This window comes from Copidosoma floridanum, unplaced genomic scaffold, assembly GCF_036245765.1.
Source record: "Copidosoma floridanum isolate Cflo_tuat_1 unplaced genomic scaffold, Cflo_Japanese_pri ptg000013l, whole genome shotgun sequence".
NCBI classification, from domain to species: domain Eukaryota; kingdom Metazoa; phylum Arthropoda; class Insecta; order Hymenoptera; family Encyrtidae; genus Copidosoma; species Copidosoma floridanum.
In genome coordinates, this window is record NW_028321890.1 from 17,174,358 (window position 1) to 17,288,660 (window position 114,303).

Below are 114,303 nucleotides of genomic sequence, written 5' to 3' on the forward strand. Positions count from 1 at the left end.
TTTTTTGAAAAGAGTAAGTCTTGAAAACTATTATTTATAACTAGTAGTTATGAGATTTTACTACTTTGAAAGAAGTAATTTTGAGAAATAACTCTTTTTATCCATGGTTGTTTAGTATTAAGTCTTTAGAAATACATGCAATTGTTACATTAACACTGATCATGCGTATGATTTCAGTTAGATAGATTTTAATTTAATGTCAAGATATGAATAAATAAATTATTATCATAAAATTTTCTTGTAATCAACAAAATATACAATATTACACTAAAAATATACAAAAATTACGGAGTATTTCATTATATTTTCAGTTTACTTGATTTCAGTTATGTTTGCTTAGTTATTTTTTAAAGGTTAAAAAAATTCAATAACATTATTAAGTTATGTTTTTTGTATGTTGTAAACATGTCTGATTTCAATATATTTCAAATATTAAGCAATTGAGTATTCAAAAAATCCTCCAAGCCAACTGTGGGATCAATTTCAATCAGTTATACAGGAAATAATATGTCATTAGTCACGTAAAAATCAATCTTCCAAGGTAGAAGAAAAAGAAAAACTAGGTACTGTAATGAAGGCACTTTGCGCGATCTAAATAATTGATACTACTTTCATACTGGCTTGTACATGTTTAAATATTGTATAAATCTTTGGATTAACCACATGACCTTTGGTGGCGAAAAAAGTTTTGCTTATATTTTTTCGCTTTAACGTACATGAGAAAATCCACAAAAAATATCCCGTTTTAGTACCCCATTTTAGTGCCCGACAAGATGGGGAAGCGATGGGTTATAGGGATGGAAACAGGGAAGAACGTTACCCCAAGGCGACCCATGCAAAAATAGGCTCTGTGGGCGTCTTGAATAGGTGCAAAATTCGGGGGAAAAATTGTGTGGCTTAGGGGTGGAAAAGAGTGATAGAAGGGGTTTAATGGAAAAAAGGAAGGGTAAGGGTTATGACATAGTTGGGGACTGGGGGTTCGGCCCTCGACACTACGGTGGTAGGGGGTGCTTGTTAAAATCAACTTTAGTGATGTACGGGTGGAAAAAAAAAATTCATAATATTTATTACCTTCGTCCCACTTTATTGCATTCAATTTTTTAATGATTTATTTTGAATGTCTAATTTTTTAAAATGTCGATCTTACAAAATTAACACAATCTCAATAAATTAACTAACTAAATAAGAGCAAAAGAATGAGGGATCCATGGTGTTAAACTCAATCCAGATGGCACCAGGACGTGCCAGTCCTGATTTATGAACGAGTTCATGGATGTATTAGTGTATCTGTGAGCCTCCGTATGTGTGTGTCGTGTGTACGATTGTCAGGTCACTTAATTTGGTATCACGGTGACTACAACTGTGCACACTCACACTCATAAAATTCACACGGATACACTAATACATCTATGAATCAGGGCTTGCGGGTCCTGACGCCCTCTGGATTAAGCTTTACTACATACATCCTTCATTGGATAAAATCCAGTTTTTTTAGTGGTGATGGGTAATTGAATGCAAATATGTAAGCCGTGTGGTGTCAAAATTGGTCGACAGATTCGTGAGATGTTAACGACTATGCATACACCTACATTAACCTACGCACACCCACAATTTTTTTAAATATTGTGTACATGCATTTTTTATAGAAAACTGTATAATTTCGAGTTTTTAACATTAATCATTTTTAAAAAAACAATCAACTGACTGTATGCTAATATGTATCTAAAATTTTTATTATGATCCAAATTCAACATATCTATTGGATAAATCCTAAAATATGTCGCTGTATAAATACGCATGCAAACCTACATATCTAATTTTAAAAAATGTTCTCTATGTACCTTTTTCGTAAGCAATTTCATGATATTTCTGAAATACATTTGAAATAAAAAAAAACTGTTGAAATCACAATAACATTACGTTCTCTTTTTTTTCATGTTTCCTAGAATAGTTACGGAGAGAAAAATCAATACTGTTTTCGCACGTATGCTTTTAAATATTACGCATTCAAATTAAAGCTTTACGAAATGACTGTGTAAAGGCACTATTTTTTTTAATAGTCCACTAGTTCTTTAAAGTTTGGAATTATTAATAAAAAATGAGTTCACATGCAGTGGCTTGAGTTCTTAGTAACAGAGTTAGTGTGGATAATTTTGTGTTAGCAGAATCAGACGAAAAAATGGATTTAAAGATATCAGATGACTGGCCCGAAAATAAATAATTTAAAACAATTAGTTTTTTGTTCAGCGTGCTCGGATTATGGTATGAGAGACCTTTACGCGAAAAATTGCCAGTGAGGTTTATTGTGTCATCTATACTAATAACTGGACAAATATATGCGGTAAGCAAATTTTTGTCGTTAATTTTAGTACATAACGTATTTGTAGAAAGTAAATATAAGGAATAAATAAAAATGTATCTTTAACGTTGGCTAAACGTAAAGCTAAAGCCACCATGATCTATGAGTGGTTTCACGCGGACGGTGAGATTTTTTAAACAAGTTATAGGTAAAGAGTTACATAAATCTGTAGACAAATAAAAGTAGCACGTCAATAAGATATTTTTTTTTTCTCTTGCATTAAACTAGTACGTCGCTTATGTTGGTTGCATTTTTTAAAACGAAATTAGAGGAATTCCTATACAAACGTTAGTAGTTTTTTCAATAAAAATCTAGTGATGATTCAAAGTAAAAATAAATGAAACTGGAATTAAAAGCTGAAATATAAGTTTTTGGAAAAAAAGTCAATTTTCCGAGATTGATTAAATTGAAATAAAAAGAAAGTGATGAATAATCAAGCATTAATAATTTAAAAAATGATTAATTATGTAACTGTACACCTACGAAAAACAGCATGTAATTTTGTATAATTTCATAAAAAAAATTTTTTGTGTAATATTCAGCGGTCTTTTGGATACATCAACTTGAAATATCTTAAAATCCCAAGAAAAATCAAAATAATAAATTTAAGTTATTTTTCAGAATCGATAAAATAGAAATAAAAATAACCCATCTATGAAATTAAAATTTTTTCCTTTTATGATAAATTAGCCTAAAGCTTCAGTTGTACTTCTTTAATTGTGTAAACATAAAGTCTAAATTTTTGGTCATGAGTTTGTTTTTTTTGATTTAAAGTATCTTTTTGAAACCTTTAATAAGGTACAAAACTACATTTTTATTCTTAAGCTATTTAAAATGTTATCAAACAAGGTAATAAGAATAATTAAATAGTTATGGGAAATCAAATTAGGACTTTTTAACCCTCAAAATAACAATGAAATCGTTTTTTGATCATCAAAAGTTATCACAATTTTAATAATGTATAAAAATAAAGTTTTTCAAAACATGAAAGTCTGATACATAATTGATTTTTTAAGGAAGTCTTAGTATACAGCTTACAGAAAATAAACAAAATATTGTAATTGGATGATTCAAAATGCAAAACTAATCCGTTTCAATGCTTTCTGTGGTAAATCTATACATCTAATACATAAAATCTGATATCAGTTTTTTATTCTTAAAAAAAAATTACTTTTCAACTAACCACTCGCAAATACGAGAGAAGGTTGAAGGTTGAAGGTTTTTATTTATGACCTTAGGGTAAAACCCCATCTGGCCTATCAGGATTGTACAAATGTTAACGAAAAGCATGATGCAGTAAAAAATCGCTCTCTCAACATATGATGCAGTCACTATAGGTGAAAATTAACAAATATATTTAAATACAAGTTCGGCAAATCAAACAAAGGTAAGGTCGAAAAAGCGGGTAATATAGACTAAACTGTAAAAATAAACAAGAAATAAAGTAATACTAAGTTCACAAGATATCGTATAAGCAGCTTACAGGTACCCACACGGTAACAGCGGTGCTAAGGCTAAGTCAGGTTTGAGAGGGGGGTAAATATTATCATATTCATATCGAGTTTGCCACGGAAAAGGGTATATGGTGAGGGAAGAGAAAAACATGATAACTATTAAACAGTAGGCAGACTCTCCTCCACGACTCGGACCTCCCAGTCGTGTATATCGAACTCCAACAGCCTATCAAAAAGCAAAGTCCTGAAAGCAGTGAGCGATAAATCAAAGGAAAAGGGCGCAAGCGAATTCAGCAGGTATGATGCCTGTACATGAAATGAATCTTTGAGTGCCTGTGTGCGCTGGTTCGGTATTTGACAGACAGAGAGAGAGAGAGAGAGACAACCATCGCCAAAAACAAGGAAAATTTGAAAATTGTTTCAAAACAACCGAAATAGTACATAACATCATCTAATTATTGTACATCAAATTTTTAGACTAAATGTTTCATACGGAAATTATAGATCTTCTAAAAATACACTTTATTAGATTTACTAATTTCAACTGTAGTGTTGTTAAAAAAAGTGTTTTTAGTATCAAAATCAACCATCCCGTTTCCATTAGGATTTTTTCAACTTAGAGTTCAAATTTATTTTACAAATTAGTATTCTTACGTGGGATTCTCGGTGCAGGAATAAATAGAAGCGTGACTTATTGTTACTTATGCTTTATTAGAATTACTTATATTTGAGGGAAGTTGTGCGTGTCTTCTCGTCTCGCGGACTTCGTCCTTACCCTCTCGCGTCTCTAGCTGATCTCCCCGTCCCACCTATCTTCTCTATTCCCCTACCTTTCAGGCCCAAGCCAGCAGCGGCGCACTCACGCATAGCTATTTGCTATCGTACGTAACAGTATCTTACTTACAGAATCCGAGACATTTTTTACTGAATTTTTATAAAAGATTTTAAGAAATAAAGTATTTTTATGGTAACACTGTTACCTAACAGAAATATTTATCAATTTTTTCAGTTACTAGGCACGATAAGCAACTGGGGAAAGAATTTCTTACTGTGGGCTGAGAATTTCGTTATTTTTTCGCATTTATCTTCAGTATTGTTATTATATTCCTGGGCCATACTTAACTCAAAGAAGGTATTTAGGACGACTAAACCGTGTTAAATAACTCATTGTCCTTCAAGAACTGATTTTAATTAGAGACAAACAATTTTTTAGGTGTACAAGCTGGCTAAAAAAGTGGAAATTTTTTGGTTATCACTAGATAATAAAAATGAAATAACTATCATGTATAAAAACGCAGATTTTGCATTAAACTTGATACAACGTTTGTCTTGTAATTAAATCTACCAAAAGCTACTGTCTACAATCCATTGAAATATGACCAACTGACATGAAATTTTCTTTTACAGATTTATTGGGAATAGGTATGATAACAAGTGTTCTGGCATCATTAATACCAGTATATTTAGATATGATAGTACAATTAAGTGAACCCTGGACAAGAATTTGCTTCATAAGAGTCAATTTTATTAATTAAAAACAACGTCCAATGGTGGTACTGTCAAATTTTGAATTTATTAAAAAACAAATCGACGTTTCGGCCGTTTGGACAACGTCCCGGCCCTCATCAGGTACAAAAATCTATGAGTAATAAAATTCTTTGCAATACAAATTTAAGTAAAATATAATAAACGCAAATTAAGTTACATGTATAACATACCTCTGACTCTTACGAAAGGGATGTAAAATCGTAATGTAGTCAGAGTTTCAAGCTAAGTTGCTTTTATACCCTGCACATACACAAATGACATAGTACACGCACGTAATACAATCGAATAAGAATCGCAAGCAGTTCCTTGAGACGCACATAAACAGTTCATGTTTTCTTAATACTATGAATGAAAGGGGTCCTCGAATCATGTATATAAAGTTATTCACCTTTCTTAATTGACATAACGAGAGACCTATAACAATCTTTCAATTTTTCTGTATCTTGTTGTCTGTTAATATTATTATTAAAGTAATGTATATTTAGCATTTCGGAAAAAAGGCGCTTTTTATAATTTTGTTCTATGTCTAAAATTTTAATATTATCAAAATTAAAATTATGTGTAAATTCAATGCTATGTTGTGATAGTACCGATGTATTCTTTTTTTTTCTCGATGTCTCTTTTGTGTTCTGTCATTCTTAACTTTACAGCACTCAATGTTTGACCAACATAACAGCAGTTGCAATTTGCACATGGTATGTGGTAAACAACATTTTTTTTATCGAGTGGCTCAGTTACATCTTTTCCAAGTGAAAAGATCGATTTTAATTTATTGTTTAAACTGTATATAAGACCAATGTGAAGCTTCTTACAATAATATTTAATATGACTATGCAAGTGGGGAATATACGGTAATGATAAGATTAATTTATAATTATTTTTATTTCTGTTGCTATTGTCAATCATATTCATGTTTTTCAAGGTATTTAATCTTTTATTCACAAATTTGTCAATAAATCTTCAAGGATAGTTGTTAGCTAATAAAAATTTATTAATCAATTTTAAATTATAATTATAAAATTGTGTGTCTGCTTATTTAATAGAAAAGTCTACTAGTGTGTAAATGATACCTATTTTATGTTGTATTGGATGGTGGGAAAGAAAATTCAAGTATCGGCCTGAGTGTGTGGGTTTTTGGTACCAATTAGTTAGTACTGTGTTATTTTTTTGAATAATAATCTCCAAATCTAAGAAACTGATGCTGTTGTTATTGTTACATGTCTCAACAGTGAATTGTAATTCAGGACAATAGCTATTAAAAATGTTTTTGGTATAGTAGATATATTTAGTAGGCATGCATATGAGGATATCATCCACATACCGTACGTACAATGGAACATCAAAACATAACTTATCTAAACATGAAATTTCAAGTAAACGCATTACGAGATCACACATTACTGGACTACAGGGACTGCCCATTGTTGAGCCGAAAACTTGTTTGTAAAATTTTTTGTTAAATTGAAAAAAAGTTGAATTCAAAACCAATGACGCTCCTGCGCAAAATTCATTTAAAGAAACATTGATCTTATTATTCAAGAATTTCCAAAAATGTTTTATTGCATTTGTGATTAAGGTTTCACTAGTATTAGTGAATAGACTAACTACATCTAGACTAATAAGAGTGTAACCAGGTGGAATGATAACTTCTTTTAATTTATTTTTTAATTCATAGCTATTTTTTATGTGTGATTTTGCCAGCGGAATATTCTTAATCAAAAAATCAGAAAGAAATTTAGAAAAACTATATGTGGGTGAATTCAATGTTGAGACAATGATACGGATAGGAAAGTCTTTTTTGTGTATTTTTATCAGTCCATAGCATTTAGATAAGTCTTTTTTATGAATATCTTTATCAAATTTACTTAATTCATCAAATTCATCAAAAACACCGTATTTATCCCACTTGCTTACAAAATTCTTAGTATCTTTTATTAATTGGTATAAAGGATTTTTCTCTATTTGTAAATAATATTTATCATCACTTAACAATTCTTCTACTTTATTAATGTAAGCTTCTTTTTCAATGACAACAGTGGCATTACCTTTGTCTGCTTTAGTAATTAAAATGTGTTCATTATTTTTAAGGAAGGCTCGTGTTCGCTTTAAATTGTCTTGGAGAACTCCATCATTTAAAGAAAGACGAGTAGATACATTATGTTTATTGTTATTGATAATGTTAAGAAGTTCCTTTCTAACAGTCTCAAATTCTCCAGAATATTTAAGTGAATGTTCAACATTCTTAAAAAGATGAAAATAATCAGATTTTTTAATATTAGAAACAAAATTAAATTTATCGCCTAATTCTAATATGCTTGATCCACAATCTGGCAGCGGTGTATTAGAAAGGTTACATAGCCAGTTTTCTTTTATTTCACTTGTGCCTTCATTGTTGACAATTTCAGGGCACCGAACCGGGCCAGGGTCACTGACACTTGTAGCTGGAAGTGTATCGTATACCCCTTCGCGCTCGGATTCTTCGTGTGACAAAAGGGCATCAAACTTTCTATCCAACTTACAACGATATTCGCGAAAAATGCTATTCAACTTTAATTCATAATAATCAATAAATAAATTTATTACAACAGATTCACAGCCATTACTTAAAATCTTATTTCGTATTAGTTGAATTTTATTTCTTAAATAATTAGTTTTTGTGTAAGAGTCCGAAATTTCATTATTCAAAATTGATTTATGTAATTTAGATATGGTTGATTTATGTTTTATGTTCGATCGGAAGTTAAAGAAGGTAATATATTTAAGCTTGTTAGTACTTTGTGTAATATGTTTTGGGAAAACGCCATAAGCCCTACATTTAATCAAAAATTTGCACTTCAACTCACTGCTCTTCAATTCCCTCTGAACACAACTAAGCTTATAAAAAATAAAACTTACATTTCTACCAAATGTATGTGCAGGGTATAAAAGCAACTTAGCTTGAAACTCTGACTACATTACGATTTTACATCCCTTTCGTAAGAGTCAGAGGTATGTTATACATGTAACTTAATTTGCGTTTATTATATTTTACTTAAATTTGTATTGCAAAGAATTTTATTACTCATAGATTTTTGTACCTGATGAGGGCCGGGACGTTGTCCAAACGGCCGAAACGTCGATTTGTTTTTTAATAAATTCAAAATTTGACAGTACCACCATTGGACGTTGTTTTTAATTATTTACCAACTGTCATTGGACGTTTTATTTGAATAGTCAATTTTATTGTTGATCCGAACAAAAATTATTTCTTACATTATTTTGCATGTCTGGCACTTATGACGCTAGCTGATTTTATCCCATTTTGTGTCATTTTCTCTTTCTTAATTTTTTTACTTCAAATTATTGGAATATTCAACAATATCAAGTGAGAAATTCAGAAATTTAAACAATAAGTGAAGGATTTCTTGTGCAACATGTCTTTTATAATATTCATCATAATAATGAATTTATTTTAGGTATCGTATACAAGTAGCCTCTGGAAAACATAAAGTCAATGAAAACAAAGCTTACAACATGCTTATTTCTTCTATCAAATTACACGAAACATGTATAAAGTTGAGTGCATACATAGTAAATTTAAATGCTTAACTAAATCAAATTTTCAGGGGAGGAGGAAAGTCCGAAATATTGACTGTCTAATTTAATTTTATAGTAAAATTATGAATGTTTATTCCAGTAACGTTGATTTTGATAACGACATCGCAGTGCAACGATTGTTTATTATTTCGACAGCCAAATAAAGAGCAGTAAAAATGCAAAGTCAAAGTGAACTGTCTCATTTTACTAAGCTATCGTTGTCGAAATCAACGTCACTGAGTAAAATATTCACAATTTTACTCCAAAATTAGAAAATGTTCAACTAAAACTAAGTGTCCAGATCACCTTTATTACAAATCTATTATGTTTAGTATTTTGTCTAAAAAACAATGCGTTATATTATTATTATTATTTATAAGTATAATTTACTACATTTATTAAAAAAAACAAAAAGTTTCACAGGGAGGATTGAAGAAATTGGCAACATCATTTTTGGTGCGACTATTGTCGGACTGTTGGTCATTTTAACTATAACACCGATTTGTGTAAGTTCATGTTTCATAAAAACTTAAACACCCTTTAATTGAATAATAAGTAGTTGAACTAATTTTGTAGATACTTGAAACTGAAGAAATTTTTGAAATAGCTAGACAAAGTTCATTTTTTATTGCATCATTAGGGGTTTTATTTATTATAAATTGGCCAGGGCAAATAATTGTAGACAACAACGATGATTTATGCTTAGCAACGTGAATATTTATTATTAATACAACTTCATTAGTCATGATATGCGACGATGATTAATAAAAAAATATGCTTCTTTAGTTATACATGCAAATGGTATGAATTCTCAGAAAAATCAAAAACTTTGCTAAAAATCATGAGGTACAGATGCATGCAGCCTCCTATTCTCACAGCTGGAACATTTCTTCCTTTGAACTACGAGACCTATAGTGTAGTAAGTATATCTTTAATATTTTTAATGTTACTTGCGTAGTTATTCTTCTATAAATTATGTTAATACACGTGACCAATATTTTATTTTTCAGATTATGAAAACGGCATTTTCTTGTATGACTTGTCTACGTTCCGTAAGGCAATAGTCCAGAGTAATACTTTTGGTTTAAAAGTGAAAATAACCTTAAGTTTCACAGTAGCTCAAAAAAAGTGTTTCCTGTTCTTATCTGTTAAACGCTTGAATTTAAATTTCAAATTGGAATGCATGCAAACTGATAAAATTATGTTATCGATAAGTCTGACTTGATACAAACTAGAAAATTTAATCACAACAAAGATTTATTCTGTGTAACCGATGAGCACCACTTTAAATTCCTGTTTAAAATTTAAATCTCAAAAGCATGTGCTTTTAACTATCTTTTGGTTTAACATAACTCCAGTTTACTCAGAAATAACTTAACCGATTATTTATGTATACATTCACCATATATTACCTTTTTTTCATGTACTGCACATATATGCATTCAACTATATGTGTATTTAAACTGCAAGTATATTTATTCTACTACAAATAAAAATTGTCTTTTTTGTATCCCGAATTAATCCTTTCATAAATACTTATCTGTACGTTTTATTTATAAAAAGTTATGAGCTAAGTTAGTCACTTGTAGTAGTCCTATATACTTGTTTTTTTTAATAATTTTTTAGTGTCTAGTGCATCCGTCACGTGACAAAAAAACGATTTTGGTAAGATGTTATGACATCCAACGATTGGTTTATGTTATCTAAACCCAGTAAGTAATGAGAGTTATTGGTCATACTAATTATTGATTGATTGATGATTAAGAAAATATTTATCAGCGTTTGAGCTCATAATTAATTGTAACTAAATTAATAAAGTATTCGAAGATATCAATTTGTTACAATTTTTTATGAAACTGTGACATATTTATTTGCCTCATGTTATCAACTAACGATTAAAAGTACTGATTTTACTTTTTTAAAGCACCAAATGCGATTGCCAAATTTATAAAACTCTCAAGATTTTGATTAATTATATTTGAACACATGAAAAACAAAATTTTTTAAAATTATTCACAGAGGCAAAGTCGGGTAAAGTATTGTAAGTATATATTCACGTATTCAGATTTGTACGAGTTTTCTTAAAAAATGGAACAACTTAAGAGCACTGCGTTACGTGGTAAGAGGGTGCTTATTTATTGACCAATAGCGTTACTAAAAAAAAAACGGAAGACTTTTGTTGTACATAGTAATTTTTGCTGTTCTAATCATAATTTGTACTATTCGAACCATAATTTTAACTTTCAAAACAATACTTCTTTTTACCAGCTTGCATTGAATTTGCTGTGCCGAATGGTAATTTTCACTAGAACTTCTATATAATTTTCATTATTTTTTTCTTTCAGTGTATCGTGTTATGTGGTTAAAGGTGCTTACTTATTAACTAACAATATTTTTAATCAAAATAAAGGAAGACAACTAGCATGCCACGTTATATGTTTATATGTGCTATGATTTATTAAATAACAATTTACTAAAAACGAGAAGATCTCAAGCACGCTGCATCATGATTTTGAAAGTACTAATAAATTACCAGTACTAATTTTATTTATTAAAAAAGAAAAACCTTAAGCACTGTGACATGCTACGTTATGGTGGTCAAACGATTATTTTAAAATTATTTCATTAATGAAAAAAGTAAGATCTAAATTGATAATTTATCTATAAATAAATGAATGATTATGAACTAACTGTCCTCGGGGAATGGATCATAGAAATTTGTTTTAGAAGGTTTGTGATCTTAGGGCACAGGGTTATTAGGCTACATTAAAAATAATAAAATAAAAAATTAACTGAGACAAAAATGTTAAAAAATGTAAAAATCAATATTTTTATAAAATCATATTACTATTATTAATACAATTTTGCTATCAAAACACAATTGTCTGAAGTTTTGAGGAATGGTAAAATTTTTTTGCTCCTTTTGCCTATAGTAAGAGAAAATAAATGATGGATTTTCACAATAGTCTACTTATTCTATATTTTTATACTTATTTTATTTAAGAATATTTATTGAAATGTGTTGTGCCCCTCCAATCGTTCTAGTTTATTTTTCGTGGTAATTTTTTACTCGCTCGAGTGAAATCAAGATCTTTCAAGTAGTTTGGTTGGCATTTTATTGTGCAGTATAATTATCTCGCATTGTTTTATATTTTATTGTTTCATCACTTATAATTTTATATCTTACTTTACTACGCGTGCCTCGAAAACTTTGTTCTTACCATGGGTCCCGTCATTAAATTTAAATGTTGAATACATTGCAGTTGTAAAACAGATTTTTTCTGCACAGAAACTGACGTTTATTTCTTTCTATAAGGCCTTCGCACAAACAAACCAACAAGTTCGATCATTTGTACAAAATCTTAATTTAAATTTTGAGATTGATTGGACTAAAAATCTTGATTAAGTCCCTAACTTTGACTTTGTGCACAAATCCTAAAAATTTCACCTTCTTTTTCCGCGATTTACATGTTAAAATTATGTCCATAAGAGTATCACCCCAATGAAACCCGTGTTCAATATTTTTTCCTAATAGTGCATGGTATTACAAGTAAAATAAGCGCTATCTCGGAGGTCTGCCTTAAAAAATTTTTTTCATCAAAACGGGGAGACAGAAACAAGAAATTTTTTGTGGATTTTCTTATATATAATATATACACATACACCGATATGGGATATATGCATTAGGCCACATTTTTTTTGTAGTAAACAATTGTTTTCCTACTATTGTTATGGAGTTTTCTATGAGGCGTTACACCTTTTGTTTTATAAAAATAAATGACACATAGAAAAAAAAAGTAATAATAATTAATCATTTCTAGAAAAGTTGAGAATAGAGACATCGATAAAGCTCATACGCATGTGTACTTATAAATATTGTACATGCAAATTGAAGCTCTATTAAACGAATGCACACACGCAATATTATTTTTTATTAGTTAGGTCTTATCAATTTAAGAGTTTCAATAAAAAATGAGTTACCATGAAGCGGCTTGATTTCTTTGTAAGTGTGTCAGAACAATTTTATGAAAACAACTGTAGAAGAAAAAATGGATTTGAGAACATTAAATGTTTTGTACAAACTCAAATACTTTAAAATAATAAAGTCTGTGGTGTCATAGGCCTTTATCCAAAAAATTGACGTTAGTATTTATTGTGTCATCGGCACTGATATCTGGACAAACATATATACTGTAAGCGAATTTTGTCGTTAATTTTAATACATAACTTACACGTAAAAAATGAATGTGATGATTAATTAAGACTGTAATATCTTAAAATAGAGGTGGTAAAATGTTATGTTATATAATATTTAAGGCCACCATCCTCTGAGTGTGGGTATACGCAGAAAGTGCCTTTTGATACACATTATGGGTAAGGAGTTACCTACACGTGTAGACAAATAGAAATATTCACCAAATATCATTGAACTGCAGCTAACACTATTAGGTGATATTTTACGATGAAATGTTAACAAAAAAGTATAAAGTTTTGAAAAAAATTTTTCGTTCTAATGGCACGAATGTAAATTGTAAGTAAACTTTTTATCTGGCATTAATGATGAGTCAGTTAAAAGTGCACAATTTAGTGTAAAACTTTGAAAATCCTAAGCTTTGAAAAGTACATCTTTTTAAAAATGTTTATGAGTAATTTTCCATAAGAACAGAACACCACAAACTGCTTTTTGTAAAAAAACTGACAACAATGCTTCTTTTAGTGTAAAATATCTAAACGGTACTAGTTGTTGTAACAAGTTTTAAACAGTACATGTCGTTGTAGTACGACCAAAATAAAAAAATTAGGCTAGTTAAAAAAATATAATCACTCTTTAAATTTATATGCAAGAGCTGTTCACAAAGGTAGTGCTATTTATTACAAACTCTTAATTTGAAAAATGCAGAAAAAATTTTCATCAAATTATGGATACATCAGCGCATCCACGGAAAATCTCCTGAGGACCGCAGCCAAGTCTACCGATGCCATCTTCACAAATACCCCAATTATTTCCACAGTAGTAGTGCCACCTAAAGACACAATGTGGGCATACAAAGACTTCAGGCAGGTTGGCCTGAATTCTAATGTTGCTTGTGATTCCTCCCTTTACTTCGTAACGTCGATTACCATCAGCGAGGTAAATGGGATGTGCATCAAAGCACTCCTCCGTCTCGATGTCTTTGGTCGAGTTGAGTGGGCATAGAGAAAATTCAAAGTATCCCAAGTGATTGGCGTTTAAGTCGACTGTGATAATGATCTGTTCCCCTGGGCTGTACCTGTGTCAAAGGTTTCATTTAAATGTTAGAAAATTACATAGAGTTTAAGTCATTTTTTTTAAACCCATCAAATAGAAGCTTGCGTTACAAAAAAATGCTGTTTGTCTTAAAAATATAACATTAGCTTTTAACATAACTTTACCATTTACAAAAATTTATAGTGTCTTTGAAAATCGTTTTTTTTTTGCTTAAAGAATTACATCTTTACGTTTGATCAATGCGTGACATTTTAATAACTTTTTAAAAGTAATTTAACTGAATCATACACTCATTTAATAAAATATTGGATTCAGTGGATGTGATTGAAATTATTACGGATGATAATCATAATGATGATAAATTAAATGTGAGCACTGAAACGGAGTTTCTGATCTTGAGTAAGATTAATAAGTAGAAATATAAATTCATAAAAAAACGTTTTTGCTTATCAGAACAAATAATTCTTCATAAACTCGGATACTTTGACATAACTTGGATCATTTTTAGCCATTTTTTTTAGATGTAGGATAAAAATATTTTTAATTAACATTTTAATGAGAAAAAATAATTGAACATATAAAGAATTTTATCACATAACTCTTACAAATTATATTTCAATGATTCTTGTTTGTTGACTATACCATTAAAAAAAAAAAAAAAAAAAAAAAAAAATGACAAAGCAAATGTTTATCGAAGAGATAAAACCATGTCAAATAGAAATACACCTTAACCTTTAATAAGTTTCATAAAAGTATTTGAGTAAATATCCTAAATTACAAATAGAGACACTCGGCTGAAACGTACACGTATTATACGTGCAATCTAGGATAGTTCTTATTTTACCTGTAATTGTGCAACTCACTATAAATATCTTTGACTTACCTACGAACAATTATTCCTCGACCGTATTTTCCACCATTTTCGTTGTCCCTTGGACGGGGTTTGGACCAATCGTCGCCACATGGTCCGCAATTTCCTTTATTTTGATTATGTAATATCTGGAAATTTTCGACGTTTTCAAGAATTCAAATTGAAGTACAAAATTGACTGTTAAAACGAAAGTTAAACGAACAAAGTACTAGCATAAAACTATTTTTCTGATGATAACATAAAAAGGTCAGCAGTTCCATCTCAAAAACCCTGATCAAGAGACTAATCCTATAAAAACAGTAAATATAATTCCTGAGCATCTATTAGTAAATTATTTTTATGAAAAAAATAACTAATTATAACTATGTGATACCTTTACATTTTATTTAATTCATTCAACCGGAAAGTAAAACCACATCATAATCAAAATGGCAAGATAAGCTGATTGGACTCGAGACCAGTCGTTGCGTCTTAGACACGCGCTTTGAAGTGCGTCAAAAAACCTTACTTAAGGGGGCTCCTACGACTACTGCTGAGGTCAAAGACAAACAAAAAATAAAGTTTTGTTTTTCAATAAACAAATGTGTCTGAAAATCATTATGATATTTTTAGTAACGTAAGAAGTGGAAAAAATGATATTTATGTGTGTAGTTTAACTTTGTACGAAAAATTAATTATTGTTTTGACCAGTCTAGTGCATACGAGGGTACAGTGGTACACCAGCTGTGTTGGTGTAGTATAGCGATGTAATATATAGGTATATGGTATATATATGTCGTGTTTGCATGCCTTTCTGCTATTACTCTCTACCTCTATAGTGTTTATTATCTGTATGTCATTAACATCATTTAATTGATAAACAATGGATGACGGTCCTTCTAATCCACCTAAAAAAAAAAGAATACCACGCACATAGAGTCTCAAGAGGATGGAGGAAAGGCAATGGCAATCTCAACTTTTTGAAAACTCGCGCGATTAGGTGAACAAGACGTCTGCTACCCACGTGACCTCCTGACCTCCCGGACACTATTTATTTATTTCCATCACAAATATCTCGCTAAAATGGTCCTTTATCCACAATTTTTAATACAGCATATTACAGAGGAAGACTTCATCTACAAAACGTATATATTCAGTCTGCTGGGACATTTAATTTAGGTTTATTATAAACGAAAACAAATTGTTTTTCACGCTGCCCCATAGGAACACGTGCTAATAGTTACAACTTTGAGCTCGGATTTCTCAAAATTTTGACCCATTCGAAGTATAATTTAGACCATCATTAAATTCAGTAGACTTTTATTTACAAGAAATAATATATCTCTGTTTGGGGACTTTCGTGAAGGAGCCCCCTTAACTATTTATCCCAAGTATCACATGTTGGTAAGAGTTTGGATACGTCTGCTAATCTAGATAATTGATTATTCGTTTTTATCGATCAGTTTTGGATAACACTAGTAATACTCATTAACGAGATGATTAAGATTTTTTTTGAAAATACCATTAATGATTTTTAATGCAAAAATAGCTTAAAGCAGTTTCTCAAAGATGTATCATCTCCTAATCGATTCACACTAGTTTTTTGATTCATAGTTTAAGTATCATCATTTTTAGGGTTTTATATAATGTAAAAATACTTAGTGTTACTGAGTATAATCACATGAATAAGCTAAGTTTGCCATGATACACATACTGTAATATGGTTAATTGAGAATTAATTTTTTTTTTATTTTATTCAAGCAATTTTAATCTCTAATCGAAATTATTTTGCTAGAGAATTGATATTGACTCGTTCGGTTTTGTTTTTAAAAACGTGACAAACAGTTGTGATAATGTGCGCAACTTGAGGCAAATTACTAAATATAGAGAAAAAATTTAAGTAAAAACAATGAGCCACTCAACTCACCGCAAAGCCACCACAGTAAAGTTCATTGTCGTTGTAATTTTCCGTAACGTTGAACCCTTTCCTCCAAGCAGATGATCTACTCACAGGGTCCATAAGTTTGCCGTGAGCATCAACTTGTAAACCGTAAAGAAAATTCATAAGAATACTCGCAATGATCATTTTTACAGTCATTGTTACAACCACCATTTAAATCACTTGGAAAGCTAAAAATCTATGTTTGTAGTTTTTTTTACTCTTTCTTATTAAACATATAACACGAGGGTTTTGTGAGCTACGAGCTTTGTGACCAACAACTTTAGATGTCCGTTGAACGTTTGTTTGCAATATTGGAACCAGTCGGTTTTTATATGATAAGGCTATAAATGATAAATCTTGATCGACAATGTTAATCCTGTCAGTCAACACATCGACGTTAGCTATTATCTCCATCAATGACAAATTATTATTGCGAATGAAAAAGATCAAGAATATATATATATATATATATATATATATATATATATATATATATACATACACAATAAAAAATGAATAAATAAAAAAATTAAAGTTGTTTAGAAACGATTCTTCTATTTTGGCTTGGTTGCTATTATCCTTATCATTATTTCTCGAGATTTGATTTTATAAAGTGAGAAGAAAAGAACAGTGTGTCAAAATGACTAATCACTTATAATTCTACTTGATGTACAATATTAACCATTTGGTGAGATGTATGTCTTAAGGTAATACTTGTTTATTTATTTTTCAGGGTTTTATGTATATGGACATATTTTCTCTGCATTTATTCACAAATAGATTGAAAATTACGTCCTATCAGTTAAACATTTTTATAGTTAACGTAGACAGTTTTAACAAATTCATGATTTTTAAAATTATTTTATTTACCAGCACTGCGATAAGACACATTATAAAACAACTAGTATACAATAATTATTATACTACACATCTTAGTTTTCTTTGTTTATTTTAAACATTTTGATAAGAATTTTTCGATAACGTATAGAATGACGGTCCTGTATTATAATGGGCTAACCAAAATAATTGCACTGATATCTTCAATTACGCAGTACACGATTTGAACTTGTTATCATGTGGGTACACAAATCTCGATCTTGAGTTTGTTATTTGTGTGAATCAAATAGGTAACAACGTTTTGGTTGCTTGATAAGTAAACTAATAAATACATAAAAAATGCACGCATGTGTGTAAATAAATTACATTAATAAAATTTTCACTTAAATCATTTCCCAAAATTTTATAGATTTTTTCATGAAAATTTAATAACTACAAGCTCAAGAGTATATTGTTTCATAAATCATATAATTGCTGTAAATACAATAATAAAATATGTAATCAGCAGTAAAAAAAAAACCATTAACTATGAACTATTTACGATGGCTATAGGTTGATTAAAAAATATTTTTTGTTCTATATTAAGGTATTTCTATTTATATTCATAACTTTTATTACACTTATTCATATGTACAACAATAAGACCTTCACAAAAATCCACATCTCTTATTATCTCGATCCTTTCAATAATTTATTACCTATTATTATAAATCCTACTTTCATTATTTTAGACAGTCTATAGTTATAAAACTAAATAAAAATAAAGTATACAGAAATAAAGCAGTGAACACTATGCTCTAGAACAACCAAATCATTTTTAACAAAAATCAAAAATAATGCTTTGAAATATCTCAAATAATTTAACGTATGGTTATGTCAGCACAGCTACGGAATACCTCCTGGTTACCGCAGCTGAGTTGATTAGAACCGTCGTCACAGAAGCCCCAATTATTTCCACAGTAGTAGTGCCACCTCAAGACGCAGTGTGGACATTTGAAGTTTTTAGGCAGGACAGCTCGAATCTTAATGTCATCTCGAACATTTTCCTTTACTTCGTAACGTCTATTACCATCAGCGAGGTAAATGGGATGTGCATCAAAGCACTCCTCGGTCTCGATGTCTTTGCTTGAGTTAAGAGGACACAGAGAAAATTCAAAGTATCCCAAGTGATTGGCGTTTAAATTAACTGTAATTTCAAATGGCTGACCACGGCGGTAACTGCAAAGAGAGTTATAATTTTATGGATCATGAGCCAAATTTATTTCTGTTCTAAAAAGTTTATAGTTTTTTTTTTCATTTATTTTTTTTTATTATTATTTTTTTTATTTATTTGAAAACGGTAATTTTATTTTTATGGTCACCTGAAAGTGAAAACTAACACTGAATAATTCCTTCTGCAGTAAATAGTTCAAATCTAATTACGGAGACCAATACATTTATAATAAATTTATTGGTCATGATAACAATGTACATTTACTTTTTTTTTAATTGCGTCGACGAAAAACTTTTTTATATTTTAAGAAAAGTTATAGAAATTGTACAAAGTGCATGTGTGATGATGTAATAATGATATTAACAAGTTATAGAGTAAACAAAGACTAAAACGTTTATTGAATTTTTAATTAGAGCGAGAAGTCTAAGTATAAGGTTGTACGATAATTTGTACACTATGTAACAATATGTACGTAGTAGCATGAAATCAAGTTATATTCTTTTATTTTATTATCAAAAAACAATTATTGATGCATCAATCAAGTACTAATAATTTATTTAGATTATGTAATAAAAATTTAGGTTGAAAACGTCTTGTATTAAAGTCTATTTTTTACAATCAATTTTTTTTCCTGTTAGTAACGTTTATTCGTCAAGGGTATTGGTTGTGGTGTTTCTTTATAACTGTATCCGTACTTTTTATCAATCACTTATTTATTAGATAATTATGAATCTTCTGTACTTATGTCTGTTAGTTTGTATTATTAATATCGATTATAGGCTGATCATGTTTTCTTGCATAAGCTTGAGCAACATCAGAGTATAGTGTTTTTTCATAAAAAGTTGATTTTCATGAACAAACTCATTCTGTAGTTTTCTTATTACGAAAAGGGTTAGATTTTTTTAAGGATCCAAAATAAGATTTATAATAATTTATACTCTACCACCATAAAATATAATATGTAAAGGTAGATAAAGTTTTGTATCAGATGTTTATTTACAATTAAGTGATATTATGCTAAATGTTCTTAGCGTTAAGGAATATTTTATGTGTCTAAAATAAAAAAAAGTAATATCATTAACAATAAAACATAGCTTAATTTTTAGGGGTCAAAAATCGGACTGTTTATCTGCTAAATTGTTTTTATTTATCCATTTTTAGCTTAAAATTATTAACTTAAAAATTGCAGAGTTGCAGAATTTTATCATTTTAACTATTTTCTTAGTAACTTGAACTTACCGACTAACGATCACTCCTTGGCCGTAGGTGCCACCATTTTCATTATCTCTTGGTCGAGGTTTGGACCAATCGTCACCACATGGTCCGCAGTTCCCCTTATTTTTTTCATACTGGACCTATAATATTCATTAATAAAATATAAAAAAATATTACTTCTGTTTATTCCATTAACTTAAATTCCGTTAACAGAACTACCATTAACTTCTGTTATTAGTAACAATAATTGTCAAAAGTTTGATAAAATGAATGATTCAAAGAGTACAAAAATAATGTACATAAGCAAATCGAAAAAAAGTATCCCATTTTTATCCCCCATTTTAATGAAAAAAAATTTTTTAAGGCACACCCTTGAATCCGGGCCCATTTTATTCGATGTCCTATAAGGAAAAAAATTTGGGACATGAATTTTCGTGGGGGCGACACTCTTTTTCCACGATTTACGTGTTAAAACAACACACGTTTACGATATCTGTAGATGTAATTTTAGCACGTGAATCGCTGAAAAAGGGAGTCTGTTGAAATCCGTTTTCAAAACAATTTCCTCATAATACACGGCACTACAAGTAAAATGAGCCCTGTTTCAAGCCCTTAAAAAAACAGTTTTGTTGTCACAATGGGTGAGAAAAATGGTATATTTTTTGTGGATTTGCTTATATCCATAATAGATAAGACATACAGAAGAATATAATAGGTTATATTTTTTATTTAGCTGAGGAAAAATATTAAGCACTTTATTATTCAATGAAACTGTGATATATAGTTTTGGATACGTTTTCATTTATTTGTATTAAGTGCCAAGAACGAAGTCGATTTATCATAAGTAAAAAAAAAAAAAAAACTTACCGCAAAGCCACCACAGAAAAGTTCGTTGTCACTGAAATTTTTCGTAACGTTGAACCCTTTTCTCCAAGCAGATGATCTACCCACTGGGTCCATAAGTTTCCCGTGAGCATTGACATTCCAAATATGCAAAATGTTTATAAGGATGCACGTAACAATTACTTTAAAAATCATAATTCAACGATATTTTTTACTATACAACGAAAAATATTTAGTTCTACTTTACTTGTCAAAAACTGTATAGCACGAGTTCGTCGCTTTCAAGAAGTGACAGATCGAAAGGATCGTGGAATATTTACTCACGAGACGGCTTTTATACGATAAAGCTCTCGTGTTTGCACTTTCAAAAAATATTATGATACTTGTCTTGCAGTAATCTTATCTGATTATGAAGTTAACCGATTAATTAACTCTGTATTGTTAATCAAAAAGATAATATTTAGAGTAAAATGTTATGTTAGCTCATTGCTTTTAATAATGATTATTTTGTTTTTGTTATTGGAAAAAACAATGGAAATTACGTGTCTTGACTTAATTTTTATTTTAAAATGTAAATTTTATGTCAATTTATTCGATTCCAGATGATGAAGCAAAAAATAAAAAAGTTGTTTCTGCATAGCCTAGTCTCTTTACCTAAACAAAGTAATACACCAGAGGTTGGAAAATATGTCGGATTGAAGTCTGGCTGTAACAGATTAGTCACTTAGTTCAACTGTTGTTTGATTCAATGTTATTTTACAGTAAAATGGTCACTGTACAATTTGTTGAAAGAGACACTCTACATGAAAATATGACTTGAATAAAGAAGTAAAGTTCAAGACTAATATTTTTTCAAAGTAAAAAAATATCTCCAAATTGTATGTTTAATTCACAATAAATAAAAAAGCCTAACAGTGGATAGTTAACATGATCCACAGAAATGTAGTTTATAGTATACTGCATTGGTTGAAAAAAAATTGATGTGCCGAGATTATAATCTTAGTTATTGTTAAAAAACTTTTAACATTTTCTATTATTTGTATAATCTTAAAAATCGACAATGCACAGTGACTGTGACACATGTATCGACATTGGTTTGAGAAGTTTATGACCACGAGGTCAATAGAAGGAATCACCTTGGCATATTGCGATCTTATATATTTAAGTAAACATCAATTTAATTGAGATTTGTTCAGGTGAAATTTTGGTTTATACCAATATTATTTTTTGTAAAGAAATTTGAAATATTTTTTTCTTTTAACCAATGTACACCAACAGCATTTGACCTAGCTGCTAGTTATTTGAAAATATTAGAAAATGAAGGTTGAATATTCGAAATATTGTTATTGCAATATGAATTTTATTCATACATTAAATTTGATAATTGACTATCTTTGGGCATAATTTAAAATAAATAACAAATAAACAAATGACTAATTTTTTTACTTATTATTATAAACATATAATTATAATAAAAACCATATATGATATTAGATTAAATATGACATTATTCTTTCGAGTAAGACAAGTACAGTGAAATATACAAAATAAACCTGTTTTTATGTTAGAAGGATACATCATTTCTTTATCTATACTCTATTTGATAGTTTACACGAATCAATTGACACACATGTCTAAGAAATGGCTGTAGTTTTTTATAAAATTTACCATACCTCTCAGTTTTAAGATGCGTTAATAATTTTTTTTTAACACCGAATATATATAATTTAACATAATTAAAAGTAAAACCTGTAATATATCAATGTAATAAGTGATTAGGTATATAATTAAAAACCTTAGAAATGATGAAATTATTAATTACTATTCGAATGTTCTGCACAACTATCATGATTGATACACATGTAAGCAACTGCCATGCACAATAATATCATGAAATACAAGAAACAAAAAACCATAAATTGTCAAGGCTGTAGTGGTATCTACTCTAATGGCTTAATTAGATCTTATTTGAAAATAATAACCTACTGAGATTTATTCTGTTATTAATTTATGATGGTGTTTGGATGTAAAATTTTCTAACTGACTAATAACAGATTTTCAAAATCCCACCAATTTTTGGAATTTCAACGAAACAAACAAAAAACTGTTAACTTAAACATATTTAATAATAGTTTATAAAAATTACAGTTATAGCCATAGTATAATCATTCAATATTTTTATAAGCGTCTATGTATTTTGATCATATTCATACAATAATGTTGTTTCAAATCATTTCGTTTTAATTTTTTGCTTTTGACTCTAACAGTATGAAACTTTTGGAAACTGTTAAAAATAATGTTATTTTTTATCTTATAAGCAATCATAGTAAAATTACAAGAAAACAAATCAAAATTTTGCTCAATTGAGGTTTTGCACTCAAACTAAAACTCTAGTACTTAATCTATTACTTTGATCTACTCTTATCATGTGGAAAAAAACATACCTGTTACTCTTTTAAATCAAGTTCGAGATCAATTATTTAAGATTCAGAAATAACTGTAATTACTTTTATGATTGATTTTTTATTCTAATCTACTTGTAAGTAATTTTAAAACTAGAAAAACTTGAAAATCTTTGTATATTACTAACAACATTTATATTGGTGGTCAAATACATGTGTAACAAAATTACAAAGATGCAATCGCTTAATAATATGACAATGTGGTACATGTAACCCATAATAAAAAAAATTGAAAGTAATTTTTTTTAATTTCCAAAAAATACATCGTTTATGACATACGTTGCATAAGATTTAAATTACACCATTAAAAAAAGCAAACAACTTTGATATGACTCATGAAAAAATTCTCCGTGAAACATTAGCTTATGTGTACACGATTGGGTTTCAAAAACTATGTTTCGGTGTCATTCGAAGTCTTGAAATTCCAACTATCAGGTACTGTATAAAGTTTGATTAAGAATTGTCAAAAAAATTCTCCATTTGATCCCCCTTCCAAGTATTTATGTTTTTTTCATCATTTCAAGCAGTTCTAAAGATCGCATGTGCAAAGTGATTTACGTATGATGAAACATTGAAAATAAAACGTTTATAACAGGAAATGTAGCAGCAAAAAGAACACGATAACAAGGTCGATCAAATAAAACATCTTGGAAATCCCGGATCTTTAAGTATACAATTCACTTCCAATCACACAGTTGAAACTTTAGTTTATGCAATGGTATTTTTTTAACGAAATTTATAAAATAATTTGAATTCTAGAAATATGCAGATGGCAGTTAACATCAAATAGGATTATTAACATATTTTACCTATTTTCTATGAATCTAAAAATGTAAGAAAATAATATTGCGTTTATTTTAATTTTTTGTTATTACGTAAACATTTTAATTAATATTTTGAATTCCATTATTAAAACGTGATCTAAAATTATTAAATTATAGTGTTTAACCAATGGTGTGAACATTCTATAAAGATAAAAATTTAACCATTACACACTTCACATTAAAAGTATTGCATCAGGATAATGGAAATAAATTAAAATGTACAGAATCAATTTTTTTTTCAAATTTCAATGTAATAACTTATCTTTTATTGACTCAACTAGCTGGATCGACTTACGCAATACTCATTGTACAGTAAATGTGTTGGTTGTAATAAGTAGTTGTAAAATACAACGATTTTATTCAATATGAGACATCGCTCGCACTACAAACACAATTGAAATTATCTATGATACATTTATGTTTTGTGCGTTAATTTTTCATTATGCCACACCAGCTATCCATTGTCCTAATTAAAAGATAAATTTTCGATGTATTGCTGTTGGTAATACGAATAAGCTCACAACATTTTTTTAATGTAAAAACTATTAGACACTGTACGCATTTTTTGCATAAAGATCATCATTTATGTGGATGTAAGTAACTGCTGAAAATGTAAACGCGACACAAAACAGGAGAAACGATAAACGATCGATTGCCGTCGCCAAGAGTATCCACTCCAACCGTTTGACATGATCCGATTGCAAAATAATACTCTGCCGATCACTGTTCATAGATTCATTCATTACTGCGTCTTGAATAGTCAGATCAGTCAATTCTCGGATTTCTAAGAGTTTTTGGAATTCCATCTTAAAAAAAGGTATTTACAACAATTCATTATGATTATCATAAGTATGTCATATAAATAATATTATAAATAAATAAACATAACTAAGCTATCTAGATCGATTAATTTTTTTACTTCAAGAAACGACAGGCATTTAAAATTTTATTAAAACAAAACACAGTGAACCTTAAAAATTATTAATTGTTTTAAAAATAGTGTTCGAAAGATCAAAATCAAAGTACAAAGTCTTCTATCATCGTTGATTACATATTTGTACATCAGTTATTGGGATTTTCTATACTTGCAAGTCTTACACTTTTCCTCAAAAGATCTTTTATAATATGTTATTTTTTTATTTTTTATATGAAAAAATGTTTTTGTATTTTCATGTTAAAAATGTAGCAAGAATTTAAAATCGTATTGTTAAAGTGCTTCCCCCAATTTTGAATATAAAGTGACCTTTAGTTATGCGTAACTAATGAAATCAGAACTCGACTCAATCAATCATTTCATTTGGTAGTGCTATACAATATCTTAAAAATTTTTGAAACATTAATGTTTGTAACTATACAATACATTTTTGCTATAATTTAATTACTCAAGATTTATATCCAAGCATAGGTGTGAATAAAAGTTTAAGTTTTAACATATCAGGTTTTATTTTTGTTTATAGTTTATTTTGCTATTTAAATTTTTCATTTGAAGTCCAATTTCTTCAATTTAACATTGTTGGTAAAATTTAACAATGTATTAAATATAATCTTGGGACATCATTGTAATAAAATCATCGTATAAAAATATTTTACAATAATTACCAAGTTTTTTTTTTTAATGTACAATTTTCTAAATGAATGAATATAAAAAGTGAGTAAGGGTCTCAATTTCCATGGCTCTTTAGATACCAAATTTATTTCTACTTGAATATTTAAACAACAATATGGATAAATATTTAAAATTATGTGCTTATTGACTGAAAGATATTTATTACGCTGATATTTCCATACGTTTATATTTATAGAATAAATATTTAAAAAGCAAATTTTTTTAATACAGAAAAATTAATGATTTTAAAATAAAGAAGGTACATTTGTTTTGTTAAAGTTGTTTGAAATAACTTTTTCTTGCATTCGATTGACTTTGGATTTTTATTTTTTTTTTAATTTCTTTATCTTCACCCATGCATGGATAATATAATTATGAGTCCCATAAAGCATATTTATTGTTTCTAGTTATTTTAGTGTGGTGTTATTAATAGGAAATTTCCGCATATACTAATTTGTCGATATCATCAGGTGTATTTAGTTTATTAATGAGATGAAATGTTACAATGAATAAATAAAATGACGAAATCAAAATTTTTTTCAAAAATTACAAAAAGTTTGAATTGCTTTGTTGAATTGAGAACGTTTTGTCATGATTTAAAACGAACAAATAATGTGTTACTAAATAGTATTAATGATGTGAGATAAATTATAATGAACGTTACTGAACTTTACAGAATATTTACTAAAAAGGTTGATAAAAAAAAATGTCTTTATATTATGTCTTGCATATTCTTAAATAATACTAACTTTCTACTCTGTTTTGAAAACAAATTTGTTTAAAAAGTAATTCTGAGCACTTACATGGAGTAAATTTAATTACATATTTATGTTTATTAAAAATATACCTCGTGGATAGCACTTTTAAGTCCTAGATATTTTCCGATTTTTCCGAGTAGTAATGACCTGACTCGCCGTGGCATCGATGCACCGTAGGAACTGGTAGATATATGAATAACAAATCCGCATATCAAGATTGAAACCGTCATTTGGTAAAGGCATCCACTGAAGAATTTGACTAAAGTATATTGAAAATCAGTAATGAGAGAAAAATAACTTTCCTCTGATCTTTCAAGTAACATAGAACTAAAAAAAAGGTTAATACAGAGAAATGGCACATCATGTACTAATTTTTGTTGAGGATGCTAATACCACGAATTCAAAGCTCGAAAAGTATTGTTATTTGGGTACGTCCTTTTTTTATTTAATAAAAACTATGAGGTGATCAAGTTATTTTAGCTTTGAATTTGCAATCAACATATTAAAAATATTTAATGCACGTAGTGCCGTTCTATCGTATTAACTTTTTTTTATATTTGTGTATGATTAAAGAGATTTTATTAAAAAAATGTTAATAATACCTATGAGAGGTATACTGCCAGGTTTAGCTGGAATACTGTATCCAAAGTACAACAAGAACAATATATCGATAAGTACAGCACAGATAATGTAAATGAGTTTCATCTCACTTTGTGGTTTCATCCAAAATGTAACTAAGACTAAAAATACTATTGCTAAAAAATATAAATATATTCAATTAATAAAGACAAGTTTCTTAGGAGTAAAATAATCTACTATTCTCAAGTCAATTTAATAAATACCGCTAACAATTTTAAATACGTTCAAATAAATTAATACAAAATTATCAACTGCGTGAAAAAAAAAAAATTAATTAAAAAAAATTAGTTTAGTCAAATAAGTATACTACTTTTATACTCAAACGTACGAAGGCACGCCAAAAAAGTTACGTGGTAAAATAAATATGAACTCCTGGTCAACTTGATCTCGTAGGATACAGCAGGATAGCTGACGGTATTAGAACAGCAGATATCAGGGTCTTTTGTCTGATGTGCCGATATATTTTTAACCACCCATTCTCCTGGAATGTAGTCCTCCATCTGTAATTTTTTTTTTTTTTTTTCTATAAATAAGTATAAATGTAAGGTGTGTTCCAGTAAGCAATAACGTGTAGACCAAGTTAAGAGTTATTGTGGGCTAGTTTTTTTCAAATATCATTAACGAAGCTCTCATAAACTTGTGAGCTAATGTACACATTATTAAAATTTTATAATCTTTGTCCAATTTAAGGAAAAATATCAGAATTTATTTGCAAAAACTGCATTTATTTATGACAAGCCAGAAGCCTGGATTAAATAATTTATTGTGCCAAAAGTAATTCACGGCAATGTTATGCATTAATTAAACAAAGTACTGTGTGCTTCGGGTACATTTTTCGGCTCAAATGCATTACGTATTCTTTAATCACTCTTATGCACAGATATTTGAGTTTGATTGTTGCATACCACTTGCATTAGAGCTTTTTTGTTATTAGTTTGTTGAAACCCTTTTCAGTAGCTAGATTTGAGAATATTTTGACACTATAACGTAGTGTGGTATTGTTTTAAAGTAATTGAAAAATTTACTAGAAAATTTGTTAAATAACTACCAAAAATTTTTGATGGTGTGACAGTACGTATTTTTAATATTCAAATAAAAACGTGTATACTGTACGGACGTAATATCCATCGTAGAGTAACTCGATATCGATTTCATCTCCACTGTGAGTCCAAGAGACCAAATCTATCCAACATATGTTTGTTTCGAAAGGCCACATTTCAAAATTGAGTTTACAGAAGCTTCTGAGAACTGTAGGTACAACCCATTTAATTAAGCCAGATTCGCTAACGATGCACTGTCTGCTTTCATAGTTTTCCACTCCGTACATTGCACTTATGAAAAAAAATTTTATAATTTACACAACAAACATAAAGTTGCATCGTATAAATGTATTGTGCAGTAAAAGTACATAACAATAATTTGTTATTGTAATTTAATACTAATATTTTGCGCATTTCTCGGTATTGTTTCGTAGATCCCCGAAATATCGCAAAATCGTTCTATCAAGATGCATTATTACTTCTCGGTAAAGTGTAATAATCCTTTAAGACATTTGTCATTTTAACATTACATCCGAATCATAATGAACTCACGTGGGAACAATTTTTGTGTGAATTATCTGCGTTTCTGTGCTTATCATTATCAAAATTAATTATGACTCAATTCCGTGTAAAACGAACCTTTTAATTCAACTTATTATATGGACATATATTATTATGTCTTTGTTGAAAAAAAAAAAAAAAAAAAAAAAAACTTTTTCCATCACTATCTTATACGATTCTACAATCATTTTGATAGTGTATTTATATTTATTTCCTACACAATCAATAAATGTACAGGTAAATTTACCTGTTGTATAAAACCAAGTCTGGTTGCCAAATCTCGTGTGCACTGACGGTAATTTTATCAACTCCACCGTAATCTTCGGATGTCCACTTGAGCTTTTCGTCCTCCCAACTCTAAAAAATATTTTGCAATTTTTTTAGGCTTAAAAAGTTTGTCGCTTCCTCCCGTTTAGTACATCATGCGTTAATAATCATTAAACTCTATACCATGTGGACCCACGCGTTGATACTTAGGATGCTTTTTCTGCTATCCTGCGCGACAAACAAATACGATTAAAATATTTTTACGTGAACCATCGCGTAGTCGCAAAATTTTTGAAACTCACAAGCTCAACTTGCATGATACTCAAAAGCAGTGACACTGTCGTGGTATTGTAATGCTGGGCAGGTCTTGAAAATTTGTCGTAATTCAAGAGAAGATTTTGACGCAACTGATCGACCCACGTCTCGTTCCATGACGCTACTTCTTAAAATACAATGTTTAACGAAAACCAAACGTTGAATTTTGATATTTACATTTAGCTTTTAAATTGTCATTTAAGCTGTGGTATTTTACACGTAATTTTACCGAACATACAATTAATACAATGTATCATTAGAATATGTGAAAGAATTACTCCTCAAAGATAAAGAATTTACGCCAAAACTCCCTCACTATCATAATTCTATACTCTTGTACAGATAAAGTGTTCATACACGTCAAAGACATCGACCGTATAATCTTCTTGAGATTTTGCGTTGACTCATAGAGATCATATTCTTGTAAAAAGCTTAATTATTGTGACCTGCAAAAATTTCGTCGCAAGATTTATAAATACGTATCTTTGCAGATAATTTGGACACTTAAAAATCAACACCCTGTATGTACATCGCGATGGTACACATTCGACGTTTGGGGTCAAGTGAACGATATCATTAAGTGGATGAACGATGCGATAATGTTTAAGGCGACAATTTTGCGCCCAACAGTTATAACCTTCTTCAACCTTCATCAGTTTGATACCCTACTCGACGCAATATGATGTAAACAGATGATTTTCCAGCAATCAAATCGTACGTATCGAAGCATCCATGGTATTTAGCTGTAGGATCTTATCACCGCGCGATTGTTATCTCACTGATACGCGTAAGGCAGATACGGTGATTTATTTACTCAAAACATTACTCACTCGAATTTCTCGAAAGTGTCGAGTTAGCTGACGAAACTGTTGCTGCCGGCGCTGCTATTGTTTGCGCGTTTGGCGTTGAAAAGGTTATAATAAATAACAATAGATGCCGGATCATTGTGTGAGCACGGATGTACAGCTCAGGTCCACGGGGACACTGGACTAACGGGCACGACTAAATTCTCCGCTTCGCTTTTTCCGTCCCTCATTTCCTTTCTCTCTCTCTCTCTCTCTCTCTCGCTCGTTTCCTCGACACTTTTAGCCATTTATTGGTTCAACTTGCATATGACAGATGATATGTTGGCCCCTTTTTGTTTGAACTAATCAGTAGATTTATGACCTATGTTTTTTCTCGTTACATTACTCGTGACACGTCATACCAGTCTTTAATTATTTATTTATTTAATTTATTAGGCATATGTACTAAAAAAAATATGTATCATTACTTCGTTTGGCAATATTTTTACTGTTATTGTAGTCAGCTATTGTAATTTCAATGAATAATTACAACGAATGGTATTTAAACTATCGTCTGATGATACAAACTATATGCGTCGCTTTATTTAAATTATTCAATGTTTCTGTAAATTCTTATCAATAATCACTATTTAGTGGCTTAATTTCAACACAATATTAACACAAAATTTTTTTTATTTTCTACATATACTTGTAATTATGACACACGATTTATATATGCCCAAAATTATAAGGATTAAATTAAAAATGCTGTCAATGTTCTAAAGATGATTTTGTAAATACTTATTCGGACAACCGTATAGGGACTCTGCACATGTACTTGATTCGTAGATGTTGGGACATCTAGAAGCGTTTGATAGCGGCACAAGTATAAGAGTACATATTTTTAACAGAAAAATTTCGCGATGAGTGAGACAAATGGTTAAGTACCATTTAAATAACGTTGTTAATTTTATTCAAATAACCATCCTAATAACTACAAAAATTTAGAATTTCCGAATTCGTCGACACGACAAACCTACTCTCAAAAGCAACACCTTGCACCAAAAAATGACGAATCGAAGATTTTTAAACAAGTAAGTTGTGAACGAATAAAAATTAATTCTATATGTTTTCATGCTATTTGTATCCAATCAAACCATATTTAATATTTTTACACTCAATAATAATTTTTGCCAGAATTGGAAAATATTTTCTTTATTATTTTTACCTACGTATAATATAAAAGTATGAAATTGCAAACAAAAAAATATTTTTCTTATTATTTATTTACTTATTTGTACTCAGATGACAGGATTCTTCGTAGAACGTAAAGTATCTCAGGACGAAATTGAAGAGCGTCAAGAATGGATTCAGGCGAAGAAATCAAAATCTCAATTGATGAAAGATAGAAATTATGCGATCAAACAAATTAATTTCTCAGAAAAACTCGATGGACTGTATTCGGTGAGATTTTCTCCCGACGGTGATCTAGTTGCCACAACATTTGGATCTGGATGCATTCATGTTTGTTCTAAAAACAAGTTCCTTAAAAATACCAATATTTAAAATAAAATTTGAGTAGAACTACTCAAATGATACTCAATATTTTGAGTTTAAATAATTATTAATAAATATTAAATAATTCTGCTCAAAATATATATCCATTTAATAAAAATATTAACGTCCGTAGTTGAGAAACGGAGAAACCGGCGAGCGTCGAGAAACAATTAGATGTGGCTTGGAAACGTCTTCACCGGTTACGTGTTGCCGATTTCATCCGATTTACAAAGATCATTTGTATGCGTCGGGCTCGTGCGGTACAATATTCCACTGTAGGGTTAATGAAATTGAATTCTGGAAGTTCTCGGAAGGTATTTCATTGTTGCCTCGATTAAGACAATTTACATTTTGTTTAATCAATCAGATAAGATTGGCACTGAGTAATATTTAATGTTGCATAAATTCCTCAAAAATCAAGCATTAAAGTATACTTGCAGAAGCTTTTCTAAATTCGTTACTTGGTCATTAAAAATGTTTATTTTCATGACAAGAGCTCGGGAATGAAATAAATGCTATTGACATCAGCGTTTCTGGCGAGCACATTTTTTCGGTCGGCAAAAACGCATCATTGAACGAGTACGACTTAGAAACCGCTCGGGTAAATAATAATATGCGCACCATCCGCATTTGTGTTTCAAAATCAAAAGTTTTTTCAACTGTATACTCTGTGCAATGAAGCACATTATTATTATTAATAATTAAAAAATACTTTTCCAGACATTAATTTCGACGAACGGCGTTACTTTATTTTCAGGTAATTCGAAATTTCAAAAAAGATCCACACGATGTAGTCACTGATAATGTAATAAAATACCACACTTCTCGAATTTTCGCCGTGAAATGTCACAAAACCGATCCGAACCTCGTAATCACTGGAGGATGGGATAATACCTTGAAGGTACAATAAAATATGAAACGTTATATAAATCAAAGTAGTATTTACATTGACTCTGTTGATTTTATGCACATACAATAATGAAATTTTTTTGCCATTGAAAAAGAGAGAACAAGTGGCTCAATTTATGCAAAAACTGCATTTTTTATATCAAGTACGATGATATGTGGAAGTATGTTACTGTTATTATTTTGGTGCAGGGTTAGTAAAAAAAATTTTAACATCCCACGGAACGAAGATAAAACAGCCTCAGAGTACAATAAAATGTAAATGGAGTAAGGTGGATAGAGAAAAACGATAATTTTGAAATTTTTCGGCATTTTTGCGATTTAGAGCGCCACTTTAATATCATAACTAAATATGTTAAACACAAAAAACTTATATTTCGAGAAGATCTGCAAGTCCCACGTTTGTATATCTTCAAATGATTGCCACTTTTTTCTAAAACAAGAAATATTGCTAATTTTAAACCAACACGTAAGATATAAAAGACAAAGCTCTTTGTCAAATTTCAGTCCAATCCAACAAAAACTACACGAGTTGGTCAAAAAAATTGATTATGCCCATACATACATATATTTACACCCTTGTCGCGATAGCAATTTTTTTTTCACCACATTTTTTTTACCCAAAAACATTAAGTTTCAAGGGTACTGACACTTTTTGCTCTGGCAAAACTATAAGGCACTCCTGAGTATCACTCGTGCCTAAAAACCAAGACTTGAAATGTCGATTAAAGAATAATGTTAGGATTAAATTACTCAAAATGACAAGTCAAGGCTCCAAAAAAAAAAAATTTTTTTATCATAAGCTATTTACTCGCTCTACTGTCAAAATCAACCGTCCCGTGCACTTCGATACTGACATCTATTATTAAACCTCAGCACTCCCTACCAAATCTCTTTAAGTACTGCTGATAAAAACGGTATTCTACGTCTCAAAGATGTTTAACACTTGTAGATTTGGGACATTCGAGTTTCCGACGGCAGCATCAAGTCAATAAACGGACCTCACGTGTGTGGCGATGCTATTGACCTAAAGGTATAAATAATTTTATCTTTTTGATGAATATTTCTTAATTATAAATAAGACTTGGATAATCAAGTTTTTCCAACTGAAAAATAAGTTTTATTAAGTTTCATTAGTATTTTATTAGTTTAGAAGTATCTGATACGAAGTTATTATGAGGGATTTTATTATTAAATTTTTTAATTTAAAAAGTTTCTCTATTTGACTTGTAGTTTAGATAACTACTTCCTGAGAAGTAATAATAATCTTTTTTCACACACACTTAGTTCTGTAAAACATTAATATTCATTTAAATGTCAAATACTATCGTTTAAAATATTTTTTCAGGACACAAAAATACTATCGGGCTCTTGGGTCGATAAAGACAGTCTTCAACTTTGGGACATGACAAGTGCCAAGCTCATTGAGACAATCACTCCCACAAACCGTCAGCCAACGGCTGCTGGTGAATTTCTTTACTGCGCGCAATTTTTCGACGGAGATCCTTTTGACAATCATGCCATTATTGGAGGTTCCGGTACCGGTGCTGTCGAGATCGTCAACTTGAAGGAAAAAACTGTGAGCTAGTCGTACAAATCTAATGCTATATACATACATAAAGCTGTATTTTATTCACCATGACAAAATTGCTTTTATTTTAGATCGTAGCAAGTTTTAATGCGAATAAAGCAGTGATTGCGCTTGATAGTCACAAAACGAGAATAGTTTATGGTGGCATGGATCATACCATCAATTTTGCTGAGTATAACTGAATTAACTTGCATTACATTATATTCAACCACCTGAATAATTAACTAAAAAAGATGTGTATTTTTAAAATTCTTCCATTTTTGAGTTGTACTAATTTGAACATCCAAGTGTGTCGTTGGGTTTTATTTCGGAGTAAAGTTGTCGAATATTAAAGTTAGCTAATTGCAGCTGACAAAACCAGCTTCACGCAGAGAAAAATCTTCAAAAAATTATAAAAATTATAAAAGCAGAAATTTATTGTTAAGAAAAAGTGTGACTCTTGGTGATCGTAGTTTGTCGCGAGCAGAACGTCTTTAGCAACCAAAATAAAAAAATTTTCTACAACTTGACAATAATTATCATTTACGTTCGAATACATTTCTCTTGTACTACTATACCTACAAGACAAAGAACTTCTCGGAAGACCAAAAATATATATGTTCGATTCATTTGGAACACTAATAATATTTTAACAAACAACAACCTAAGTCATATATTTAATTGATTTAGATTTGTTCAGTGCTTTTTTCTGTTACCATAGTTATTATCATTAATTTGCTTGATAGTTTTTTAATTATTACTTGGGTTTTCATGTTATGAAAAACTAGCGGCCCCCCGTCTCGGCTTCGCCCGAGACTTACTAAATGGAACACTATAGTGTGTTGACATGTAATGTGAAACGTTTTCAGTTGGAAATTTTACATATATTCCTTACACATCTCAGAACAAAAATCTTCTTATTAAAAACATATTTGTTCGCAATCCCTACAGTTTATTTGGTCAAATAATAAGCTGTAAAAATTAACAAAAAATATAATTATGCTGAAAAGTACCATGCGTTCCTTATGCCATAAAATAATCGTTGGCCATAAGGAGCGGTTGATTTGCAGTTTCTCCCATGTAATTTACAAAAAGGGCTATTTTTTAAAGATGTTAAAATTTTAAATTCCCAAAAATATGTATTAAAAAAATTTTTTTTTCTCTTATCTCACAACTTTATTACCAGAGCAACAAAGTCCTAGTGCTTAAACTCTACATTTTTTATTACCACAAAAATATAAATATATTTTCTTATTGAAAAACCTGAATTTAGATCTTTAAAGATTTAAGAGATTACTGTGAGGGTAAAATGAAAAGCTGATCTCTCACGTAACGGATTCTTTATTTGTCGATTTTGACGCTGCTGTTCCAATCTCGATAAATTTTCAGCGTCAGTTTCTTGACGCTTCAGTAAAATTGTATTTATTAGATACACTTGAAGTTTTTCTTCCAATCCACCCTCTTGCGACTTTTGGCATGCTTAAAATTTGTGTGACCCCTAAAGGCTATTTCCTGTCAACTTTGTTAAGTTCTAATATATTTGTTAGCAAGGTAGTTCGACGTCCGATAACCCTGAAAAGGACCGAAGAGCTTTTTAAGTTAACTCTTTCTTGACTACAGTTAACAGCAATTTTGACCTGGATACCTCAGGGTGATCTTCTCTGGCTTGCTGTTGAAGACCCAGACTGATTGGGAGAAAAATTACAAAGTCCGAAGCTTTGGGGCTAGTTGTGTTGCTCTTTTCCAACGTCTCCTGGTATAACATCAAAGACGTTGGTGTCTAAAGCACCTTTTTTTTGTAGACTCAGTTGTTTTGATGATCTAAGGTGGAGAGATTAGTAGAAATTGGTTCGTGATGTTTGCCCGTTGGAGACTCCCGTTGGCTCAAGTTTTTTTTTCCTTATAGCTGTTAGGGTTGCCCAGCGCAGACCTTGGAGAGGATCGGTGATTCCTGGTTGAATGCTTATAGTCAAGAGGGTAATATAGGGTTGTCGGTCACCGGGGTTTCCAGCCTTGCGACGAACAACTCTGCTCGACGACGAATAACATTTCCGGAAATGGTAGTAAAAATGTATTTGTTGGCAAAGTAGTTAAAACTAAGATGGCCCTTACAAGAACCGATGAGATTGAAGGTTGAGTAATGAACGTAAATACTTAGGCCCTATATTGGCCCTGAAAAAGGCTAGTGGTGAAATTTCTAGTTATTCCTTAATATTATTCTTGATGATGGAGAGCCAGCTGTTGGTAGCTTGGCTCTTACCCTCGAAGTCTGTGTACGGAGACCGTACATGAGGGAGATACACCGCTGACCAAAATATATCTCATCTTCAGGTCGTTCCCCGGATTACCAACCGCTCATCGTTAGTCGGGAAAGTGGGCCTGGAGAATACCTTCTCTGTAGGTATGCCGTAGGAACGACCACTAAGAAGTTGGCAGTTGTGGCTGCCCGTACTCTTCAGGGCTGCCTTCCCTGGCTTACAGTTGCAGTAAAAAAATTCTCTGATAGCATCAGGCCCGATTATGGAACGGCCACATAACTGTGAAGTATTGAAGCAGGATGTGCTCTGGCTGAATACGTCTCCTGGTATTCCGCCAGAGACGTCATCAATGAAATTATTTTTTTTTTTTTGGTGGAATTCGTTAATTTTGGAGGTTTAGGGTGAAAGTAGACCTAGATCATTTGCCCGATTTGCCCATTGGAAAAGAGCGTCATCGGTAACTGGCATACCCAGCTGCACGACTATCATGTACTTTCTCGATGAAGCTTGATGAGCAGTCGGTAGACGATTGCAGAAATTTCCGCGACACTCCGGCCCATCATAATCACACTTATTTAATTTTGTTGTAGGTAGCTTCGATTTTATGCCGACGCCACCTAGCGGATTTTACTGAACTAAAGTGAAAAGCTGGCGTATTTTTGCAAAACTTTGAGCTTATTTATTGCTATTGTTATTAAATTTTTTAAGATAAAAACCATACTAAAACCATCTAGGAAGTGTCAAGAATTGGTATGCAAAATTTCAGCAAAATCAGTTCAGTAGTTTTCGCGGTTAGCGATTACAACGGTTTTAGCGACTTTGCTCTATATATAAGTAAGATAAGATAATGTAAATTTGAATTTTTCAGTTCACAAATCAGTCCATCCTGTATGTACCTATACAATTGTGAGTCTCTTACCAAAAATTAAAATAAAAATAAAAAATTTCAATTGATTGTACTCCCTCGTGCTTGCAAGTGCTTCAAACTGCAAAAGAGAGACATAGGAGCTGTTCACATAGACATTTTTTGCTTAATTCAATGTGAACGTTCATATTGGAAAGGGGGTTCCACTGTTCCGCTAAACTCAAATTGAGTGAACAGACTGAACAGACCTATACTGTGTTCTCTGTCAGTCAACGTAGTTGCAACCATATAGGCTTTGTGCTTTGTTGCCTGATGGAAAAAGAGGTATAGGTCTGTTCAGTCTGTTCACTCAATTTGAGTTTAGTGGAACAGTGGAACCCCCTTTTCAATATAAACGTTCACATTGAATCAAGCAAAAAATGTCTATGTGAACAGCTCCTCAATATGAACGTTCACAATAAAATAAGCAAAAAATGTCTATGTGAATAGCTCCATAATACAAACGAGAGGTTGTACGATATGAGGAAGTTTGCCTTGCAAGTTTAAAGTAGATGGTGCCAGGGGCCGTACCATATAACTTTTTTTTGCTTTTCAGGCCTGTGTTATAACATAGGCCGATGTACAGAAAAATAGTTATATGGTACGGACCCAGGATAAACTAGCTCTGTCATGGCGACTCCTGGGAAAATTCAAAATGTATTATTTTTAAAACAATTTTTTTTTTCAAGAACGACTGTCAAAAAATATGTTATATCGCAATTAATAAAAATAACTAATTAATTAAACAATATAAAATTTTTACTGCTTATATTTTACGTAGAATAATTACTTATATGAAACATCCATAAAGCTCATCTTGGCATCGACAGAAATTTCTCCGTTGATAAAGAGGATATCTCCGTTGATATGTACAAATGAGCTTTATGGATGTTTTATTTAAGTAATTATTCTGCGTAAAATGTAAGCGGTAAATATTTTATATTGTTTAATAAATTAGTTGTTTTCATTTCATGCGATATAACATATTTTTTGATAGTCGTTCTTGAAAAGAAAATTTGTTTTAAAAATAATACATTTTTAATTTTCCCGCGAGTCACCATGACAAAGTTGGTTTAGGGTGCCTGTACATGGGCGTCTTACAGTCTTAAGACTGTAAGCCACACCTATGGCGGGTGATTCATTCAAACTGATGTTAACTGAATACCGATATAATTTGTTTTAAACAAGGAAATAGAGACTTTATTCATCATAAAACTATGTAACCTGATTACATTATAACGTTAGAACGTTTTTTAAGGCATCAATTGAAAAGTTTCTACAATTCATGTCAATACAATAATTTTGTCAACATGACCTCTTTTTTGAACGACTCAGCGTTAACAAAATTTTTTTTAGTTTTGGTGGCTAAATATCTTTCCAATATCATAATGCAATCACGTAACATAGTTTTGTTATGAACAGGATGCCTATTATCTTGTTAAAAACAAATTTTATCAATATTCAGTTAACGTCAGTTTGAATTGAATCACCCGCCATAAGGTTTGGCTTACAGTCTTAAGACATTAAGACGCCCATGTACAGGCACCCTTACGGCGCTATCTACTTTGAGCTTGCAAGTCAAACTTACTCATACGATCTACGATACCTACCATATTGGGATTATGCCTCTACCACGTGACCTCAGTGTATATATGACTAATAGAGGCGAAATAACACAGGTCTTATGGGAGGAATCTTGTTTTTATTTTTTTTCGCACTTAAAAAGATATTGAGCTTAAAAAGATTGTTAATTCCATGTTACTGACATAATGAGAGTCACGTAGTTATTTTTTTCCTTTGGTGAATTCGTGAGTCTCCTGGAATGGAGCATCGGATCTTACTAATTGAAAAATACATTTATTACAGAGATGTAAATTTTAAGTGTTATAAGTAAACAAAGAACCCAACCTTCTCTGATCACTTTTCGTGTGACTGTGCTTCTTTTTCAGGCCATTTTTCTTCGGTTGTCTCTTTAATGGACTGATTAATTTGTGCTTACATGATTTAATGGTAAAAGGTCAAGAGTATTGTAATTTTGCAAATATTGTCAATTTTATGATCCATTTAAGATATGTAAAATATTGATGTAGAAACTTGCCGCAAATAGCATAAAAAATGTCAACTATTAATTGTCTATTAATGAGATTATTTGCGGCTGGTTTATAACTAATAAAGTGACTTTACTGTAAGTAGCAATAATTATTTTGGATCAGCGCCATCTAGCGGTCTTTGTTTTTTGGTCATAAGTGGCTCCTAAGATTCTCAATCAGAGCATTCAGGATTAGAGTCATTTAATTAATTATAAACCAGCCGCAACTCATAGTGAAGCTATAAAATAAAAAAATAACGATACGTGTGTTTTTGGCGGCAAGTTAACAATCTATCTTATGCTTGAAAATTAATCTTTAAAAGTACAAACACATAGCAGGTCGATTTTTCGGTAGAAAATAGATTGTTAACTTGCCGCCTAAAACACATGTATTGTAATTTTTTTATTTTATAGCTTCATCATGAGTTGCGGCCTTGCGGCTGGTTTGTAATAGACGAAATGGCTCTAATCCAGAATGCTTTGATTAAGAATTTTAGGAGCCATTTTTGGCCAAAAAATTGAGACCGCTAGATGGCACTGATCCAAATAACTATTGCTATTTACAGCAAAGTCACATTGATAATTACAAACCAGCCGCATCTAATCTTATAGATAGATAATAAAAAGTTGACGTGGTTTATGCTGTTTGCGGCAAGTTTACAATTTATTTTTCACTTAAAAGTCGACCTCTAAAAATAGTAGTTTAGGCGCCAGGTAGGGTCCCGTGGCCTTTTCAATTAGAACGGACCCACCAAGGTTTTTTTAATGTATTTTTGCCTGCTGAACACGATTATCGATGGTGGGTCGCGATCCGGATGGACAATTTTTTTTTATCAACAAATTTTATAAACAAATTTAAATTATTCATTTTTTTGGAAAAAAAAAATTTTTTCCCATTCTTTAGCTCATTTTGAACAAAAAAGTTTACAAACACCATATGCCTAAACCCAATACTTTTCCCGTAAAAAATTCGACAACTTTCAAAAAATGCGTTTTTTGCTATTTTCAATAGCTTGCTACTCAAAGCCCGATTAATATTTTCCAACTCAACACCTCTTAAATTGTGAGCCAAACATAGTATTTGAAGAATACGTAAAGACCAATTGATTTCATTTGGTTGTTCTTATCCAGCGAGCTTGACGGTCTGTGCCTCTTTAATGTGACCGTACGGCTTCGGCGCAATACAATATATTCTGGCACTAAATGTTTGTTATCTGGACAGCCATACATAGATTGTTTTTTATGTATTTTTGCCTGCTGAACATGATTATTGATGGTGGGTCGTAATATCGAATGTGATCAATGTTTTTTTATTAACAAATTTTATAAACAAATCGCAAAAATGTAATTTTTTCTAAAAATAATTTTTTTTTCGCTTCTCTAACTTATTTTAAACAAAAAGTTTTGTATAATGTATAATGTACATCTGTTAAGCCCATACTATTTCCGCAAAAAAACGTGAACTGTAAAAAATTCACTTTTTCCGTTTTTCACACAGCTGCAACGTGGGGCTTTTATTATAATTTTTTACTAAAAAGTTTTTAATTCTTCAGCTCATGCAGGGGTTTAAGAATGTCTCATAGTTGATTAATTTTATTCGTTTGTTATTTTTGTTCTGTGAACTTAGCAGCTTCATGCTTTTTAACTCAAAGTAGAAAAATGCAAGACAACCCAACGTCTTTAATACTATCCCCTTCTTTTGTCAAACTTTTTGTCTTACAAAAATCGTTCGAAAACAATTTATTTGTGTTACGTATACAATCAATTAGTAAAGTAAATTGATCAATGTTTTTCAGATTACTCTGAGTCAAATTTGAATGAAAGTATCACCAAGGCTGAAGAGTATTTGGTACGTGTTGTTAATAAAAATTCTAAATGCAATAGCTTTGATGAATTGCGTGTATGGTCTTATCATCATCAAAAACAGTGCTTAATTGAAGATCTACCTCCGACCTCTAATTCTATCAATTTGCACATTGTAAGAGCATATTTCGTAGTATATTATCAAATTAAATGTTTGAATGTTGATGTTAAACAATTAGATCCGAAAGAGTTTGGTTACATAGAGTGTGACGATCTCCTTATGCCACGAAAAATTGAAACTTTAATTCCACCTTACGAAGAATTATTACAACCTTGTTCTTGTAAAGTATGCAGTAGAAAAACCTGCTTATGTGTTGCAGAACAAATACCGTGCTGCACTTTTTGTAATTGTAAAAAAGAAAACACATGTAAAAATAATTACAGTGGAAAATAAAATAACAAAAATTGTGGTAACTTCGTAAGATATGTATGTATATATGTACAAGATGCAGTATACTTTAAAATAGATTCTAAACAAAGAAATGTATCGTACCTTAATAAACTACGTATTATCACATTATTATACTTTGGGGTAGTCCTGTTATATTTTCTTAAATTTTATTTTGCACACATTGATAAGATCAAAAATTTTTGATTACTGGTTTATGCTAATTTGTTGACAACAAGAAACTGACTACATAGCTATATATATACTACCGTGAGCCCCTACATAAACTGGAGAATTAAAAACTTTTTAGTAAAAAAATATAATAAAAGCAAAAAAAACATTATTTTTAGAAAAAACTACATTTTTGCAATTTGTTTATAAAATTTGTTAATAATAAAACATGAAGCTGCTAAGTTCACAGAACAAAAATAACAAACGAATAAAATTAATCAACTGTGAGACATTCTTAAACCCCTGCATGAGCTGAAGAATTAAAAACTTTTTAGTAAAAAATTATAATAAAAGCCCCACGTTGCAGCTGTGTGAAAAACGGAAAAAGTGAATTTTTTACAGTTCACGTTTTTTTGCGGAAATAGTATGGGCTTAACAGATGTACATTATACATTATACAAAACTTTTTGTTTAAAATAAGTTAGAGAAGCGAAAAAAAAATTATTTTTAGAAAAAATTACATTTTTGCGATTTGTTTATAAAATTTGTTAATAAAAAAACATTGATCACATTCGATATTACGACCCACCATCAATAATCATGTTCAGCAGGCAAAAATACATAAAACACAATCTATGTATGGCTGTCCAGATAACAAACATTTAGTGCCAGAATATATTGTATTGCGCCGAGGCCGTACGGTCACATTAAAAAGGCACAGACCGTCAAGCTCGCTGGATAAGAACAACCAAATGAAATCAATTGGTCTTTACGTATTCTTCAAATACTATGTTTGGCTCACAATTTGAGAGGTGTTGAGTTGAAAAATATTAATCGGGCTTTAAGTAGCAAGCTATTGAAAATAGCAAAAAACGCATTTTTTGAAAGTTGTCGAATTTTTTACGGGAAAAGTATTGGGTTTAGGCATGTGGTGTTTGTAAACTTTTTTGTTCAAAATGAGCTAAAGAATAGGAAAAAATTTTTTTTTTCCAAAAAAATGAATAATTTAAATTTGTTTATAAAATTTGTTGATAAAAAAAAATTGTCCATCCGGATCGCGACCTACCATCGATAATCGTGTTCAGCAGGCAAAAATACATTAAAAAAACCTTGGTGGGTCCGTTCTAATTGAAAAGGCCACGGGACCCTACCTGGCGCCTTAACTATAGAGATATTCATATGGTTCAATAATATCGACCGTATGGCATTACTTAGTAGTAATTTCTTTAATTACTACACATAACTTCAAGTACATCTTACACCGTGCTCTCTTTACCAGAATGATAAAATCAGAGGCTGTAAAGTTACGTATAGGTCGTGGTGGTAACGCCGCTTGGGGTGTTTTCCGCAATCGTCGTCAACAGCAAGTAATTTAAATTTGCGCTTTATACGTTACCGTCAGGTCAGTAAGTCAACAAGACAACAAATATATTCCGTAATCTGCAAGTTAAAACAGCAGACAACGTGAAAGTCGTGAAAAAAGTGAAGATTTCATCGCTGTTGACTGTCGTCTGCTATTTTAACTGGCCAGATTACGGAACAGAGCGCCAGTTAATTCAAGGTAGTTAACTTATCGACCTGATGGTAGCGTAGAGCGCAACCTTAAATTACTTGCTGGTGACGATTGCGGAAAACACCCAATTAAGTGAATGTTGAAGTAAACGGAAACGTTTTAAAATACAAATTATTTTTCATACAAAAACCCATAAGTTTAACTGCAGACGCTAATTTAATGCCAAGTGTAGTTGCAATATTTTGATAAATGTTTCAGATTACAGTTTTGATTTTACTGTATACCCCTAATGAAAATAACTCGTAGCATGGAAGCAGCTATGAAAATGAGCGTTTCTTTAAACTGTGGTATTTGAAATTTACTTGTCACAAGTTAGAAAATAAAGAAAAGAAGAAAATGAATACAACAATGAGTACTTTATTGCCTACGTTTGGCAACAGTATGCTGCAATTAACATTTGGGTGTACAGACTATATACTATTTAGCGGCATACTTGGCATCAGCCTTTTAGTAGGATTTTACTTTGGTTTTTTTAGCAAACAAGATAGTGCATCTGAATATTTGTTTGGTGGAAAACACATGTCGTACATTCCTGTCTTTACAAGTATTTTAGCAAAGTATTTTTTAGATCTTACATTATTTGATTTTATGTTCTGTATTGACTACTGGTGGATATATATTTTTTTAGCATCATTTTAGATTTTTGCCAAAAAAAGAATATGTGACTGTACCGTTACAAGATATTGTACCAAAAAAAGTCAAATCGTAAACATTAAAAAAACATCGCACTAAAAAATCATGAAACGAGCTCCCTTTAAAATACTGTTGGTAAGTGTTTTTTCAGGTCCCATTTCTCTAACAATTTCTGAATTAATTACTGTTACTGTAAATCCTTCGTCTCAAATAGCTCATAAAAAAATTGCCCAGGCTGACAATACGGCCGAATTACTGTGCAGCACCGACAAACTGATAATTGTATGCAAGGCGTTGGTCAATACTCCCTCCAATGTCGAAATGATCATATTGGACCGAATTCTCAAAAACTGTATTGGTCCTGGACTGTTAGCCGGTTCTGTCAAATAATAGTAGCTGCCATGTACTAGCCATATACGTTGTCGATACTTAGTCAATACTTGGAGAAAAAAAAATAATTTTAACCTCAAGAGATCCTACATGTCATTTGTTTTTAATTATTTGTAGCCTAAAGTCATGCTTTGTGCGGGACATACAAATTCATATATAGCATATATTTTCAAAGATATTCCAGTGATTACAACAAATAATTCTATTGAATTCTTTGCAGTAATTGTGCCATATGATAGTGCATTGCAATTTTCGTCTTACAACGGGAAAAAAGAGAAGTGAAAAAAATAACCCAAGTTTGTTTACGTAAAACTGGAAAAATGCTTTCGTATTCAACACTTATTTACAAAAACGTCTGCACAAAAGCGGGGAAGAAAATAGACAAAAATTAGAGAAAATACTGTTTTTAAAATTAATCCAGTTATAAATTGTACTGCATGGTAAATTTTGGACCAATATGATCATTTTAACAACCATACAACTACGGATCAGTATTGGCGAGCAGTATTGTCAATAATGGGTACCTACCGATGTTGGGTCACTGTTGGGCCGTGTTGGCTTTCTTTCATGGAAGTGTGAATCAATTTTAAATTTTTCAAATCAATCACGAATTAAGGTACTATTCTTACTAACATTATTGATTTTAATCATAATTCTGAACTTCTGATCTGGCGCTCACATGTTTCCTAGCTTTGCTAACTCTGACTTTCCGGGAAGATGATTGAGAAATATTTTGCAACCGACTCAAATTTTTGTTGGAATGTGAAAGTATATGATGATGGCTGGAGCATAGCTGTCACGGATTATTTTTAAAAATCGTGACGAGAATACCTTTGTCTCAAACAATTACAACACAGTTTTGTATCCTTACACCTCTCCATTTTTTAAAACGCAGTGCTTTAAAAAAATCTCGACAGTATGAAATATCGTATAGTATCATAAAGTTCTCCTTTTTAAAATAATATTTTAATTTAGGTTTTAAAAATCTAAAAATTTAATTAGTTTAGCAGTTTTTTAATGGTGAAGAACTTTGATTTCTTACTTCTTGGACAAACATTCAGTTGGGGTCCAACAAATTTTTTTTTACCACTGATAAATAAAAATCAAGAATTCATTATTTATTTATTAATTTTTAAATGATAAAAAAGATGAGATAGCAAAGATAAACTGGTCGGAAGTTACAGGTTCCCACCAAATCTAGAGATTAAAGTTTGAATACATTGAAAAAGGATTTATACTGCTAATTAATATGACATCATGTTCTACGTCTAAAAAGAAATTGGTATGGTAAAAATGGACGTTCATTCTTTAATGGAATCTCTTTACAACCCGTTAAATATTTGCATAAAAAATGTGTAACTTGTGAAACCTGGCTTTCTATGAATAATAAAAGAATGTTTTCCTCAATAATTAGACAAGTTTGTAAGCAAATTAAATACCTCAAGGACTCAAGGATATGATAGACTACAGAGTAGAAAAACAAATAAAACTGGAAAACTATAAGTACAGTACAAAGTTATGTATTTAAAAACCAAAAGATAAAATCTACAAACATTTTAAAACATAAGCTTAGTAAACATATGTTAAGAAAAAATTAATATTAGAAAGGATAACCTCAGACAAATAATATGAAGATACAAAAACTACGCATGAAAAACCCTACACGACAAAATAGTTGAGAGAGAAAGCTTAAAATAGTTGAGCTTACACAGATATATTTAAAACAATAAAACATAATAAAATCATAACTTAACACCTCGATGTGACTCATCACTGAAATCTTACACTATTACTAACAGAAAACTTAAATTCATTGTTATACATATTCTAGTGTAACAAGTTTCTTCAGGTATCAGATGAAGGGCAGCATACCATTATATTAACGAAGAATGTGGTTTTTTTACTAAAACAATCGTGTGCTGCCCTCCTCCAGATACCTGGAGGACGAATGCATCTTTGACGTGTTTTGAATTAATTAATTCAGGCTCGTATATATCTTCCTCTTTACCAGTTCCTAACTGACCTTCCGAGCCCATGCCCCAGGCATAGAGTGTTCCTGAAAAAAATTGTCGAGATTAATTCGTTATCGTATATTGTAGACATTAATTTTTATTTCGCATACTATAATTAGACTTACCAGTATTTGTGACGGCAAACGACTGTGCAGTACCAGCTGCCACGTCAATGCACTTTAAGTTTTCCAGCTTGGGCACTGGCATCAGCTCCTGAGCATCCTCGCATAGGCTCCCAAGGCCTAATCTTCCGTATTCCTTACGCCCGATTGTATAAACTCGTCCTTTATCGTTCACAGCAACAGTGTGATGCTGACCTGAGCTGATTTGCATCCATCTGTGTCTGCTGAATGTGTTCGAAACCTTAGGGTGTAAGGTTCTATCACATCCTTTGAGACCTAAAATTAAATGAAAAATAAGTTATTCGAATCAGGTCAAACATTTATTTTAAAAATTTTCTTATAAAAACTAACATACCGATCTGGTTATAATTGTTAAGTCCGCAAACGTACAGGTCGCCATTCCCTGCTTCAGCGAATGTGGAAAAGCTTCCAGCCCAGATATTTTTAATACTGATATTCTTTTTTATGTTAAAGTGGACTTTCTCTGGGGTGAGGAGTTGGTCCTTTCCTCGTCTTGTATGCCGGTCCACTTTTCTTATGGAAACTCTGCCGAGCTGGCCCTGCTCAGCACATCCCAGTGTGAACACTGCCCCAGTGTTATCAAGTAGCACAAGATGGTCCGAACCAGATGATATTTTCAGAAATTTTTTATTTGGAAGTATGTTAGTCGGAGTCTCTTCTTTTTTTCTCGTCACCAGCCCTAATGTTCCATGCGAATCCTACAAAGTGAAATCATGTGACAATTGATTAAAATGCTTATTAATGCTACCTAAATTATTAGTTCTTAGTTTTTTTCATTATAAATTAACAAGCTTTCTCTTACCCGAAATGCTCCCCAACAATAAACCCTCCCATCTTCAAGGAGAGCGGCACTATGGGAATCACCCGCGGTTACTTGTAAAGCCCGCGCAGGTAACTCTACAAATCCCGGGGTAGATTCTCCACACTCTGTAGTGTCTCTCCCCAATGCCCCTTCGTCGTTGCAACCAAAAGTTGCAACGCGACCATCTTTGGTGAGGATTATGTTATGCATGCCTCCTCCAGCAATGGAAATTACATCTGTTAATTGCGAGACTTCCGTGAATCTTGTTTTTTCTAGGACTTCCTCTCCTAGTCCAAGCTGGCCAGTGTCCCCTTGGCCACATGTAAGTGTCGCACCACAAGTGCTCCCTTGTCGGCGGATCTCTTTAGCTGCTGGATCTAAAAAATGTGAATTATCATTATCTGGGGAGTACTAGATTTTTGTTCGTCATTAATTTCACGGGACAGATTTATGGGCTTATAATGTTTGATTAACTTGTAACTTTTTACATTAGTTCGATCTAGAAAATTGTGTGAAAAACTGCATCTACGATATTATGGCAACCACAAAAAAATCCTGCGATATGGTTCAAAATGTGCAAAAAACTAGAATTCACGTACCCTCAATCTCCAATATTTCTTGCTTTTTTTTACAAGTCCTAGCCCGTTTTACGGGTATGGCTGACTTGTCTTGCGGTACTGAAGACTTTCGTTTAAGTGTGACTTTTTTTTTCGGTGGCACTGTTGAGAAATAGATAAACAAAGGGTTATTTATTTATACTTGAGTGAATAATAAAGCAATAAAAGTAGCATATGTGTATGGTAATAGGTTTAAAAAATAAATTATCTAGTGAATACAGAAGTTTACACAATTGCGAAAGACCTTTCGAAGCTATGTCATTGAGCCAGTTGAACGATGACAATAAACTTATAACATAGTTTTTTAAAGAGCAACTGTAATCTACTCGTAATTTTTTATACTGATTGTAAGCTCTTTTAAGGCACAATACTGTCTTATATCAATGTAAGTGTGAAAAATACAAAAAACAATTACAATTTTGAAGAACGTGGGAGATTATCGTTGTTGAGTTGCAAATATAGGGTGAGTATAATTCCTTACCACATAATTTGTAAATATGTTTAAGTATTTGTTTGTCTAGACTTTTCGTTTCTTCTCATGTGTACAATAAAATTCGTTGTATGAATCGTAAAATAAAATTCCTTGTTAGAAAATCTGAATGAAAATTTAATATTCATGGCTCACCACATGCATTTTTTATTTTTTCCCTCAAATAGATTGTATTCTCAACAATTTTAAAAAAATCTTGTTTTAAGTTATGTTAATTATTTTCAATCCGAGTGAAAATTACGGGATTAAATCAAGTAGAATTACACCTATGTGCTTGAATTTCTTTATAATTTCTTAGGCAAACGGTATTGCAAATATCCGAGTTTTTCGTATATCGTTTTTTTTTATTGTTCTGTAGAGTTATGCTTAAAGTTTATTTTATCTAAGAAAACCTTAAAAAGTAGAATAAATAGTTCCAACAGAACGTCATATAATTTAACAATTTTAAGGCACACAGGAATTATTTGAAAATTTGAAGCAAGTTGAGTACAAAGATTTGTGAAATTCCGTGTTATTTAATCAGTCACTAACAATTTATCTTGTGGTTGGTACTATTTTTATTTTTATTCAACTAGCCAAAGTGATCACAGCATATGTAGGATAAAGAACTTAAGTGTAATATGTTGTAACAGGCACACTGATATGTAAGTATTGTATTACAATTGAAATCAGGTATTTACACCCAATAAGGTATTTTCACTACGTCATTTAAGATATCATGTGTTATGTATATTATAAGTCATAGTGCACAAAAACTTTTGATTAGATATAGATAAAACCAATAAAACGTAAACTAGTCTTGGGTCTGGGTAGAATCCCGTGTGCGACAGGGTAATAGAGCACACAATAAGGTGAGTTTTTTTGTAATTTTTGGCTAGTACATTTGATATGTGTATGTTTAAATAGAAAAATCTAGGTTATTTCTTAACCTCCGAACGTGGTGCGTATACTATTTTTCTGTCTACCCTCACCAAAAGAGCTGATTATCTGTTTTGAAGCAGGTCAGGCATGAAGCACTTTCGGCGGGGGTGTGCAGAAAATATTTTTAAATTTCTTTGTGTTTTGATCGAAAGTATAACAGAAATTTTTATCAATAAAATTATATACCGGGTGTAGAATACGATAGTGCTGATTATTAATAAAAACTATGATTTGTAATTGATCTTTAAAAATATGGAGTCCTTTCACAATCCATACAGTTTTATAAGAAGCCGTATATAGGATGGCCCTACCGTCTGGAAACGTTAGAAAAAGTACGCTGTGGACATTTCTCTTTTACTTTTTTAGGATGTGGTTGTTCAGTGCCAATCCCTACATTTGTGCAGCGTGAGGTAGAGCCTGAGCACAGAATCAACAGAGCATATCAAATTTATTTAAGTTTTTGTTAGAACGAAGTTCTTTATGTCGCGTTACTCGGGGGGCTGGAATTTTAAAACCAACAGATTTTTTTTTTTTTTGAATCAGAAATCTCTTCCTCTCAAGTTTTTCCCCTCACCCCGTCCCCCCTCACCAAGTGTTCTCTACACACTTCCCCTCTCCTAACTATATATGTACATTTGTCAACCGTGCCGTGTTACTCTTCTGCATACCTTTACCCACCATTCCACCTCACACTCCCAAGCAATTAATTTTTTAACAAATTTTAATTGTATTTCCCCACAGTAATTTTTCTTTCACTTTGAATTTTTTTTCTTTTACAATTCTAAAAAAAAAAAAAAAAAAAAAAAAAAAAAAAAAAAAAAAAAAAAAAAAAAAAAAAAAAAAAAAAAAAAAAAAAAAAAAAGTTTAATTAGCATAAATATGGTTATGTAGATTAAATATAATAAGGCGCGTTATTACGCATTAAATATTTGTATTTTCATTAAACCTGAGGTTTTTTTTGCATTACAGTAATGCTAATAATTACTGTTATAAATGAAAAAAGGTAATGAAATTAAATATGGAAAAAAAAGAAACGAAATATGAAAAAATGAAATATGAAAAAAAGAAATAATGAAATTAAATGAAATTTGAACAAATAAAATAATATATTAAAAAATAATGAAATGAAATATGAAAAAAGAAATGAAAAAAAAGAAAAAACAAAAGAATGAATATAAATAGAAAAATATAAAAAAAAGAAATAAAGGAAATACAAAAGAATAAAAAAAAAGTAATGAAATCAAATATGAAAAAAAAAGAATGATATATGAAAAAAAAGGGAATGAAAAAAAAAAGATTAAACATGAAAATAAGAAAGAAATTAAATAAAGGAAATACAAAAAAATGAAAAAAAATGTAATAAAATGAAATATGAAAAAAAATAAAACAAGAAATGAAAAAAAAAATAAATAAAACAAGAAATTAAAAAAAAATAATAATAATAAAAAAATAAAAAAAAAACAACAACAAACCAGGGGGGATAAATGGGTCATGGGACCCACGGTAAGAACGAAGTTCTTTGAACATGACGAGTATAAAAACACAATTTCTCAGGTAACAAGGGGGTCGCCAGACCCATTGAAAGAACGAAGCTCTATAAACGTTAATACTGCATTCATGTAGTTCACTAAACAAAAACTTGAAAAACGAATAAAAAAAAAAAAAAAAAAAATTGTTCAGTACTCACGATGGTTGAACTTCGTGAGAACGTCGTGCATAAATACAGTACTCACGAAGTTCAACCATCGTGAGTACTGAACAATTTTTTTTTTTTTTTTTTTTATTCGTTTTTCAAGTTTTTGTTTAGTGAACTACATGAATGCAGTATTAACGTTTATAGAGCTTCGTTCTTTCAATGGGTCTGGCGACCCCCTTGTTACCTGAGAAATTGTGTTTTTATACTCGTCATGTTAAAAGAACTTCGTTCTTACCGTTGGTCCCATGACCCATTTATCCCCCCTGGTTTGTTGTTGTTTTTTTTTTTTTATTTTAAACGTCAACATTGGTTGAACTTTTCTATCTTAATTTTATGCTACAGCAGATATGTCATTTCTACGTAGTATCGATAACAGCTACGAGCAACCATCACCGTGTTGTGTATGTACCTACTACTACATCTAATAAATTTTCGATTGTCTGCAAATGGCTAGACAATGTACACGAAATCTTGACAATTAATGATCTAAATTATACCACTTTTCACTTTTTGACTAATTTTCTTTAGGATTTTTTGGTATCCAGACATTTGTTACAATATGCAAGGTATTCTTCATGTACAACTTGATGAATAATGTATTATTTACTTTGAGACTATAGCTTATTTTCAGTAGATATTGTCACTTTTACGCTTTGAAATAATTATTTCAAGAACAATAAAAATTGTAAGCCATAATGTTAAATAGAAATATCTTCTGAAGTACCTTGACTTTTCCTTAAGATAAAATAAGTAAATCTTCCATAAGAGATGGTTAGGAATTAAAATAAATTTGATATGTGTTCTCACATAAAAGCAGGAGACAGTAAAATGACGAAAACCATTGTTACATAACGAAGAAAGAAATGCTAAACTGAATATTGTTTTTTAGAGTTCGCTTTTTTGCTTACAAGTTATATAACTGTACCCTACATTTATACTAATCGGAGTGCTCAATCGGGCAAAACGATGGCAGCTGTTTACGAAAAAGGATGTTTCAGTAGATTTCAGTGAATTAAAGAAAAATGAGTTTAAATTAGAAGACAAAGACCCGATAGTACACCACTATTTCAAAAATATTGGTATAGTAAGGAAGTCATTTCTGGATGTTACATTAAAAGACGTAAAAAAAAACAAAACTAATAACTGTTATCAACAAACAAACAAACAAAAAGTACTTCATATGGGTCAAGCTCTTACTTATTTACTCAAATTGTTCCTAAAGTAATTGAAATTTGAAAAATCAATCACATTCAATAGAAAGAAAAAGTTTTATTAGTAAATGATTGATTAAAACATGTGACATTGAAAAATATTTATAAAATAGAAAAAACCGAAAACTCTGTTATCAGATGTCTGGTCTATTAACGACTGTTATTACAGTGTCTTCTTCATTTTTTTAATAGACTTAACGTTTTTTGTAAACATTTTTACAGATGTAAATAACTCATACAAAGTATCTATTTTTTACGAGTAAGATTTCACATTTTCAATAGAATCCTAATACTAATGATTAATATGTTTAACGTACATATTCAAATGACTGGAAACTATTTATTAATAATGCATAATACTTATTCCAAGTCTTATACATTTAAAAATTATTACTTTAAATTTAGTAAAAGGGAATAATTTTAATCTGTGAAACTTAATTATCAAGTAAGACGTAGAAACATTTAGAAACTTTTTTTTTAAATCTTACATTAACATCGTAAAATTGACGTATTGCAGATTCTAAATAGTTTATGTATGTATGAAACTTGCAGTAATCACACTTAAATTCTAGATAAATCACCTTACAAAATTTCAAAACATTTTGCCAGACAATTTTTTCGAATCGAATCACAAAAAATTTTATCGTGGTCTCTGTACGAGACTATTCATTCTTGATTACGTTTAATGGAATATCTTCCAAGTAATAATTTAATTAACATTACAAAACTAGGTACTAAAAAACTATTCTACTATGATCATAAGAGCAGGGAGAGAAAATGTAAAAGAAATATGATCAATGTTGTATGTGAACGTACGTATACGTAAATATCCTTTCAAAAATATAAAGTTGTGGTGTATAACATACCTTATTACTTTTGTACAAAAATATTTCCGTTTTTATAGATGTTATAAAATAGTACGCCGTGTTTACATAGAATTAATGTGTTTACTGATTAGGAAAAAATTAAAAACTATAACAACTTTTTATACTCAAGTTCATAAAAAAGTATCGCTTGTAGTTGGAATCAATTGTTCATTTAAAATGACGTTTAAAAATAAAAAAAAAATTAGTTTAGAATTTTTTTCAACAACATTTAAAATAAATTATATCTACAGTCTAATCATAGAATTCCGTCTTATCACACCAGGCTTGTAAAGCACATAATTTAATAAGTATAGTACGCTCTATTATAGTAACATACTATATTATGTTTCTGAAACATTGGATTTTTGAAAAATCTTTGTTTTAACCCGAACCTGAATTGACTACTTTTCGAAGCCAAATCTGAGTTAACTGCTTTTTCAACTCGGATTTTAAGTTGGCTTCTTCTTCATCAACTAGGAATTGTTTATAAAAAATACAGGTTACTTGAACTGTAGCAACTTCATCACCCAATATTTTTAAGTGAGATAGTTGTATGTCACGTAACCAGGTAATGCCGGTGTGATAAGCGATCTTTAAAATAATATTGGTATTTTTTGTATAAAGAGCTGGTCTTAAGTTTATTTTATTAATGCCATGATGTTTAAAAAATTTGAAAAATCGGCAGAGTTAAGTTTTTAAAAACAAGAAAGAAAATCGATGGGCGAAGTCTTCTTAGTATACGGTTACATGTATTGTGACCATCGGTCATATAACTACATAAAAATAGACTCATTTTTGTTTGTTTGTTACAATGTAAGTTTAAAATTAGGTGCTCATAAATATCAAGCGCACTCGCGCATTCAGTAGGTAATTTTCTGGGAGCTTGCTACGCAGCACATCCCGTACCGTCGCCCGCGCCGCAGTCACCAAGCCTAACGCTAGCACTACATGGGAGAATCACAATATGTGACTTGAAGCGACTACCTGTCTCTTTCTCTGGGACATCGGTATCATAAACAAGGACAGCGAAGATTCATATGCCGCCCTAAAACCGAGGTTTTATGTTGCAGCTAGAAGAGAGACCTGGCACTCTAACTTTGACTCCCTTGCTTAGAAGGCTACGAGGCCTCTCTTTCCAATTAAAGAACCAAATGATAATGCTGTCAAAAATTGAGAATAATTCTAATGAAGGACTAAATAATCATAATCAAGTAAACCTTTCACAAAATTCGGATTGTAAGATTGCAAAAGTTCTAAGGAATTTAGCATTGAAATACAATTCTCCACCCACTCAGATAGACTTTTATTAAGCGAATTAAATAGCTTTTACCTTTACTACCTCTTTCGCATAAGACCTTGCTTAAGAAAAAAGAAGCAAAGCAAAATAGAAATTTTCAAATTTGATATGTCAAACAAAAATGATATGTCACAAATGGCATACTATGGAATGACAAATCAACTAAAAAAAATCATCAAACCTCAGTTACATCTGAACAAAGTGGTAAAAATACAATTTAATATGGATGGATTGCCGTTATTCAAATCCAGTTCAAAAGAATTCTGACCTATTGTATGCAGAGTATCCATTTCCTATAGCTGTACAATAAAATTTCGGAAAACCTAAGTCAATTGGATCACATTTTTTAAAATTCACGGAAATATTATGCGATGAACTTACTAACTGAAATGAGATAAATAAAGCATTTTTAAGTTGTCATCATGTGTTTTGTCTGTTACCGTCCGGCTAGATCTTTAATTAAATGTATTAAAAACCATTGTGATTGTTCGAGTTGCGAGCACTGCATTGAAAGAGGTATTTACTATAAAAAAAAAGTTATAATTCCTTATTTAGAAAAACCCCTTAGGACAGATAAATAATTTCATGACAATCAGGACCGTTAAAATTATATAGGTATTTCTCCATTGAAAACAATTTCTCAAGTCGACATGATTTACCATTTTGTCTTGGACTTCATGTATCTCTGTCGTATTGGAGTCACCAAAAAATTATTAGAAACTTGGGACTCGAGAAAAAAACAAACTAGATCGTGAAATAATATTAAGATTATCTGGCCACTTTTGTAATATTGGTAGCCCCAGGTACCTCGCGAATTCCAGAGAGCTACGTGTTCTTTAGGTGAACGAGGAACGTGGAATGCGTGTGAATTCAGATTTTCTTTTTATGTATTGTGGATCGGTTGTGTTAAAAGATCTCTTACCAATCGAGCTTTATAAAACTTTTTTATTATTACTTGTTTCAACTAGAATCTTCAACTGTCACGAATTGTATGACAAATACTTAAATCACGTAAGAATATATTCAAAAATTTTTGTTAAACCCATCGCTAAAATTTTTGGGCAAGAAGTTATAACTTCTAACATGTGCAGTTTGATGCTACTGTAGCTGACGATGTCGAATACATAAATTGCCCGTTATCGGACATTTTAGCGTTTTGCTTCGAAAATAAATTAGAAAAATTTAAAAATGACATAAATAGTGCAAATAGACCATGGGCACAAGTAAGTATTAGTTTATAGCAGCATTTACAAAATATTTTTATAGACTCAAAAGCTTTTTAAATATTGCAGCACAAAAAATTCACCGATAACATAATAATCGAGCAGCTTAACTGTTTAATTTTTTTTTATCACAAACAAGCCACTAGATAACGTTGGATTTACAAAAAAAAACAAATTATTTAAATCGAAAAAATTTACTCTACAAATAAACTAAAGAGTAATGATATATACCTGTCTGGCAAAACGTTTATGATAAAAGGCAGTGCTTTTTATTGTCCAGGTTGTCCAACAAAATCTTCTATACTGAACATTTTTGAAGTGAAAGAGTCTGATGTGAATATTAATGATTTAAGTAATGATGAAGAGAACATAAATGTGAAAAAAAATTCCAAAAATATTATTTGTAAATTAAGATGTTTGATCAAAAAAATTCGTCGGAATAAAACCTTGAATATGCAATTAAAAAATTCATGCAGAGATTTAAACATAAAATACGTTAAACCGACTTTAGATGTTAGAGCTATACATGGAATAGCACAAGCGATCTCATCGACACTGCGCTACACCTAAAATTAGCTATAAATATGATTCTTATGAATGTTTTAGAATTTCAAGAGTATCACTTAAGCAATTCTGATTGGGATTTCTTACAGGACTTAGTATCTTATTTATAATACTTTTAGCAGGCAACTGCGATAATTTCCAATCTGGTTTGGATAAGTTAGCTAAGCATTATCGCAAATGTAACTGGATGTATATTGTTTGTTTAATTTTGGAAACGTGTCATAAGTATAAGGGTTTCGATGAAACTGCGTGGAGTAAAAAGTTAAAAAAAGTAGCTTTACAAAAATCTGAAACCATTTACAAAAAAGACTATTATAATGTGTATACGAAAAATTTTATTCAAAATTATACTGCAACAAACGAACCGAAAAATAACTACTTAGATTTAAGGTCAGTGTACTCTGTTAAAATAGATAACAGTGAAATTGGAAAATCGAAATTAATAACTACTGTGACAGGCTCAGGGTTCCCGCGAAAAATCCTATGTTACAATAGTGAAAAGAAGTGAAAAGAAGTGTAACGAGAGTGAATTCCTATTTTATCAAAGATGGCCAGAGATTTTCTTGCCATCATGCCAAGTTCAGTTTCAGTTGAGCGGCTGTTTTATGCAGCCTCTGATCTTGTCACATTAAAACGATGTTCTTTAAGCTATGTTTCTATTCGAGTCATACGGTGTATCTCCTGGATAAAAAGCGAATTTAAACAAAAAATTAGCAAAGTACCGTTGTAGAAAACTAACAACAAAACTAAAATTTCTCCAATATAAAAATTTATTTTGTCGTTACTTTAAAAATTTCAATAAATTATTAGGTGTAATAATATTTAATTTGATATCACAATTAATTCAGTCATCTAAATATAAGATGTTACTACATTCATAAGAATCGATGTTTCAATATATATGTCAGATCTAAAATATTTATGAAAATAAATATATCTTTAAATTTATGTTAGAACTACATTCTTTATTTATTTGTTTACCGATACCTTTTATTTATCTTACTGTAGCGTACTTTTTTCATCTATTATAATTTTAATTTATAAAATATTAAAACTATGGATATTTTAAGACAAGATCAAGATTTTTTGAACAAGAACTTTTACAAGAAAAGACAATATCAAGATCACATGCACAAGAAAAACTCGAGAACAAGGCAAGACTTGATTTGTGACTATTTGTCGATAACGATAATGAAATGCTAAAAATATCGTATTGTCTTGTCTTATGGCAGCCCTAAAAATTAAAAATGATAGATTAATTAGTTTACGAGCTGCCAAATGATCAAAAAGATTTTGTCATACCGTTTCTCCATTCAAATTTAGTAGAAATTTAGTGTATTTTTCATCATTGTAAGAAATGTGTATAAAACAAAGTTACTTTGTAAGTCATGTATATATATTTACCGAAAATTTGACCACCCACACGTTTTTTATGCAAGAAAAGTAAATACAAAAATTTTTTTTATAATTGAGTTATATTTTCCAATATAATTATTTAGAATTCATCTTTATATTGCATATTGTACGTCAAATAGTATAATTCATACTTGTTCAGTCATTTCTAATGATTGCATCTGATGAAAAAAGCCATGTTCTACTGTCAGTCAAGAAATTATGCCCAAGTATTGTAAACAGTCAGATGTCATGTAATTTTGAACATTAGAAACATTACACGAGAAACATATTTATTGTGCAGTAATTTAGACGATCATTTATTTATTGAATAACTTAAAGACGTGTGTAACATTTGCAAAGACACGTTTGTCATGACAACATGATACAAAACTTAACCACTGTCATACCAAGAAAAAGTTACGATTTTTTGGTTATTTTTTTTCTTTGATGAACCTAACTAAATTAAGGTGGCTTGGGCGATTTATCAGGTTGATCAAAACCTCCAAAATTCTGAAATTATATCAATAAAGTATACCAAATTCATTTGCGATAAGAAAATACTGGGGTTAACAACTTAATTTTTTCGCAAATCACTTCTAAAAATTCACCAATTTAACATCTACTTTTATGGACAGTGGTCACAAAATCAACTATATCTGCGAAAATCTTTGATTAATCTCAAAAATTAAAAATGGTTCGTGTGTATTTTTTTACAAAGAATCTATTGAATTCTTTAAAATATAGGGTCATGGACTTAACTTAAAAAAAAATCAGAAGAAAAGTATTAAATATTAATCTAGCTTGATTTGCAACTTCTCCAAATTTACACAATTATGATTTCACGGTACTGTTACGTAGAATAAAGGAGCTGGTAAGGAGGTGCGTCACGAAAAGAACTCAACTCGTTGGTCAATTATTTATTAGCTTCTTGAAGGCAGAGGCGTGTGTGTTTCGCGCGGTGTTTTCTACTTATCGTTCGGTCTCTTGCCTAAAAGACGCTCGAGTGCCCCGATTCGTGTCTCGCAGGGCCTTATATAAGCTCGTTCCCCGTATTGGTATCCTTTACTAGCGTTGGCTTGTTGTTACTAGGGTGAATCAGTCTGATATGCCCAGCATATGGTACGTGACAGTACTTTTCTGGGAATTTCTTGATCTTGTACTTTGGTTTTAAAATTTTTTAAATTTTATCTTCTAAAGTAAAAGGACTTTAAAGAAAGTATTAAGATAAAACTGTAGGATTAAAGTTTGTGAGCAAATCAAAAACTTTGTTGCGACTACTACAGCAAAATAAACTCCACTATATGCGATAAATGATTAGTCACAGTTGTTCTGATACTAATAAAACTAAAAAGTTGATTTGAAATGTGGAAGTACTAAATACTCGTTCTGAAAAATTTTTGTCCTCGTTTCTTTGTAAAACCTCATAGAATAGAATCAAACGATCATAATGTACTGTACGGGTAAGTCCAGAATCATGCGATACAATCTTACAAACGTTAGTTACGTACATATCGTCGGTTGTGTACATAAGCCACATAAACGGGCTTTTTGTAGGACATTTTACATTTTTCTAACGTAATGCCATTTAACATTTCATAATTTAATGTAAACGATATTTATTCACACGTTAATGAAATATAGTTAAGCCTTTATATGATAAAAATTAATATGAAAAGTATTTTTTATGCTGTGTGCAACACAAATATCGTGAATAAGATTTTTTCTTACATGGGTGGTGTGAATATTGAGTATATATAGTTTTTTTTTTTTTTATATTATAGTGCTCTACGTCCGGCTCCTTCAATAAGGGCACTACTATGGGCACTTAGCACTTTGGAGAAGGAAGGGAAGAGGGATGGGAGGCCTGCCATTACTGGGAGGGGGGTAGGGGGAAATTAGGCAATTATGCTGCGAGGAGGTCGCCTAAACCCTCCTCAAGGAGCATTGCGTGGTGAAAAATCACAGAGGTACTTGCCCGATAAGTCGCACTGGCCGGGAATCGAACCACGGTCTCCCGCGTGTCAATCCACGACCTAGCCGACTGAGCCACCGCGCGCTCAGTATACATAGTTAATTCTGCCCTTGGGTAAAACGTACTGCTCAACCGTATAAAACTAAGAAGTAAACATGTAGAGTAAATTTGCCCTGCGTATTGTATAAATTGTCTTCTGAGTATTAGATCCCCTTATAAATTCTTTTAACTTTCATTTTTAACTCTAAACTTGTGTGAAATAATAAATAATAAATAATAAAATAATAAATTTTTTGCTTACCACCACTGATACCATTATTATTTAATTCACTTGTAAAATTTCCACGTTTCTTTTAATTTTTTTTTTTTTAATTTGGAGAAACTTTTTATTTCTTTTTCTGTTGGAAGAACTCATTTATTCTCATTTTCTCTCATTCTGAACTTAATTTAGGAAAAGTCCTATAAATTATTACAGTATTTTGTTCTTTTAATTTCTTTAATGTTTTGATTAAGTGCTTATAAAATTTGTTTTATAAATTATTATAGTTGAAAATTCAAATTTATAGGTACAGATTTAATACTTAATTATCGTTAAAACGCATACAGATATTAGATATTTATCAACAGCAAAAGGGCTATAAACATTAAACAATCGTCTTAGGCCCTTAGGATTAGGTGCGTAATTGCGCAAGTCAAACGCGCAGTTTTACCGAGACGTAAGCCAAAAACACCTCCGGAGCCACATTTATTCTAAGTCATCCTAGCGCTGCACACAAAAACTGTTCTAGTAGGTTAAGGAAGCTCAGGAGTATTCAAAGGGGTGAGGAAGAAGAGCACCCTGCCAGCGCAGCTTGGCCCCTTTTACCAAGTACTCCCTTTTGCATCCAACATACTCAATGTTTTACGTATGTTTGATGTTTGCACTACCAATCTGTGGGAGTGCCTTGTAATTTTTTTAAAGCAAATAGTGTAACCATTCATGAATTGTCAATTTTTAGTATAAAAAAAATTTTTAACTTAGTATTAGGGTGACCTGATTTGGTCAAATAGTGTTTGTGTGGAAGGATGTGTGAGCGTCATCGAGTTTTTTTATTAACTCAAGTAATTTTGATCTAAATTAGTTGCAATCTTATTCGTTACTTCGATTTGAATGCCTAAGCTAATGGTTTAGGTTTAGGTTTAGATCAGTTTCATTAAAAGAAAACTTTTAAATAATTTTTAGTGCAGAGCTCCGAGACAAAAAAAACAGTCTTTTGGCGATAACTTTTTTCACATTCATTTTACACGTTTGCGTTCAAACATGAAGATGTAGATTTCGTTGTAATACAACTTTTTTGTATCATGCACTTTGCTGAAAATTGCAGTGTGGATACTTTATACAATAAAATATACATCAAAACAACGAAAATAACGTTTTCGCCCTTTTACAGAATAAATTCAAATTCTACAACAAAATGTCAAGTACAAAAGTTGTAGGACTCATGAAAATAAATCTTTTTTCTGCAGTAAGTGTTTTCTTAAGTGCCGTATTAACGAGTGAATCGATGGACATCGTTTTAAAATAGTCAAAAAACCATTTTACACCATGTAACTTTCCAACAGCACATTTTTAGATCAAGTATCTAACATGAAAATTGTAGATCTTCTTGAAATACAATTTTTTGTTCTGAACAATTTCACTTATAATATTGTTATAAAGATACTTAATATCAAAAAACTTTTAAAATGGCTGTAAAAGCGATTTTTAGTTTGAATTTAAAGTTAGTATTTTGATACTAATACTCAGTTGGATATGATAATAAAGTAATACTCAATAGGATTTTGTTATTAAAATGAATTTTTTTGCTTTGGTACCTTTAGGATTCGTCATGCTTTACATGCAAGACACAGTGTTTTGCATAAATATAGCCACTTGTTTTTTATTTATCCTAAACGCTGTAGATCTCCTCGTTAGTAGGTATGGTGTAATGTTACCGTGACATCTGACAATAAGGAAAACAGTGTCCGGCTCTACGGTGTAAACGTACCGTGCCGTCGGACAGTTAGAATTAACAATACCTTGAATTATTTTTCCTCGAGTAAACAAATTCATATCACATAAACAAACGATTTAATATGGTAAACCGTAGTCACAGTAAGTGACACTATGACAACCACAAGAACAAAGACAAAACTAGCATGGAACAAAAAATCGTAAAGTTCAATTTAATTTCAAGAAAAACTGTTGCTAATGACGAAACAAAGAACTTATTCTCTGTTGACGATTATGTTTTTTATAGTGTAAAGGTTACGCTAGGAACAGTATATATTATTTTTTGAACCTCCTTAGCAAGACATATCACGTTAGAGATTAAAAGTAATTGGGTTAATTCAATGGAATCAATATGGTTAAGTTAACTCGTCCATAGTAAAAAATCAACAATTACACGATGTGTATGAAAAAAAAAAACTAATTAAGATGGAGAAAGATAATCAGAGAAAAAATAACTGTCCTATTAACTAAATAAGATGGAAATAAATAATGGATTATTGCGTAATCTAGCATGGTACGGAGTAACGCTGTACTTAATTTCATTGCAACAACAAAATAGAAAGTCGTACAGTGTTTTAAGTGTCATCATTGAAAAGTATAACATTTCGACCTCACTATGGTAAAGTTCCACGTCTAAATGTCAGTATAAAAAGCCACAGTGATTTTTTTTGTAAACCGTAACTTTATTTGTATTGTTTGTAGGGCACTTTCTTATTAAATTTGCGGAGAAGTTCTAGCTATGCAATACAATTTTAATCAATACTCAAATATTTAAATAAATTATTTAGTTATTAATAAAGCCTAAAACCGTATTCATAGTGAAATAAACGGTTATTTTTAAAAAAACATAATTTTTTCTGATTATCAAAATATATGATCATTTGACTGTGTAAATTTAATGACAGTCATTGGAGATCGCCTAAAAAACTTGTATAAACAATCCAACTTTTTGCCTTTTTTTAATTGCAGATTGAATTGTTTATGAAGTATTGGGCGGATGGGTTTGATTTTTGAAATGCTATTTTTATATGTTTAGAGTAACATTTGTAAAGTTTGGTCATCCTAACTAACTTGCGACAGTAGATATTTAATAAAAAAAATTTCGCAGAATTTCGTGTTATTATTTAATTTGCAACTTATTTATTGGTTGTAGCGTATCCTTTATTTTTTAAAATTTAGAGACCTAAGTAGGCTACAACTTTTAGATAAAACGTTTTTTTGTACGACCCATAATTTTTTGAATGTTTAATGAAAAGTAAAGAAAGTCCGATTTCAGGCTCTGAATTGTTCATAACTAATTTGACTTCCAGCTCTTTTGTTTCAAATAATATATATTACTTAAAACACTATTACGATGAGATGAAAAAAAGAAAAACGTTAGGACTTTTCGGTCTGAATGAACCTCCTAACATTTAATTGTACTGGTCTATGAAGTTGTGAAATGATGCCACTATTTAAATTATTACTAATTTAATCTGAAAATTATTTTAGGACAAAGGTATTTTGTATGCTATATTTTTGATAAAGTAGGCAATTACAAAAGAATAGCTTCATGCATTAGTAATTTTTAAATTGCTGTATTTCTTAGGAAGTAATTATTAGTCCCATCTTAAAGATCGAATGCCACATAACTGAAACATTTTTATTCGTTCTATAATTGGACGACAATTATGAAGAGCTGGGGAATTTGAAAACGAGTTTAAAAAAATGTAGTTTCAAAAGCTAATATTTGAAATAATTAAAATTTTTTTCATCATACTGCGCTGAAAGTAGGAACTTTTGTCCCACTTCGCGGAACGAAAATCCCGTCTCTCGGCGCAGGATTGATGAAAAATCGTATACTTACAACCCACCCACGGGAGGAAACAAAGAATTCCTTAGATCGCATGATTATCGACCTCGGCTTCGTCTCGGGCGTCAATTGCCTGCAATCTGAGACATTCTTTGTTTTTACTCCCTAGGTGAGTAATATACTAATAATGTAAGATAACTAATTAATTAATAACTATGGATTTACATACAGCATATGGTTATTGGAAAGAATTATTTTAAGTATCGATTTTGTTAAATCAGAGTAATAATTAACTTAAAAAGTTAGTTAGCGTTGTTAAAATTATCTGGAGCTGGGTACTATTTGATTTGTTCGCACTCTTAAATTCAACTGTCATTTTTGGAATTACTATATTACTTTATAAAGTTAAGATCCTTAAGTGTTTAGTATGGTATCTAAAATTAGGAAATTGTTGATACAATCATCAGTTTGAAGAAAGAATCAGAATAATAGATAGAAAAAAATAATTCTTTTTAATTTTGCAGCATATTAAGCATATTCTTCAGATACCAACCAATGATAAAACATTTAGAAATTTGGGACTATTGAAAATACGCAAAAGACTTTTGTTCAATAAAGTTAGAACATCAACTTAATTAAATATTATAATAACCTGTACTTACCATCAGTCTGCATAAAAACTCGTTTTACGGCTCTGGTTTTATCCTGCAATTCGACATTAGCGGGCCGTTTTCTTCCAACTTTTTTTTCCGGCTGCACTGTAAATCAAAACAAAAAATACAGGATCATTTAATAATAATTAAGTTTATAAAGGAAAGAAAAAAGGCATATATGCATTACTAATAGTTAATAAAATAAAAAAACTGGTTTACACTTACTCTTCAAAGATGCCTTTTGAAGTTTCAAAGTTGAGCTGCGAATACACTTCTAAGTAGTTCAAATAAATTTTAGTTGCTCTGAGCGAGGCAGTACTAACACTGAAGTCCAAAGCTGGTCTCTTGCCACAGTAATGCCACGTGGGGTGGAGTCAAGTTAAAATTTGTCGTGAGTGTGAGAAAAATAACACGACATCACTGTCTCAATTCACCACGTCATTGTTCGTTGTTAATAGGTGATTGGTCGCCTAGGAGCAGCCAAATGAAATTTCATCACCTGACTACAGCAAACAAATTGGTGGCTTTGTCAGGTGAGTGATGTAGTTACTAAAAAATTTCTGTTTGGGGAAAAGCGATATCATGTTATTTGTTTCAACTGATGATTATTTAACACTTAACTAGACAAAGCATTGCTGAATGCAGCCTCGAAAACACGATACGACTATAGCTTTAGTATATATGGCTGTAGACTTTCACAAGCTTCTAAATGAATTTGTTATCATCAACCGTTACACTGATAATATGGTTTTCTTGGTAATCCTCTTGGGAAATTTTTTTGTCAGTGTGTGAACGCCTGTATAAACTTAAAGTAAAGACATTAAGGGCTTTTTATGATTGTAGCCAGACTTTGCATTTTTTTCTTCATTAGTTATACAAATATTAAAATTTTGATTCTTAATATGGGGGTAAAATTCTCTATAATTAAACAGTGGGTTTTGCAAAACTACTTCTAGTAACCCAAGCTGTCTTTTATGTTCTTGATCTTGTATAACACATATGGTAATAATCATAAGCATTTGTCCAGTTGTTTTTCCTACATACTGTTTTTTAACTCTATAATACAAAAACATGAATAATTTATTAGAAAAATACTACATTCTTGTACGCTACTGGATAGTACTCATATTTTTATTCCCTATAATTTGTTATTATATGGACGATCATTTTTATGAAAAACCAAAATAAAAGGTATTTTTATACATATACTTTTCAATCACTATCGGCGATCTTATGGCATCAATATGTTCATTATGATTTGCAATATAAAAAATATGTGATAAAAAAGTTTAAAAAATTCATATTTATCTAAGTATTAATCTTCTGACAGTGATACAAATTTTGTATTTAAACTGGACCTACCTGGCTATGAGACTACCTATTTTTCCTTCACTTTGCTGTATATTCTGGACCAACGCGAAAAAGTTGGACGTATACAAAAAGGAAATTCATTTTAAGCAATATTTTATACTGTCATATTTCAGTTTCTATCTGACCCCTTGTTTAAGTACTGATTTCGAACATCTACATAGATTTTGATTTAATTTAATTTGCATTGTAAACAAAAAATGTCTAAGGTAACTAAGTAGATCTTGTACTAGGTGATAAATGTCCTGAAACCTGAAAGACACTGTGAATTAGGGCTCAAAGAACTGCTTATAGACTTGCACGTTTGCCCTGGTTAGAGTGTATGAGATGCAAACTCAACTTTTACTACTGAGGGCCCAGTTTAAGTGTAAAGGTGAAAAACGATCGTTTAATATCAAAAAAATAACTTTTTATACTTATTTAATTATATACAGGCTGTAAAACAACTCGAAATAAATTTTTCTATTCAGGAATTTTAAAGTGGGATGAAATCCTATACAAATGTCAGGTTGTGTCAATTTTAACTAAATTATAGTACATTAGATTGAAAAAAAAGATACAGAAGTAAAATTTTGTTCTTAAAATAACGTATAGTTTCTTCATTTCCTTAAACAATCATTACTAATTTTTTTCATACTACTTTCTAATCAGAGGTTAAAACATGGTGTCATATCGATTAGCAATGCAAACACCTTGCCCATGTCAGTAATAAGTGCATTACACTTCTAACCTGGTTTTAGTAACCTGAAACTTTCAACCAGTTTATCTTTGTCATCTTACCTCCTTTAACGTTTATTAAAAATAAATGAATAAAGAATTTTTCATATTTTTCTGTATGGTGGGAAAAAAAATTTGTTTGACCCAAACAAATTGTTCGTTCAAGAAGTAAAGACCCCAATTGTTTCGTCTATTAGAAATTTCAATGTTGTCATAACTTGTTGCATGTAAAAATGGTGAATATATGTTTGGGGTGTCCACTAAAGCGTCAGCATTAATATCCAGTCCCACTTGTGACATAGAGTACTTTTTCACGACATGCATTAATGGTATCACTTGGTTTAAATTTGGAAAAAATTGAGTGGTTTGATGAAATGTCATTTAAATTGTCCTTGATTTTTTCGTACAAGAAAAAACAATGTTTTTGAAGGAAGGAATATCAAGTTAATTTTAAAGCTAAGAAATATCAATTTATAGCATCTATCAGAATTGCAACAAATATATGTTGTAAATAAATTTAGTGTGAAATCCAACCTTTTTTAATTGGATTTTAATAATATCATGAGTTAAATTACGTGTTCCACTATCCAGTGAAATTTGAACGTATCATTTTTTGAATATAAATATAAAATTCTCTTTAAGAAACAAAAAAGTTTTGATAAATAATTATAAAACAAACTTGTTTTTTTCGCTACGACAAAATAGACCAGAACTTGAGGAATTTTCATGTGCACCGTCTACCACCTATGGGTGGTGGGTGTTGATCCTAATATTAACTAGTAACCCCTTTTCCAATGTTTTATTTACTCTACAGATAAATCTATGATCCTGGTCTCATTTTTCTTAACTAATATTTGACATCAAACCCCTTTTACGTTTTTTATTAATCCTAACGCATCCTTAACTAGTAGTGCACCTACCAGACACCCATGTAGCTGACATCGAGGTGGTCTCTGAGGCCAGCAGTAAAGCGTAAGAAGTAATCTAAGCCTAAAATAATTCTGAAAAAAAATTTTTAATGGGCAAGTTAACCCTTGACGAGGCAAGTTAACGTAACGAGGTTTGTAAAGAAAACTTTTCGAACGAGTATCGGAAAACTGCTTTTTTGCCCGAGGAAGTACCAGCCTCCCAAAACCACCTGAGGGTGGAAAAGTACTTTTCCGTCCGTGGGCACAAACCAAATCTGCAGGGTATGAAGACCAATTACCAAAATTAAAAAGTTAAAATAACTGCTATAATGATTGAGGAGGTTCCGGCAAAAATTAGAAAATGTTAAATAACGCTGAAAAAAAATCAAGTTTTTTTTAAGAACATTATATGTTGAACTTTTTCGATATTTTCTTCCAGACGTATTTTCCAGAAATAAAATCATTCTATTCTATGAGTTTACGTATACTCTTATAGATTTTAGTTTCTAATTTGTATTGAAACTACAATTCCATTGAATTAAAATTTTTAAATAAACGAATAAAAAAAAATCACACAAAAAACTAAATAATTCTTTTTTTCGAAAACACTCGGTGAAAACTCATAAAATAACAATTAACTGTTAAATAACAAAAATTTTTCAAGGCAGCTGATTTTTTATTTGTATAAACTAGTATTAAAAGTTATATAAAATAAGTCAATTTATTCAGTGTTGGTAAATGTACGTCTATCATCAGTTGACTTTTTTGGAATAGGCATCTTGATACACAGTAAAGGTTATAAAACTCAGCAAAATTACCCTGATACAATAGGCGGAAATCTTAATTTATGATAGCATATTGTAGTAAGATTATAGCAATTGACAAATACGATTGCCCTGGCTGATGGAGGAATGCACAACATAATCCGGGTAAGAGAAAGCTTTCTTTAAAATGAAAAAAATTAAGAATTAATACCGTAGGTAGTAGTAGTAAGTATTGTAATAAGTTGTCACATGTAGTCACATGATTTAACTTTGTAGCATTCACATGGAACCTTAGGATTGATTAAGAGAAAAAAGGAATGTACTCCAGTCAAAGTACTTCCGAATAAAAAATTTTTAAAGATTGCATCCGGGTCGGACCATCTGGTGCTCCTCAACAACACGGGAAAAGTATTTATGTCTGGCTGTGCTGAGCAGGGCCAGCTCGGCAGATTATCAGAAAGAAAAGTTGATCGACATACTGGACGGGAAAAAGACCATCTTCATTCTCAGACCAAGTTAACATTGAAATAAAAAAGAAAATATTTAAAATATTTGGGCTGGCAGCTATGCCACTTTCGCCGAAGCAGAAAATGGTGACTTATATGTTTTTTTGACTAAACAATTACAACCAGATCGGTATGTTAATTTCTATAATAAAATTCTTAGAATAAATGTTTGATATAATTTGAATCACCCATTTTTTACTTAATTTCAGGTCTCAAAGGATGTAAAAAAACTTTATACCTTAAGATTTCGCACATGTTTAGTGGACACAAATGGATTCAAAGTAGCTCGAGGTAGCATCACACTATTACGGTAGATAAGAAGGGACAAGTGTACGTGATTGGAAGCAAAGAAAATGGGATGGTTAGACCTAGGTACTATCTGCGGCGACGCAACTGAACTTAGTGCTGTGCCAATGCTGGATAATGTAAACTGCGTAGACGTAGCTGGTATCGCGTTGTCTACTGCAGTTACTGATATAGGTAACTACTCAGAAGTTTTGACTAATGATAGTGTATAAAATAAAAATTAATGTCATAAAATAGACGACGATCAATGATCTTGACAATGCTATTTTAGGAAAACTTCATGTCTGAAAAATGGGTTCAGAGGGACAACTTGGGACTGGGGAAGAAGAAAATGTCTTTAAACTCATTCTAATCAACTCCAAGTGTGTAAAAGATCCGGAGGTCTTTAAAGTATCAGGCAAAGGAAAACATGATTTCATTTTAGCAAAGAAAATCGATGAAGTACGAGATACTAAGAATTAAAATTCCTGTTAGATTTTTTTTTTAAATTAATTTTACTGCATTGAATAAAAATGCCAGGAGCCTAATTAATTTTTGTAAAAGTGAGTGAATTGTACTACTTTTTATTAATACGTTAAAAACCTGTTATTCTCTAAGTGTTATTTGAAGTAATGTTAGTTTTCATGACTCGAGCTTAAATATTTTTGTCGTGTTTCACGTTGTCTGCTGTACAAGCTATCGTATCGTATGCGTGAACCTAGCGATGGATTTTTTGCAATATTATTATGACGAAATTATAAGTAAATAAATGTGTACGAAAATAAGTAATTCCCATTTATCTAGATTTTATGATTGCTACACTTGTTATAGTTTTGTTTATTTTTCAAAACGTTTTGTGTTGGAATTCATTATTATAACTGTGTGAATCGTCGTTCAAAAAGGAATAGAAATTACTGAATGAAAATATGGACGTTGATTTCTGAAGTTCTGAATCTTGTTTTTAAGGATTCTGTAGGTAATGGTGTAAGATTTCTATGATATGTGATTAATTACAAAAAGGTGTTGAACTGTATTACGTCGAGTTTGACCGCGTGCAATATAATTGTTTAGAATTTTATTATTTTATTATTTTTGTGTAAATTATATTTGTTTTTAGTGTACTCTTGCACAATTATTTTGTCATATAGAATTTTTCCATGTATAGCTTGTTCAATACTTTCTGTGCACAACACATATAAAGAGTTTTCGTATATTCATTAGCTTTTTAACAAAAAAATTATCGTCAATAAAATATAATAAAATCTTGATTGAGAAATTTGTTACCTTTACAAATCTAAAGTCAGTACATAAACAGTATTTAGTTATAATAGTAAAAAAAGTTTAAACAATAACAGTGATAAGCGCCGTACGTATCTAAAGAATATTTATGGTATCGCTTGAATCAATTTTTGATAAAGATTAAAACATCCGATTCCTGCAATTTTTTGCTTCAGTTACTTATTGGGTGTTTTCCGCAATCGTCACCAGCAAGTAATTTAAGGTTGCGCTCTACGCTACCATCAGGTCGATAAGTTAACTACCTTGAATTAACTGGCGCTCTGTTCCGTAATCTGGCCAGTTAAAATAGCAGACGACAGTCAACAGCGATGAAATCTTCACTTTTTTCACGACTTTCACGTCGTCTGCTGTTTTAACTTGCAGATTACGGAATGTATTTGTTGACTTACTGACCTGACGTTAACGTATAGAGCGCAAATTTAAATTACTTGCTGGGGCCGTACCATATAACTATTTTTCCGTACATTGGCCTATGTTATAACGTAGGCCCGCAAAGCTAAAAAAAGTTATATGGTACGGATACTGTTGACGACGATTGCGGAAAACACCCCAAGCGGCGTTACCACCACGACCTATACGTATAACTTTACAGCCTCTGATTTTATTATTCTGGTAAAGAGAGCACGGTGTAAGATGTACGTGAAGTTATGTGTAATAATTAAAGAAATTACTACTAAGTAATGCCATATGGTCGATTTTATTAAACCATATGAATATCTCTATTTTTAGAGGTCGACTTTTGAGTGAAAAATAGATTGTAAATTTGCCGCAAACAGCACAAACTACGTCAACTTTTTATTATCTATCTGTAAAATTAGTTGCGGCTGGTTTGTAATCATCAAAGTGACTTTGCTGTAAATAGCAATAGTTATTTGGATCAGCGCCATCTAGCGGTCCTAATTTTTTGGCTAAAAGTGGCTCCTAAAATTCTCAATCAGAGCATTCTGGATTAGAGCCATTTAGTCTATTACAAACCAGCCGCAACTCATGATGAAGCTATAAAATAAAAAAATAACAAAACATGTGTTTTAGGCGGCAAGTTAACAATCTATTTTTTACCAAAAAATCGACCTGCTATGTGTTTGTACTTTTGAAGATAAATTTTCAAGCATAAGATAGATTGTTAACTTGCCGCCAAAAACACACATATTGTTATTTTTTTATTTAATAGCTTTACTATAAGTTGCGGTTGGTTTATAATTAACTAAATGGCTCTAATCCTGAATGCTCTGATTGAGAATTTTAGGAGCCACTTTTGGCCAAAAAATGAAGACCGCTAGATGGCGCTGATCCAAATAACTATTGCTATTTACAGCAAAGTCACTTTGATAATTACAAACCAGCCGCATCTAATCTTATAGATAGATAATAAAAAGTTAATGTGGTTTATGCTGTTTGCGGCAAGTTTACAATCTATTTTTTACTTAAAAGTCGACCTCTAAAAATAGAGATATTCATATGGTTTAATAAAATCGACCATATGGCATTACTTAGTAGTAATTTCTTTAATAACTACACACAACTTTAAGTACATCTTACACCGTGCTCTCTTTACCAGAATAATAAAATCAGAGGCTGTAAAGTTACGTATAGGTCGTGGTGGTAACGCCGCTTGGGGTGTTTTCCGCAATCGTTGTCAACAGCAAGTAACTTAAATTTGCGCTCTATACGTTACCGTCAGGTCAGTAAGTCAACAAGACAACAAATATATTCCGTAATCTGCAAGTTAAAACAGCAGACAACGTGAAAGTCGTGAAAAAAGTGAAGATTTCATCGCTGTTGACTGTCGTCTGCTATTTTAACTGGCCAGATTACGGAACAGAGCGCCAGTTAATTCAAGGTAGTTAACTTATTGACCTGATGTTAGCGTAGAGCGCAACCTGAAATTACTTGCTGGTGACGATTGCGGAAAACACCCATATAACCTGAAAAAAGTGAAGATTTCATAGCTGTTGACTGTCGTCTGCTATTTTAACTGGCCAGATTACGGAACAGAGCGCCATTTAATTCAAGGTAGTTGACTTACCGACCTGATGGTAGCGTAGAGCGCAACCTTAAATTACTTGCTGGTGACGATTGCGGAAAACACCCTATTAGTTTCTCTCTTTTTCTCTTAGAGAATGCATAGTTTCGTGCCAGTGCTGTGTAAAGTACTGTAAAGTGAATTCCAGAAGCAGTATCACAAATTTGTCTTTTAATTCCTTCATACTTTGTACATTTAATTCATATGTGTGAGAATTAGTGTTGAAAATTATTTAATATGCCTGTAAAATGTTGTGTGCCTGTATGTAAAGTTCAAAGTGACGATCCTGGAGCCAAGAGTTTATCGTTTCATCAGTAAGTTATCCAAGTTTGATTGTATACTATGGATTGTGAGTTGATGAGAAGGATGTTTTAAAATTTGGAAAATATTCGTTGTTCAAGGTTACCGAAAAACCAAGAAGAGAGAGCCAAGTGGCTGTACGAGTTGAATCGTTTCTTTCCTACAAAGGACAAATCGTACTTGTACGTATGCTCTCAACATTTTGAATCAAACTGCTTCAGTCATACTGGGACAAGGCTGAGAATAAAAAAAGGCTTCGTTCCAACGATTTTTGCTGTTGATCGGTAATATTTATTTATTAATTTTTTTATTGTATTTATTATTACGAGTACGTATTTACTAAAATTCTTATAACTTTTATAAATTTCATGTAGGTTAAGAAAAGCCGAGGAAAATACCGATAGCAACTCTGTAGCTGGTGATGATTATCAGAATGATGTTGATACAACAAATCAAGTGTTCATCAAAACCTGTCCAGATGACGAGGTTGTTACAGATCAAGTATCCATCGATGACCGCCGTGTTGCTGAAATTGCTTCGGATCAAATGATGCCTAATTATACCTCTCAGAATGATGTAACAGAGCAAGTATTTATCAAACCCTGCACAGATGATGAGGTGGTTATCGATCAAGTATCCTCCGATGAGTGTCAGGCTGATGAAGATGCTGTGGATCACTGTCTAGTTGACAACGCAGTGGATTACATTCTCCCTAACAAGCAACACGAAAGCACAGATTTTACTGAATATTCTGTCGAAGATGCTTGTAGCAAGAAAAAGTGCTCAAAAAGGTATGATTTTTATCTAAAAGAAAAATATTTATCATGCCTATATACTGTAACCGAATTGAACTCGGTTTTTTGTTCAAGCGTGAGAGCTGTAGATGTTAGCAACCAAGTGAAGTCATTAGAAAATATGAATATTGATTCTATTGAAGCTACTACAGCCACTGAAAAACAAATAAAACGGTTATTGTTTTTGGCTCAAAAAGAGATATTAGTCCTACGAAGAAGGAATCGAATTTTGAGTAACAGGTTGTACCGTTTGCAGAAGAAAGTGAGATCGCAAGGAAGAATTTCGTTACCGATGAAGTTTTTGACGTTATCAAAGTAAGTCCTGTGACCTGACAGTGGTTTTAGTCATGTCATCGAGAACACTTTTTTAGTGCTGTGTGATATAAAGGAGTATTGAATAATAATTCTACTGGCCATCAATTAGTTCCTATTGGCAAAAAAACTGTTGATTTATGCGGATGTAAAAGAATCAGCCAAATAAAATTCTTCAAGTAAAAAAATTATTGAGCACTTTTGCATGAATCAAGAAGTTGAAAATCAGATTGAAAATGACGTCTTGTGTAGTAACATTTTAGAAAGTAACTACGATGCCGTATTTGATTTTCAGTAAAAGATTGTGATGATCAATCGGAAAATAAAAAAATTAATTTATTATATTGTGACTTTGACCTTGGACAATGCTTATCCTGCTTTAACAGAGAAAAAAAAATCGAAGCAAATTATATTGTTATTGAGATTTGTTAAATTGTTGAAAGATGTTTCAAAACTTTTTGTAAGAAAGAAAAGTATCCTCGGAAAACTAAAAAAAATTATATTATTGAAGAATCTATTTCAATGTACTTTTTAAAATTTTGCTGTCGATTGATCCAAGTCGACAGATTTAAGTTACTTAAAAAAATAATTCTTACATAATCAAGAGTAAGAAAGAATCATTACGAATCTCAAGTCATTGAATTGAAAAAGTTTGTAGAATTAATACTATTAAGAGATAATTGACACATCCTGTTGACTGAATTTGAAGCATGTTTATGCTCGAAAATAAAACTGTTTTCTAAAACTGCTGTGAATTTTTACTAAAAAATTCCTTATAAGTATACCACGTAAAAAGTGAGCAAATTGGGTCCTGTAAATGAAGTGTCCTTAGGTATAAGTGTACATATATGTACCAATGTACCCCCTACATCTGTCTATGATAGATTGTACAATAGTCATAGTAAAAAAAAGATATTAATAATAAAGTAACACGTGCATCTTTTTTAATATCTTTTAAACTTACTTCCCAATATAAATTATATTAATATTATATTATAGGTTATTTAATATTACAGCCTTTTTATCTGATACAAACACCAGACAAAATTTTTATATTTATTTCAATATCAATCCACCGTATGCAGGAGAGAAATAAAATTGAAATTGCAAAACAGATTCAAAAACAGGAATATGATGACATCGAGAAAAAATGAGATTTTAACGATAACACTGTGTGTATATATATTTAATCTATCGACAGTAGAAGGAAAGTTATATTTTAAAAGCTCAACTTTCTTATTTTGCACGCTCCTTTACGACACGCGACTGTAAATACTCGTAAAAGCTTTTATAATAAATTCTAAAATTTTATCGATGGCTCAAGCTGATGTTGTAAAATTTATACATACATAACAAAGATTTGTCTTGTGTGTACCTTACAATAATATTTGTAAGGTATAAAAATACATTGCTGACTCCTATCTTATTCGAGAAGTGACTGCTTGACTTGGCTCTTGATTAAGGTCGAGATAGGCACTCTAGATCTGTTTCGCGAATTTCGCTGGGCCAAAATCGAGGCCAAAATTATCGATGATCCAAAGTGACATAATATTCAACCACGTTCCCGTTGCTCGCAGTATTGAGTACTTTGAAAGTTACTACCAATAATTGATTGTTTGTTTACAATTATTCAAATTTTACTTTGTACTGAAAATTTAATACTTATGGACAAAAATGATATCTTTTTTTATGTATTTCAATTGAGTGACCAATGTAGGCGTATAACTGAGGGCATAGTTAACTTCAAACATCTATTTTAAAAAGTTATACCATCAAACTACTTCTATTCGTGTTTGAAATCAATAATTTGCAATAAATTTGACTAGAAAATAACTGAGATTTATTTTAAAGATCAATTGATGTGTGTTCATTATAAAATGATATACTACACACCTATGGAGATGAAGGGCAATATATTTAGATTGCACGTTTTCTACCCTTAACTCCTCCTCGGGTATCAAAAAGTTTACGTAAAACCTAGGGCTTTACTTCATATTAGTATTGGGCATTATTCACCCTTAGATGTGGTTTACCTTAATTTTTTTTTGTTCTATGCTGGTACACCGCTGTCATCAGTGCTCACTTATTTTACTTCAGTTGATAATAAAGGGTAGTGATTTGTTACAACACATCATTAAAAAAAATAATGCAAGAATTGTTTAAGGATTCCACAAAACCATGTTACGTTCACATTCTGAAATTAAAAATAGTTTGCGAGATGAACCATGAAATAATTATTTTTAATGTTTAAAAAAAAACATACTTTCATTATCAACAATTCGTCCAACACCAACGAAAAAATTGATTTTGTCGAAGTTGCAATAGCCATGTTGAAACAATTAGCGAACAAAAAATGATTATCTCGATGCGCCCTGTGTGGAAATCAAAAACCAATCAAAGTAAAAGCCATAACCAGCGTTTATAAACACCGCGAGGCAGAGAGAAAAAAAAAAAAAAAAAAAAAAAAAAAACCGAGCGCTTCCGAAAAGCGGGGACCGCGAAAGGCCAAGATCAAAGTGCCGGTCGCCGTCCTCTGGTATGAATCTTCGTGAAAAGCAGAGCTCGATGTGAAAACGGGGGGAGGAAAAACAAAGGCAGAAGGAAACGCGGAGCGGGGCAGCAAAAAACATTTAGACGCAGTTTAAAAAAAGACAAATCGGACCCCCCCCCCCCGAAAAAAAGGGGGGGAGGTATTAGAAAACAGAAAATTGTTGCGAAGGGGGGAGAGAGAGAGGGTGGGTCGGGGCGTGCGGACGCTGCGCTGGTCGAGGCTCGAGTGCGCGGTGCCGCCAAGACCGCTAAAAATACGAATCGACGCTCGCGCGCGGCGTCGGGACGCCGGTCTTGGAAGCTAGACAGAGAGCGGGTGGGCAGAGGAAAATAGAGCCTCTGGACCGGGTCCCCGGCTGATCCAGTGCTCGCTGCAGTCTTGGCACAGCTGACTCTCGCGGGCTATCGTGTCCCTTCTTTTTTTTCTCTTGGCTCGCGCGTGCACGTCTTTTTTGTAATTCGTGCTTACTTTGCCGGAAAAAGCCGGCTTTTGGAAGATTCTGTACTGCTGCTTCACTGCAGTCAAACGTGCTTGAACGGCGGAGTGTGTTTTACTGTGCTTCGGTGTTTATTTATTTTTTAACTGTTGTTTTTTTTCTTTCTTTCTTTTTTTTTTTTTTTTTTTTTTTTCTTCGTGCTGCTGTTGACCAATCACGACATCCCTGCTGGTTCACGGGGACCGTTTGATGAGTCTTGAGTTTTAGTGGTCAAGAAGTACTTGTAGAGCTTCAGGGTAAGTAAAGTTTTTCATCAAGTGTGTGTGAGTTGGTATTATGCAAAGTGAAACAAATTTGACCGTACAATAGTATGGGAATTACAAATTTTTTTTTTTTTTTCTACTGTTTTCAGACTTGAAACTTCATATTCAGGGTAGCCTTAGATAATTTACTTTTGTGCAAAATTTTTGTTGTAGTCCAAAGTGACGTTGTTCAAAAAACTAAAAGTTTTTTGTCAATTTAAGTGATACAAAAAAATATTATAAAAAATGTTAAATTGTTATTCAAAGACATGAAAAATAATAGAAAAGTTTCCATGTGGTGTGGCACGTCGCATGCGTACTGACCCTTGCACCTGTTTTTATTGTCAAGCATTTGTTGATATTGGCCTGGTTCAATCTTCAACGAATGAAACAATAACGTGAATGATTTATTATTAAAAAAACGAATTACACTATTCGTATTAATACGAACTTAATTAATTAAAAGTAAATTGAGTAAGAAGAATGGAACTCAATGTATATAAATCTCATTTGTTCAGGGTCAAATATTCTCTATTCATAAATAAATCCAAGAGTCTAAAGTTAAAATTGCCTGGAACTTGGCTCCCATGCGTGTGTGTCTACACGTTTAAGTATGACAATTTAGAGTAGATAAAATTTCACATTAAAATATCTCTTAATCTTAATATGTAACTTTAATTATGAAAAAAAAATTTAATTTGATCTACACGTAAATGAATATTATAACTGCTTTAGTGTTTCTTTCAATAAAAGAAGTACTAAAAACTGTGAAAAATGTTTCTTTAATAACATTTTAATTGCAAAAGAGTAAAATATACTTTGCATAAAAATAGCATACACATACAGCTGAAATTAAAAAATGACATTAAATAAATAATGTATGGCTTGAAAACTGAACAACTTGAACATGATTTTATTTGTGTTACTACTAGCAGAACAAAAAAATACTAATAAATGTACGTGAAATAACATTGATGTTTTCAGTACTGTAATTCGTCTGTTTTTTAACAAAAAGTCACCACTTTTTATTACAATAATTATGTAATTGAAAATCATACTTATTTTTTTTTGAAAATATTTTTTTGAAATGGCAACGGCTTTTCTTGGAATACTCTTAAGAAAGTATGAAAACGTGTCAAGATCATTTTATTAAATAAATGTGAGGTTTTATTGAAGCTAATTTTGTTTTTTTTTGCTGTAATGACAAATTAAAACAAAATCATAGAAAGAGTGTATCATATTACTAAAAGTACGTCAACTTGATTATTAATGAATAAATTTTTAATATATAAATCATGACAAGTGTTATAATTTTAAACTTTGACTAGTATTTATAAAGATTTAATTTAAAAAAAAAGATAAGTAAACAGTACTATGAATGTACTGTAATATGCTTTTACTATAAATATCTCACTAATTTTCTTACCAAGAATAGTTTTGAACAATCAATGAATTGACAGAAAAACAAATCAACCCAAAAACGTCAACCAATTAAAAGTTGTCATTTAAAATAATTATTTTTTCTACAATATAAACAATTAACATCATAAAGCATAAAACATCCAATTTGGCATAATATTTCAATCGAATTTTTCAACTTATTCGTTTTTTACAGTTTTTCCTAAATTTAAAAAATCATTCAATTTATGAAAATTAAATGTATTTTTGAAAATAACGTATTATTGGGATTCAAAACTTATGACAGACATTTGCTTTTTATTTTTAAATGACAGCCATAGGCTTCACTTATGCAACCATTATTGTTAGCTCGTGTGTTTTTGTGTAAGATCTTGACACTTGACTGGGGGTAAATATCCTCATAATCAAGCCTATCGAAGTTATGAAAGGTCTACGCCATATTTTTTCATAATTTATATGCATATTTTTTTTTTTTTTTTTTTTATTGATGTATTAATATAGTTTACAAATCCACATCATTGAAATTAATATTAACAAGTATTTTCAATAAGCAGAAATACTGAGAGGTATCGATGATGGTGCCAAAATATGAAAAATACAGTGGCAATAAAAGCAACAAAATCTTGTTTTTATAATTTTACAATGAATTTTTTTTCTCTTCCCCAAGTATTTCTAACAGTATAATTGCATTTTGATGTAATAATTTACCCAAAAAGTCATAAAAATGCATTTGAAATACAATATCATTAGTTATACTCAAAAACATCGCCTTTTCAAACCATCTCAGGTCCAAACATTCATAAATAAAAACAACTTGTGTGCAATACATCCTCGTTATGGTCACTTCAGGGATGATTTTAAGGTCTTCAATAGAAAGGAATACAATCAGATCAACTTATTGTAGAATTTGTTCTTTTGATGGGTTTTAAAATGTATTTCATTTTTACAGTGAAGTCGGTAAAATTGTAACTTGTACAGCAACCTATAGATATTTTTAACGTTTTTCTACAACGTACTTTTGCTCACCAAACCAGTATGCTTTCTAACTCATTAAAAAAAAAAAGAAAAAAGAAAAAAAATCACTCAATCGAAAAACCACTTCTGTGCTTTTCCATAAAGCCTCATAAAATTATGGTTTTCTCACGTTTTCCAACTAGAAGCGATGATGTAAATTTTATAACGGTACAATATTATTTAAATATTGTTACATGTGACACAATTGCAGTCAATCCAGAAGAAACTGAAAATTAAAAAAAAAAACTCTGTGATAAAAAGGTCAGAATAGGAACACCCACCCCAAAGCGTAGAGCAAGGAACAAACGTATCTCAAGGCAGTACGTAGTTAAAAGCGAAAAAAAAAAAAAAAAAAAAAAAAGGCACGAGTTCGCAGAAAAGCAATGATTTTTCCAAACCGAGGGTTAGCGAAGCTTGCGAAAGCACAGCCGAGCAAAGGTCCGCCAGTGCTGACGCTAGTTAAGCGACGACACGTCAGTCCATCCTATTTCTGACCATCGATCGGCACATTCGCGCTTTATTTTCGTCGAGCAGAGACGGGAGGATCCGGGAATCGGCGGGCCGGAGCTCCCCGATTCCGCACATTTTCTCTCGAGCTGCGCCCCGCTTTGATGAGCTTTTCGTTCGAGCAGCGGTGGACGACTGGGCGACTCGGGGGGGGGAAGGGGTGAGGCATGAATGAAACGATGACATGTGTTTATTGCGATCGCCGTGTACACAGCAACTTGGTTTCACTGTCCCAAGTTATATGCTGTCGTAGCTCCGAAGGCCGCTCGAAAAAGGGAAATGGGTATAAATATCACAGGCGTCACTTTTGCCTTCGAGAAAGATGTGTCTTTTCCCACATTAGGGGGAGAGCAGTTCTTTATCTTACGGTGGGGCTCGGCTTTTTCGTGAATTTGGATGCTTCCAGACATGACTTTAGACTAGGGTCATCGGATGACGAAACAACGTGTGATTGGTTTTGTGGGACTCGTTTGCGACCCTTTTCATGACGTTCGAAACAAAAAGCTCGCAGGTTCGAGATCAAGGTTCCGTCGCACAAAGGTGGGACTATAGTGCAAAAATTATTTTGGCGGCTTTTCACGCTCAAGGGACTTGTAAACAGCGCGCAAAGTCACGGCCGGTTAAGAACACTGTGGTGGATCATTTAATCGTCGGTTTTTCTCGATTTTATATCTATATTGCTGCTCAGGGTTGATGAACTTTTTTGGCCTTCCGAAAGATTGCAACGACTGGTTACGAGAGTTTTTTTGAACTTTGTGGATGTGAATATAAATTTTTTTTTCTTTCAAATATTTGTTTCGACGATAGAGGTCATACTTTTTTTTTGTCATCAATCCACTTCGTGAATGTAATATATACTACATGTACAAAAGTAACTTAAACACTACTAGTTACATAGCGCACACCAAGTCATGAACTGTGTGTGTCAAAGTTGCGACCTATTTCTAATATTCGAAAGACTTAAAAACCTTGTAGGTATATTTCTAGATGACTTTCAAGTTTTTCAAAATTTTTCAAATGACTTTCAGAGTCTTTCAAAGACTTAAAAATCCTTTTTATGATCTCTTTTACATCTACCATTATTATTCGTGAAGTTATAATTTTGTGAAATTTTTCGATTTATCAAAATACTTTGATACTCTCTCTCTCTCTTGTGCATTGCTAAGTAAATTATTATTGCTAAGTAAATTATTATTATAAACTATGTTATTTCACTAGTTTTCTTCTAGATTTAAACGTCTCTATTTCAAAATTTATTTAATTCAATTTCATAATACACTGTACAGATTATCTTAGTATGGCGATATCACATGTACTATATACTTTTTTTTTCAGTAAAATAGTGAAATAGATAGTTGGTAGCGTAACTAGGTTTACTTCAAGTTACGTGGCCTGAATTCCCACACATGGTACACACGTGCGTCAAACAAAAAAATAGATGAGTGTAAACAAGAGTTGTTGTATTGTAATTTTGGTATTTTATATCATCAAAAGCAAATTTAGATTCAATGAAACCGTCAAAAAATGAATGAAAAAATTCTTAATTTGCAAATATCCGATTAATAGATACAGAGGGCTAGTAATTTTTAAAAAACAGCAGTCACATGGCAGATTAGGTCATGTTACTACCTACATCTTTATTTTGCTGCAAAAAGGTTTATGATAATTCAGATGATTTTCTTCGCGTTAAGTTTCATGTAAAAAAAAAAAAAAACTTTTAAAACTTGCGTCGATGAGTTAGTTATCCATTGAGAAAGATCTACCATGTTATATACATAATATTTTGAATATTAGTTGTTTTTTTTTTTTTTTTTTTTAATACTTTTATAATGTAAACACTGAAGTTTCAAGCAAGAATTTTTATTAATAAAAAAAATATTTTTATCATGAGTGAATGTCAAATTTCTTAATTTTTTACATCATGTATATGTTTTGTTTAATAATAATAAACCTTATCATATTTGTTAAGATTTTAGTAAAATACTACATAATTGTTTTTTTTAAATTATTTTTGACATAATATTTCCTTGACCTAATACATATTTCAAGTGTCAAAAGTATAAAAAAAAATTTTTTTTACATCGTATTCATGGAAAGCTTAAAAACCCTACTTAGTTCACAAATAAATAGCAATGAGTTATTAGTTAGGTAATTAAGTATTAAAAAATTTTGGTAGTCTAATACAATAGTAATACTGTTTATACATAAATATGTAATTTTTTTTTTTTAAATAATTTATATTTGTTTGTTATAACATGATTTATTACATTACTTGCACAACGAGTAATTGACAATTTTAAGGTTTTTTAAATTGTATTTTAAAATGATCTACCTTCATTATTCAACATTAATTGAACTATTATTAGGTACCTTAGTAAGATAGTACAAAACTGCTTTGTTTTCTTCGAGTTACTGAAAAATTATAGTAATATAAACATTTTAGGCATTGGATCATCAGAATTTGTCCACGAAATCGTATGATATAATAAATCTTTTTTGTATTCCAATAAAAAAAAATTTTAGGCAGGACTGCTCCATAGAAGTGCCTTATACTTTTACCAGAGCAAAAAGTATAACCACCACTTGTGAAGTAAATCGATCATATCAAAAATTTTATTTGGGCTCGAATTTAGTTAGTATAGCTTAATTTTATATCACAAACCGACAATTTAAAATCCAGAAAATTTTCTGAGAATATTAAAATCATTTTTTTTGCATGTAGCTTTGAAGTAGATGTTTTAGGTGCAAACACAATCAAGAAAAATGTAGATTTAAAAGAAATGAAGCTTCTAATCACTGACTTGGATAAAAAAAAAAGTATTTTTATGCCTCTTTAGTCAAAGAGTTATCGAGAGATATTTTACAGTTTATATAAATCTGACATAATACATTTGAAATTACTAGTATAAATTTGACATTATACCATTAACTTGTGAATACTAGAGTTGCAGATCTTAAAGAAATACTAAATTAAAGAGAAAATGTTTCAGCAGGTCCGAAAATGGTAAATCGGTCGAAAATTGTAGATCTCTGAATTTCACGTTTGGAAAAATAGAATTACATCTAAAATGTGATTATTATGATCTACACAAAGACAATTTACAAAAATAGCTAAAAATCGATGTAATAGTGCTTATATTGACTAGTCAAAAAAGATTTATTAAATTTGTACGAATATAGTTAAAATTTTTGAAAAAAAAAAAAAAAAAAAAAAAATACTTCAAACGAGGGGTTGAGCTTATTTGTTATAGTCTCAATACGATTTAAATAAATGAAATATAATTTTTGTTATTGTTAGGACTTATTATAAACATGCTGAACCTTTAACATTGCGCCCATAATCATTAATGAAAGCAAAATTAACTCAAAATTAGTCCAACAACTACATTTAGTTAGGAAAATCAGCGGGAAAAAAACCAAAGTTTTTACAATGTTTTAACAATATCATTTTGCAAAGTAGTAAAATTGTAATGACAACGTTTTTATAACGTTACGTGCTATCAAGACAGTTGCTCTTGTAATCGAGAGAGTAAAACAAAGAATTGCTGTTCGCAGGCGCAATGGTGGACCCAAAAGTAACGAAGTTTAAAAGTAAACGAAAAGGTAACGAAGACGAGAGCGTGTCTATTTGAAATCGTGTCAGATTCGGAAATATCCCGCTAATGGTGCACCGGGAATCTGCGTATCCTGAACCTATACACCTATAGAGGCAAAACGAACACATAGTGAGAAAAAGATGGGTCGGTCCACCTTATTTCACGGCAAGCTTTTAATGTGTCCGTGTACGTAGTATAGCGTCGATCGTAAAAATAGATATGCTACCACATTCAGTCAGCCTATGTGTACAATATACTCGCGGTATCCGGATGAAAATGCTTTAAGAGCTATCGAATTGTCTAACTCGTTCCATCTGGACTTTTCGAGCACTTTTTTCCGGCATAAAGAAGGCTCAGTAGAGACATGTCTATTGGTTGTTGAAATTTTTTTCTATTAATATCTTGCACTTGAAAATTTTTTGATCGAAGTGACGCTTGCATTGTGAAGATCAACATAATATTACTAATATTGTAAATGTAAAAATTACGAAAATTATGGGTATTTGTGTGACTTTATGAGCAATGGCGAGATAGTTTCAGACGATCAGTTTTTTTTAAAAAGTTGTTAGGTAGGTAAGTACATTGACTCCATGCACGCATATACATGTAAAATATAACAATGTAACACACACGTATTCCAACGATAAACAATCACTTGATCAGTAAGAAAATAATTACTCACAGAACAACAAAATAAACTTTCAAACGATTTTTTTATAGAATTACGTTGTATATCACTCTCGAAATGACTGGTCATGCAATGTCAATAATCAAGATTCTCATTTTGAAATACATAATGATTATATTGCCCGTGAAAATACTATTTATCTCAATAATTTTCTGGTTTTCTTGTTAACAATATTTTCACGTGACAATGAAAATCTTTTCGTAGTCACGCAAAAGTAAGTGAGTTCTTTCAAGTCACTTTAGAAAAAAAAAAAAAAAAAAAAAAAAAAAAAAAAAAAAAAACTAACAATCCAACAGCCACAGCATCGACTATATTTGTTTGAAATTTGAAAACGAACTTTCTCACTCTTCCATCTTCCGTCGTGAGCGATGTTTGACTTAACGTCACGCGGCAACCACAAAAGCATAAACAAAGGATATTTTTACGTGTCCCGTTGGAGGAAGGGTTGGTTTACAATGCGTAGCTAAGCGTCTACGTACACATAAAGTGTATTACCACCAGCTTTGCAAAACAAACCATAAAGTATGGAGCAATTGTTCTCGCTGCCGATACTGTGTGACGTAACTGTATACGCAAAACGTCCGTACGTTGTAGGCCAACGATTTCAGAGATTTTTAATCTAGAAAAGGTACACAAGCGCGTGATGTAAGATCTTGGGAAAAATCTGTCTTTATTATCAAAGGTATGATTATAAACACATGGCTGACTATGTTGTTGCGTTTAGAGACATCCAGGGTACATGCAAAAAATTTTCAACATGATGTCTGACGTAACTTTGTGAACATTTTATACGTTGTCTCCCGTATAGCAGTTGAAAAAAATCTTGACTTGCAGCAATAGTAAAGAGCAAAAACTTAGATCAGCAATGGATTGTTTGCTTTCGTCGAATGGACCATTAAAACCGTTCGTGTGTTTGGATTGCAGCGTAGATGATTACGAAGGCCGAATTTTCCAAAAGATCATTTCTTTTTTTAAGCTTCCATTCAAACGTTAGCCCAGTTAACGCGCTATTGCCGTCTCATTTTCTTTCGAAATGTTTCTCCCGCAAGCATTAAAAGAAAATATTTATTACAGGAAAGGATTAGAAGAAACCTTGATGTATAGCGGAGCACTAATATATTTTTAATATCATGCTCGTTCAAGCTAATATTGGACGTCCTCATAACATTATCAGAGCTATTATTACTACTGTATTGTTAACAACAAAATTTTAATAACGAAAGTTCGAAAATCCACGTGTTATCCCTTTGTTTCGATAACTTTTACTTGTTGTTGATTTTCAACAGTTATACTGGTGTATTAGAATGAGCTTTATGGAAGAACACTCAACTTCAGCTATTTTATTTCTGCAAGGAATTCGAGGGTCATTAAACTAACTTACAATATTCGATGTCTTTCAATTATCATTGTTATTTTTCTGATGGCAAATAATTTAACTACAACTCATTATACTTGATAAGAACTATAAATTTCTTGAAAACCATTTTTTTTAACAGTTTATTTTAGCCCTATTTTATACATACTTGTTTATAACTTTACCAACTACATGTTGAAAGAAACTACAAAATAAGCATACACAGCCAATTTCGGTGGCTTACGCGTGCGAGGAGCAATGTACTAACAGTCCATACCGATGCTTTTGGACCAGTAACAGTACCAGCTGGCTCGCTGTAGAAAAGCTTTTACCGAATTGAGTCGATGACGCAGTTCAATGACTCGCCCGAATATACACTTTCTTACAGTCGAATCTTCGCACGTGCCATAACTATTTTTTTATTTTTACTATCCAAAAATTGATTACTATGGATACTACTTTTTTTCTTGTTTTATAATTGATTTTATGGTATTTATTTGCAACCTTTAGTTTAGTGTCACAGAAATGAACGATGTCTCAGTTAATTTTATTTGGCAGCTGTTAAATAGTATTGTATACTTATAAAACATGTAATAATTATATTAATTTATCAACATTTTTTAAAATCCTCTTTTACTTATAACTTTGTTATTATGGCAATTTTTACTGGATGGAAGTAGTAGAAGTTTATTGGTTAAACAAAAAATTTAATTTGAAGCAATGTCCTTTTTTTTTCATTTTTCAGGGTACCAAAAAAGTACAAAAAAGAGTCACAGAGGGTTCCTTAAAAAAATGAAAATAAATTTTATTTTTTTAAGTACCCCCAAAAGATTGTCAATATCAAAAGTTATGAGAATTCTTAACTTAAAACATGAGCTAAAAATCCACAATAATCTCATAATTTATTAGCTTTTTTGCTTTTAAAAGCTTTAAAAAAGGGCATAGAGAAAACATTTTTTTTTAATTTTTCACGTTCCGTAGAATCTGCAGAGTTGAAGAAAAAATTAATGTTGTCCCAGATTTAAAAGTTAAACGCACTTATGGTTTATAAAAAAAAAAAACTTTTAACTGGGACCATATTTAAAAACCTTCAAAAAAAATCAAGTGCAGCTAATGTTGTGTGTGCTATTTCCTGACTTAGAGCGATTTTCTACAAATTTTTGTTGTAAAGAAGCAAACAAGATTGTAAGAAAGTATGAAAATAATGCGTTAAAAATATTTGTACACTTTTTAACGTTACTGTGCTTCAAAGTAGAGAGTTGCCCTGAAAAGAAAATTAAAGTTCTTGAGATGAGCTACGATTTCCACTTTGAAAAGTTAAAAAAGTAACTAAGCTTAAAAGTTACAGTCCTAAAAAATCAAAAATTAAAAAAATTGCCAAATTTTTGCTTATTGTCTCAAGTTTTTAATGGTCATAAGTTTTTTTGCTGACAATCTTTTGGAATATTATAAAAACGAAATTGAAGCTTTCTTCAAGTCACGAAAATCGAATATAGCAATACATAACTACATGCTAATACCTGAGTTCCGTGTTTTTCTTATTATTTACGGTACGTGGGGTATTTTTCTTATTATTTATGGTACATATGGTGAAAAAAAAATTAATCTAGAGGAGTCATGAAAATATAATTTTGCACGTTTTGGTACCTCAAACAGTGAAAAAATAAAAAAAAAGCAGATAAATTGTTCAACGTGAGATTCGCTTCGTGCAAGTCTTATACTATCCTTCTTTGGAGTTTATCTCAGCCGTCGTTGGCAACATTTTTCAAAATCCCCATAAGATCACGTATGTTAAACGTTAAATATGCCAACAGTTTAAAACTTCAAACGCTATACGTGAAATATATGTGAAAAAATTTAATTTACTAACTCTGACCACCAAGTTTTGTGATCAATTGTAAAATTTGTTTCAACGATTATCGGATCGTAAAAATCTGCGAGATGGGAAGACGACTTTGACAAGATTGAAAAGAAACCACGTGAACTTACAAAACGAGGTTACATACACAACTATTCACTCTTCACGTCTTATGCAAGATGCACCTGATATGAAGCCAGTGGTTTTGTACACTTCGTGAGAAAACAAGTGTGTATTTATAACCTTAAGCAGTCATGGCCATTCTTAAAATATATTTATATATTACGTTTCAAGAAAAATTAAGATTCTTTTTTTTAAAGTTTTTCAACCTACGTCAATCTGTTTGATGATTATACTTAGTTTTTAATGGTCATTATTGGTGACACTCTATAGCTAATTTGTTTTGATAATTCCATGATGGTTACGAAAAATATTACTTTTAATGATCTTTTGAAGCTGTCTCCGGTAAACTGCAATAATAATTTAAAATTCAAATAATTACACAAATATAGCTGATTTTTCTGTGACAATAAAACTGACATACGTCTGAAATATAACCTATTGAATTGACATTTTCGAAGAATAAAGTCTCTAATACTTTTTTAGTACTATATTATACAAGATAATGTAAGTTCTAGAAATAAATTTAATTGCATAAAAAAATAACTAATAATACTTTAAAAAAAATTTATTTCTTGATAAAAACAAGTTACTAAATTTATTAAGATACTTCGCTACCTCATAAGGCTAGACTGATTCTTTAATCGTTAGAGCAAAAATTATAATTACATCAAAATGATTTTCTGGGTGAAAAAAGTCTGTACTTTTAAAAAATCTTCTAAAAAAGTTTTTTGGTTGCATACTTTGTTTTAAACGCAAACTGAAACGTTGTCTATTGTTCAACTATTTTTTGGTACATTGAAAATAATTGTTTTTTAGAGTATTTGGATGACATTGCAAAGAAAAATGGTCAACAATTTTTTTTCTATTTACAAACTTTTAAATAAATTTTTCAGTTCTTTAGAGATAAAAAAAAAAGTAAGATGCTGTTTTTTCTGTAATCTACAACTTTGGCATTAAAAAGTTGGTTGTAGAACTTCCTATGAAAATAACCAAAAAACAGGATTTTTTCAGCTTTCGAAGATTTGTACACCTATTATATATCTGCATGGTATCCTAGAGTAAAGCTGATTACTAAAAAAATTAGCATTTAAAAAAAAATCCATTGCTCCATTAATTTTCCATTTCTAACAGTGTTAAAAAATGTCAATTTCTCACTATTATGGGTAGAAACGAAATTTTTAATCATTTTCAGTAATATTATGTTCAATCAAAAAAGAGAAAGTATCCTCCTAAGAGAAAAGTATGACTTACAAAAAAGTCGTATTTCGCTGAGATACTTATGTATATGTATAATTTCGTCCTGTATCCTGTAAGTGTAAAACTTTTATTTCAAAAGTTATTGTTAAAAATATAATGTTTCTCTTCAGCTCTTGACAGTAAAAAAGCTGCAAATGTTTTCATTTTTAATAAAAATTCTGTGGTTACAAACGGTAACGTTTTATAACAATCGGCAAAATTTAATTTTTGCAACAAGGCCTGACTGCTACATTTTTTATCAGAGCAAAAAATATCACTATATTAGTTAAGTTTAATTTTTTTTAAATTCATTAATATAAGAACTATTACATCAGTTTTCAGATGTTTTGGTTGTACATCGTTATTGACTCAAAAAATATTACATTTCAAATGTAGACGTGTATTACTACAGTGTAGAATACTTAAGTCTATAATCTTTCACAAATAAATTTAAGAAATAAATAGTAGCAAAAAAAACTAACTTTTTCAAATTAAAATATTTTCTACAATTTTTAGAAAATCAGAGAATACAGCATAAAAATATGCACATAAATAATTATATAAAAAGGTTGATATGCATCAACTAAAATAATGTAAGCGTGAATTAAAAAAAAAAAATTTTTGTGTGCCTTCCGCACTTGGGTCAGTGTGAAGCTGACCCATCTGTCCTTATAGAAATAATCACATTGTGCTTAATATGCTAACTATTATTATCCATAAGCTATAATTATTTATTTAATCAGATATATAATCTTAAAGATAGTATTTTCACATCTCTTCTCAAGTGGTGGTCACACCCTTTGCTCTGGCAAAAATGTAAGGTATACGGCACTTCTGTCAAGCAGTCATGTTTAAAAATTTGCCATCTGAAGAGCTTAACTGGATTTAAATTTCTTGCACTTATCTGAAAGCTTATAATAAAAGTATACCATTGATGTACGGTTAACATTTTTGCTCCAATGAAAATATAATACATTTTACTGCGAATCAGTCAAGCCCAATAACAAGTCAAGCGTTATACAAGTACCCCTTTATACATTCCTAACAATAATTTATTAATCCTTGATATTAACAAAATTCGTTAACGCTTGGACACAACAAGGCAAATGATTTTTTAAGAGAAAATATCAATTGTTTTATACGTTACACATGTATACGATAGTATGAGCATAAATAGATGTGCATTGTCAGACATAATATATTCACATGATGAAATCGAAATGAAACGAATACCATTAATCGATAAAACAATTTTTTTTATCACGTAAAAAGTCAATAGTATTTTTGAACACAAATTGCATTGAATATTTTACCCACTATGGTCTACCGCTTAGTTACACAATACAAAACAATACATCTCTGTTACAAATACATTGTTTTTTAAAATAATTGAAGTATGAAAAAAAAAAAAAAAATAAATAAAAATAAGCCGTACCATAACTGCTAATTCGCGACATGATTGCGTACAAAGGGGACTTTGCGCGTCTAGTCAATGTCTACTAAGGCCACGCTCATTCTATTCCCGGACGATCTCTCACACGCGTTACATCACAGGCCATCGTCTTTTCTATTGCATCCCAGCGCAAACGGAAACAGCAACACGTGGCACGACGAGTTTGTAGTCAAACCGTTGGGCGGCCACTGGTGAGATTCACCACGCTCAGCTCACTGAATTATATAAACCTTTGGCTACCCGCGTTTACAGCGATTACCTCAAAATTAACTTGCAAGTCCTAATCTGTGACCCACTTGTTTTTGCTTGACCCACCAACTACTCTTTACATTTGAGACGGTGATCAGTATATGCGACTTTTTAAAAATAGTGCATATACCACTGTAAAATAGTGAATTTTCACTATTCAAACAGCAAAAAACGGGCAATTCCACTATTTCCAAGTTGTATACTTATAACTTATTTTAACTAGTGAATATTCACTGTGAAATAGTGGATTCACAATCCCTCCCAAGTTAACGTTCCACAGTTTAGATAAGTATTGGTCAACTTATTGTTGGTACCACTCGAAGTAATGTGTATGGGTTGTAAAATTCCCTTCATTCGAGTTAAGATCATACATTGGATTACTGATAAATATTTACAATTAAAATTTATGTCAACTGGGCGTGAATAAGCAATCCTTATTTTTCACTATTTCGCCAGTGAAAATTTTATTTACTTACGGTAATAGTGAAATTTTCACTATTTTAAATTTAGAGAGTACACTTTGTACGACATTGTATATCACGTAAGTGTCCGTATTTGATCATACATACATATAAATGTTTAAAATAACTCGTATGAAAAAAGTATCAAAGTTTTGTTAGTCCACGAGTACTTTTCGTTACAGAGATGCCAGAGGAGCTGTCAGCGTCGTCGTCGTCGTCCCAACCTACGGCTGAAAAGTAGAGCCGAGCCAAAAAGCAATGTCGCAGCATCCCTCCCGGGGTGGTCAGGGCCCCTACGGAGGACCAAGCGGATGGCCGCCCACCAACCGAAACTCGGCTCCCAGTCCCATCAGACCACCATCTCCGTTCAGCCCCCCGGCCGGCCAGTACCAGCAACAACTGTCCCATCAGATGCTACGCGGTCCACCCAGTTACTACGCGCCCGGTGTGATGCACCACCATCCGCAGAGTCCGGTGCCGATGTCGCCCATCGCCTCGCCGGTTTTCGGTGGACAGCCGGGTTTTACGCAGAGGCCCAGGTGGTCCTCGCCTGGCAACTCCACGGCTCGACCCTTCGTTCCCGTCCAGCAGCCCATACCGCCGAGGGTGAGACTTTTCTCTCAATAGACTCATTGAAGAGTCGTTGCATGATCACTTGCACTTCGTAAATTCGAGGATTGTTCTACGCATATACATCTTTTGTTTATTTACTAAATCTGATTTCAACGAAGAAATGCATCGCGAAACCACCTTGACGCGTTGTGCCTATTACACGGACAAATCATCAGTGCATTGACCCTCGTATACAGTGATGACTTGTTTTGCCGTTACAATAAATTGCAAAACTACTTTTTTATTAGGCATCCACATGTATTATGCAAAATCTTAAAATAATCGTTCAACTCCAATTTCGGTTACATCTCTATTTCAACTGAAGTCACGCCGGGGCTGTTGGTTCGTTTTATTTTAATTATTTTAAGCTCCAGGTGAGGCCGGTCCCATGCGGACAATGGGTCGTACGTACAGCTCGTCCGAGCGAGCGAAAGTTGTGGGGAAAATCGGTCTGTGTGAAATACAAAATTAAGTCGTACAGCAGGGGGATGTTATTAATTAGTCTATTCCTGGTGTCTTGCAGAGTCCGCCGATAGGTGAGACGCCCCAGTCACCGCAGCCGTGCGGCCCGCCCGAGTACCTGATCGCTCCGTATCGGTCGGGTGAGTACGAGTACGTCGGCGTGCCGCTCGATCCGAGCCGTGGGACAGACGATGAGGAATCGGGTCCCAGCACCGCCGAAATTATAGCCAGCCAGAGCCAGGATTACGTCGATGAAAAGTTGGCCGAGTACCAGGCGACGATCTCACAGCTGCAAGGCAAGTCTCTTGGTTTTCGCCTTACTATTTTTTCATTTTTTTATTACCTTTCGATTAGCATGCCTCTCTCGTTTCGAGTGCTTGGCATTCTTTGACGGCTTCAAGGTTTTTTTTTTTTTTTTTTTTTTTTTTTACTTTTTAAGTGGGTTTCAACGTGGATTGATATATTCTTTGCGCGTTTAGGTAATGTGGGTCGAGTGATGGTTTGCTTATTTTTCTTTTTTGCGGAGGAGCAAATTTTTACGAGTACGGGTGAAGAAAAACCGTTTTTTTGTTGGTTTTTATAAAAAATGTAAATTATTTATAAAGAAAATGAGTTACAGGTATTTTTTGGATTCCGACAATATTCAGTGACTAATTGATATTTTTTGTTGATAAATCTTATTTTTATAAGTTAAACATCGAAATTTTTCAAGTAATCGTAACAAATTTCAAGTATTGTGCAGCTTTTTCTAAACACGTGGAAATATTTGCGTAGAATTTTTATTGATTATTGGTAAATTTATGTTAACAAATACTTACGTCGGAAATTTTTATTCGTTTAAAAATTCTTTACTGGTTGAAAATAAACTAAAAGTATAAACAACAGTTTTTTATTTGGGAAATTATAAAAATGTAAGGTTTGCTGAAAAAATAAATGTGTTCTTTGTTTAGTTAGAATGAAATTTTCTTTACACAGAGAATAGTTAAGACAACGTTGTATTTTCTGTTGAGACATGAAATTTTTCCCATCATTACTTTCTCTTAATATTCCGTATACGATGACACAAACAAACTAACAAATTAATATCTCAACTAAAAAATACAGGGATAAATAAATTTTTAAATTGATTATTACATAAATTAATTCAAAATGGAACTATAAAAAAACAATAGCTGAAAAAAAAGAATTTTCAATTTCAAATTTACTGATTTACGTCCTGGTATGTTTATATTGGTTTATTATATTCGTTGTCCATATACTTATTCACGTATTTATTATCTAATTTTTGTTGCCTTACGTATGCATTTGTGTAATCTATTTATTTCTTAATAACGTGTTGATACAAGCGTTTTTGCTCAGTTTTCTAACCCAATAAATATATTAACTTGGTTCGGATATTCTTATGTTTTCGCATTACCTAATAAACAAATACATAAATATATGAAATAAATTTTTTACATTCCTGGTCGTATAAAAATTGTATTTAAATATTACTTAAGCTGATGAATTTTTGTGGCATAAAATTGTGCTCTATTTTTCATATAATTATTTGTCGAATATTATTAATAAAAAATTAAAAATAACACAAGTAGACGGTCTAAAATTAAATATTAAGTATTACTGCATACAGAACAAAAATTTAAATAATTTTAAGAATGGACTGAAAATACATTTTATGTTTACGAGTTTATCTTGTTAAAATAAGAAAAGTAGAGTTAATTTTGCACGCACGTAATCTCAGTACATTAACCTGAGAACATAAATTATTCTATTTGGCATAGAGAGTCTATTCGCAACGAAAAGACGTAGAACATCAAAATAAATGATCTTTCACAGTGTAGTCGTAAGTATTTCACCGAAAATAGTAAGGTCTTTGACTTGTGTGCGATTTAAAATATTTAGTTACTGAAAAAAAGGACACCTATAGCGTTAAAATTAATTTTATAGAACTGCGTTTATAATCTTTATTACAGGTAGCAAAACAAGTACGAAAAATTTTCCACCCACCACAATTATATCGGTGAAGGCTCATTTGCCGAAAAATAATCCTTAATTCTATACAGTACTTAAATAAGTCCTTTCTTGCAATGCAATATTTTTAAGGATACTTTATAAGCCATTATTTTTAAAGAATATATTCTCAAATGGCTTGTAATGCTTCAATATATAAACTTACTTTACGAATAACTTAATTACTTTGTAAAACATTCTGTGCAACTATTTCATTAGAAAAGACACTTCTGTGAATGGTAATAAAAAAATGAGTCATAAAATGCAACATTAGTTGCCTTCATATAATAAGAACTTGGAAATAGAATAATTCAATTATTTTCTATGTAGAGGTAATTTTAATCTCTGTATAAAACGTATCCAACTAATCTATAAAAGCAGCTTTAGATGTGCACCATGAAAATTAATTTTCTGATAAGAAAAAAAATTTTAGGTCTCCTTTTAATTACTCCGCAGCCGAAGCCCGGTACGACGTGCCGTGATTTGCTCGGGAGTTACGCACCACCGTTCAAAAGAATCGTCAAAGCCATCGTGTGCCTATGTAGCATATACATTTATACCATATCGCTCATTTCGAGCTTACACATACACACATATATATATATACTGCACTACTCTTTTAAAAATAGAAATGACGAGAGCACCTGCTTCAACCATTCACACGCGGCGGCCGTCGTCTCTCCTCTTTCTACCCTCAAGTGCTTCCTTCTTCATCAAATTGCTTCTCCTCTTCTTCTCCTCTACGTCAACGTTGCAGCAAGTTTGCACTTTATCGCTAATCCATCTGTTTCTTTTTTTTCTGTACAGCAAAAAAAAAAAGAGAGAAAAAGAGCGATAAGGTGTGGGTGGATACAACATGCACGCGTGCATTTCGACTAATGCTCTGGCGCTAATATACTTACCTTTCGTCAGAATTACAAGGGAGCTTTAAGTTATTTTTTTTACTGTTAGGCAGATTTACTATTTGTCAAGTGTTGACAGGGAGGGGGTTATTTATTTGATTCCCTGCGCAATTTTTGTGGCTTTTTTTACTGCGGATTATTTTCGTATCAAGGTTAAGACGTGAGATATTTTTTTGCTTCTGCGAATTTATGATGTATAGTTCACGAGTAATAAGTATGCGAGGACGCAGTGGCAGTTTACATCATATACGAATTTATTGGTCTATGCAGTATGTTTTAATTGATGTGTATATAGAGCTGTATTTTGTTGTTCTACTTTTTTTTAATAAAAGATATTTTTAAGGTGAATAATTGTAGTAACTCCATTGTGTTAATTTTTTTTTTGTTTTTTACCTCCACATGCGTTACAGTTGTACTGAGATATTCTCATGGGTCCTATGAGGCTCTGCTCTTGTTATTTATATTATATGGTCTTTGTCTTAGATCCTTTCATTTTGGATTTATTGTGAGTCAAATACTGCAAGTGAGATTCACAAAATTTATACTAATTCAATTTTTTGTATCAAATTGCGGGCTGCAAGTTTAGCTTGATGTGTCTGAGTAAACGAACCCATACTGAATATTAAAGTCCAACTCTTAGTTTATATAGCTATTGAGGCCACTTTTATTAAGTGTAAGAGATAAGCCTTATAAAACAATAAATTTGTACCTCAAGTATTGCAAAATTTAAAATAAAGTATAAAAGTTATGAAGGTTAATATTGAAATCATATTAACGTGAATTAAAAAAAAAAACATCAGAGTCATTGACAAACACTTTTACGTAACTTTGAGTTTACCAAGCTGTCGCCCATTGATGAAATGTCTTCCATCATGTATATATTAGTAGTGTGCAAACTGATGTATTATTAGGCATGATAGAAGAGCTTAAAATTCATCTCGTGGGTTATATATCTAATGCAACGTACGAAAGGCGCCGCTTAATTATAGCAAGTTCGAGGCGAGTATTTATTTTAATTATCCTTGGCACCAAATCATAAAAATAGATTAGCAAAAAGATAAGGTTATTACACTTTGTTTTATATTTTTTTAAGAACAATTCCAAGAATATTATGTAGAACAGTAGAAATAAGGTTGTAAATAAATAGAATGCACTGAATTTTCTATTGATTTTAGCCTATACTTCATTATTTTTGATATTTTTAATATAACTTATGGTCCAACCAGGAATGTCCCGATTTCAAACCATTTTCCAAATTTATTGACTTGCACTTTGAATTTTTTTACGTGTTTGAGTTCAACATCAATTACAAATATTTTTTCCTAAAGTTGATCTGAAGTAGAGTTGAAAGAATACTAGTAAATTAAAATTTTTAGACAAGTACGTATTTCACTTTGATGTTTTATACATTTTTTGTGCAGAAAACAATATAATATGAAGGAAAAAATAAATTGACAATAATTCAAGTGACACACCTAAAATTATGTGCTTTCTTTCTCTCGCAATTACTGACTATAACCTACTAGAGTTGTTTCAATAATCCATCACCACTATAATGATATAAATTTTTTTTGTACACTAATTGACAATAAATTTTTATGAAGCCTACAACAGTCATAGTTTTTACAATAATTTGTGCTTGTCAATTTTCATGTTAGATACTTAACTAGAAGGCATATTGAAATTATTATGAAGCATAGCATCACAGTTATCAAAATCATCGATGCTGTAAACTTTTTACGATATATATTCTCGGTGTTCTTTCAGATACAGATGCTATAAAATACAGTATCAACCACAGGTATAAATTACACGTGCAAATGGTAACGCAAATAAAAACGGGTGCAGCTCACGTCAGTTACATTTGTCTTTACTATCGATTAACTTAACGTGACAGCATGCACCTTTACCATCACTTATGTAATGTCAAGCAATTGTAGCAACAATAACTTGGGATATGTAGTCTGGATCTTTGAGTATTCATGAAATCGAAAAAAAATACAATCAAATTTATTAAACGTGTAAAAAATAGATAGAGAAAATATTAAACGGCAAATTCACGATGTTATACAACTTTAGGATTGCAAATTCATCACTCAAGAGACTAAAGCAAATTAATATGAAAATTCGATTAAACCATAAGAAAGAAAAAGGGAAATACATTTTTAAAGAATATTTACCTTTTAAAAAATATAGGCAACATCATATTGTTTATTTTTTAATTCATATTGGGATGTATGATTTTGATATTTATAATGAACGCGGTTATATGCTATTATCATCCAAAGTTGTGGTAATTTCAATAAACTAACTTTTATTCATTTTTGGATAATTCTTTGTTTTTATTAATTTTTTAATTCCACTCTCATATTCCAAAATTATTATTAAAAAATAATTTGTAATAGTAGTTGAAATGGAACGGTTATGGTTGCTACTTAATAAATAAATGTGCTCTAATAAATTTTAAAAATACTTGTGGCATAGTCACGTGATGCCGAAAGCATTACAAGAAATAAAGAAAGATCCATGTCTCAATTATATTTTATTATTATCATTTGATGTACAATACCTTATTGTTATTTTATTCATCTAATTATAACACCAAACTATGTATCCAGTTAAATTAATTATTTAAAGATGTTTTTAAAAATAACAGTAACAAAAAGTCCTAGACAGAAGAAAAAAATAATGATATAGAAAGATAAATACGAAACTACGAATTTAGACAAAAACTTGAAAGATCGAATAATGAGTCAGGGAACATATGATGGGAATACTTATACATAGACGTTTGGATAAATGCATGGAGGTACTGAAGTAGACGCATATAAATGTACATACATACAAAGAACGAGTCATGGGGAGTTAACGAAAGAAACACAAAAATAATTCACACAAACTATTATACATGAAGATAAAAAATATAAAGACTCTTAAAAATTAATCTGAAGGTACATGCTCTGTTACTAACATTTAAAGTAATAGAAGCAAAAGAGAAGACACATATAGAGATACAAGTACAAATTTTGTAATTGGTACGAAAAGCCAGACACAAAGATAGTTAAAGCTTAGCAACAGAAACAAATAAATATACCTAAGCATAGAGGCAACTGCACAAAAACAAAAATATGTAGATATGGACTCGGAGATGGGAAAAATTCTAAGAAATTTTAAATAAAATATTTAAAACTAAAAATATTGAGACAGTGATGCACAAAAAAAAATCGAAAAGAAAAAATTAACTTTAACATAAAAAAGAGGCTCACCAACTCAGAGATGCTGTGGTTGGTAGACAGTTGAAGAAAAGACACTGATATAAAGAGGAGTTAATAAAGCATAGAGATAAAAAAATTAATCAAATTGAATTTTTAATTGAAAGAAAAAAATGCATAGATAAAAAACTCGTATGTCTTAAAAATATGACAGTAATAAAACACCAAATTAAATTTAAAGATGTCTATGGCTGGTTAGCAAATACAAAGATTCATCTAAAGAAAAAGATACAGTATAAGTACAGGTACTTGTATATAAAAGTGCAAAGAAATAAAGATAATATTGAAGAGGTTCAAAGGCAAAAGAGTTACAGAAAATCATAAAACAAAATGACTCATAAAAATCGACATGTATACATCTGTATACAATTCGAAAAAAGACATCGATAATCGACACTAAGGTAAAGACACAGCTTACCAAAAAAAATACTGTGAACATGCAAATATGCTTAAGACAAAAGCCAAAATAATGAGATCCAGGACCTTGTGTTTTTTATTAAAAGGTATAGATACACTATATTAAATAAAAACACGTGCATAATGCTTAGTACCTAGAAAAAAAGTTACCAATCAAGAGTTAGTGTCACAGATTTAAAGATGTGAAAATGGAGGATAGATGGCCATAAATTAAAATATGCCAAAAATAATATGATTAACGTATAAATATCATAAGCATTAAAACTTAAGTACAAAAACAAATATAGGACATATTTTAATTGTCGAGTAATGTATGATTCTGAATTTAGAAACACAGACACAATAACCAAGTTAAAAAAGTATTTACTTAGCAATTAAATTATAGAGTCATAAACACACAAATTCAGAAAACAGAGACACATGCAAAATACATAAGTCTGTTATAGAGATATAATTTCCATGAAAATTAAAATAAAAAGTAAAGACAGTTATCTGTAAAAAAAGTCATAAAAATAAAATATTTAAGAGATTTACATTTGGACGAATGAAATAAAAAAATGACATGAAGAGTAAGATAGAGTGACTGATTATAAGAGACTGAATCTCACAGTCTCAGAAACTCAGCTAAGATCGTATATGTTGTCAGTCTCATCTCACATACAGCAATTAAACTACAACAGTACTAAAAAAAATCTATAATGGAGTCAAAAATTGCAAGTGTTAACAGCAATGACTAAATACAGTCTCATGTAATTAGCTCTTTATTAAGTACATCTACGTTTTTGAATCAGTCTGTATTTTGTTTTCGTCTATACCTCAGTGAAAATGTGATATAAATATTCTTATCTCTGTGTATGTTGGTGCTTAAAAATTATTTTCCTCTTAGCAATACTTTTCATTTATGACGTATTCTTTAAACTTCTATAGAAATATTATTTAGTTAACTCGGTCTACTTTGTTTTTTGATTTTTCGACTAGGTATTAAATTAGAAGGTCCAGCATGGAAAAAAGGCTATATGTAAAATTAAAATATAAAAATATTAAAATATTAAAAAAATTATTAATAATCAACAATGTAAAAAGTTGATCCCAGTAATTTTCTGACTTAATAATAATTAAGCAATAGGGCAAAGACCCACTGATATTTAATTTCGATGAATGAATATTGAAAGTCGATCTCACAAAAAAATCGGTATCATAAGGGTATCCAGTTACCCTTAGATGCCACAATCACGTAAAATAAATTTTGTATAGATTTGCATAATTTCAATGTGTTGGTCATGGCTGTCCCAATTTCTTGTACTACATTCAAAATTGACAAATTTGTTTTGACAAACGCCAGCGAAATCACGAGAAAGTTTACTTGCCCCAAGGCATCCTCGACACGTGCGCGCCAAGCGTAATCCAACCAGAGTAATCAGCATCACGTATGACTCTTCATTCTGAGCCCCTTAACTATACTGATAAGCTACAGTGATATTTCATTTTGAAACCTGTAAAATGAAATCATGTGGCACGTGTAGTAAATATTTTATCAGTAATATTTAAAAAATAACTTATTATACCTACACCTAGAAAATTAATAAAATTGTTCACACGAATACTTAGTTATTCTAATATTTTTAATCACCTATTCAAAAATTGTCTTTAGTTTACGAATGAATTCTATTATATCAAAATATATTAAATCAATTAAAGTACATGTAAAGTAGGTCCACGCATTCCTACTTTTATGAAGAATGTGAGAGTAGTATTGTTTTTTTTTTTTACAAAGAAGAATGAATTAAGTTCATTGACAGTAACTTTGTGTATAGAGTCAGATAATTTTGATAACTTTTTTTTTTATAACGAATATTTGGCAGAAGTCAATCAGACTCGCGTCGATAAACTGGCGCCCAAAGTTGAAATCAAAAATTCGATACAAGATTAAAACTGTACGAGACTTAAAGAAGATTTATTTTCTTACGATTTTCCGCAACAAAAGATGTGGTTACAAATTTTGGCTCTTTATAACTGTTGTATAGTTCTATTTTTGTTAACAGTTTTATTTTTTAAGTTTTTTAGACACGACCAATGTATTAGAGTGCCTCATATTTTTGTCAGAGCAAAAAGTGAAACTACTTGTAAATCGTCTATTTTCGATAAAAAACCAACTTTGAACCTAGCATGTGAGTAATTCTGAGTCATGGTGTACGTATGTATGTGTGTACGTACCTATCAAGTTTTTGGACTAACTCAAGTAATTACCATTCAAATAGGCTTAAATTGAGTATAGGTAGCTTTAAGTTCAATTTCAAAGCTGATGTATTATATTCGATCAGTTTTCATGGCAAAGAAAAGTTTTGTCAGCATATTTACTGCAGCGCTTTAAGAAGAAAAAAACTAGTTATTTCGCGATGTATATGCAGAATTGATACAAAAACAGCGAAAAATTTGTTTTTTGCCCACGAAACAAAGAATTTCAAACCCTACAAAAAAGTGTTAAAATACAACAACTTATAGATTTTCAAAGTATGTTATTAAAAATAATATTTGGTACTGTAAATGATGTTGTTACTGAAATACGTAATAATTATTTGGTAGTAATAAATCCTTAAACCTTTGAAAAAAGTAAAATTTTGAAATACTTTAAATTCATTTCTAAATCAAACAAAATTAATAATAATCCAGATTTAATTTTGTTCGCTATGTTAACTTTCACCTCCCTTAACTTTAAAATATCCCGCAGAGGCAATAAATCACAAGTCTTCCCAATATATAAATTGAGATTTTGGGGAAACAATTCACGAGCACAGGAGACACTAGATGAAGAAAACGGTTTGTAGAAAGTCAATGAGCTGTAAAGGCTTGTCGTACATGACTACCTTTGGGTGCTATAGACAATGAGATCCTACGGCTATATGGCAGCCTATAAAAGTAGCATGTCCATATCTTACAGTAGAGGCAACTCAATCATATCTACTAGCACCATTGAAGCATATTTAATTAACTCTAATCAAATAATCGAAAAAACTTTGCAAAACCTTTTCCATGAAATATTTCATTTATTTATTTTATTATTTTTAACCAGTCCATACGTGATCTGTAACTTTACAGGGCTTACAAACGATTCTTTTAGTTAGGGCACCTCGGTTCTATTGAGTTTCCAATTGGGTAATTTTTTCATTTTCTCTTTTTTTTTACTGTCCTTGATTTTCTCTTTCTTCATTTCTCTTTTCCTCGCGATAAAGTGCTAAAGATAGTTTTTGCGATGATCTTTAGCATAATAATTAGAGAAAAACAGCGATTGTGAAGCCGCACGAATTACAATGGAAAAATCATTGCGATAAATATTACTTACCTATTGTTGAACATTGAATGCGCATAAATTAATAATTGTTAATAACTGAAAGCATTTAACTTATGCTCATTTTATTATGGTGATTTACAACAACTAGATTTTATGTATTTGTGATGCAATCTTAGGATGGGAATATAGGCTTAGATCACAACAATGGCTCTTTTGATGCATATGAAAACGATGTAAATATTTATAACCCCCAGTATTTTTCTTTGATTGGTGAGACAAGACAACAAACAAGTAAAAAGCAACGTATCACTTGAACAATATTTTTACCAACAAATATTTTTAATTCTTGGGGAATTCCATTTATATGGATAATGTTTTATTGCATTTAATTATGTCTTCAAGCCTTTAATAGTGAGTATTGCAATATTCGAGATGATGGAGAAAACCAATTTTTTGCTGGTAAATTAAAATGCTGAGAAAAACATTTACATACGTGAGCTTTCAATTTATTTATGCAAGGATGTTGACAAACAGTTATGCTTAAAAAAAAACACGTGTCACGAGGACAATTTTTAGGTCTTACGTGACTAATGTAATAACAATGATGATTTCGTGTTTCCAGTTTATTATTGTTTATACGTTATAAGAAAAGTACGATGTGTACATAAAGGGATGATAGTACTATCGTTTTTTTTTTTTTTTTTTTTTTTTTTTTTTTTTTTTTCATTCTTTGTCTTTGTAAAAATTTCTCGGGCAAAGTTCATAGGTCGAACGATACGTTTTATGACGACATTGTTTGTGCGTTTTTATGCACTTACAATTAACGACAAGCGATTCGGTTCAAAGGAGGTAAACGTGGGGTACCATTATGCGACTGAGTATAACATTGTTCGTATCGGGCAACGCTGCGATATTCACGGACAAAAGTAAGCCGTAAACAGGCGACTGCAGATAAGAAGCGTGCGATTGATTATTTCAATTTTTTCTTTATGAATATACAATAAAAAATCGTATTTTTTGCTTATCTTCCAACACAACGAATGCGCAAAAGGAAAATCCCCAGTACCGGGACGGAATCAGTGCAGGTCAAAGTTCGTTACCAATTCACAAACAATGACTGACTTGTGACGGATGAACAATAGTTTCGACATATGGCTTAAATTTTTCTCGATTGATCAAAAGCATGTATAATAACGTGTAGTTTTGAAGGTAAATTTATTAGGCGCCGAAGTGAGACACTGATCGTTTTAGTGACCCAAAGTTAGATTTTTCTAGAAAAAAAATTGCTCATGGGTAGATTTTTAAAAGATTACTGTACTTTGAAAGTAAAAACTGAGTCCTAGAAAATTACGCGTGACGCCACGAAAGTTATTACATTTCTAACTTTTGGGACATTACACTCTTCCCTGCATTTTCGAATTTCGACAATATGCTCTACCCCCATAAAATGTTCAACCGATGAATAATTTTATTTGAATACCTTTGATAGGATATATTAGGGCAATAAGAACTGCTGTTTAAGGTCTTGAGTTGAAAAAATACGATAGTCGATCCCAAAATTATGAAGCCAGTTTCTCAGCGTGATAATTCATAGTTCACAAATTTTGAGACACTGTGGGATTTTTCAAAAGGATACATTGAAACTCCGCAAAGGGTGAGGTAAAATAAGATACTGCTAAAAGGTCCAAAAGAAAGAAACCAAGTAATCAAGGTTGGTTCCTCCAACCCTAGTTGTTTTTGTTTGGTAAAATCAAGAAAACTTTTTGAAATGAGTTATTTAATCAATCCAATAAACCGTTAACACTTAGGTATTTTTCTTTTCCCATTAACAATTTTAAAAGGGGCAAGGCCAGAGAGCAAAACGCCAAGTTGCCATGTTAGGGGGGGGGGGGGGTTCTATTTACGGATTTCATTCCCGTGGCCTATGATGTCACCCTTACCCTCTCTCTCGGGCATCCTTTTCGAATCGTTTCTCCTGCGTATTCTACGCTTCTAGCTCTTCCATACGCAGGATCTTTTATTCGTCCTTCGTTCTCTGATACTCTCTTCGTGCCGTTTTATTCAATGTTCTGGGCGCTATGCGTGGATGCATATGTATGAGTATGCAGTTCGTTTTTTTTTGTGCGCGTGGCAGGACATAAATATACATGTATAAGGCAACACAGATGCACACGTTGTATTTTTTTTTTTCTTTTTTTTTTCAATTCATGGTTCTAATTTCTATATTTGCTCTCTCCCTATTGACTCTCTAATTTGTAACGATTTATTCTTGAATTTTTAGTTAAAATCAATTTTTTTTTTAAATTTATTAAAATTCTTTTGCTTATCGTTTTTTTAAGAATTCTATGATTTCACTTGAGACTATAATAAAACATTTAGCGGTGTTTTGAGGGCCAATCAGCAAATTGATAGAGTTGCAAATTTTTCCTTGGGCTTAAAGTTACAGATTCCAGATTAATTTAAAAAATTCTGCTTCTCTCGCATAAAAAAGGAAAAAAAGTGCACATGGATTAACTACGCCACGATCGATGTACCAATGTAATTGATCGATAGAAATTTATTTTGGAAACGCCATTGGTTTGACATGTATGAAAGTGTTAGCTAAATTGTCAACTGAATAGAATTTTAAACCTCAACAATAATAATGCGAAACACCATTTTTATTCCTATTTCGATGATACCATAGGTTTAGCCTTTTTTAATAACACCACACAGAAACATGCGGTAAATCCTCAATTAAAATTTAGGTCCCACCTTCTTTTCCTTGGGACAAACCGAGAATAAAGTTCGTAACTTTTAACATAAGCAGTAATCCACGAATCACTTGTGCTCAAATACAATTATTAGAAAAAAAAAAAAAAAAAACTATTCTCCCCTGTATTTTCCGCACCCAGTTGTAGCAGCACACAATAGTGGCCAAGCTACACCCCCCCCCCATACGCGCGCCCAAGGGTGCGTCCGCCCGCCACCCCCAAGTCTCGTCCACTACGTCGGCGCGCAAGGATCCGTCTCTTCCCCTCCTCCCACGCGCCCCAGGACACCCGCGCACCTCGTGCACACACGCGTGAAACACACGGTGGAGGCACACCACTCGCCCCGCTTTTTAGCTCATGTATTTTACTACGTGACAGAGAGCGGGCACACATACACTTGCGCGGTGGCAGGAGAGAAAGGCACAAGCGCAAAACAACGAGTGCCGGAGCCTCGTGCGGTATAACTCGGGCGCGCGTGCTACCGGCCGAGCCAGTATCGAACCGGCGCCTCACCAGGCAACGGTCTACGTGTACACTGCACAGAGTGACCGGCACCGCGAGTCCCATATACTTTTGTGCCATTTTTTTTTTTTTTTTTTTTCGTTTTCGTTTTTTTTTTGCCCATTGTGTGCGCGCGTGCGCGAGTTTTTCAAAAGATCGGTAAGATCGACCGATCGACATTTTGGGGGGAGGTGTGGAAGAATATGGGGAGAAATATAAAGGATAGATCTGAAGAGTGAAATCGAGGGAAGTTGCGATCCAACAGCGAAAACAAAACAAAAACAGAGAGCAGCTGCGCCGGCGATTAATGCTGGGGCCGCGTGAGTCACGCGGTCATTGCGAGGGCCAGTCGGGATCCTTGACTCCTTGCTCAGAGGGGCGGTGATATATTCGGGCTTGGTGGCGTAAGGAAAAAAAAAAACAAAGCGTCATGTCGTCGCAAGAGGGGAGCAGAGCCGGCACGCCGACCAATCCACGTGGTCAGCAATTGAAGGACCGGGTGAGTTTTTTCGAGCAGCTGTCGACGAGCAGGTGCTCGAGCAGCGAGGATCTCCTGGACGAGGCAGGGGAGGTCAAGAAGTCGTCTTCCAGGACGAGCGACTCGTCGTTCGAGGAGAGCTATCAGAAGCTCGTCGAGGAGGGAGAGCTCGACGGCACGAAGGTCGTCAAGTTCGAGAAGATCACTGTGAGGAGGAGTGTTAGGGAGGTCACGGCCTCGACGCTCAGGTGCGTGGGTGAGATCGCGATGAGGTGGTGCTTTTTTTTCCCCTCCTTGGCGAGGTATGGTGGCTTTGGATCGGTCTTTGACTTTTGTAGGACAAAATTTAACTTGTCTGGAATTGTTCGGGAATAAATGGATTTCGTCGATGATTTCTTTTGTCCACAGAGTATTTTAATCTGTCGGTTCTCAAACTAAAAGAATTAATTACCTGCTATTGTTTCTTTGGAAAAGCAGAGTTGGGCCCGCAACGACAAAAATCGAAAAGTGCCGGTCTTTGGGCTTTCGATGAAGCCGTTGACAAATTTTGTACGGGATGTATCATGCAAAAACACAAATAAACTGTCAATTTTATGACAAGTACAAAATATCCATTGGCATACGAGAACCTGTTGACAAGTGCTGTCAAGTGTATGTACATGGATTTTCTCAAAACTGACCAGTACATTCATATGAATCTAATAATGATGCTAACATTTTTCCCTTGTGAAATGATCCTCAATATTCCAGCTGTACATGAAGTCATTCAAAAAAAATCGATCGACTTTGTTGGGCAAATTGGGAAAACGTTTTTAATTCAGTTTAGAGAAGACACCGCTATTGAAATACTTCGTACGATGCATGGCTAGATTAGCTAAGTGAAAAACGTTTAGTCAAAGGTCAAGGTGTGCTGCATACCTGATGTTTAAAGAGGCGTTTTATCATCATTTCGGAAAATTTTTCTAACGCTTCGCGTTTACGGTACTGCAACAAAAATAGAAATGAGAAAAAGTTGGGACGTCTAATGATACTTTAATTCGTTTATTCCTTATCTTGCTTACTTCACCTGGCGAGACACTATCCGTAAAAATAGATCACTGTGACGGCATTGAACATTTCATTGTAGCTTTTTCATTCGATTTCTTATATATGTAGAGTTTTTTAGAACTTAAGTAACATAACACCCATAACACAAAGTACATACATCATACGTAAGGTATCCTAATGTTTTGGGAAAAAATGATACATTTGAAAATGTTTACCTATTATAATTAAAAATTTGTCACAAAATTGTCGATGCGAACATAATCCATGACACAAGTTTTTACAGTAATTGTATGAGTAACCTAGTTAAACGATTACACAGTCAATGACTGTATGAATTTTCGAAATTATTTTATTTCTCCGTACAGTGAACAAATCGGCTTACATAGAGTATACAGCGAGGGTTTGTTACACAAGGTTGTACTGTTGAAAATCAATTTTTATTGGATAAATTTTCGAATCGAAAAAAAAGTAGGTTAATCCGATTTTTATATTTTTGTACGTAGTGAAGAAATATTTTTGTACGTGGTAAAAAAAAAAAAAGTATTGAAATCCTTAAAAACCTTGTCAATAGAATACAAAGGCTCTAATTAGCTCTGAAAAGCGCGAAAAATCGATAAGATCGGCATTCGAGAGCAAAGATCGATCCCAGTGCGAATGAACAACCACCATTCCTCGCCAAGGGGGGAAAAAAAGGAAACATAGTAGAAAAGAAAAAGAAAAAAAAATGCAACGCTCGCCTGATAAACAGCAGCAGCAACGGCACGTCCGTGCGAGTGTCGCACTACCAAGGCTACGGGAGCCCGAGCGAGGAGCAGGGGCTCGAGGACTCGGCCTACCAGAGCCACTACGGGGCGAGCAAGTCGAGCTCGGTCACCTCGTTCGGCAAGCTACCCTCCGAGGAGAGCCTCAGCCGAAGATCGGCAAGCCCCATGGACGACAGGTCGCCGTCCGAGTGGTACACCGAGTACAGAACCCAGAGCTTCCACGGCAAAGCAGCGGCTTCGCCCGCCAGGTCGGAGTACAAGCGCAGCAAGAGCCAATTCGACGCTCACATCGCGGAGATCAAAGGTAGGAGATCGATCCTGGGTACATGGCGCTTTTTTCTAAGGAATCGAATTTTATATAATTGGGTTATTGGGTGGATGATTTTGGTCAATGGAGAGGGTGGGACTTTATCGCTTCTTGTACACACTTTTTCAACCTGCAATACAGAGGAAAGTTGATATTTTTATGTTTTACAAGAATTAAACGAGGGATATATTATTATGTTGCTTCTGGTGTGTAGTTAAAATCAAGGGGTACAATGCAACAGTAATTGAGAAAAATATGTTTCTGGTACTACTACAGTATTTTCTGTGTAATTGTACTTTCTAAATTTAAAATAGTGTATACAAGCTGTTTAAATAGTGACTGTTTGCTTTTTCGCAGTGAAATATCAACATTTGGGTAGTGCCACGGTCGGTTTCACTATTTCTTCGTTATACACTTATAACTTGTAGAAATAGTAAATTTTCACTTTCAAACTGTCAATAATTATTATTTCTGCTGGTGAAAGTTTCACTAATTTAATTAGTTAGTGAATTAATTGTTGGTGCTATCCAAATTGATATTATACGATTCTGAATTTCTAGATCACTAATGAAACTTTTTGATACCAACTTACAGTGGTTGGGCGCATATCAATACCACTTATTTTCACTATTTTTCTAGTGGAAATATGTTAATTAAACAAATAGTAAAATCATTGTTGTGTTTTCATGACACTGAATATTATAAGTGTACCAGAAATAACTTTTTCATCTTTATCTCATTGGATAGGCAACATTTACAATAATTGACATTATTATTATCTTTAAAAAAAGTTTCACCATGTGAAATGGTAAAATTTTTGTCAATTCAAAATAAAATGTTTTCGCAACTTTATCTAATTGCACACTCGTAAGTTTAAAAAGTGATATTTTAACTTTATCAAATACAGAGAGTGGATTTTTTACCACCAAGTACGTAAGAATGTGGAGGTCATTGCTCGAGATACGAATACATACGTCGCGTTTTTATTTTTCACTTACTCTTTATCACCCATCAAAGAGATAACGTGTTTCTAATGTTATTCCTGATCAGAAAAAATGATTATATGAATATTTGTTTTTCGCTACAACAATCAACATTGAACTTGACTGGCTACATCTTTTACGATTAGAAAAACAATTGGTTTGCAAGCAGCAAACATATATACTTTTCGGGCTCACATCTTTTACGATTCGATTTTTAGGTTGAAAATTACGTTTTTCATAAAACAAAATAATTCATTACATCTCATAGTTGTTGTGATCATTTTCTTACAGTCGCAAAAAAATACGTAAGAGACAAAATTAGGTGCTAGATTTTATCTGTTACGAGTCTGATTGAGATATCGAGTCTACTGTGCGACATAATTATAATTGTGGCAAATAAAAAGTATTACCCAACGAACGAGCTGGATTATGAAAAATATCGATCTTAAAATTGATTTATTACGTTATTTTTTTCTTGATAAACAATAGATTTATGCGCCACTTGATGTATATTATATGGACAGTATAGGAAAGAAGCCAAAGTATAGGTCTACGTGTTTCACTGCGAGATAACATCGATTAAAAAAAAAAAAAAAAAGTGAAAAAAAAGTAGAAATCATCATTTAAAATATTAAAGTCTAATCGTTGAGCTGTTTTGTAGTATAATTTTATTAGTCGGTAAGCTTTTGAGTCACACGAATGAAAAAAAAATATCAAACAATTTAGTTTCTATGCCACGACGTACAGAATCAATCCATCAATCTCCATGACCATTGTCGTAATAGTATAACGACATTCTAATATTTAGCAATGAAAGAAAAAAAAAAAGAAATTACTGGACTATACAACATAGATAGATTTCAACAGTCAGGCTGTTTCTCTGCGACGTCGTCCCATGGCTATCAGCACAGTTCAAGGTTTATTTAGCTCCCAGCGTCTATTGACCGCAACGAATCTTTATTTACACTTCTCTTCTCGTGCGACCCTTGTCTTTCGCTCTTTTTATCAATCGTCTTTTTTTCTCCTCGCTCTTTTATTTGTCTTCTTTTTTTTCCCATCCATGTGTTAATCTCTCGAGGGTGAGAATTTAATTTTAGACCGCAGCACTGCAATCATCGGTATATAGGGTGACTTTTGTTTGCATCCAGTAATTTACGTGCCACTGATTGAGTGAAAAAAATTCTTTGTCTCAATACCAATAAACAATAAATACAACCATGACATTAACTGCGTGCCAACTGAAGTGAAAAATCATTAGACCGGCAATGTGCTGTGATTCAAAAATTATTAAATTAAAACGTAATTACTGCATGTACGTTATTTAATTAATCACTTTCGTCACTAAAAAAAAAAAAAAAAAAAATATATAAAAACAATTAGTTTAAGCGGGAGAATCATAAGCGTTGGGAAAATTTCCATCATAAGTAGTAGAATTAATGGAAGATTAATTTTCTTTAAAGTACGGTTGATAATTAAATAACTGATAAAAACAATTAAGTAATAAATTATTATTAAAATTCCTTAGAAGACTTTAAACTTTTTTGTAGAATTAATCACTCAGCTAAGTAGTTTAAACGATTTTTAAGCTTTTAAGAAGACATTCTGAATTTCCATTAAACTCTCAAATTTTTCAAATTTTATGGTTATTCGTAACAACATTTACAAGTTACTTATCGGATTCATAGTTGAATATAGTTAATAGTACTCTTGGGGGAAAAAAGTAAATATATATCTTGGATCACATTTAGATCATTGATTGAATCAAAGATAATTTTTACGAGTTTCTGTAGCGTGTGCACTATTTTTTTCTATGTGGATACTTTAAATTATAATAAATACCATCGATATAATATATGTTGGTGCAAGTCAACTTGAATTATTTTTGTGGCTCTAATCAAAAAAAATTTTGCAAGAAAATGGCACAAATGATTTTCACTGAAGAGGTAACAGGGCTCGGCCCTAAAATCAAGAAAAAAAAATGGAAGATTAAAACTTTCGACCCTTTATCCAACGACTGTTTCTGACTTAATGGACCAGCACACCGATGTATCCAATAATGTATAAAAAAAAAAAAAACACAGCTACGTATATGCAGAGAATACGTATTCCGTTATATAATGCGATTCTTACCTGTTCTTTCTTATCGGACATTCGTGATGGATAGGACCGTGTTGTTCTCGGTCGTTCGTTATTCACAACAACATCTATCATAGCAATGCTATTTTTAAAATGTTTTGTTGAACCAACCCATTTCGCAATACATCAATCGAAGTAAAAAAATCTCCCGATCATGTAGAGCTAAAACGTACATACATGACGTCCAATACCTGGAATCCTTGTTTAATACTATGAAAATCCTTGATCCTCATTTATTCACAATATATTCCACAAGTGCAATAGGCCGAAGTTAAGTGCAAATTCAGGTTTAATATATATAATTACAAGAGTCGGCATGTGTATCGATTGATTAATCTTCGACCTTCGATGGGCATTAGTGGTCTGCATGAATTTCTATGGATGGACTTTTAATCATTTAATCATACGTTTTGCCATCTACGCATTTCAATAAAATTCCTATCTTTTATCAACACTGATTTATCCTTATGAAAATTCAGGAGCTGATGTATATCTATATAATCAATGGAATTAGTAAACAAGTTGACGCGATGTGCTCTACAAAAAAAAAAAAAAAAAAAATGTATTGTTTACTATACTGAGCAACCCAATTCTTTGAATTAAAGAAAACTTCTTTACCCTCATTCCGTTAAATATTTTCTTATGAGTAAACAAATCATAAGTTAATTAAAAATAATATTTTATTAAATTAAAATTTTTTTTTTAACTACGAATTTCTCATTTAGTTGTATGAAATGTTTTTTTGGATCGACTAAATTTGTTTCAATTAAAGGAAAATATTTAACGGAATGAGGGTAAAGAAATTTTCTTTTATTCAAAGAATTGAGTTGCTCAGTGATACACATTGAAATTGTTCAATTAAGGTGCCAGTTTTTATTTTATTTCCTTGTGTTATTTGGCGATTGAAAAAGTTTTTTACGTACTTCATCTATGGCAAATTTCGAAAAACAAATTTTCCATTTTCAAACAACAAAGTTTATCGTAATATACATTCATTGATTTGTCATCAAAGCGGTGCAATGAAAAAAGTGCGAATCCCTGCTTTAATGGCACGACATCGTATCAAGGAAGTTTCACTTGCACAAAGTTTATTGTCAAACCTCATTAAATACAAAAATAAAAAACACATAACACACACGTGTAGAATCATTTAAAAAATAAAAATCTATAGTTGAAAAAAAAAAAAAAAAAAAAAAAAAAACACAAGCATCAAGCGAAAGAGCGTGAAAACCCGTAAAGGTGGTTGAAAAATCAAGGGCCCCTCTGGAATCCTAAGTGAACAAACGACATGCATGAAAGTAAAGTCTAATCGCCCCTGCCTATTTTTTCACTCTCTCTCTCTCTCTCTCGACGATAAAGGGCCTCGCTCGGACCATATAGGCAGCGAAAGTCGTAAACCCAAGACTCCATATACGGAGGGGACACCACTTGGATGACATAAATATAATATATATACACACACACATGTAATTCATACACTCATTGAGAAATAAAAAGGTTCCCACTGTGTTATATATGCAGGGTACACGACACTGCCGCGTGTAGTTTTAGTGGCGAGTAAAGGGACAGGACAGGAGACAGTGGTGCTGCAGTATACGTATATGTTACCTGTACAGGGAATAGAATAGAAGCCCAGCGCCAAGTAAAACTTACATACTATGGACGGGGAGGGCAATCAATACTTCAACGCTGGGCTGTATACGTAACGTCGGCCGCGAGCCGAGTATATTGGCATCGGCTGTGTAACCGCGTGTGTACGGATACGTAAGGTGTGATGCGAGATAGCGAGGAAACGATTTTGGTTCTCGTTTGTAACTTAAAATGTAATGATAAAAAAAAAAAATCAACTGAACTCCGTAAAGATTTTTTTACACGTCTTTTAACCACTTGCGACACTGATCGGTACTACCCCAGGGAGATGCAGTTGTCACAAAAATTGATACATCGGAATGCCCCAAAGACAACAGAAGGAGGCGCCGAAATTCTCATGTACTGATCCACGGGTGTAAAACCAAACCAAAATGTAAATGACTAAGGCCTGTGAAAAAAAAGAAACATCCAACAAAGATATTTGGGTTGAAAAAAAAAAAAGAAATACAACTTCCTGCAGCAAGAGCCGAAAGAAAATTTGCTCTATTGCCAATGGGCAACATAGCGGTTCCGTTTGAATCACCCGCAAAATCTGAATCAGCTGTTTCTTTCAACCGAGCCACCGATACCAGTGCAGGCTCAAGAAAAAAAAAAAAAAAAAAAAAAAAAAAAAAAAAAAAAAAATTGCTCATAGCTTTCCATTACTCAAGGAGGAGCCACGGACAGGGCCAAGAGAGCCCGTAACCCACTCTCCCGAGTGTACACAAGTATACTTACGGTCCTTCAATTACAGGCACGCACATAATGTACACCAAGTGCATATACACCCCCACACACGCGGCCCAACGAGGCACTTTCGAGTGTATGTACCTACACGTGCGGTTTCGCATGCAGCCCCCGACGTCAACGAGTCCAACGTATATATACTTGGTGGCATTCAAACTCGAACATGCGATCTTGACTCTCCTCGTTTGTATATATGTCTTCGCCCCCTTCGATCCCACAATGTCAATTAAGAGCTAATTACCATATACGAATTGGCTTATACACGCACGAATAGGTACAAACTCTGTATTATTCATGGCGCAACTGTTGCTCGCTTTAGGAAAAAATAAAAAAAAAAAAAAAAACCTACGAGTGCCACCGTACTTGTATATTTTTGTCGCGAGCTCGCGCGAGAGAGGCAAAAAAAAGGGACGCGATTGCGCAATGACGGAGACGCCCTCGTTCAATGTCAAGACCGCGTGGATGCTGAGATCGGCCCGGGCTGGAGGAGTAACCCGATCTTTCCTTTATACGCACGCGTGCGTATCGCGAACTTTTTTGTTTTTTGTTTTTATTGTTGGATGCGTCGGTCTTTTGGATCATCGCTGTCACCTTGTTGATTCTTTTTTTTTTTTTTTTTTTTTTTTTCGCACACCTCGCAACGCGTACGGTTACCTGTTTGTTCATCTCGTGCTGCAGGGATTATGTAAACTGGGTGGATTACGCGATCTTCACGGTTCGTGTCTTGGTGGGAGTAAGCTCAATTATCGTTCACGTGCAACAACACTTGTATACTGACATCATATCTCGTTGGGAGCATGTGTAGCTTCGAAGCTCATTTGTTGCTTGTGCGTGTGTCGTGTTTTCGATTTAACTGACTAGACGAGGAAATAGACGCAGTTTAAAATTGTCGTATCCAACAATGGCGTTTGTGTACAATTACGGAAAACAGATGTGTTTCGTTTACTTATATCTCGTAACTGGAGTTACATAGATAAAGTAGCTTTTATTAAATGAGGGAACGTGAAAACAATTGTGGTACACAAACCTATCTTATTTGGTATGAAAGATTCTTACAGTCTCAGGTATGTGGACTGTTTTTTTTTTTTTTTTTTTTTTTTTTTTTTCTGTGAGCAACACAATTATATGAACCAAAGAAGAT

The 114,303-nt window shown here is 31.7% G+C and overlaps 7 protein-coding genes across 7 annotated transcripts; 3 read left to right on the forward strand and 4 right to left on the reverse strand.

Annotated features, from left to right (window-relative positions):
- Positions 1–13,734: 13,734 nt before the first annotated feature.
- LOC106646160 (uncharacterized) lies at positions 13,735–17,254 on the reverse strand. Its single transcript, XM_089591464.1, has 3 exons — positions 16,963–17,254; positions 15,069–15,184; positions 13,735–14,207 (listed from the first exon to the last, which is right to left on the reverse strand). The coding sequence occupies exons 1-3, from the start codon at positions 17,146–17,148 to the stop codon at positions 13,850–13,852; spliced, it is 660 nt and encodes a 219-aa protein (XP_089447590.1). The 5' UTR covers positions 17,149–17,254; the 3' UTR covers positions 13,735–13,849.
- Positions 17,255–18,550: 1,296 nt separating this feature from the next.
- LOC111643703 (uncharacterized) lies at positions 18,551–21,364 on the reverse strand. The gene is made up of 3 exons (XM_089591463.1): positions 21,110–21,364; positions 20,267–20,382; positions 18,551–19,032 (listed from the first exon to the last, which is right to left on the reverse strand). The coding sequence occupies exons 1-3, from the start codon at positions 21,278–21,280 to the stop codon at positions 18,675–18,677; spliced, it is 645 nt and encodes a 214-aa protein (XP_089447589.1). The 5' UTR covers positions 21,281–21,364; the 3' UTR covers positions 18,551–18,674.
- Positions 21,365–24,662: 3,298 nt separating this feature from the next.
- LOC106644014 (neuronal acetylcholine receptor subunit beta-3-like) lies at positions 24,663–30,522 on the reverse strand. The gene is made up of 9 exons (XM_014359357.2): positions 30,388–30,522; positions 29,545–29,684; positions 29,426–29,470; positions 29,223–29,332; positions 28,492–28,705; positions 27,703–27,874; positions 27,338–27,490; positions 26,825–26,994; positions 24,663–25,177 (listed from the first exon to the last, which is right to left on the reverse strand). Exons 1-9 carry the CDS (start codon positions 30,500–30,502, stop codon positions 24,917–24,919), a joined length of 1,380 nt encoding a protein of 459 aa, XP_014214843.2. The 5' UTR covers positions 30,503–30,522; the 3' UTR covers positions 24,663–24,916.
- A 1,125-nt stretch (positions 30,523–31,647) lies between these two features.
- On the forward strand, positions 31,648–34,578 carry LOC106644033 (uncharacterized). Its single transcript, XM_014359376.2, has 7 exons — positions 31,648–31,866; positions 32,033–32,213; positions 32,394–32,500; positions 32,657–32,800; positions 33,758–33,838; positions 34,154–34,384; positions 34,468–34,578. Exons 1-7 carry the CDS (start codon positions 31,648–31,650, stop codon positions 34,576–34,578), a joined length of 1,074 nt encoding a protein of 357 aa, XP_014214862.2.
- Positions 34,579–46,470: 11,892 nt separating this feature from the next.
- On the reverse strand, positions 46,471–64,820 carry LOC149374925 (regulator of chromosome condensation-like). Its single transcript, XM_089591420.1, has 7 exons — positions 64,556–64,820; positions 64,340–64,435; positions 48,201–48,320; positions 47,602–47,978; positions 47,134–47,497; positions 46,782–47,054; positions 46,471–46,700 (listed from the first exon to the last, which is right to left on the reverse strand). Coding segments are annotated over exons 1-7 (1,413 nt in total). The 5' UTR covers positions 64,557–64,820; the 3' UTR covers positions 46,471–46,518.
- Positions 64,821–72,328: 7,508 nt separating this feature from the next.
- Positions 72,329–74,303, forward strand: LOC106644015 (uncharacterized). The gene is made up of 4 exons (XM_089591431.1): positions 72,329–72,514; positions 72,602–72,784; positions 72,875–73,291; positions 73,370–74,303. The coding sequence occupies exons 1-4, from the start codon at positions 72,438–72,440 to the stop codon at positions 73,611–73,613; spliced, it is 921 nt and encodes a 306-aa protein (XP_089447557.1). The 5' UTR covers positions 72,329–72,437; the 3' UTR covers positions 73,614–74,303.
- Positions 74,304–76,809: 2,506 nt separating this feature from the next.
- On the forward strand, positions 76,810–93,980 carry LOC106644016 (uncharacterized). The gene is made up of 4 exons (XM_014359359.2): positions 76,810–76,889; positions 91,036–91,459; positions 91,989–92,223; positions 93,901–93,980. Exons 2-4 carry the CDS (start codon positions 91,112–91,114, stop codon positions 93,978–93,980), a joined length of 663 nt encoding a protein of 220 aa, XP_014214845.2. The 5' UTR covers positions 76,810–76,889; positions 91,036–91,111.
- The last annotated feature ends 20,323 nt before the right edge of the window (positions 93,981–114,303 follow it).

Excerpts from the sequence above, each read along its gene's own strand:
- LOC106644015 (XM_089591431.1), top strand. The coding sequence starts at position 72,438 with ATGCCTGTAAAATGTTGTGTGCCTGTATGTAAAGTTCAAAGTGACGAT. Across the intron at positions 72,515-72,601 it reads AAGAGTTTATCGTTTCATCA|GTTACCGAAAAACCAAGAAG; the intron begins GTAAGTTATCCA and ends TCGTTGTTCAAG. Across the intron at positions 73,292-73,369 it reads AAGAAAAAGTGCTCAAAAAG|CGTGAGAGCTGTAGATGTTA; the intron begins GTATGATTTTTA and ends TTTTTGTTCAAG.
- LOC149374925 (XM_089591420.1), bottom strand. Across the intron at positions 48,321-64,339 it reads AGTTTTTATGCAGACTGATG|TGCCACCGAAAAAAAAAGTC; the intron begins GTAAGTACAGGT and ends ATTTCTCAACAG. Across the intron at positions 47,979-48,200 it reads AGAAATATTGGAGATTGAGG|ATCCAGCAGCTAAAGAGATC; the intron begins GTACGTGAATTC and ends CACATTTTTTAG.
- LOC106644033 (XM_014359376.2), top strand. The coding sequence starts at position 31,648 with ATGACAGGATTCTTCGTAGAACGTAAAGTATCTCAGGACGAAATTGAA. Across the intron at positions 32,501-32,656 it reads ACGACTTAGAAACCGCTCGG|GTAATTCGAAATTTCAAAAA; the intron begins GTAAATAATAAT and ends CTTTATTTTCAG. Across the intron at positions 34,385-34,467 it reads TCAACTTGAAGGAAAAAACT|ATCGTAGCAAGTTTTAATGC; the intron begins GTGAGCTAGTCG and ends CTTTTATTTTAG.
- LOC106646160 (XM_089591464.1), bottom strand. The coding sequence starts at position 17,148 with ATGGTGGTTGTAACAATGACTGTAAAAATGATCATTGCGAGTATTCTT. Across the intron at positions 15,185-16,962 it reads TTTACTGTGGTGGCTTTGCG|ATATTACATAATCAAAATAA; the intron begins GTGAGTTGAGTG and ends GAAAATTTCCAG. Across the intron at positions 14,208-15,068 it reads CGAGGAATAATTGTTCGTAG|GTACAGCCCAGGGGAACAGA; the intron begins GTAAGTCAAAGA and ends CCTTTGACACAG.
- LOC106644016 (XM_014359359.2), top strand. The coding sequence starts at position 91,112 with ATGTCGCAGCATCCCTCCCGGGGTGGTCAGGGCCCCTACGGAGGACCA. Across the intron at positions 91,460-91,988 it reads AGCAGCCCATACCGCCGAGG|AGTCCGCCGATAGGTGAGAC; the intron begins GTGAGACTTTTC and ends GGTGTCTTGCAG. Across the intron at positions 92,224-93,900 it reads GACGATCTCACAGCTGCAAG|GTAGCAAAACAAGTACGAAA; the intron begins GCAAGTCTCTTG and ends TCTTTATTACAG.
- LOC111643703 (XM_089591463.1), bottom strand. The coding sequence starts at position 21,280 with ATGATTTTTAAAGTAATTGTTACGTGCATCCTTATAAACATTTTGCAT. Across the intron at positions 20,383-21,109 it reads TTTTCTGTGGTGGCTTTGCG|GTCCAGTATGAAAAAAATAA; the intron begins GTAAGTTTTTTT and ends TGAATATTATAG. Across the intron at positions 19,033-20,266 it reads CAAGGAGTGATCGTTAGTCG|TTACCGCCGTGGTCAGCCAT; the intron begins GTAAGTTCAAGT and ends CTCTCTTTGCAG.
- LOC106644014 (XM_014359357.2), bottom strand. The coding sequence starts at position 30,502 with ATGATCCGGCATCTATTGTTATTTATTATAACCTTTTCAACGCCAAAC. Across the intron at positions 29,333-29,425 it reads TCAACGCGTGGGTCCACATG|AGTTGGGAGGACGAAAAGCT; the intron begins GTATAGAGTTTA and ends AATATTTTTTAG. Across the intron at positions 26,995-27,337 it reads TGGCAGTATACCTCTCATAG|TCAAATTCTTCAGTGGATGC; the intron begins GTATTATTAACA and ends AATATACTTTAG.